The sequence below is a fragment of the Oncorhynchus mykiss genome, chromosome 1, assembly GCF_013265735.2.
Source record: "Oncorhynchus mykiss isolate Arlee chromosome 1, USDA_OmykA_1.1, whole genome shotgun sequence".
NCBI lineage: Eukaryota > Metazoa > Chordata > Actinopteri > Salmoniformes > Salmonidae > Oncorhynchus > Oncorhynchus mykiss.
The window spans coordinates 48,937,581-49,081,759 of NC_048565.1; the positions used below are offsets into that span (position 1 = coordinate 48,937,581).

Consider the following 144,179-nt stretch of genomic DNA (forward strand, 5'->3'; position numbering starts at 1 on the left):
CACCAATCAGGCCTTTATGACAGAGTGGCCAGACGGAAGCCACTCCACAGTAAAAGGCACATGACAGCCAGCTTGGAGTTTTCCCAAAAGGCACCTAAAGACTCGCAGACCATGAGAAACAAGATTCTCTGGCCTGAATGCCAAGTCTGGAGGAAACCTGACACCATCCCTACAGTGAAGCATGGTAGGGGCAGCATTATGCTGTGGGAATGTTTTTTAGCTGTAGGTACTGGGAGACTAGTCAGGATCAAGGGAAAGATGAATGAAGCAGATACAGATAGATCCTTGATGAAAACCTGCTCCAGAGCAGTGGTGTAAAGTGCTTAAGTAAAAATACTTTCAAGTACTACTTAAGCATATCTGTACTATTCATATTTTTGCCAAACTTTACTTCACTACATTCCTAAAATAAAATAATGTACTTTTTATTCCATACATTTTCCCCTGACACCCAAAAGTACTCGTTACATTTTGACAGGAAAATGGTCCAATTCACAAATAAGAGAGAACATCCCTGGTCATCCCTACTACCCTAGCTTCTGATCTGGCAGACTGGACTCACTTAACAGAAATGCTTCATTTGTAAATTATGTCCGAGTGTTGGTGTGTCACCTGGCTATCCGCCTGGTTTGCTTAAAATAAGACATTTGAAATGGTTTATACTTTTACTTTTGATACTTTAGTATATTTAAAAAACAAATTTTTTGATAGACTTTTACTCAAGTAGTATTTCACTGGGTGACTTCCACTTGAGTAAATGTTCTATGAAAAGGCATCTTTACGTTTACTCAAGTATTACAATAGAGGACTTTTTCCACCACTGCTCCAGAACGCTCAGGACCTCAGACTGGGGTCAAGGTTCATCTTCCAACAGGACAACGACCCTAAGCACACAGCCAAGACAACGCAAGAGTGGCTTCGGGACAAGTCTCTAAATGTCTTTGAATGGCCCAGCCAGTGCCCGGACTTGAACCCGATCGAACATCTCTGGAGATACCTGAAAATAGCTGTGCAGCAACACTCCCCATCCAACCTGACAGAGCTTGAGAGGATGTGCAGAGAAGAATGGTAGAAACTCACCAAATACAGGTGTGCTAAGCTTGTAGCGTCATACCCAAGAAGACTCAAGGCTGTAATCGCTGCCAAAGGTGCTTCAACAAAGTACTGAGTAAAGGGTCTGAATACTTATGTAAATGTGATGTTTACCTGTTTTTGCTTTGTCATTATGAGGTATTTTGTGCAGATTGAGGGGAGAAAAATGCAATACATTTTAGAATAAGGCTGTAGCGTAACAAAATGTGAAAAAATTCAAGGGGTCTGATTACTTTCCGAATGCACTCATATTTCTGACAAGACGCGCTTTTAAATGGGTAGTTGTTGGATCAATGACTGGAAGAATATGGGAACACCTAGTATGTCATTGCATCTCACTTGCCACCACAAAACACATAATCCCTTGGTTATCTTTATTCTTTAAAAACAGTGACACCTCTGTGCAGAGCGTAAATAAAAGACCGAATGGCACTTCATTAACTCTATTGGCCACAGCTGTGAATATTTTATGACACGAGACAATGCAGCGATTCTTCATCATGTGGAGAGCTTTGGTCTGACAGACGACACACACGGACAATTATTGTTCTGCAACTTTATCTGTGCCTCTGACTAACTGGCTGTTTGGCGTGAGAGAGCTTGAGCTGTCGTGTCCGCAGAAGAAACAACTTTTATGGCGCTAGGTCTGAATCACACCCGGGTGGGCGGGCGCAGACACACTTAGGTCATTTCACAGGAACACTGAGAACAGGGATGCTGACAGCGGATCGTGGGACAGACTCAAGAGGAAAATTGTTTTTGACACTTTCCTCAACTCCCAACAAAGAGCGTAATCTTTTTGTTTACATTTTGGGCACAATTTAGACAGCCACTCTACTCAATATAATCTTATAAAGAGCAATTCTACCATAACAGAGTGTTTTTTACTTTAAAAATGTACGGCAAACAAAAGGAATGATTGCAAAGTTAAACAAAACCATACAACTATGCACAAGGGCAACTTTTACCAATTTCCACAGAATAGATTACAAAAACACATTTACTTAAAAAGCAGTGCAGAAGTTTGGTAACTCTGCAATCCAAAGTTTAACATTTTAAAGTGAAAAATCTCAGCATCACTGTTACCGTGGAATTGACCTAAAACATACTTAGGTCTAGACAATAACACAAAACACATACACTGTACGAACAAAGTCATGCGCACACATACACAACGAACACACAAAGACCCCCTGCGAGAGCCTAGTCTTTGTAAGGTCCTGGGCAGACAGTCACCAGCTGGGCTTTCTGTTCTCTCTTGTGTTCTGTCCTCCAGTGATAATGTGTTGTTTGTTTCCCCACATTCACACTCCCAGTAGCATCTATTATCCCAAGACACACACATCTCCAGTGGAACTAACCCTTATCCCAGAATCACACCTCTTATCAGGACACTCCAGAACCCTAAACCATGAGAGGGAGGAATGGGAGTGGGGGTATAATCTGACCTGCAGGAATCCTATAGAGGTAGAAGACGGCACCAACTCTATTCTCTAGGAGGCTGAATCCGCTTTCCTGGCACCTCTCCATCCATCCCTACATTTGTAATGGGACCAGGCTTTTATGAATAGGCACCTTGAGAACAGAACTGGAATAACTAGAAAAACAGTACACATGTAGAGCCTGCATAGGGTCTTCTGTCCCGTCTCATCCATTGAGGCGATGGGAAGAATAGATTCCCCACCCACTGCCAACCAAGTTTATCTCCACAATGTACCTGCAAGTAACTGGACCAGAACCACTCAAATAAATTGGGCAAAAAGGACAACACCAAAATGTCTAGTACCTTTTGAGCTGTTTATCAGCCACTCATCTGTCATTCTTACACCGTATCCAAACCGGCCGCACGCAAGTTGACTTTGTCCCCCCGCACCAAACGCGATCACGACACACAAGTTAAAATATAAAAACAAACTCTGACCTATTATATTAATTTGGGGACAGGTCGAAAAGCATTAAACATTTATGGCAATTTAGCTAGCTAGCTTGCTGTTGCTAGATAATTTGTCCATGGATATAAAACGCAGCTTTGTTATTTTTAGCTGAAATGCACAAGGTCCTCTACTCCGACAATTAATTCACACATAACACGGTCAACCGAATAGTTTAATCATCTCTCCTCCTTCCAGGCTTTTTCTTCTTTGGCATCTAACTAAGTTTCATCTAACTTTCATAGTTACCACGACGACCGACCGAACTCAGTTCATCTTTCAATCACCCACGTGGGTATAACCAATGAGGAGAAGGCACGTGGGTATCTGCTTCAATAAACCAATGAGGAGATGGGAGAGGCAGAACTTACACCGTGTTCAGCATCACAAATAGAACTTCTATTTTAGTGCGTGGCAATGCTCGTTGGCGTGCGCGAGCAGGGTGGGTGCAATAATTGAATAACATGTTTGATTTTGCAACGAGAGTGGTCAGCATGTTACCCAATTCCTCAGCTTTTGGCACAATTTGAGACCACTGCTCTTCTAGCCCTGGATTTTGTTTCTTTGACAAATGCAGTTAGTGTTTGACCTAATAATACTACTGCCCATCTAAACAAATTCAAACTTATGCTAGCTTATTCTTGTTTCAACTGAATGTTATTGGTGTTTGCAGCCTTGAATGTTGCTTTGGACCAGGGGGATAAAGCACCTTGCTGCCAAGAAAAGACATGCAGAGGAAACACAGCAAACAGATTATTAAACACTTTTATTCTTCCACCCCAGAGTTCTACTGTAGCAGGCCCAGACTATATGAGTCTTCTGTAAAAAAAAAACTAGGGGTACCAGTGAGGACTTCCTACACTCAGCAGCTTGTTACAGTTAAGTGATTGAAAATAAAATTGGCAAAAAGAATGTAATGCCACTACATTAAGAAAAAAAGGGGGGGGGGGGGGGGGGGGGGGGGGGTCATCGCTATACTTAAAAGTCATATGTTCATTTAAAACCTGTTTAACCCTTTATCATGGTTGGTGTCTTGATGGATTTATCCAAGATTGTGTGACAAAGAGCATCCTGCACCATCGAGAGCATCCTGACCGGTTGCATCACCATCTGGTATGGCAACTGCTCGGCAGGCGCTACAGAAGGTTGTGCATACGGCCCAGTACATCACTGGGGCCATCTTCCTACCATCCAGGACCTATATACTAAGCGTGTCAGAGGAAGACCCCCAAAAATTGTCAAAGACTCCAGTGACACACTGTGCTCTCCAGTACCGCACAGCAAGCGGTACCGGAGCGCCAAATTGAGGTCCAAAAGGCTCCTTAACAGCTTTCATCCCCAAGCCATAAGACTGCTGAACAATTAATCAAATGGCCACCCGGACTATTTGCACTGACCCCCCCACCCCCCCCCCCCCCCCCCCCCCCCCCTCCCTTGTTTTTACACTGCTGCTACACACGGTTTATCATCTATGCATAGTCATCCTACCCACATGTACAAATTACCTCCACTAACCTGTGACCCTGAACATTGACTCAGTACCAGTACCCCCTGTATATAGCTTTGTTATTTTATTGTTACTTTATTCAATTTTTTCCTCAATTTGGGACTTGAAAAGATATTGTAATTATTGTAGCCAATTTATAAGTTCTCCTGCACCCTTATAATTATTTGTGATGACATTTTATATTGGTTATTCTGAGAGATGTGACCATTTTTGTTTGTTTCCCGCTGCTTCTATTGAAGGGTATTGCGCTACTCTGTTGAAAAATCACATGCAGCTATTAAGAGGATAACAAAATCTAATATTGGCTTCCACTTGGCTTTCCATACAAATCCTTCCTTTAAAAACAAATGTGGTTTGTGGTCACTTTCATTATAAAAACAGCAATGGGGACACAGGCTACAGAAGAAATCGGGAGGGTGGGGGGAGGTCCATATTAGGTCCTATATGTACAATCATAAAAAATATATAATTGTTTAACATTGAGGTCCTTAAATTACAATTAAGAGCTTTAAAACATCCCTGAAAGTCTTTGAATGTGACTTGCCAATGTCTGTATGAACCCTGCTTAAAAAGGATGTATAGTCCTACACCTATGGTGTAGTGTAGCTGGAGTTATGGGCCATTCAGCATATATTCATTTTTATTCCTCTAAGTACACTTGTGGAAATGCATGAAAATCTTTTTTATTTTTGTTTCAAACCATTTTGAAATGTTCATCCCAATGTCACACATTGGCCCCGTTATTTATAGAAAGTTTGTAGTTTGTTTGTTTGTTTGTAGACAGAATAGCACCACCGGGGCCATTTTCTCTACATCCAAATCTATGACCGCATGGCAGACATGCACAGAAAAAGAGAAGCGTTCCTTCTTTGGCCATGCATTCTTCACAAAACCACACAGGAGAAGTAGGTGTCAGAGGTCAGTGTGCTGCTAAACAGTTTAGCTTCCTCCACTGTCCCAGTACCCCCCCCGCACAGGGCTCGAAAGTGATCCTCTGCTTCGCAGCATACACATGACCACGATGGTTGACAACGTGTAAACCGATTGAGCCATACAAAAAGGCACCGATTGGGTGGCTCCAGCTGCAACATTTCAAGCTAGCTGTGGAGTGAGTTTACAGCATAAATCCGTTACACTAACCCCTCATGAAATCACTACAAAGCAAGCTACCCCGGGGGTTCAGCTAAACCCAACTGCAGATATGGTCCACGGGCACTACTGCAACTAACAGTGGTGTAAAGTACTTAAGTAAAAATAGTACTTTTGCTACACTACATTCCTAAAGAAAATAATGTACAGTCGTGGCCAAAAGTTGAGAATGATAAATAGTAATTTTCAAAGTCTGCTGCCTCAGTTTGTATGATGGCAATTTGCATATACTCCAGAATGATATGAAGAGTGATCAGATGAATTGCAATTAATTGCCAAGTCCCTCTTTGCCATGCAAATTAACTGAATCACAAAAAAACATTTTCACTGCATTTCAGCCCTGCCACAAAAGGACCAGCTGACATGTCAGTGATTCTCTCGTTAACACCAGGTGTGAATGTTGACGAGGACTAGGCTGGTGATCACTTTGTTATTCGAACTCAATCAGCATGACAGACTGGAAGCTTCAAATGGAGGGTGGTGCTTGGAATCATTGTTCTTCCTCTGTCAATCATGGTTACCTGCAAGGCAACACGTGCCGTCATCATTGCTTTGCACAAAAAAGGGCTTCACAGGCAAGGATATTGCTGCAGTAAGATTGCACCTAAATCAACCATTTATCGGATCATCAAGAACTTCAAGGAGAGCGGTTCCATTGTTGTGGAGAAGGTTTCAGGGTGTCCAAGAAAGTCCAGCAAGCGCCAGGGCCGTCTCCTAAAGTTGATTCAGCTGCGGGATCGGGAAACCGAAAGTACAGAACTTGCTCAGGAATGGCAGCAGACAGGTCGGTGTGAGTGAATCTGCATGCACAGTGAGGTTAAGACTTTTGGAGGATGGCCTGGTGTCAAGAAGGGCAGCAAAGAAGCCACTTCTCTCCAGGAAAAACATCAGGGACAGACTGATATTCTGCAAAAGGTACAGGGATTGGACTGCTGAGGACTGGGGTAAAGTCATTTTCTCTGAGGAATCCCATTTCCGATTGTTTGGGGCATTTTTTAAAATTGTTTTATTTCACCTTTATTTAACCAGGTAGGCTAGTTGAGAACAAGTTCTCATTTACAACTGCGACCTGGCCAAGATAAAGCATAGCAGTGTGAACAGACAACACAGAGTTACACAGAGTAAACAAGTCAATAACACAGTAGAAGAAAAAAAAGTCTATATACATTGTGTGCAAAAGGCATGAGGAGGTAGGTGAATAATTACAATTTAGCAGATTAACACTGCAGTGATAAAGGATCAAATGGTCATGTGCAGGTAGAGATACTGGTGTGCAAAAGAGCAGAAAAGTAAATAAATAAAAACATAAGACAGCCCTATTTGGTAAAATACCAAGTCCATATGATGGCAAAAACATCTCAAATAAGCAAAGAGAAATTGGTGACGACATGGTCAGTCAAAGCAGTTTCTCCAAGTGCAGTCGGAAAAACCACCAAGCCCAATGTTAAAGCTGGCTCTCATGATGACCGCCACAGAAAACAGACAGAGTTACCTCTGCTGCAGAGGATAAGTTCATTTAGAGTTACCAGCCTAAGAAATTGCAGCCCAAATAAATGCTTCAGAGTTCAAGTAACAGACACATCAACATCAACTGTTCAGAGGAGACTGGGTTAAATCAGACCTTCATGGTCGAATTGCTGCAAAGAAACCACCAGTAACAGACACCAATAAGAAGAAGAGACTTGCTTAGGCCAAGGAAAATGAGCAATGGACATTATACCGGTGAAAATCTGTCCTTTTGGTCTGATGAATACAAATGAGATTTTTGGATCCAACTGCCATGTATTTGTGAGCCGCAGAGTAGGTGAACGGATGATCTCGGCATGTGTGGTTCCCACCATGAAGCATGGAGGATGTTGCCTGATGGTGCTTTGCTGGTGACACCAGAATTCAAGGCACACATTACCTGCAAAGCTACCACAGCATTCTGCAGCATTACGCCATCCAATCTGGATTGTGCTTAATGGGACTATCATTTGGTTTTCAACAGCACAATGATCCAACACACCGCTAGGCTGTGTAAGGGCTATTTGACCATGTAGGAGTGTGACGGAGTGCCGCATCAGATGACCTGGCCTCCACAATCACCGACCTCAAACCAACTCGGGATGAGTTGGACCGCAGAGTGAAGGAAAAGCAGCCAACAAGTGCTCATCATATGTGGGAACTTCTTCAAGACTGTTGGAAAAGCATTCCAGGTGACGCTGGTTGAGAGAATGCCAAGAGTGTGCAAAACTGTCAGAGGGTTGCTACTTTGAAGAATCTAAAATACAGTTGAAGTCGGAAGTTTACATACACTTAGCATGGGGACATTAAAACTCGTTTTTCAACCACTCCACACATTTCTCGTTAACAAAATATTAGTTTTTTACAGAGATTAATTCCAGTGGGTCAGAAGTCTACATACACCAAGTCTGTGCCTTTAAACAGCATGGTGGCCTCCCGGGTGGCACAGTTAAGGGCGCTGTACTGCAGCGCCAGCTGTGCCATCAGAGACTCTGGGTTCGCGCCCAGGCTCTGTCGTAACCGGCAGTGCGCACTAACCAAGGTTGCACGGTGTTTCCTCCGACACATTGGTGTGGCTGGCTTCCGGGTTGGATGCGCGCTGTGTTAAGAAGCAGTGTGGCTTGGTTGGGTTGTGTATCGGAGGACGCATGACTTTCAACCTTCGTCTCTACCGAGAGTTGTAGAGTTGGGAGTTGTAGCGATGAGACAAGATAGTAGCTACTAAAAAACAATTGGATACCATGAAATTGGGGAGAAAAAGGGGTAAAATTCAAAAGGAAAAAAAAGTGGGAAAAAAGAAAAAAACAGCATGGAAAACTCCAGAAAATGATGGCTTTAGAAGCTTCTGTTAGGCTAATTGACATAATTTGAGTCAATTGGAGGTGTACCTGTGGATGTATATCAAGGCCTACCTTCAAACTCAGTGCCTCTGCGTGACATCATGGTAAAAAAAAAGAAAGAAATCAGCCAAGACAAAAAAAATGTGTAGAACTCCACAAATCTGGTTCATCATTGGGAGCAATTTCTAAATGACTTTAGGTACCACGTTCATGTGTACAAACAATAGTACACAAGTATAAACACCATGGGACCACGCAGCCATCATACTGCATTCTGAAGGACACGCGTTCTGTATCCTAGAGATGAATTTACTTGTGTGAAAAATGCAAATCAATCCCAGAACAATAGCAAAGGACCTTGTGAAGACGCTGGAGGAAACAGGTGCAAAAGTATCTATATCCACAATAAAAGGAGTCCTATATCGACATAACCTGAAAGGTCGCTCAGCAAGGAAGCAGCCACTGCTCCAAAACCGACATTAAAAAAGCCAGACTACGGTTTGCAAATGCACATGGGGACAAAGATCATACTTTTTGGTGAAATTGGTCTGATGAAACAAAATAGAAGTGTTTGGCCATAATGACCAACATTATGTTTGGAGGAAAAATTGGGAGGCTTGCAAGTCGAACACCACCATCCCAACTGTGAAGCACGGGGGTGGAAGTATCATGTTGTGGGGGGTGCTTTGCTGCAGGAGGGACGGGTGCACTTCACAAAATTGATGGCATCATGAGGAGGAAAACTATGTGGATATATTGTAGCATTGTCTTTAAATTGTCTAACTTGAGTCAGGAAGTTAAAGCTTGGTTGCAAATGGGTCTTCCAAATGGACAATGACCAAAGGACAACAAAGTCAAGGTATTGGAGTGCCATCACAAAGCCCTGACCTCAATCCTATAGAAAATGTGTGGGCAGAACTGAAAAAGTGCATGCGAGCAAGGAGGCCTACAAACCTGACAGTTACACCAGCTCGGTCAGGAGGAAATGGGCCAAAATTCACCCAACTTATTGTGGGAAGCTTGTGGAAGTGTACCCAAAACGTTTGACTCAAGTTAGACAATTTAAAGACAATGCTACCAAATACCAATTGAGTGTATGTAAACTTCTGATACACTGGGAATGTGATGAAAGAAATAAAAGCTGAAATCATTCTACTATTATTCTGACATTTCACATTCTTAAAATAAAGTGGTGATCCTAACTGACCTAAGACAGGGAATTTTTACTAGGATTAAATCTCTGGAATTGTGAAAAACTGAGTTAATGTATTTAGCTAAGGTGTATGTAAACTTCAACTGTATATTTTGATTTGTTTAACACCTTATTGGTTACTACATGATAGAGATCGACCGATTAGGATTTTTCAACGGCGATAACGATTATTGGAGGATCAAAAAAAGCCGATACAGATTAAATAAATAAATATATAAATGACAATTACAACAATACTGAATGAACACTTATTTGAACTTAATATCAATAAAATCAATTTAGTCTCATAATGAAACATGTTCAATTTGGTTTAAATAATGCAAAAACAAAAAGTGTTGGAGAAGAAAGTAAAAGTGCAATATGTGCCATGTAAGAAAGCTAACCTTTCAAGTTCCTTGCTCAGAACATGAGAACATATGAAAGCTGGTGGTTCCTTTTAACATGAGTCTTCAATATTCCCAGTTAAGAAGTTTTAGGTTGTAGTTATTATAGGACTATTTCTCTCTATACCATTTGTATTTCATATAGTATTGCCAGCCTAGAGAGTTGATAGGCTTGAAGTCATAAACAGCGCTGTCCTTCAAGCATTGCGAAGAGCTGCCGATAAAACGCAGCAAAGTGCTTTTTGAATGAATGCTGCTGCCCACCACCGCGCAGTCAGACTACTCTATCAAATCAGACTTAATTATAATAAAACATACAGAAATACAAGCCTTAGTTCATTAATATGGTCAAATCCGGAACCTATCATTTCGAAAACAAAACATTTATTATTTTAGTGAAATACGGAACCGTTCCGTATTTTATCGAATGGGTGGCATCCATAGTGTAAATATTGCAGTTACATTGTACAACCTTCAATGTTATGTCATAATCATGTAAAAATTCAGGCAAATTAATTACGGTTTTTGTTAGGAAGAAATGGTCTTCACACAGTTCGCAACGAGCCAGGCGGCCCAAACTGCTGCATACACCCCGACTCTGCTTGCACAGAACGCAAGATAAGTGACACAATTTCCCTAGTTAATATTGCCTGGTAGCATGAATTTCTTTTAACTAAATATGCAAGTTTTAAAAAATATACTTGTGTATTGATTTTAAGCTTGGCATTGATGTTTATGGTTAGGTACATTGGTGCAACGACAATGCTTTTATCGCAAACGCACTTGTTAAATCATCACCCGTTTGGTGAAGTAGGCTGTGATTTGATGATAAACAGGCACAGCAATGATTATTTGCAACGCAGGACAAGCTAGTTAAATTAGTAATATCGTCGACCATGTGTAGTTAACTAGTGATTATGTTAAGATTCATTGTTTTTTATGAGATAAGTTTAATGCTAGCTAGCAACTTACTTTGGATCCTTGCTGCACTCGCGTAACAGGTGGTCAGCCTGCCACGCAGTCTCCTTTTGGAGTGCAATGTAATCGGCGTCCAAAAATGCCAACTAACAATTTTTATGAAAGCGCCCCTAATTAAATCGCCCATGCCGCTCGACCTCTACTACTTGATTCCATATGTGTTATTTCATAGTTCTGACATCTTCACTATTTTCTACAATGTAGAAAAAAGTTAAAATAAAGAAAAACCTTGAATGAGTAGTTCTCCAAACTTTTGACTGGTACTGTATGTGTTTGTTCGAGTCTCATTTGTGACCAATGTTTTTTTTTTACATTGGGTAAAAATAGAGACTGAGCTAGAAATTGTACTACAGTTGAGGAACAACGGGAAAGTAATTCTGCTTTGAAAGTTGATAAACTTGTAACCCAACTTTGAGAAAATGGCCCTTGAATATTTTGGTTCACCTACTGGAGAGCTTTTCTTTGTCTATACCCATTCAGCATAGTTCATACCTTCTTAAGCCCCACCCATCTCTTTAAGGATTCACATGTGAGGCCATGTGCTAAACAGAGTGAGTAGTGTACTAAACAACCAAACATTTCAAGACTAAAAGGGTTATACTACGTCTATCGACATGTCTGCAGACAGTTGTCGCAGTGACATCATGAACATTCTATTGTTGTCCGACATTAAACTTCTAGTTATGAAAAAGTATAACACAAAAACGACAGGCTGCATGACATCAACAGCCTGGTGGTCCAAAATAGTATAACTGGTGTATTTTAACACAAATAAACCCATCTGTTTAAAAATGAATTTAGTATATTTAAATTTAGCAAACCAAGCAACGTTTTGGTTAATTTCTAGCTTGTTAGTTCTAACAATAACTATATCATAGCTGACAACATCTTAACTTTAGCTAATTAGTACTCATTATTACAGGAAAATAATTAACGGCGAGCTAATTACAGAAAATAGCTGACAATTGTGAGTGTTACGAAATAAAAGCAGGGCGTTCTACTGGAGAATTTTAGAACTTGGACACGGTCTCATTGGCCTAACATTATATCCTAATTTGACTTTGGTGCAGGTCATGCTGTTCTTCACATTACCTTCTCTGGTAAACATAATATTTTATATAGTGTATCTAAATGCATTTGTGACATGTACAGGAGACAGAAGGTGTAAACGGTACAGCGAAATGGTTACTTGCATAGTGGAGTCTTTTGTTTACAATGAACAATGAACCAAAATCACAACTCATAACGTTACTACAATGCATGAAACTGCAGGTAGCTAAAGCTAACCAACTAGGTTCAATGTTAGCTAGCTAACATTAGGCTATAACTAGCAATGCAAACAGCATTTTTTTTTTTGCAGTTTGTGAGATTGTTCAAAAAAAGCTGCATTAGAAAGGATTACCTACACATACTGAGCAGCTCATGTTATAGACAGAAGCATGCTACATGGCAAACCAATCTGAACTCATCTCTCAGCATGTCCAGCCCATCATCTCAGCCAATCATAGCTAGCAGGAAGGTTCCTGACTTTCTCCATTGCTATTTACAGAAGGCATGCAAGTTTGTTGTTAACTTCTTGGTGACAGGGGGCAGTATTTTCACATCCGGATTAAATGCATGCCCAAATTCAACTGCCTGCTACTCATCCCCAGAAGATAAGATATGCATATTATTAGTAGATTTGGATAGAAAACACTCTTACGTTTCTAAAACTGTTTGAATCATGTCTGAGTATAAGATAACTTATTTCGCACGCGAAACCCTGAGGACAAACCATCAGATGTTGTTTTTTGAGGTCATTCTTTTCAATGGGTTTTCATTGGGAATCCAGATTTCTAAGGGACCTTCTTTGCAGTTCTTATCGCTTCCACTGGATGTCAACCGTCTTTAGAAATTGGTTGAGGTTTTTCCTTTGTGTAATGAAGTACGGCCATCTTGAACGAGGGTAACTTGAAGTGTACTGTTAGATAGAGGTGCGTGACCAGAAAGCTAGCTACAGTTTGTTTTCCTCCTGTATTGAACACAGATCATCCCGTCTTCAATTTTATCGATTATTTAGGTTTAAAAAAATACCTAAAGTTGTATTACAAAAGTAGTTTGAAATGTTTTGGCAAAGTTTACACGTAACTTTTGAGATATTTTGTAGTCACGTTGCGCAAGTTTCTGGATCAAACGCGCCAAATAAATGTACATTTTGGACACACACACACACATATTTAGTCAGCCACCAATTGTGCAAGTTCTCCCAATTAAAAAGATGAGGCCTGTAATTTATCATAGGTACACTTCAACTATGACAGACAAAATGAGAAAAAAAAAATCCAGAAAATCACATTGTAGGATTTTTAAATGAATTTATTTGCAAATTATGGTGTAAAATAAGTATTTGGTCAATAACAAAAGTTTCTCAATACTTTGTTATATACCCTTTGTTGGCAATGACAGAGGTTTTCTGTAAGTCTTCACAAGGTTCTCACACACTGTTGCTGATATTTTGGCCCATTCCTCAATGCAGAGCTTCTCTAGAGCAGTGATGTTTTGGGGCTGTTGCTGGGCAACACGGATTTTCAACTCCCTCCAAAGATTTTATATGGGATTGAGATCTGGAGACTGGCTAGGCCACTCCAGGACCTTGAAATGCTTCTTATGAAGCCACTCCTTCGTTGCCCGGGCGGTGTGTTTGGGATCATTGTCATGCTGAAAGACCCAGCCACGTTTCATCTTCAATGCCCTTGCTGATGGAAGGAGGTTTTCACTCAAAATCTCATGATACATGGCCCCATTCATTCTTTCCTTTACACGGATCAGTCGTCCTGGTCCCTTTGCAGAAAAACAGCCCCAAAGCATGATGTTTCCAACTCCATGCTTCATAGTAGGTATAGTGTTCTTTGAATGCAACTCAGCATTCTTTGTCCTCCAAACATGACGAGTTGAGTTTTTACCAAAAAGTTATATTTTGGTTTCATCTGACATTCTCCCAATCTTCTTCTGGATCATCCAAATGCTCTCTAGCAAACTTCAGACGGGCCTGGACATGTACTGGCTTAAGCAGGGGGACACGTCTGGCACTGCAGGATTTGAGTCCCTGGCGGCGTAGTGTGTTACTGATGGTAGGCTTTGTTACTTTGGTCCCAGCTCTCTGCAGGTCATTCACTAGGTCCCCCCGTGTAGTTCTGCTCACCGTTCTTGTGATCATTTTGACCCCACGGGGTGAGATCTTGCGTTGAGCTCCAGATCGAGGGAGATTATCAGTGGTCTTGTATGTCTTCCATTTCATAATAATTGCTCCCAGTTGATTTCTTCAAACCAAGCTGCTTACCTATTGCAGATTCAGTCTTCCCAGCCTGCTGCAGGTCTACAATTTTGTTTCTGGTGTCCTTTGACAGCTCTTTGGAGTGTCAAGTTTGGAGTTTGGAGTGTGACTGTGAGGTTGTGGACAGGTGTCTTTTATCCTGATAACAAGTTCAAACAGGTGCCATTAATACAGGTAACGAGTGGAGGCTCTTAAAGAAGAAGTTACAGGTCTGTGAGAGCCAGAAATCTTGCTTGTTTGTAGGTGACCAAATACTTATTTTCCACCATAATTTGCAAATAAATTCATTATAAATCCGACAATGTGATTTTCTGGATTTTTTTTCTCATTTTGTCTGTCATAGTTGAAGTGTACCTATGATGAAAATTACAGGCCTCATCTTTTTAAGGCACATGAAAGTTCACATGTTCCAGAAGGCATTTCTGACAAAAAAAAAACACATTGAATTTAAAAAATCTAATGTTTATGTTCAAATGCCTCTCCTGTGAAATAGTGACGTGCGACATATGCCTAGTTTCTTGAAACGAGTCACATATTAGTGTGTAGACCAAACAGTTCGGACCCTACAGACGAAAAAAAAACATCACATGGCCTTGCTCCTACCCCTTTTTACAATTTGGTCCTGCCGTACATTCCTACACGTAGGCTACGGTCACAAGATGCAAGCCTCATTGTCCCTAGAATTTCTAAACAAACAGGCGGAGGCAGGGCTTTCTCCTATAGAGCTCCATTTTTATGGAACTGTCTGCCGATCCATGTGAGAGACGCAGACTCGGTCTCAACCTTTAAGTCTTTACTGAAGACTCACCTCTTCAGAAGGTCCTATGATTGAGAGTAGTCTGGCCCAGGGATGTGAAGGTGAACGGAAAGGCACTGAAGTGATGAACCGTCCTTGCTGCCTCTGCCTGGCCGGTTCCCCTCTCTCCACTGGGATTCTCTGCCTCTAACCCTATTACGGGGGCTGAGTCACTGGCTTACTGGTGCTCTTCCATGCCACCCCTACGAGGGGTGTGCCACTAAACTGGGTTGAGTCACAGACATAATCTTCCTGTCTGGGTTGGCACGCCCCTCGGGTTCGTGCCGTGTGGGAGATGTCAGTGAGCTATACTCGGCCTCGTCTCAGGGTAATAAGTTGGTGGTTTGAAGATATTCCTCTAGTGGTGTGGGGGCTGTGCTTTGGCAAAGTGGGTGGGGTTATACCCTGCCTGGTTGGCCCTGTCCGGGGGTGTCGCCAGACGGGGCCACAGTGTCTCCCGACCCCTCCTGTCTTAGCCTCCAGTATTTATGCTGTAATAGTTTGTGTCGGGGGGCTAGGGTCAGTCTGTTATATCTGGAGAATTTCTCCTGTCTTATCCGGTGACCTGAGCCCTAGGACCATGCCTGATGACTCCTTGTTGTCCCCAGTCCACCTGGTCGTGCTGCTGCTCCAGTTTCAACTGTTCTGCCTGTGGAACCCTGACCTGTTCACCGAATGTGCTGTTTATGACTCACTCTCTACCGCACCTGCTGTTTCTAACTCTGAATGATCGTCTATGAAAAGCATCGGCTATGAAAAACATTTGAACATCTTGGCCATGTACTGTTATAATCTCCTCCCGGCACAGCCAGAAGAGGACTGGCCACCCCTCATAGCCTGGTTCCTCTAGGTTTCTTCCTAGGTTCCTGCCTTTCTAGGGAGTTTTTCCTAGCCACCGTGCTTCTACATCTGCATTGCTTTCTGTTTGGGGTTTTAGGCTGGGTTTCTGTCTAGCACTTTGTGACATCGGCTGATGTAAAAAGGGCTTAATAGATACACACATTTGATTGATTTGAGATGCGAAAGTGCAACATAAGTGGACTGCAGAGCATGTAAGCGGAGCAAGGAGCTGAGCGTGCCCAATTTGACTGGAACGCGGTGAGAGACTCCCAAAGGCTGGAGCGTCAACCTTCTCGCCCGCTCCAATTTCACTCCAGTAGCGCTCACTTCATGAGCTCAGGGCATGCCCGGCCCAGCATGCACTTGTAGTCTACTTGTGTGCCGCTATCGACACTTGCTTTAGCTATTGTCATGGAGTTTGCTAAATATTTTCATAAAGAAACTGATAAAACACACAGGTGCTAAATCAAGGTGACTTAGAGGGAGTGCAGTGATGTCGTGTCCACAACTAAATAATCATTGTGGAATCTGCAAAGACATATCCCGAAAGCATGATGGTGTACACACTACAAGCACATGCGAAAAGGGATGAGGTGGGTAGATAACTAAGTGTGTCATTTTAGCAAAGTATTTGCGAACAAAAAATCTGATCTCTTAAACATCGTTCATTTTGGTTTTCATGATGTATTTTATTTATTTTTTATTTTACCTTTATTTAACTAGGCAAGTCAGTTAAGAACAAATTCTTATTTACAATGACGGCCTAGGAACAGTGGGTTAACTGCCTGTTCAGGGGCAGAACGACAGATTTGTACCTTGTCAGCTCAGGGATTTGAACTTGCAACCTTCCGGTTACTAGTCCAACGCTCTAACCACTAGGCTACCCTGCCGCCCCAATGTATACAAATAGGCCATCATTAATTTGGGCCCAATAGGCCTGGAACATTCCCACATTCAAGGAGTTTTACGTTTTGATTGGGTTATTTTGCCTAAAAACACACACATATACATATACATATACATACATACATACATACATACATACATATCATTTTTTTATTATAGAAAAATAAACTCTGCCCAGCCTGGCAAGAATGGCCAAAAGGGTGTTTAGCCTCCCCAGTGGCTCTGCATGTGTGTGGAGCGTATTCTCCGCTGCTGACCTACTCTCCAGGCACCACTGCATGAACCTGAAGCCACAGAGTGGCTAAAAATTTAAAAAAGAATACAAAAAGGCACTAAGCCATTTTTTGTTGAATTTGTATTTATTTTAAAATAAGTCACAGCCTATATGCGCAAGTTATAGACTATAATGATTTAGTTCAACTAAATGTTTTTTAAATGCTGAGCGCTTTATGTCCCTACCAGCCTATTGTGTCACACACGCAAATGCTTCAATGTATTTCTTTGTAGGCTATAGCCTTGAAGGAATATAGCCTAAATAATTCATGTTTATTCCTTCTTCGGCTCCCTGTCTGGCTCATGACCTATTTAGAGTGTTTATATGCTGTTTAATATGACATGTAGCCTATTTGAAATATGCGCTTCTTACATTCACCTTTTCATGTTAATTCAAATAGTTTTATTCAAATTCACACGTTTTGATTTCAATACTATAAAACCTAAATGGTCGGTCCAGGTAGTCAAACAAAATAGGTGGGTGTTGGTTAAACTGTGATTTTAATGAATGGGGCGGATTTGGAGCAGCAGTTTTTTTCCTGTGAGCACAGAGCGATTTTTAGCGGAGCAGTAGGAAGCGCCACTCCATGAGCAGGATTTTCCAACTGCTCAACTCCGCTCAAATGCTCTGGTGGACTGCGATGAATCCAATGCAAAAAAACAACAGTTTAAATGTTTATGCAAATTTTTGGATTATGCTAATTTAATTGGTGTGGATATCGACCTTAAGGGGTTTAAGAAGTGAGAAATACATACAGAGAGAAGAGTCACAGCTTTCTGTAACTAGAACAGCAGTTAACTGCATGTTCTTCCACAATTACAATTGAGCAAGGGTCATATGCTTGTGATTCTCAGAATGCATCTCTCCCTCCTTGTGCACAATGGTCACACAGCAGCTGACAGTGAAACAGGAACAGACCGATACTTTCATAGCAGGAAAAAGGGGTTAACAGCTTAGCTTCCTTTGCTGTCCGACTGCCCCATACTGGGCTCAAACCAGTGATTCGCAACACGTGACCACTCTCCTTGACAATGTTCCAATCGGTAGCTTTTTGTATCACTCAATCGATTTGATGGCTCCATGGGCATCATTTCAAGCTAGCTGTGGAGTGAGCTTACAGCAATGTTATCAACTACGTTACATAGGACTCGACCTAACCTAGAGAGATCATGATGAGACTTCAAAATGGGGAAGGCCAATAAAAAATTAAGTGTTTTCTGTGTGGCTATTTGTCCAGCCAGTAACTATGGTGCGAATTAGAGAACTTGACAACATTCCTCCAGTAAAGTCTCCGATTACACAGACCACACGACTAACACCCAAACACCAGTTGTTCATAGTTTCAACGTAAGCCATGTTAAATGGCTGAGGCTTAAAACGGCCATTAAAAGTCAGGGTGGAGCAGACAGTGATACCGGAGTAGTCAAGTACGTGTGGGAGGGCAACACCAGACAGACAGCAGTGGGGCTGGGCTGTGGTATTTCGGAGGTTTGTAAATTGATCGCTATACTGGCTCTGTGAGGCTGCACTTTACTCCCCCTATCAAACCGTCAACAGCCAATCTGCTCTAGCCAATTCAATGAACAAGGCATGCATTGGCCTAGTATATTCAGTAGGCTACACCTGAAAGCCGTCTATGCCATTAGGCTACGCCATATTCTTGCCATCTCTGGGCTATGAAGGAGGAACCAATGCACCACTCTCTTAGGCTTTTCCATGGTACACTTTGGTCAAGTTCAGCCCTCACTTGAGTACATCGGCACAAACTGGCATTTCAAAAGTTGACATGTACGCAACTATGTATCTGGCTGTGTTAAGCTACTGACCTATTTGACCTAGATAGTTCGTATGTATTGATATGTAGGCTACATGTGCCTTAAAAAAATTTATGCAGCTCTGTCCTTGAGCTGTTCTTGTCTATTAATGTTCTGTATTATGTCATGTTTTGTGTGGACCCCAGGAAGAGTAGCTGCTGCGTTTGCAACAGCTAATGGGGATCCTAATAAAATACACAAAAAAAGCAGTTATGGTTCTGTACATTCAGCATCTCTCAAGTGGGGAGTAAACAGCTAGCTAGCAGTATTTCAAGCTTCTCAGTGGAGCAGTGGGGTTAAAGGTAACATTTGGAGTACAGTGGAATACCCCACCCCTGTATTGAGGTATGTTTCCCAACCTATATCTCGTGCCAGCTCCAAGGTGTCTTAATGTAACGCAGGAGATTAACATAGTATGTTGAGGGCGATGAAACAAAGGAAGCCCATTCGTTTTCAATGAAGGGAGCAAAGTGGGCATTGGGCAATGCAGCATGGGTGAGACCAAAGTTGGAATAAACCAAACTTTATTCAAATACTCTGCGACGTCTCGTCGTGATTGACCAATTGAAGCTCACTCTAGTGTAGTTTCCAGCCCCTAGGATTGAGTGTTGATACGTAGCACTACCTAGCCTGCTTACACCAACATGGGGGCGAAGCAAGCCTAGCTATCAGAACTTATGCGTTAATGGGATCTCTGCCATTACCATGATTGCGTTCCGACCCCCGTGCAGCTCAGTGTAAACAAGCGTAATGGTAGTGTCGCTATCTTCTGGCGATCATCATGCTAGACAGTTGGACCTATATTTAAATCAGAGATTCAACACTAATCATATCGGTCACACACAAACGGCAGTAAATAGCACATTATCAGCAATGATTGTGCAAAGAGCGTTGACAGGAGGTGTAGGTTGCTAGCTTAGCTAACGTTAGCTGCTCATTCGTGAGAAGTTCAAGACATGATCACAAAACGATAGAGACAAATGAAAGCACAACGTTTGTTACAATGTTTTCGATTAGGAGGGTGCGAGGTTAACTTTGATTAATGTGTTATATGCTGCACGGTTCCTATTTTAGAGCTAGGACCGTACAAGGAGTCTGCATTTGAGATTCGCAAAGGAGCGGAAGTTGGGCAAAGCTGCTGCCGAGCTAAAAATAACAGCTAGACTAACGTTAGCCGAGCAATAATCGCGGTTTGTTTATCCAGCTCTTATACACAGTAGCTTAAATCAAAGCATGCACATACAAACCCTAAAGATATCATATATCCTCCAATGTGGATAAAAACGACATCTTACCTTCGCCTCATCAGATAACTGCTCCTCATGATCCGCCATCTTTTCTTCCGGCACCAGCAGCTTGTCGGCAGCATCATACAGTTGATTTTGATTTGTGTGCACGTACATATGAAATATACCATCACTTCACCAATCAGGGACTAATTATTATCCATAAGCACGTCAGTCCTACTTCATGTGTTGAACATACAGTCCATGGTTTTGCAAGCATATGTTTGGTCATACGAAATAACATTGAAATAATATAGTTGTAAATTGTGTTTAATGTTATAAGTATAGCGTGCGTGTTAAAAGTACCCAGTTAGAATTAATTGCCAGTTGTATCTTGTTTCTGATTTTTGGGGGGTGAAATGTATTTACGCCATTTGACCACATTTGCAGTAATGTATCAATGCAACAGGGATATATGCATGTGGTATACAGTATGTCATTCAGTACCGTGGATGCGCTATTTATTTCCACTAGATGGTACTGTAATCCTGCATGGTGAACTACTGTGATTCATTACTGTGGTAAAATGTATAAACCCTGAATCGCCATCAGACATGCTTGATTACCAGTGAAGGTGAATACGACGAGTGCACACATTGGAAAGAAGTAAAATCCCAGATAGATAAACTATTACCCTACTCTGTGACAATACACGCTAAAATGTCTTATTAAGTGTTTTGACCAAATAGTGGTCCAGGCTTTATCAGCCTCCATCAGCCTACGCCAATGACGTACACTAGGTAAAGGTGGAAACAGAAATATTGGATTGCTTGAAATGAGAAAAAAGTAATTATCAAGGGATTATTTGAAGCGGAAGAAAAATATGCTACATTTGATTTACTGTATTAACTCCAAATATGACGTTGAGCTTTGTAGGCCTAGGGTCATCTTATCTTTCTCACTGGTTGGTTGTTTCCAGCAGATTATACTAGGCCAGGGATCTCTAGTTAATATAATACCTTTATGGCTGGGACACTTTTTTTGTTGTCTATGGACCAAGCGTGAACTCAATATGACCTCAGCATGACCTTAGCTCATGCTTTCCAAGCTGGTAGGAACCTGACCACAACCTGCAGAATCCCGATGTGCAGCACATATGAGTTGGGCTAGTTAACAAATAAGTCTCAAAGTGTAACTCTCATGAAGACCATATGTTTTAGGTTTAGTTGGGGTGGCATGGGGTACTAAAGACATGGACGTCAATTAAAGCAGCTCCCTGCACTTCTCTGATATGGAGAAGTTGGGTTAAATGTGGAAGCCACATTTCAGTTGAAGGAATTCAGTAGTATAACTGACTAGGTCTTTCCTGAGTTAAGCCTGACTCCTACATGTATTTTGACCATGACTCCATTCTGCTTCTCCCCGTCTCAAAAAACCAAAGAGTCAAGAGGGAAGTTCCGGTGGTCAGGTCTGACCAATCAGAATCCATGCTCCAAGACTGTTTTGATCACATGGACTGGAATAAGTTCTGGGGAACCTCTGGGTATAACATCAATGAATACGCAGTCACCGAATTCATAAAAACATGTGATTCCGATGGTGTCTTTCAAAACTTACCTGAATCAAAAACTGTGGATTGATGGCAGCCTAGTCGGGAAACTGAGAGATGCTGCTTATAAACATGCAAGGTGACGGGGACAATTGTATGGTTATACAGTACAAATACGACCTGTGCAGATCGATCAAGATGGCGATACACAAATATAAGGACAGTGTGGAGGAGCAATTCAAAAGGAATGCATACATGAGGAGGCTGCTCATTGACTCCAGCTCTGACTTTAATAACATAGTGCTTTCTAAGCTCACCACAAAGCATACAGCCCTGGGACTGAACTCCTCCCTATGCAACTGGGTCCGTAATAGTTTGCAAGCCCTACCACATCCGACGAGTGTCGGAGGCGGTGTAGTACGATTCAATCTTAGTCCTGAATTGACGCTTAGCCTGTTTGATGGTTCGTTGGAGGGCATAGCGGGATTTCTTAAGAGAGTCCCGCTCTTTGAAATCGGCAGCTCTACCCTTTAGCTCAGTGCGGATGTTGCTTGTAAACCATGGCTTCTGGTTGGGGTATGTACATACGGTCACTGTCTGGACGACGTCATCAATGCATTTATTGATGAAGTCAGTGACTGATGTGGTGTACTCCTCAGTGCCATGTGAAGAACCCCAGAACGTATTCCAGTCTGTGCTAGAAAAACTGTCCTGTAGCTTAGCATCTGCATCATCTGACCACTTCCGTTTTGAGCGAGTCACTGGTACTTCTTGCTTTAGTTTTTGCTTGTAAGCTGGAATCAGGAGGATAGAGTTATGGTCAGATTTGCCAAATGGGAGAGGGAGAGCTTTGTACGCATCTCTGTGTGTGAAGTTTATTTCCTTTGCACATTTAACATGCTGGTAGAAATGAGGTAAAACGGATTTAAGTTTCCCTGCAATAAAGTCCCCGGCCACTAGGAGCGCTGCCTCTGGATGAGCATTTTCTTGTTTGATATGGCCTTATACAGCTCGGTGAGTGCCGTGTTAGTGCCAGCATCGGTTTGTGGTGGTAAATAGACAGCTACGAAAAATATAGATGAAAACTATCTTGGTAAATAGTGTGGTCTACAGCTTATCATGAGATACTTTACCTCAGGTGAGCAAAACCTCAAGGCTTTCTTAAAGTTAGATTCTGGGCACCAGATGTAATTTACAAATAGACACAGACCACCACACCTTGTCTTACCCAGTGCTGCTGTTCTATCTTGCCGATGGACCGAAAACCCAGCCAGCTGTATGTTATCCATGTCGTTGGTAGAATAGTCTTGATCGGAGCTCATCCATTTTGTTATCCAATGATTACACGTTGGCTAATAGGACTGCATACACTTTTCTTTTCATCCTAACCAACCTGCCCTCCAAATACACCTCTGCTATTTTCAAACAAGATCTCAGTGATCATTGCCTGCATCCGTAATGGGTCTGCGGTCAAACGACCACCCGTAATCACTGTCAAACGCTCCCTAAAACAATTCAGCAGCAGGCCATTCTAATCGACCTGGCCCGGGTATCCTGGAAGGATATTGACCTCATCCTGTCAGTAGAGGATGCCTGGTTATTCTTTAAAAGTGCCTTCCTCACCATCTTAAATAAGCATGCCCATTTAAAAAAAATGTAGAACAAGGAACAGATATAGCCCTTGGTTCTCTCCAGACCTGACTGCCCTCGACCAGCACAAAAACATCCTGTGGCGTTCTGCATTAGCATCGAATAGCCCCCTGTGATATGCAACTTTTCAGGGAAGTTAGGAACCAATATACACAGGCAGTTAGGAAAGCTAAGGCTAGCTTTTTCAAGCAGAAATTTTCATCCTGTAGCACAAACTCAAAAGAGTTCTGGGACACTGTAAAGTCCATGGGGAATAAGAGCCCCTCCTCCCAGCTGCCCACTGCACTGAGGCTAGGAAACACTGTCACCACTGATAAATCCACTATAATTGAGAATTTCAATAAGCATTTTTCTACGGCTGGCCATGCTTTCCACCTGGCTACCCTTACCCCGATCAACAGCCTTGCACCCCCCACAGCAACTCGCCCAAGCCTACCCCATTTCTCCTTCACCCAAATCCAGATAGCTGATGTTCTGAAAGAGCTGCAAAATCTCAACCCCTACAAATCAGCCGGATTAGACACTCTGGACCCTCTTTTTCTAAAATGATCTGCCAAAATTGTTTCAACCCCTATTTATTTGCCTGTTTCACCTCTCTTTTGTATCGTCTGAGATTCCCAAAGATCCCCCTCTTCAAAGGGGGAGACACTCTAGACCCAAACTGCAACAGACCTATATCTATCCTACCCTGCCTTTCTAAGGTCTTCGAAAGCCAAATTAACAAACAGATTACCGACCATTTCGAATCCCACCGTACCTTCTCCACTATGCAATCTGGTTTCAGAGCTGGTCATGGGTGCACCTCAGCCACGCTCAAGGTCCTAAACGATAACATGACCGCCATCGATAAGATACATTACTGTGCAGCTGTATTCATCAACTTGGCAAAGGCTTTGGACTCTGTCAATCACCACATTCTTATCGGCAGACTCCACAGCCTTGGTTTCTCAAATGATTGCCTCACCTGGTTCACCAACTACTTCTCTGACAGAGTTCAGTGTGTCAAATCGGAGGGCCTGTTGTCCTGACCTCTGGCAGTCTCTATGGGGATGCCAAAGGGTTCAATTCTCGGGCCGACTCTCTTCTCTGTATACATCAATGATGTTGCTGTTGCTGCTGGTGATTCTCTGATCCACCTCTGGCCCTTCTTTGGACACTGTGTTAACTAACCTCCAGACAAGATTCAATGCCATACAACTCTCCTTCTGTTGCCTCGAACTGCTGTTAAATGCAAGTAAAACTAAATGCATGCTATTCAACCAATCGCTGCCCACATCTGCACGTCCAGCATCACTACTCTGGACGGTTCTGACTTAGAATATGTGGACAACTACAAATACCTAGGTGTCTGGTTTGACTGTAAACTGTCCTTCCAGACTCACATTAAGCAAAACAAATTAAATCTAGAATCAGCTTCCTATTTCGCAACAAAGCATCCTTCACTCATGCTGCCAAACATACCCTCGTAAAACTGACCATCCTACTGATCCTCGACTTTGGCGATGTCATTTACAAAATAGCCTCGAACACTCTACTCAACAAATTGGATGCAGTCTATCACAGTGCCATCTGTTTTGTCACCAAAGCCCCATATACTACCCACCACTGCGACCTGTATGCTCTTGTTGGTTGGCCCTCGCTTCATACTCGCCGCCAAAACACTGGCTCCAGGTCATCTACAAGTCTCTGCTGGGTAAAGCCCCGCCTTATCTCAGCTCACTGGTCACCATAGCAGTTCTCTGCTGCCAATGACTGGAACGAACTGCATAAATCACTGAAGCTGGAGACTCATATCTCCCTCACTAGCTTTAAGCACCAGCTGTCAGAGCAGCTCACAGATCACTGCACCTGTACATAGCCCATCTGTAAATAGCCCACCCAACTACCTCATCCCCATACTGTATTTATTTATTTATCTTGCTCCTTTGCACCCCAGTATCTCTACTTGCATATTCACCTTCTGCATATCTACCATTCCAGTGTTTAATTGGTATATTGTAATTACTTCGCCACCATGGCCTATTTATTGCCTTACCTCCCTTACCCTACTTCATTTGCACACACTGTATATAGACTGTTTCTACTGTATTACTGACTGTATGTTTGTTTATTCCATGTGTAACTCTGTGCTGTTGTATGTGTCAAACTGCTTTGCTTTATCTTGGCCAGGTCGCAGTTGTAAATGAGAACTTGTTCTCAACTAGCCTACCTGGTTAAATGAAGGTGAAAATAAATAAATAAATAAATGTTTCTCAGAATTTGTTTTTGTTTTTGTTGATCATGGATTTTAGAACACATGATGATCTCTTATGACGTAAAAGAGGATGCTGTGCTTCAGAATACCAACCAGAATTCTGAATTCCAGAGAATGGTTCAATTCTAAAATACGAGTGATTACTTTGCTACACTACGACAACCAGGACGCTACAGTCTAGTAGCATTATCATGGCAATGTGATGTAATAGTAATGTAATGTTTCCATCATATGAGTTAGGCTTTAAAATAACTGTATCCTTTATTAAACTTGTTTAGGCTACAGAACAAGTGATCAAATGAGATTTTAAAGTAAAATTGTCAAAGGATAGCTCCCTAGCAAATACAACAGTTTGCTCAAGTCAGACTTTGGTCTACATTTTACCCAAGATAAGTTATAGGAGTCTCTCTGGTGTCAATTCCTTCACTAGCCCAATGGCTACGCTACTCGATCGCACCTGAACGTCTGGCTTAAGGCTTTGTAATGCGAGGATGCCGTCAATTATTGTTGGGCTACAGTTGAGTGATTCATGTTCTCTTGGTACATTTCTTTCCAGTGAAAACGCAGACAACTAACAGGAGTGGAATATTAGCTAAAAAGACTGGTACCCGTGAGATGTGGTCGCCTGAGATACTATCAAACAAATTAAGAACTTTTTTCTCTTCACATGGGTATAGAATACAACGTTTTAGTACTAACACTAGAATGCATGTTCATGTCATGGTGTGTTGCGACAGCCTGCTGAATGCCCAATGTGAACTAGAGAATGTCATTTTTCCAAGTGGGGTCTCCTGCATTTTCCAGTGTCAATTTGGGGTTGTGTGCAGTAAAAGTTTGGGAAACCTTGGAATATGGATTTATCAGATGGTCTAAAACACACACACACACACACACACACACACACACACACACACACACACACACACACACACACACACACACACACACACACACACACACACACACACACACACACAGACACACACTCTCAAGAGGCTTTAGAATGAATACCATGCAAGGAGAACATTATTTCTGACTTGAGCTGTTTTTGTTAACATGTTTTGCCTAATGTAATGTTGTGTCGGTAGAAGCCTTTGAAGTGAATGTTGTCTTCTTCAGTACTGTGTTGTCTTCTACAGTACCGTGTTGTCTTCTACAGTACCATGTTGTCTTCTTCAGTACCGTGTTGTCTTCTACAGTACCGCGTTGTCTTCTTCAGTACCGTGTTGTCTTCTACAGTACCTTGTTGTCTTCTACAGTACCGTGTTGTCTTCTACAGTACCGCGTTGTCTTCTACAGTACCGCGTTGTCTTCTACAGTACCGCGTTGTCTTCTACAGTACCGCGTTGTCTTCTACAGTACCGTGTTGTCTTCTACAGTACGTTGTTGTCTTCTACAGTACCGTGTTGTCTTCTACAGTACCGTGTTGTCTTCTACAGTACGTTGTTGTCTTCTACAGTACCTTGTTGTCTTCAACAGTATCGTGTTGTCTTCTACAGTACCGTGTTGTCTTCTACCGTACCATGTTGTCTTCTACAGTACCGTGTTGTCTTCTACTGTACCGTGTTGTCTTCTACAGTACCTTGTTGTCTTCTACAGTACCGTGTTGTCTTCTACAGTACCTTGTTGTTTTCTACAGTACCGTGTTGTCTTCTATAGTACCTTGTTGTCGTCTACAGTACCATGTTGTCTTCTACAGTACCTTGTTGTCTTCTACAGTACCGTGTTGTTTTCTACAGTACCTTGCTGTCTTCTACAGTACCTTGTTGTCTTCTACAGTACTGTGTTGTCTTCTACAGTACCGCGTTGTCTTCTACAGTACCGCGTTGTCGTCTACAGTACCGTGTTGTCTTCTACAGTAGAGTGTTGTCTTCTACAGTACCTTGTTGTCTTCTACAGTACCGTGTTGTCTTCTACAGTACCGTGTTGTCTTCTACAGTACCTTGTTGTCTTCTACAGTACCGTGTTGTCTTCTACAGTACCTTGTTGTCTTCTACAGTACCGTGTTGTCTTCTACAGTACCTTGTTGTCTTCTACAGTACCGTGTTGTCTTCTACAGTACCTTGTTGTCTTCTACAGTACCTTGTTGTCTTCTACAGTACCGTGCTGTCTTCTACAGTACCGTGTTGTCTTCTACAGTACCGTGTTGTCTTCTACAGTACCTTGTTGTTTTCTACAGTACCGTGTTGTCTTCTATAGTACCTTGTTGTCTTCTACAGTACCGTGTTGTCTTCTACAGTACCTTGTTGTCTTCTACAGTACCGCGTTGTCTTCTTCAGTACCGTGTTGTCTTCTACAGTACCTTGTTGTCTTCTACAGTACCGTGTTGTCTTCTACAGTACCGCGTTGTCTTCTACAGTACCGCGTTGTCTTCTACAGTACCGCGTTGTCTTCTACAGTACCGTGTTGTCTTCTACAGTACCGTGTTGTCTTCTACAGTACGTTGTTGTCTTCTACAGTACCGTGTTGTCTTCTACAGTACCGTGTTGTCTTCTACAGTACGTTGTTGTCTTCTACAGTACCTTGTTGTCTTCAACAGTATCGTGTTGTCTTCTACAGTACCGTGTTGTCTTCTACCGTACCATGTTGTCTTCTACAGTACCGTGTTGTCTTCTACTGTACCGTGTTGTCTTCTACAGTACCTTGTTGTCTTCTACAGTACCGTGTTGTCTTCTACAGTACCTTGTTGTTTTCTACAGTACCGTGTTGTCTTCTATAGTACCTTGTTGTCGTCTACAGTACCATGTTGTCTTCTACAGTACCTTGTTGTCTTCTACAGTACCGTGTTGTTTTCTACAGTACCTTGCTGTCTTCTACAGTACCTTGTTGTCTTCTACAGTACTGTGTTGTCTTCTACAGTACCGCGTTGTCTTCTACAGTACCGCGTTGTCGTCTACAGTACCGTGTTGTCTTCTACAGTAGAGTGTTGTCTTCTACAGTACCTTGTTGTCTTCTACAGTACCGTGTTGTCTTCTACAGTACCGTGTTGTCTTCTACAGTACCTTGTTGTCTTCTACAGTACCGTGTTGTCTTCTACAGTACCTTGTTGTCTTCTACAGTACCGTGTTGTCTTCTACAGTACCTTGTTGTCTTCTACAGTACCGTGTTGTCTTCTACAGTACCTTGTTGTCTTCTACAGTACCTTGTTGTCTTCTACAGTACCGTGCTGTCTTCTACAGTACCGTGTTGTCTTCTACAGTACCGTGTTGTCTTCTACAGTACCTTGTTGTTTTCTACAGTACCGTGTTGTCTTCTATAGTACCTTGTTGTCTTCTACAGTACCGTGTTGTCTTCTACAGTACCTTGTTGTCTTCTACAGTACCGTGTTGTCTTCTACAGTACCGTGTTGTCTTCTACAGTACGTTGTTGTCTTCTACAGTACCTTGTTGTCTTCAACAGTATTGTGTTGTCTTCTACAGTACCTTGTTGTCTTCTACAGTACCGTGTTGTCTTCTACAGTACGTTGTTGTCTTCTACAGTACCTTGTTGTCTTCAACAGTATTGTGTTGTCTTCTACAGTACCGTGTTGTCTTCTACAGTACCGTGTTGCCTTCTACAGTACCGCGTCTTCTATGTATTTCTTCCATTCTTGGTGGGCGACTAGAGGTGATTTTAATAATCCACTCTGTCATTAACTATCAAAGTGGATGGGCTGGGCACACCTTTAGACCTCCTAGCAAATCCCCCATTCTCAGTCGCTTATGGCAATCTAAGAGATCCCTCTTTGTGTGAATAATACCCCTAATCACACACCAGTCTACTTTGTATGCTCAGTTGACTGTTACGCCATTTCTTTTTAACCAAACAACAATGCCTAACATTAGTCAGTTACTTCAAACATGCCTTTTTACATCTATGTTGATATGCTGCAATGACCATACGGTCTACTCTACTGTATACAATAAAACAACATCACTATCTTGAATATGTAGCCAGAGAGACAAGAGGGCTAGTGATCCCAGAGGTTCAAGTCCCAGATGAGGAACACATACTTGGGGATCAAAAGGGTATTTGAGGCCCCTATAATCTCTCCAGATGTTGAGTGCCCTCTGGGCCCTGGTCAAGACTAGTTCACTATATAGGGAATAGGGTGCCATTTAGGACACAAGCCGTAGTCTGCTGCCTGTGCCATTGTGTTGACATGCATGGGAGCTATCTGTGAGCTACTCATTACCTCTGTGACCAGAACTCAAAAGGCCTCTCTCTGACTCACCCTCAGTTACCCGCTAGTCACTCCAGATACCCATTACAAACACCTCGATCAGATAATCCTCAGTAGAAACGCTCAATAAGCGTTTAAACAGGGAAGAAATCAAAGAAGTGCGAAGTATCAGGATAAAATTACAAGGAGCGGTTGAACTTTTGGATACAGTATCATTACAATATAATTCTTCACAATTGTGTCCTTTTCTTTTCTCTTTACTCCTCCCTTCTTAGTATCACTGTGAGAAAAGTATTTTTGGCCCGGGATCAAAGTGTACATAGAGGCAGTGCCATCAGGGTAACTGAGATTATGTCCACACCTCTAGACTTCAGTTCCTGTCAGCCCACTAGATAGCTGTTGTGTTACAAGCTGTTTGAGGGAGGAGATCAGTGGCCAGTCTGAATGTGCCTTGTGCCAATATTACAATGGTGGAAAAAGTACCCAATTGTCATACTTGAGTAAAAGTAAAGATACCTTAATAGAAAATGACTCAAGTAAAAGTGAAAGTCACCCAGTAAAATAAAATACAAATTCTAAAAGTATTTGGTTTTAAATATACTTAAGTACCAAAATTAAATGTAATTGCTAAAATATACTTAAGTATCAAAAGTCATAAATCATAAATCATAAGTAGAAATCATTTCAAATTCTTTTTTTGTTACTACATCATTCCATATGTGTTATTTCATAGTTTTGGTTTCTTCACTATTATTCTACAATGTCAAAAATTATACAAATAAAGAAATATCCTTGAATTAGTAGGTGTGTCCAAACTTTTGACTGGTACTGTATGTCTGGCAGATCGAAGTCTGGAATATTCCATAAAAAACGGGTGCAAAGAGTGATACATCCACATGTGTACGTACCACTGCAAACCTAAACTCTGGAATATAGTTATACCCAAACCATCTTCTAATTAGTCTTGTTTACTTTATGCCAGGGGCAGTCTGAGTCTGCGCCAAATGGTACCATATTCCCTGTACAGTGCACTGCTTTTGACCAGAGCTCTATGGGGCCTGATCAAGTGTAGTGCACTATATAGGAAATAGGGTGCCATTTGGGACACAGATGCTATGCGGCTCATATCTGGGGTTGAGTTGGATGACCTTGATGCAGAATGTGTGTGGAGGGAGGAATGTTTGATGCAGGCCAAGATCCAACAGCCTGTAGGTATCATCTGAGATGTGTTCATCTACAGAGTGACAACCAAGTTCTTGAATCATAGATAAAGGTGTTGAAGTTCACCTAATCTCATCCAAATGTAGGACCTAGGAATTGTGAAATATATTGGGAAAATTGCCGGTGCTATAGAAGAGGTGGCAAATGCTTTATTCTCTTATAAAAATGGTCTTAGACAAAACATGTGTGTGTTAATTCATTTATACATTAGGTTGGGAAATCAGCAGAAAACAATAATGGTTCTTTAGCTGCAAGAGTGGCAGAGTACCAATAGGGGGCATCTATACCCCAAAAACTCACATCTCAAGCGAGTTGTTCTGTACTGATTTATCCAAAAGAAAAACAGCGTAAAATATTAGAACCATGAGTGATTGGTTGATAATGAATATAAGGAGCTGTTGTGTACCTTTAAATATATCTCCTAAATCTCTCTCTTGCCAATGCTCTTTGCCAAAGCACATTAGTGGCTTAATGAGTGTGTGTTGACTCAGTAGGTCAGAATGGGTGCTGAGGAGAGGTTGGGATAGGTTCGTTATCAGTTGGCATGGGGTTAGGGGTGGGGGGGGTGAGGGGGGGGGGGGGGGGTACTAGTGCAGTGTGTCCAGCATTGCATTCCAAAGGTCCTGAATCATCCTATGACATAACATACCTGAACTGTGCCCATCTAACATACACCTGTTCTTTCTTTGTGTATGTGTATCGAAAAGAGAAAGAGAAAGAAATACAAAAAGAGAGCGCGAGAGAGTAAGAAAGAGAATGAGAGAAACAGGGTGCAAGCTCCAGCCATTACAGAGCAACTGATTAGTACATAACTGAAGAGCACTGGCACTCAGAGGTCCTCTCCTCTATCTATCTCCATATGATGGCCTTTTAACTAAGACCAGGGTGGCATGATTAGGCTATAGGCAAAGACAGATCGTTCTCAAACAAGGTCTTGTTCAGTAAGCACAAATAGGAAGAAATCATCTTTAAACTGAGTGAAACGAGGAGGCTATATCTGAACTTGACCAATTAGAAACATTAATTTTTTGTTTTCCGTTGCTACGGTGTGCTGTCGTGAAAACAACCCAGATCCAGGGTCACCAAGCAACTCTGAGAGGATGACCTGTAATGAAAGCTTCGGTCACGGCCAGGCTACACAGAGGGAAACTCCAGGCTTGTCTAGACAGCAATACAAAAGAGGAGAGGGTAAAGAAAGGTGAGGGGTCAGAGGTCACCACTAGCCAATGAGAGCAGAGAAGGCTGAAGGAGTGAGAACAAAGCTAACAGGATAGAGACAAAAGGTACGGGTCGTAAATGTATATTCCTACATGTTGTCCAAACAGGAGTTCCAATCAGTCAAATTCAATGTCCACTACCATTCAAATGTTACTTTTTTAAAACACTTTGTTAACACAGGGTCATAAAACCCAGTATTCTGAGCACCTATAATTGTGTGTGTGCCCCCCCCCCCCCCCCCAACTCTCAGCAAGAACCAGGTTTTTCTATATTTCGGTTCTCTCCCTCAGGAGATGTCCTGGTTAAATAAATGAATTTGAAACTGAAGCCACTGGTTAAATAAATGTTAAATTAATTAATTTGAAACTGAAGCCACTTGACTCCTTAGTGGACAGATATGAAGTAATCCACCCATCCACCCTGTGGATACTCTGAAGCTATCGGTAGGTAGATGAGGCAATGAGTAGAACGACTGAAGCAGCATATGTAACATACAGTGTCTTCGGAAAGTATTCAGACCCCTTGTTTTTTCCAAATGTTGTTACGTTACAGGCTTATTCTAAAATTGATTAAATACTTTTATTTAATCAATTTTATATAAGTACTTTGTTGAAGCACCTTTGGCAGCGATTACAGCATCGATTGTTCTTGGGTGTGACGCTACAAGCTTGGCACACCTGTATTTGGGGAGTTTCTCCCATTCTTCTCTGCAGATCCTCTCAAGCTCTGTCAGGTTGGATGGGGAGGACATTCAGGACATTCAGAGACTTCTCCCAAAGCCACTCCTGCGTTGTATTGGTTATGTGCTTACGGTTGTTGTCCTGTTGGAAGGTGAACCTTCACCCCAGTCTGAGGTCCTGAGTAGGTTTTCATCAAGGATCATCACCTTCTAGAATTCATCTTTGCTTCGATCCTGACTAGTCTCCCAGTCCCTGCCGCTGAAAAGCATCCCCACAGCATGATGCTGCCACCACCATGCTTCACCGTAGGGATGGTGCCAGGTTTCTTCCAGACATGTGGCTTGGCATTCGGACCAATGAGTTCAATCTTGGCTTCATCAGACCAGAGGATCTTGTTTCTCCTGGTCTGAGAGTCTTTGGGTTCCTTTTGGCAAACTCCAAGCGGGCTGTCATGTGCATTTGACTGAGGAGTGGCTTCCGTCTGGCCACTCTACCATAAAGGCCTGATTGGTGGAGTGCTGCAGAGATGGTTGTCCTTCTGGAAGGTTCTCCCATCCCCACAGAGGAAATCTAGAGCTCTGTCAGAGTGACCATCAGGTTCTTGGTCACCTTCAACTGTGGAACCTTATATAGACAGGTGTGCCTTTCCAAATCATGTCCAATCAATTGAATTTACCACAGGTGGACTCCAATCAAGTTGTAAAAACATCTCAAATTCGATTCTCATTGCAAGGGTCTGAATACTTATATAAATAAGGTATTTCAGTTTATTTATAATATATTTGCAAAAATACAAAAAAAATGTTTTTACTTTGTCTTTATGGGATATTGTGTGTAGACTGCTGAGGATTTTTTTTTTAATGTAATCAAGTTTCGAATAAGTCTGTAATGTGACAAAATGTGGAAAAAGGCAAGGGGCCTAAATATTTTCCAAAGGCACTGTGACATCATAAAAATGATCGTTGCCTGGTCAAATAAAGAATGTACAGATACAGTATTTGACATGTCCACACTGATAATATAGTTTTATTACACCGAGTCAGTCAGATGACATAACATAGTAACAACATATGTACCATCACTATTTTCATAGACGATCCCTAAACAGTGCTTCATATATATGCTCACACTGCACTGACAGTGAGCTCAATGGCATATTAATGGACAAAAGTCATGGATTTACAAGCCATTTAGTTACCAATAGGAACATCTAGAACAGTCTAATAGTTAAGGACGTGAACTTGCTAGCTCCAGTTGTTCAATGACTGTACAGTATCGGTTGTTTGTACTTCGGGCATTATTCTATTGGGCCGACCATTTATTTAGGCTCATTTTCATAATAAAAGGCATTATAAAAAATATAGTACAGTTCTTTAAACATTTATTTGAGCAAACATTCATATCTGTCCATTGCTGGCCTGATCATTTAAAACAGAACAGCAGCCATAGTAACAAAAAGACAAACGCTTCACACAGGAGAGGCAAAATGGTCACGTTTTAACTTGAAGTGGCCTTTCAAAATGTCGACATAGCAGTGTGTAACAACGCCGCGATGAAGTCATGATTGACAGTAAAAACACTTGTTCCAACTGACGTAGTACTATGATGCCCAAAAAAACATCAAATGTTCCAACGTGTCTCCAGTTTCCCCCCACTTGACTCTCTGAAGTCTAAAACATGATTATGTCAGTTGTTTTCAGGCTGAGCTTGCATGAACTGCTATGACACATGCTATGTAGACATTATGACGGGCCGGTTCAAGTCCAACCGAGGCAAAAAAAAAATACACATTTCAACTGGGAAACGTCTGCAGATTCCTAAAAGGTGAGTCACTCACAGCAATGAAGCAGCGAGATGTTTTGAAAGAAGCACATCAAAAGAGAATCGTCAAAGATAATTACACACATAAAGAAGTATCCAGTGTAGCCCACTGCACACGGGCAGCAAATTGTTCCTTCTGCCAGCCAATCTGCACCGCCACCTCGGTTAGTGAGAACATCCCCTGGAGGCTGGAGCTGGGACTTTCTTCATTCAGTCCTAGTGCTTAGGGATGTATGCGAGGAGGCATGTGAGGAGAGGTGGGAAGAGAGGGGAATTCAGTGGCAGTGCGGGTGATGGTGTAAATAATTTTATGGCGAGGGGAAAAAAAACCTGGAGCCCGGCCCTTCGCCATATCGCCATACACATGCCACCCATTAACAAGCGGAAATGTCTCCAAAAATCATCCGGTCCCTCTTTGGCACGGGAGTTGTTGAAATGTTGGGTGAGTCACTTGTACTTGATACACACAATGTGCTTCTATAGAATTCTATAGGCTTTGTTCATTGAAAAGGTTCTCCTATGTCTCCAAATTGTATGTGGTAGAGAGAGACGAGAAGCCTGACCTCCTGAAGTCAGGCTCCAAGGGCATACCAGGGTAAAAGGTCATGGGAGGGTCTAGAGCAAGTTCTAGGTTAAAGAGCAGAGGGAGGCCAAGATCGACCTAACAGTTCATACAGGCCTCAGGCGTACAGTGATGTTTGTTTGGTTGGTCATTGGTCAGTATACATACATTACACACACGTGAAGTAGGCACGGCACGTGTCAGTGTCCTTAAACTGTCTTTTCTCAGCCAGCGTACACAGAGTTTGTCCAGTGTCTGTCTGTCAGTCACATACAGTTCCCAAGCGACCCAACGGCTTCGCCGCCTCAAGCCCACTCTTTTCTCTCTCTTTCTTACTCTGTCAAACTCATTCTTTTCCTACCCTCCTTTTACCCCCTTGTCTTCAATCTCTCCCCATGCCCTCTCCTTTTCTCCTTAACTATTTTTCTTTCATCTCTCCCTCTCTCTCTCTCTCTTTCTTTCTCTCCATCACTCCCTCTCTCTCATGTGCAGCAGTCTCGCTCCAGGGGGTGGCCCTGAAGGGTGGAGGAGGAAGAGGAGGATGAGGAGATGAGAGGGGGGTAGGGGCTCATCTTGTCTATGTTGACATAGGTGGTGTTGAGAAGGATGTAGTGCTCTCCGCTGAAGCTGGAGAAGATGCCGTTGATAAGGGATACCAGCTCTGAGAAGGTGGGCCTCCTCTCCGACTTGGGGTGCCAGCACTCGACCATCACGTTATACCTGGGGTGGGAGATAAGGGAGGGGAGGTGGTTAGGATAAAATTTTGATGCATGGATAAGCCGATATGCAGGTGAAATACAATTATGTACATATGTTTTGCTCACTTAGATATTTAGTAGCCACATTTATACTGAACAAAAGTATAACGCCACATGCACACAATTTCAACAATTTTACTGAGTTACAGTTCATATAACATTTTGTTACACCTGCAATTACATCTGCTAAATATGTGTATGTGACCAATCAAATTTGATTTGATATAAGGAAATCAGTCAATTGAAATAAATAAATTAGGCCCTAATCTGTGGATTTCACATGACTGGGCAGGGGCACAGCCATGGGTGGGCCTGGGAGGGCATAAGTCCACCCACTTGAGAGCCAGGCCCGCCGCCCACTGGGGAGCCAAGCCAAGCCAAAACTTGAGACATCTGTGGCATTGTGTTGTGTGACAAAACTGCACATGTTAGAGTGGTCTTTTAATTTCCCCCAGCACAAGGTGCACCTGTGTTATGATCATGCTGTTTAGTCAGCTTCTTGATAAGCCACATCTGTCAGGTGGATGGATTATCTTGGCAAAGGAGAAATGCATACTAATAGGGATGTAAACCAATTTGTGCACACAATTTGAGAGAAATACGTTTTTTGTGCATGTAGAACATTTCTGGGATTTTTTATTTCAGCTCATGAAACATGGGACCAACACTTCACATGTTGCGTTTATATTTTTGTTCAGTGTAGTTTTGACAGTTTTGCCACAGGGCCCCATTCATTCTGGAAATACTGCATGTCAGTGAATGTTCATGAAAAAAGACATGAATGGTTATGGATTATTCCGTTTTGCTCTCCGCTTGGCTGAATCTATACCAGGATTTACACCTCACCTGAAAACTCCCCCTGACTTGCGGAGATGAATAGGGAGATAGTATTTTATTTTCACGAAATAATTGTAGTTCGTACTTGGAAACATGTTGTTTTTACAGATTGGGGGAGATTAAGGAAGATCTAATGTCTGTAGTGACCTGATTGATTCAGTAGTTATATATGCGTTATAGTTTACACAATTCTCTCTCTCCCTAACTCTCTGTCTGGCTCCCTCCCTCCCTCCCTCCCTCCCTCCCTCCCTCCCTCCCTCCCTCCCTCCCTCCCTCCCTCCCTCCCTCCCTCCCTCCCTCCGTCTATCTGGCTGTCTGCATCCCTCCCTCCCTCTGTCCGTCCGTCCCCTTCCCTGTCTACATATCTGTCCGTCTCAGTCTTTTTCTTCAAGCAGACCATGCAGTACGTAAGGGTGGTGTTAACAATGGGCCTCTGTTCATCTCAATGTCTCTGTCAAGGACAAGCACTACTGAGCCATCCCTATGTGCATTGGTCAAGGTGAAAGACAGGAGTGTGTGTGGGCATATGTGTGCGTAGGAATAGGAATTGTATTTTATGTATTGTATGTGTGCGTAGGAATTGTATTTGGGAGTGGTTGGGTATAAGCTTGATGGGTGTAAGTATGCATGTGTGTTTGTTTATGAGTGTGTGTGTGACCAGTGGACACACACACACTTTCCACTCACAGTGCGTGTGTGTGTGCACTGCCTGTGTGTGTGTGTGTGTGTGTGTGTGTGTGTGTGTGTGTACACGCGTGCACGCGTGATGTGTGTGCGTACTGTATATGAATGTGTGTTTGTGTGTGTGTGTGTTCACTCACAGTGGGTCAGGGCAGAACTCTGGCTGCAGCAGCCGTCTCCCTTGCAGTAGGAACACAGTGATGTCGAAAGAGTTGACGTCCGAATACGGCGGGGCTCCCCGGGTCATCAGTTCCCATAGCAACACGCCAAACGACCACTGAAACATTGAACACCAGATGGACCAATTACACATCAGATCACATCACAGTACATCACAGGCTGCATCTGAAATGGCACTCTATTCCCTATGGGTCCTGGTCAAAAGAAGCGCACCATATAGGGAATAGGGTGTCATTTCAAACACAGTCAGTCCTAATGAGATCATTTCCCTTCTGGCCTTCAGTGATGAGAGCAGCCAGCCGGGAAGAGTGTTAAAATCAGCTAACCTTAGTGAGATCACAGACAGATACTGTAGCAGAGAGTGACAAGCTAAACCTATATACCTCAACCAGAGATGGAACGGTACAGTGGTGGTTTGTTAAGGCAGAGTGGAGTTCGAGGGGTTGAGAGGATGGAGCTCTGATTAAGTTCCAAAGAATTAAGCTTGCTACTTATTTATCACAGGTTATCATCGTGTGTGTGTTAGAATAGACGGGAGAATGATTACGTAATACTGTAAGTGAATGAAGGAGTGAGTAGTAGTGTATATACAGTACCAGTCAAAAGTTTGGACACACCTACTCCTTCAAGCATTTTGTTCTTTATTTTTTACTATTTTCTACAAGTGAAGACATCAAAACTATGAAATAACACATATGGAATCATGTACTAACCAAAAAAGTGTTAAACAAATCAAAATATCTTTAAGATTTTAGATTCTTAAAAGTAGCCACCCTTTGCCTTGATGACAGCTTTGCATACTCTTGGCATTCTCTCAACCAGCTTCACCTGGAATGCTTTTCCAACAGTCTTGAAGAAGTTCCCACATATGATGAGCGCTTGTTGGCTGCTTTTCCTTCATTCTGCGGTCCAACTCACCCCGAACTGTCTCAATTGGTTTGAGGTCGGGTGATTGTGGAGGCCAGGTCATCTGATGCAGCACTCCATCACTCTCCTTCTTGGTCAAATAGCCCTTATACAGCCTGGAGGTGTGTTGCGTCATTGTCCTGTTGAAAAACAAATAGTCCCACTAACGGCAAACCAGATGGGATGGCGAATCACTGCAGACTGCTGTGGTAGCCATGCTGGTTAAGTGTGCCTTTAATTCGAAATAAATCCCTGACAGTGTCACCTGCAAAGCACCCCCACACCATCACACCTCCTCCTCCATGCTTCACGGTGGGAACCACACATAGGAGATAATCCGTTCACCTACTCTGCGTCTCACAAAGACTGTTGGAACCAAAAATCTCAAATTTGGACTCAGACCAAAAGACAGATTTTCCACAAGTCTAATGTACATTGCTCATGTTTCTTGGCCCAAGCAAGTCTTTTCTTATTGGTGCCCTTTAGTAAAGGTTTCTTTGCAGCAGTTCGACCATGAAGGCCTGATCCATACAGTCTCCTCTGAACAGTTGATGTTGAGATGTGTCTGTTACTTGAACTCTGAAGCATTTATTTGGGCTGCAATCTGAGGTGCAGTTAACTCTCATGTATTTATCCTCTGTAGCAGAGGTAATTCTGGGTCTTCCTTTCCTGTGTTGGTCCTCATGAACACCAGTTTCATCATTGCGCTTGATGGTTTTTGCAACTGTTCTTTATGGTTTTTGCAAAAGTTCTTGAAATGTTCTTGATTGACTGACATTCATGTCTTAAATTAATGATGGACTCTCGTTTCTCTTTGCTTATTTGAGCTGTTCTTGCCATAATACGGACATGGCCTTTTACCAAATAGGGCTATATTCTGTATACCACCCCTACCTTGTCACAACACAAATGACTGGCTCAAACGCTAAAAGAAGGAAAGAAATTCCACAAATGTACGGAAACGCATTCCAGGTAACTACCTCATTAAGATGGTTGAGAAAATCCAAAGCCTGCAAAGCTGTCATCAAGGCAAAGGGTGACTACTTCGAAGAATCTCAAATATAAAATATATTTAGATTTGTTTTAAAAAAGTGCGTTACTACATGATTTATTATATGTTATTTCATAATTTTGATGTCTTCACTATTATTCTACAATGCAGAAAATAGTAAAAATAAAGAAAACCCTTGAATGAGTAGGTGTGTCCAAACTTTTGACTGGCACGGTACATGCGTGTGTGCCTGAGTGTGTGTGCATGACTATCGCCTCGTACACCATAGTACCCTCTAAGCTAATCATCAAGCTCAGGGCCCTGGGTCTGAACCTCATCCTTTGCAACTGGGTCTTGGACTTCTTGACGGGCTACCCACAGGTGGTGAAGGTCGGCAACAACACCTCCACTCCGCTGATCCTCAACACTGGGCCCCACAAGGTTGCGTACTCAGCCCCCTGTTCACCCATGACTGCGTGGCCACACACACCTCCAACTCAATTGTCAAGTTTGCAGATGACACAACTACAGTAGGCCTGATTACCAACAATGACAAGACAGCCTACAGGTAGGAGGTGAGGGCCCTGGCGGAGTGGTGCCAGGAAAATAACCACTCCCTCAACGTCAACAAAACGAAGGCGCTGATCGTGGACATTAAAAAGCAGAGGGAGCAACCCCCTATCCACATTGACGGGCCGCAGTGGAGAAAGCTTCAATTTCCTCTGCATACACATCACTGATGATGTGAAATGGTCCACCGAAACAGGCAGTGGGGTGAAGAAGGTGCAACAGCGCCTTTTCAACCCCAGGAGGCTGAAGAAATTTGGCTTGTCCCCTAAGACCCTCACAAACAGATGCACAATTTTTTTTTTTACAGATGCACAATTGAGAGCATCCTGTTGGGCTGCATCACCGCCTGGTATGGCAACTGCACCGCCCACAACTGCAGGGCTCTCCAGAGGGTGCCCAACGCATCACCAGGGGAAAAACTACCTGCCCTCCAGGACACCTACAGCACCGGATGCCACAGGAAGGCCAAAAAGATCATCAAGGACATCAACCACCCGAGTCATGGCCTGTTCATCCCTCTATCATCCAGAAGGCAAGGCCAGTACAGCTGCATCAAAGCTGGGACCGAGAGACTGAATAACAGCTTCTATCTCAAGGCCATCAGACTGTTAAATAGCCTTCACTAGCCGGCTACCACCCGGTTACTCAACCCTGCACCTTAGAGGCTGCTGCCCTCTATACATAGACATGGAATCACTGGTCACTTTAATAATGGAACACTAGTCACTTTCATAATGTTTACATACTGCTTAACTCATTTCATATGTATATACTGCAATATATGCTACTGTAATTTAGTCATTGCACGTCTTAATGTTTATATATTTCTTAATTCCATTATTTTCCTTTTGGATTTGTGTGTATTTCGCCACACCCGCAATAACATCTGCTAAATATTTTTATGTGACCAATAACATTTGATTTGATTTTGATTTGATGTGTGTGCTTGGGTAGTCTCTCACCACATCTGACTTTGGGGTGAACTTGTGTGTCTGCAGGCTCTCCAGGGCCATCCACTTGACAGGTAGTTTGACTCCACTCTTGTTGTGGATGCTGTAGTACTCCTTATCATACACATCCCTGGCCAGGCCAAAGTCTGCCACCTTCACTGTGTAGCTTTCATCCAGCCTAGGAGAGAGAGAGAGAGGGATGGGGTCAACAACAGCTTTACAGCATACAAACAGCGCTAGGGAAACTGACAGCCATGTTGGATCCGAACATTCTTATAGTATATTGTAATGGTTGGAGCCAAAATGGCGTCTTTTCCAATGCGGAATCTCAAAGTATGCATGACTGTATGCCTCTCTCACTACAAAGATGGGTACACGTTCACACACTGAGTGTTTGAGGTTGCATTTGACAGTTGGTTCCAGATCTTACATGCAGTTCCTTGCGGCTAGGTCTCTGTGGACAAACTTCTTGCTGGCCAGATACTCCATGCCCCGGGCCACCTGCAGACCAAAGCCCATCAGGTCCTTCACTGTGGGGTTCTAAAGAAACAAGGAAGAGGGTGGAGGTGAGATACACGTCCCAAATGTATCCACTGGTGCTGGGGGGGAAAAAAATACTTCATATAGGAAGTAAAGCACATAAATACAGAAAGAAAAGCTCACACACGGGAAATGCTGCTTCGGTGCTTTACTCCTGTACCTACATATACAAATGTTTCAGCTGCATTGGACTTTGTCTGACATTACTTCATGTATGACCAGAGTGTGTGTGTGTGTGTGTGTGTGTGTGTGTGTGTCGTACATGTGTCTCTTCCCGTATGAAGTTCCTGAGGTCTCCGTGCTTCATGTACGGCAGCACCACCAGAGGAGAGCCCTCAGTGGGCAGACAGATCCCTAGTAGAGACAGCACGTTGGGGTGGCTGAAGTCCTTCATGATGATCCCCTCCTTCAGGAACTGAGACACCTCCTCCAGGTCAGTGATCCCTGACAACCCGGCAAGATATTACAGAATGACTTGTTTACTTATTTAGCCAAGTTACTGAAAAGAGAACACATTCTCTTTTACACAACATCCTGACATTAAAGTCTTTACTATAATCATGCATTGCCCCCACCAAAAACGCAAACAAAACAGGCCCTGGAGCCATAAACCTAAATCTCTTTACCGTGCCATCTAAACCTTAGTTAGCAGCCCATGAGGAGCCAGTCTTCAGGCTGTCTGAGCATTGGGACTGTGACCCTAAACCAAACCTATAGGCAACCGCTACGCAACACTCCCATTACCCAATCGAATCAGTGCTCCTGGTGTCACTGCTCTTTCCCCCTCCCCTCTCTTCTAATCTCGTTTAAAACGGAATCTCATTTAGCTAAGATAAAACAGCTGATTGCCCTTTCACTGGAACTACCAGATGACGACACACTCAAACGGAAAAAAGAAGACTTGGCATTTAATGCTGAGTTAAAAAAAAAGAAAGAAGACAATACGACTGTTAAGCTGCAAGAGTTCAAACTACACTTTTCTGTATTGCAGAAACAACATGGTGACATCACCTACAATATTCACCGAAAACACTGTGTCTTTGCCAAGACAGTGACACAGTTCCCCAGGGAACTTCGTTTTCTTTAAAGTTCCCTGGGGAACTTCAGGTCACTGTAAACTCAATGAGAAGGCCAAGGCTCAGAGAACAATGTCTAAACGAAAGGCAGAGGTAACTCTATCGCTATGGGTTACCAGCCGAGTGCCCTCAATCGCTATGGGTTACCACCAGTCCAGCAGGCAGATCTCACCAAAGCCTTATCTAGGACATTAATCTCCCAGGGTAAAGTGACAGGTTACACGATTAGAGACAGGGGGACCCTAATGTCATCCTCGTCGCCAGGAGCCCATTCATCTCAATCATCCTTCCACAGGCCACACCGCTGCGGCTGTGTGTGTCATTGTGTGTGTGTGTGTGTGTGTTGTGTGTCAAGAGCCCAGCTGGAATGAGATAAGGCCCTCTAATGTTATTGTGGCATTGCATTGTTGCTATGATATCATATCACATCATAGCTATGAAATTTGAATGAATGAATAGGGGATGACTGAGGTTGGATTCTGCTTATATGGTTGAATTTTGGACATGGTTAGTCAGGTGTGTTTCAACTGGAATCCACGGTGTAGGTACGGTAGCTCCTCTTAGCATTATTATTGTATCTTTGGCCATGTTCCAGATGAAGATCTGGCCTTTCCTGTTTTTGATCATCCAACCACGTCCAAGTCGGAACCCCTTAGCTGCAAAAGGTTTTCTCTCGTTTTGTGTCTGAACACAACCCTGGTCAAGTGACTTTGTGATGTGGTTCTTTTGGTCATGCTGTGGTCTGTACTCACGGTTGAGGGACTTGATGGCACAGTGCTGTTTCTGACCGTCAGCCTCTAACAAGGTCCCATGGAACACACATCCAAAGTGACCTGTGAAGAAAAAAAGAGAGAGAAACATAAGAAGAGATGAAGCTCAAATGGGTGTCAAAATAAGCTAGAAACAGAGTACTTGCTGTTAGAGGAATGCTTGATGCTGAAACCCTTGCTTTTTTTATAGACATACTTCTTTAGACCAGTAAGTCAATGGAGCAATTTTTTTAAAAAAGTACTTATTTATTTATTTAATTTAACCTTTATTTAACTAGGCAAGTCAGTTAAGAACAAATGATTGTTTACGATGACGGCCTAGGAACAGTGGGTTAACTGCCTTGTTCAGGGGAGTCAGGCAGGCTGAAAAGCTAGATTCCCCTTTGTTGAAGTCTCGATTACTTCTATGAAGCTCTACTTGAGGCGCCCATTCATTCCCTTCAGTTTAGTTCAATAGGGTTCATTAGAGGCCATATCGCCCCATATCTGAGTTACTGTGGCCTTTATTATATGTGGTTTGGGGGGCTCAGTGCAGCTTTGCAAGGGTGTTGGGCTATTAAAAGCTAAGGAGTGTAGAGAACTCTGAGGTGTTCTCCCATCACGATCCTTGCAGATGCACTGAGGGCTCGGGTTACACCACACGGATAAACAATGGTGCTCGGAATTCTACCCGGGAATAAATCATCCCACGCCACCCCATAATCCTGCTTCAGAATCTCCAGGCTTCCCTGAGGGCCGAGTCAAGGGGGAGGGGGGGATTTTTGGGGGAGCATTGTCCCTGAACATTGTGCGGATGTTAATAACAAAGTAAGGCCTTTCTCCTTTTTCTGTTGTCATATCTGAATGTCAAACCGGATGGTTTGATTATGTTGGTCACTAAGCTCTAACATGGTGAATACTGTATTTAGGTGTATCCCCTATGGGGATGGATTCTGATATTACCATGGTTGAGACCTACAGATCCCCTAAAGTCCGAGTCTGAGTATACACTACTTGTATGTGGACACCGACTTGTCGAACATCTCATTCCAGAATCATGGGCATTCATTTGGAGTTGGTCCGCCCTTTGCTGCTATAACAGCCTCCACTCCTCGTCTGGGAAGGCTTTCCATTAGACGTGGAAACATTGCTGCGGGAACTTGCTTCCATTCAGCCACAAGAGCATTAGTGAGATCCGGCACTGATGTTGAGCGATTAGGCCTGGCACACAGTCTGTGTTCCAATTCATCCCAAATGTGTTCGATGGGGTTGAGATCAGGGCTCTGTTCAGGCCAGTCAAGTTCTTCCACACAGGTCTCAACAAACCATTTCTGTATGGACCTCGCCTTGTGTACAGGGGCATTGTCCTGCTGAAACAGCAAAGGGCCTTCCTCAAACTATTGCCACAAAGTTGGAAGAACAGAATCGTCTAGAATGTCATTGTATGCTGTAGCGTTAAGATTTCCCTTCACAGGAACTAAGGGGCCTAGCCCAAACCATGGAAAACATTATTCCTCCTCTATCAAATTTTACGGTTGGCACTATGCATTCGGGCAGGTAGATTCTGGCATCCGCCAAACCCAGATTTGTCAGTCGGATTGCCAGAGGTTGAAGCGTGATTCATCCCTCCAGAGAACGCATTTCCACTGCTCCAGAGTCCAATGGCGACGAGCTTTACACCACTCCAGCCGACGCTTGGATTTGTGCATGGTGATCTTAGACTTGTGTGCGGCTGCTCGGCCATGGAAACACATTTCATGAAGCTTCCAACTAACAGTTATTGTGCTGAAGTTGCTTCCTGAGGCAGTTTGGAACTCGGTAGTGAGTGTTGCAACCTAGGACAGAGATTTTTACCCGCTATGATCTTCAGCGCTCGGTAGTCCCGTTCTGTGAGCTTGTGTGGCCTACCACTTCGCGGCTGAGCCGTTGTTGTTCCTAGACATTTCCACTTCACAATAACAGCACTTACAGTTGACCTGGGCAGCTCCAGCAGAACAGAAATTTGACAAACTGACTAGTTGGAAAGGTGGCATCCTATGACGGTGCCACATTGAAAGTCACTGAGCTCTCCAGTAAGGCCACTCTGCTGCCAATGTTTGTCTATGGAGGTTGCATGGCTGTGTGCTCTATTTTATACATGTGTCAGCAACAGGTGTGGCTAAAGTAGCCAAATCCACTCATTTGAAGGGTTGTCCACATACTTTTGTATACCTAGTGTACTTTGACTAAAACTATGACTTATTGAGTTAAATCGTTGGACAACATCATGGGTAAGCTCGGGGGGTCTTTCAGCTGAAAACATTTGAAGGGGTGACCACATACTTTTGGCCATTTGGTGTACGTTAAGGTAATGTGTGCGTAGGTGTGTGTGTTCATGGATGTGGGTGTCTTTTCATGTATCAGAAGTATGTATAGTAGACACAGTTCCGACCCCATCATCAAGTTCGCTGACGACATGACAGTAGTAGGCCTGATTACCAAAAATGATGACACGCCTACAGGGAAGGTAGGACCCCAGCCACCTGAGCCATGGCCTGTTCTCCCCATTTCCATCACTCGGACGTGGGCAGTATAGGAGAATCATGACAAAAATTGTCAGAATGGCCAATAGCTTCTACCCCCAGACCATCAGGCTGCTGAATAGCCACCACTCGTCAGCTACCTGCTCTCCCTGTCCCCCTCCTGCCTCCTGGACTATCCATCCATCCATCCATCCATCCCTGTACATGTCTATCCAAATATGTCTATCCCACACACATGTATGATCATCCCACTCACCTCTGCCTATGACCTGGCTTAGGTGTAACAGCAGGTGTTCCCTAGCGATGACCACATGTTGAACCTCCTTCAGCAGGTCAGGGTGCAGCTGGGACGTGTCGATGTGGACCGAGGCCGACAGGAGAGGGGACACCAGCTCCCCCTCCACCCCCAGACCTATCCCCATCCCCATGCCACCCAGCCCCAGCCTGGGGGACAGGAGTTCCCCATGGCCCCCGTAGATGGGGGGAGCCCCCCTGCACGACTCTGGCCTCTCCACGCCCTGGTCTGAAACAATATAGCCAAAGGTCAATTACTACAGGGTGTCAGGGTCAGCGTTAGGTCAGATGATCACAGAGCGATGCCAGAGAGAGTCATGGTTACAGAACGGAAGAGGGAGAACTTGAGCCCTGTCCAGTACATGCAGAGGAAAGTGAGAAAGGTAGTTACGTTGCTTTCTTCCCTTTATGTCAGTGTTGCTCGAATGAGTGGAAACAGTTGGGGTTATATTGAAAGAGGTTCATGCAGGGATGGACCACTCTAGTCCTTAGAAGTTGCAGCACATCTCTGGGTTATGAACTTACGAGTTAGAAGTTTAAAGGGGTCAATCATTGCTACATCAATTTTTTTTTTTTTTTTTATAAATTAATCATATGTACCCATTGATTCTTGAAGAAAATAATGTGTAAATACTTTATAAGCTTAGCTCAACTGTCATAACCCAAAATATAAACTTGTTTTACTCCAAAGTTTAAAAGCAAAGTAAATGTAAACAAACACTGTACAGCCTCAAAACATGGTTGCATCTGTAGTGTTGATGTCATGGATGGTCTGTCAATGCATCCATAGCTCTGACTATGAATTTGAGAGTCGTTACATTCCTCCAGCCCCATTCCTCAGCTTTTTACCGAAACAATGGCAGTCGAGTACAATTTGTAATTGTTTCAAATACAAATAGCCACTTTAAGTTTAGGAAAGGAAAGCGAGCATTGTTAGTACAGGGTTATAAGGTCAGTGTTAGTGTTAGGACAGGGTTAGTGTTAGGATTAGGGCCATGTCAGGAAACGTACCCTCCAGCAGGGTGGTTCTATAGTCCACCGACTCGTGGGACACCATTTCGTTAGTAGGGCTGACGCTTCGTGCGTTTGCCAACATGTCCAAGTGCTGAATGTGAGCTCGGCCATCATACCAAACCTTACCCTCAGCCAGATCTAGAGACCAGAGAGATGGAGAGGCGGAGAAGAGGGGGGAGGGGAGGGGTGGTGGGTGGGTGTTTGGGCAAGAGAGAGAGAGAGAGGGAGGGAGGTAGGTAGGTAGAGGATTGGATGTAGGGAATGTGATGAGATGTAGGGAAGAGAGGGGTGGCAGAGAGAGGTGAGCGATAGGGAAAGATGGGGTAAAGGTGGAGGGAGAAGGTAGGACCAGAGAAAGGGAGAGAGAGAGAGAGAGAGAGAGAGAGAGAGAGAACACAGTCATTGAAGGAGAAGGACAGAGCGCTCCACCATTTCTCCCATCGTGACCAGCCAGTCAGCACAACATCTCCAGCAACCCCACAGCCATCCCAACCCCACAGCCCAACACGGCTAGTAGGAGGTGGACACACGTGCAAACGTACACACGCACACAAAACCCACACAAACAAAAACATAGTAAATCCTGTATATCACATTTCTATAATAACACACGTAGTACCGTCAATGTGCTTGTTCCTCCTTTTCCAGATGAATAGAGCGAGCAGCAGAAGAAGAAACAGGCTGACACACACACAGCCAGCTATCAGCCCTCTGTAGTCCTGTTCATGAGCCAACATCACTCTTCCCAGACTCACTGAAGACGATGCCTGACGCCACTACGCACACACAACACACACACACAGAAAGGAGAGGAGAACAGTGAGTGAGATGTACAACTACTTTCTAGATAATCTTTTTTTTTTTTTTTTTTTTTTTTTTTTTTTTTTTTTTCCCCTAGGGGAAATACCGATGCGCGCACATGCACACTGTAAATCAATTCTAGTTGTTTCAACTGATTACTATTAAGTAACTGGTTCCACAGCCTTTTTAAGTTGACTCAACTTTTTGATCAAAGTGTTACCTGAACTTAAACGTTTTTAGTTGGTCCAAACTTAGCTCCGACTTGAAACTTTAAATGATGTGTTTGCTCAACTTGTGTCACGGATCCCTCCGGAACTTTCATCACGCACACCTGTCTCCTATTCCCACTGATTAGTATTTGTATGTATGTGCCCTTTGGTGTCCATGGTCTTGTTGATTATTGTTACAATGTCCATTGGTGCGTGTGAGATGCTGGAGGAAACAGGTACAAAAGTATCTATATCCACAGTAAAACGAGTCCTATATCGACATAACCTGAAAGGCCACTAAGCAAGGAAGAAGCCACTTCTTCAAAACCGCCATAAAAACTCCAAACTATGGTTTGCAACAGCTTGGTTGTGAATGGGTCTTCCAAATGGACAATGACCCCAAGCATACTTCCAAAGTTGTGGCAAAATGGCTTAAGGACAACAAAGTCAAGGTATTGGAGTGGCCATCCCAAAGCCCTGACCTCAATCCTATAGAACATTTGTGGGCAGAACTGAAAAGCATGTGCAAGCAAGAAGGCCTAGAAACCTGACTCAGTTACACCAGCTCTGTAAGGAGGAACAGGCCAAAATTCACCCAACTTATTGTGTTAAGTTAAAAGTCAAGTTAAACAATTTAAAGGCAATGTTACCAAATATTAATTGAGTGTATGTAAACTTCTGACCCACTGGGAATGTGATGAAAGAAATAAAAGCTGAAATAAATAATTCTCTCTACTATTATTCTGACATTTCACATTCTCAAAATAAAGTGGTGATCCTAACTGACCTAAGACAGGGAATTGTTACTTGGATTAAATGTCAGGAATTGTGAAAAACAGAGTTTAAATGTATTTGGCTAAGATGTATTTAAACTTCCGACTTCAACTGTATTTATTCGAGGTACTCCTCGCTCTTTTGTTTGGGTTTCTACCCTGTGTTTTGTATACGTGTTTGTTTGGTCTTCGTTCCTGTGCCTTTACACGGCACACCGTAATTTGGGCTGAATAAAACCCAATTACGCATTGCTGCGCCTGTCTCCCGAATCATTTATACCAGCGTGACAACTTGTTTTAGACAGTAAGTTCATTCAACTAGAAATTATTATTTCAGCATCTTACCTAAATAGGGCTCTGCAGCTGGTTACATACAATGTTTCCAAATGATGTATTCAACCTATATGATGTTGACCTATATGACCTATATGATTACATTGTGCATGTTAATTCATATAGTAATTAATATTCATCTCCTCACCTGGGATTTTAACATACAACCTTTTGGTTCATGGCATGGTAATAATAGATAAACAATGAGTAACGATAACTTGGCTATATACAAAGGGTACCAGTACTGGGTCGATGTGCAGGGGTACGAGGTAATTAGGTAGATATGTAAATATAACTATGAATAAAGTGACAGATAGTAAACAGTAGCAGCAGCATATGTGATGAGTCAAAAAAGTTAGTGCAAAAAGGGTCAATCCAAGGAGTCCGGGTAGCTATTTGGTTAACTATTTAACTGACTATTTAGCAGTGTTATGGCTTTGGGTTAGAAGCTGTTCAGGGTCCTGGTGGTTCCAGACTTGGTGCATCAGTACCGCTTGCCCTGCGGTAGCAGAGAGAACCGTCTATGACTTGGGTGGCTGGAGTATTTAACGCCGCCTGGTATAGAGGTCCTGGAAGGCAGGGAGTTCGGCCCCAGTGATGAACTGGGCCGTATACACTACCCTCTGTAGCACCTTGCGGTCGGATGACAAGCAGTTGCCAAGTATGTAATACCCTAGTATGGGTATTCGGACACGGCCACCGTCTCCTCTCCAGGGGCCTCATTTATACGTGTTGCGTAATTTTAACATGAAAGATCTGCACAAAAATATTTAGATGTATAAACTTGGTGAATGTCATACAAGTTTCCCATTATGAAATCAGACCTGTCGTAAAACTGTGCACACGTGAACAACCATTATAACTCGTCCTGAAGAACACCCATTCACCTTTTATGGTGATAATAACACCCTTAAGACAGTATCTAAAGGAAACAGGAATGGCCGACTTGATCAAACGTCTTTTGGAGGAGTTGGCAGAAGGTTTTATTTTGCAGTGACATTAGCGGTATCTGACCGTTTCTGAAAGGCAACGACAATCCTACACACTTCAATGTGTTATAAACCGCACACCCTGTCCGATGCATCAAGCAAAAAACGAGAAATGATTAACAGTCCCAATTAAATGAGCGATGCGCACGGTAATTTGGTGCATGGCTACTCCGGGAATATAAACTCATCATGGCCAGAAAAGGTTGAGGAATTGTATTCTGCAATGGTTATGATACATACGTATTATGTTTCTAAATGAAATATTGTCTACGTGAGAAATGTGACATTACAGTACTCAGACGTGGCCTAAAAACGTCAATGGGAAAAGGTGAGCATAGAGCAAAATAGGCTACTTGAAATAGCTCATCTATTTACTAATGTGAAGTGGGTCCAATTCAATGAGAGATGGGACGAATGGTCGACAGTCCAAACTTGTTGTAGGCCTATAGGCTACTTCACGAGTAGCCTATGAAACCATCACAGGTCATAGGTGAGGAATCTATTCTGCAATGATCATGGAAATGGAATACTGTAAATAATAGGAAATATATGTCTATTTCGAATTCTTTTCGAATGCAAAGACAAGAAACCCCCCCCAACATTTGCTCTTATCACTAACGGCAAATGTTTGCATCTTGTTATTATATTTAACTAGGCTACCTGTTTTCATTATGAATGATACATGAGTCATATATTACCCATTTGCACAAAGCTACTTCAACCACGAGAAACTGTTAGTGTGTACACAATGTTTACAAATGAGGCCCCAGCTCAGTGTTCCTGTAACGTTTTAAGGGTTTAAATCATGTGGAAAGTCAAAAGTTCATGGTTGAACAATCTATTGTTATTACATTCATAAGCATTTTGTGTCAGATACATTTCTATTTGAGGGAGACGACTTTTTGGGAGATATTGGAAGTCTGAGTTGAACAGTCCAGTAAAAGTTGAGAGGTGTTGATGGAATGCCAGGAGGAATGCAGAGATATCCATGGATTTACCCGCCTAGTGGTAATAAAATGCCAGGCAGCAGAACGATAAAAATGACTGTATGATCTATCAAAGCAGGCATCTATCAAAGCAGGGGCTGTCAATACAAACACTCAGGACGCACACACGACACACACACATGCTTCAAGCACACACGCTTGCGCGCAAGCACGTGCGCGCACACACACACACAACGCCGTCGTCATGGACACATACACAAATGCACGCACGGACACACCACACACAGAGCCCTCTGTATGGATGCAGTGGCTGCCCAACAAGGCCTTTATGGAGCAGTGGAGTGGGTGCTGCTAGACTGTGTGGGGGGGGGGGGGGGGGGGGTCTGAAGAGGTCTCTGTAGAAAAGGGGCTGTTTCAATGTTTCAAGTGCAGGGCTGAAGTGGAGGGCTCAGAGATCCTAGGGAAGGTAGGGTGGTCTCACTAATGTTTAACTAGGGGTGATGAGGGGACTCAGTAGAAACCAAATGGAGGTAGTTTGGAAATGTTCACTGAGAGTTTAGCTGGAAGGGAGTGTGTTTTTGTCCATGTGTCTGTACTAGGTCTTTCTCTCGCTCTCTCTCTGTCTCTCTCTGTCTATGTGTGTGCGTGTGTGTCTGTCCTCACCTCCACCTCCAGTTCATTGGTGGCATCCCGTAACTCCATGGGGACAGTACACTCCAGGGTGTTACCCACCACAGTCACACTCTCACAGGTCCTGTTAGACACCTTCAGCACCTCCCCCTTCATCGCCTCCACATCCACACGACCTGGCACCTGGAGATGGGGATATGGAGATTTAGAAAGAAGGGGAAAGGGATAAATGGAGTCAGTATAAAAATCCTACGTACTACATCATCCTCAGTGAGTCCTACCATATCCACACAGAGACATGCATGCAGGCTTGCTCGAAAACTGGTTCCAGTGGAAGTGACTGAGGCACTGGTTGTGGTGCCACTACTGTTATTGTGAACCCTCTCTCCAGGACAGAGACAACAGCCTCTCTGCGTCTGCATACAAACTACCTAACCCTTTTGTCGATGAGGGCTCTTCAGACGGGAAGAGAGGATTTTTGAAGGAAGGAATCTCACCTTCACTGCCTTGGCTACATGCTCCTTCACACACATTTCACTTGCCTCTTGGACTGTAAAATGGTCTGGTTCCTTCAGTCTCTAATGTTACTGTCTCAACCTCAACCCTGTCGTCTGACGGTTTATTCTCAAACTGCTTGGTTGACACACACACACACACACACACACACACACACACACACACACACACACACACACACACACACACACACACACACACAGCTCAGTCGCCTCTCACTCTGCATGGTTGTGCTGTATGTGTATAGCAGAAGGCAATAAAAAGAATGATCACATTCCTCGCGTGACAGCCTGGGATTTTCAGATTTGACACAGAGTGGAGGGCCGCACCTGTTCCCAAACCTCACGGTGTAACTGTATGCGTCAACTAGTGCAGTACATGTGAACACACACACACACACACACACGTTCTTTTATCCTCGTGGGCACATTACATTTATTTCCATTCAAAATCCTATTTTCTCTAACTCTTAACCCTAAACTTAACCCTTACTAATACATTAACCCGTAACCTGTAACCAAAACCCTAAACCTAACTCCTAACCCTAACCCCAACCACTAACCCTTACCCTAATCCTAAACTTAAAATAGCCTTTGTCCTCATGGGGATGTGGGAAATGTCCCCACGAGGGAGAAGGTCCTTGCTTCACAATCCCCCCGCATACGCACACATGGACACTGAGACAATAACAAACTCTAATATCAACAGTATTTTAACATATACAAAGCATATTGCATAATATGTACAATCTCTCATCTCAACACGTGTCATCTCATGTCTGTACTCTGAGGTTGTGTGTAACATTTAATGTGTGTTTACGAGTCATTGAAAGCAACATATCCCATAGAGAGAATAACTATACAATTTCTGCCAGGCATTAAACAGTCTATCCAAACAAACAGAGTGTGTGGCGCTAATCTGTGCTAAGATGCTTGTTACCCTCCCATGGAACGATCTGTAGAGATAAGAGCTCTACACCAGCCAAGACTAATAACATTATCAGTAGCCTTTACTGATTGGCGGACATTTTGGGGCAAAGATATCAGATGGCCCCAAATGTACTCTATAACAGTGCAACCCAGGGCCTTGGGTGTCCCTGGGGTAATGGGGGCTCATGGGAGCTCATCTGGGACCTAGATGGGGGTTGGGAGGTTACTGAGAGGGAAAGGAGGGGCAGGGGCTGGATTAAGCCATGGGGACAAGGTCATGCCTGGGAAAAAAGCCGACCCAGGATCCTGTGAGACCTGTTCCACACAGCTGTCACTAACCATCGGGCCGCCTCAGTAAAAAAAAGAAAGAAAGCTATAATTGTTTTCATTGTAAAAAAAACAACAACAACGTTTTCTACCCAGAAAAATTAGGTTGCCCATTTGAAACACGCCATTAATATGTCAAGGGCTTTGACCTCAGGAACCTGAGACAATGCAGTGAGATGGAGAGAATACACAGAGGAGAGGGATCGGAGGAGTGAGTGAGGGAAATGTAGGGGGTGAGCGATGGGAAACGGGACTCTTTTTCCTGTTTTCTTTCAGTATACAAACCCCTCGCCCCCAGTATTGTTTCCTTCCCACCTCAGACGGGCGAGGGTGAGTCAGTGGAAGGGTGTCGAGGAGGGCAAAGTACAACAAGCTACAATCAGGGCTCAATTCCCATTTCAATTCAGGAGATCAACTGAAACTCGCCATTTGTTTTAAAATAGGAATTCTCCGATTTTAATTCCTTTCCTGAATGGATGCATTGGTAGTTGCACTGACCCCAGCTTTCATCATTATCATCATGGCAGGGCTTTACAGTGCGACCCTTTCGCTTGCATATCCGCCTTCATATTCTTCTGTGCTTTATTATCTCAAATATTCTTAATTTTGTGCTCTCACATTTCTTTGTGTGCAACTACTGTACATTTGTCAACTTAGGCAAACACGTGTTCCTTGTCAAAAAGGTAAGCATAGAGCCCTGCATGGAGAGGTGGTGGTGGGGAAAGGGATGAGGGGGAATGGGGATGTGGGAGAAAGGACCTCACCTTAATATTGTCAATTCCCCTTAAACTCAAGACGATTCAAGAGATCAATAGAAACCCAGTTAGGGAACAAAAAGGTGCCGGTCTGACACGTCTCACCTTAATCTCCAGGATGCTCTTGTTGCCTTTGGATGTGACGGTGGGTCTCTGGAAGTCCTCGAAGCGAGGATCCTCCACATACAGCAGGTCAAACTGGGGCGCGGTGAAACCATCCAGGACGAACGCCACCTTGGTGACCACAGGAGGCTGCAGGCCCAGGTCCTTCAGGGAGGGAGTGGTACACAGGATGGTCAGCCTGTCCTCACCCTGCGTACAGCTCTGGAGAGAGAGCGCACACGTGGCGTAAGTAACACACACACACACAATACGTTGTCCTTTACTGCATTAACGATGGCAGTTACAACGTGCACACACATGCACGTACAGTATGTACACATGCACGCACACACCGCAATTGTGCTTTAAGGAGAAACACTCCTTACAAATTCCTCCAGCATTTCCCTTGTTCCCCTGTCACATAACAAGGACACATACTAATCCGTCAGATGACAGATGCTTTCATCCCAGGGCTAATTACACGCTTGTACACACCATCTATTTATTTCTCCATACAGCTTCAGTGGGGTTTAAGTGCCTTGCTCCGGGCACAACAGCAGTGTGTGTATACCACCCTGGATTCAAACTTAAAAGCCTCCCATCACTAGCGCTTTACCATAAGTGCTATTGAGCTACACGCCGACTTGAGAAACACATAAGAGAAAGCATTATATGAGTCTCTTTTCACCTTTTCAACTTGAAATGTATTATTGAAAAAAAATATATATATATATACATCCAGCACCCGCTCAGAGACAATGAATGTGCACATGTAATCGTTTCCTGAAACATTCCCTTCCATGCAGATGATTAGTTCCAGATTCCAGCAGGTCATAATAAAGCCAAAGTAATGACAGAACATCAAATACTGTATAGAATCCAAACCAGCATCTGCTGCTATGCCAGTGCCCCATACTATTATTTAGACTGTTTCAAATGTAAGAGTCTATCCAGTAAGATATACCGGCGTGCTGAGTGGAACAAACTATACTTTGATTTTTAAAAGAATGTCAAAAGCTGGCTGATGACTGAACCATATAACCATTTTCCAAGTCTGAATCTCCACTGAACAAAATTATAAAACGCAACATGAGACAATTTCAATGATTTTACTGAGTTACAATTCATATAAGGAAATCAGTCAATTGAAATAAATAAATTAGGCCCTAATCTAAGGAATTCACATGACTGGTTAGGGGTGCACTCATGGGTGGGCCTGAGAGGGCATAGGTCCACCCCCTTGGGAGCCAGGTCCAGCCACTGGGGAGCTAGGCCCAGCCATTCAGAATGAGTTTTTCCCCCACAAAACAGCTTTAAGGTACACAGAAATACTCCTCCGTTTCATCAGCTGTCCGGGTGGCTGGTCTTAGATTATCCCACAAATGAAGAAGCCGGATGTGGAGGACCTGGGCTGGCGTGGTTACATGTGGTCTGCGGTTGTGAGGCCAGTTGGACATACTGACAAATTCTCTAAAACAAATTTGGAGGTGGCATATGGTAGAGAAATTAACATGACATTTTCTGCCAACAGCTCTGGTGGACATTCCTGCAGTCAGCATGCCAATAGCACACTCCATCAAATCTTGAGCATTGTGTTGTGTGACAAAACTGCACATGTTAGAGTGGCCTTTTATTGTCCCCAGCACAAGGTGCACCTGTGTAATGATCATGCTGTTTAATCAGCTTCTTGATATGCCACACCCGTCAGGTGGATGGATTATCTTGGCAAAGGAGAAATACTCACTAATAGGGATGGAAACAAACATTTGAGAGAAATAAGCTTTTTGTGCATATGGAACGTTTCTGCTCATGAAACATGGGACCAACACTTTACATTGTTTTGTTCAGTATATAGGTCCCTGGGACTGAACACTTGCCTCTGAAACTGGATCCTGGACTTCTTGACGGGATGCCACCAGGTGGTGTGGGTAGGCAACAACATATCCTCCACGCTGACCTCCACGCTGACCTTCAACCCAGGGGCCCCTCAGGGGTGTGTGCTTAGTCCCCTCCTGTACTCCCTGTTCACCCACGACTGCATGGCTGCGCATGTCTCCAACACCATCATTGAGTTTGCAGATGATCACCTACGACGATGAGACAGCCTATAGGGAGGAGGTCAGTGACCTGGCAGTGTGGTGGCAGGACAACAACCTCTCCCTCAATGTCAGTAAGACAAAGGAGCTGATCGTTGACTACGGGAAACGGAGGGCCGAGCATGCCCCCATTCACATCAACAGGGCTGTAGTAGAGTGGGTTGAGAGCTTCAAGTTCCTCGGTGTCCACATTACCAAGGAACAATCATGGTCCAAACACAAAAAACACAGTTTGTGAAGGGGGCTTGACAACGACTCTTCCCCCTCAGGTGGCTGAAAAGATTTGGTACGAGCCCTCAGATCCTCAAAAAGTTTTACGGCTGCACCATCAGGAGCATCTTGACTGGCTTGGTACCACTTGGTACTGCTTGGCATCCGACCACAAGGCGCTACAGAGGGTAGTGCGTACAGCACAGCACATCACTGGAGCCAAGCTCCCTGCCATCCAGGACCTATTACAGGTGGTGTCAGAGGAAGGCAAAAAAATGGTCAAATACTCCAACCCCCCAAGCCAAAGACGATTCTCTTTGCTACTGCATGGCAAGTGGTATCAATGCACTAAATCTGGAACCAACAGGACCCTGAACAGCTTCTACCCCCAAGTCACAAGACTTCTAAACAAGACTGCTAAATAGATAATCAAATGGCTACCTGGACTATCTGCATTTACCCTTTTTTACACTAACTCTCTGGCATTGACTCTATGCAAACACCCAGGACTCTAAACACACAGCCACACACACACACACACACACACACACACACACACACACACACTACTGTCTATTATCTATCCTGTTGCCTAGTCACTTTACCTATACCTATATGTATAGTACATAGCTACCTCAATGACCTCGTACCCCAGCATATCGACTCGGTACTGGTACTCCCTGTATATAGCCATGTTATTTTCTACTCCCTATATACTGTATATGGCCATGTTCTTTTCTACTACCTAAATACTGTATATAGCCATGTCATTTTCTACTCCCTATATACTGTACATAGCCTATAGTACATAGCCATTTTTATTTGTTATTCACTGTGTATTTATTCCTTTTGTCACTATTTAGATCAACATAATTATTATATATATATTTATCTTAACTCTTCATTGTTGGAAATTGTAAGCATTTCACTGTTAGTCTACAACTGTTGTCTATGAATCATGTGACAAATACAATTTGATTTGATTTGATTTTGATAAGTGCTTGACTTTATTGTGTTATCCCTGACAAGTGTTTAAAATGTTACAACCTGGAAATAAAATTTATTTTGGGGGGGTTTGTATCATTTGATTTACACAACATGCCTAGCACAATATTTTTTTATTGTGAAACAAGAAATAAGACCAAAAAAATGTAAACTTAAGCGTGCATATCTATTCATCTCCCCAAAGTCAATACTTTGTACAGCCACCTTTTGCAGCAATTACAGCTGCAAGTCTCTTGGGGTATGTCTCTATAAGCTTGGCACATATAGCTACTGGATTTTTGGGCAAAACTGCTCCAGCTCCTTCAGTTGGATGGGTTCTGCTGGTGTACAGCAATCTTTAAGTCACACCAGAGATTCTCAAGTGGATTAAGGTCTGGGCTTTGACTAGGCCAAACCACTCGAGTGTTGCTTTAGCAGTATGCTTAGTGCCATTGTCCTGCTGGAAGGTGAACCTCCGTCCCAGTCTCAAATCTCTTGAAGACTGAAAAAGGTTTCCCTCAAGAATTTCAGTGTATTAAGCGCCATCCATCATTCCTTCAATTCTGATCAGTTTCCCAGTCCCTGCCAATGAAAAACGTCCCCACAGCATGATGCTGCCACCACCATGCTTCACTGTGGGGATGATGTTCTCGGGGTGATGTGAGTTGTTGGGTTTGCGCCAGACATAATGTTTTCCTTGATGGCCAAAAATCTAAATTATAGTCTCATCTGACCAGAGTACCTACTTCCATATGTTTGGGGGGTCTCGCACATGCCTTTAGGTGAATACCAAACGTGTTTGCTTATTTTTTTCTTTAAGCAATGGCTTTTTTCTGGCCACTCTTTCATAAAGCCCAGCTCTGTGGAGTGTACGGCTTAAAGTGGTCCTATGGACAGATACTCCAATCTCCGCTGTGGAGCTTTGCAGCTCCTTCAGGGTTATCTTTGGTCTCTTTGTTGACTCTCTTATTAATGCCCTCCTTGCCTGGTCCTTGAGTTTTGGTGGGTGGCCCTCTCGACAGGTTTGTTGTGGTGCCATATTCTTTCCATTTTTTAATAATGGATGTAACGGTGCTCCTTGGGATGTTCAAAGTTTTGTATATTTTTTTATAACCCAACCCTGATCTGTACTTCTCCACAACTCTGTCCCTGACCTGTTTGGAGAGCTCCTTGGTCTTCATGGCGCTGCTTGCTTGGTGGTGCCCCTTTGCCTAGTGGTGTTGCAGACTCTGGGGCCTTTCAGAACACGTGTATATATACTGAGATCGTGTGACAGTTTATGTGACACTTAGATGGCACACAGGTGGACTTCATTTAACTAATTATGTGACTTTTGAAGGTAATTAGTTGCACCAGATCTTATTTAGGGGCTTCATAGAAAAGGGGGTGAAAATACATATGCACGTGCCACTTTTTATTTTTTATTTGTTTGGACTATTTTGTGTATATCCATTATGTGAAATCCAAATAAAAATCCATTTAAATGACAGGTTGTAATGCAACAAAATAGGAAAAATACCAAGGGGGATGAAGTGGGGTACAAAGGGTGGTAGAGTGACAGTTTTACAGTATTCCATACTGAGAGATTACATTTTTGTTCAGCCTACTCATGATAGTTCAACCAGTCTGTGAAGGCAGGGTCAGATGCAACACCTGTAACTTTTCCCCCTGTAATTTCTCCATTTGTTTGTTATACAATATTGGATTTCATGTCACGTTCCTTTCACACGTTGAGCTTACATTTCACACGTGGAACTATAATTTTCACATGTATACATTTTGCGTTCACACCACCTTTTCACATGTGAGGAGAATAACATGTTTTCACCTCACATGTGAATTGCATTGTCACGTGTGCAATTTGCAGTTTCACGTGTTAAAAACTTTGACATGTGAAAATCACATTTGCCGTTTCACATTTCAGAAAACTCCACATCTCATTTAAACATGTCGAATTGCAAGTTTAACATGTGAAAAACAATCACGTGAAAATGAAATTAGCAGTTTAACTGTCAAAAAAATTCACTTTCACATGTGGAATTGCAGATTCAAATGTGGGGTTGAAATAATGTTAATGGATTACGTTCAAAGGGCGACATACTGTAGTTCTGCTGTATGAAGGCCACTGCCTGTTAAAAAGGTGCAATCTTTAGTTGCTACATCCATTTTTGGACTTGTACATGAATGATATGTGTTTGTTATTGAAGAATGTAACGTATAAATGTCTCATGAGCTTCATTCCACTGTCGTACCCCATCAGACCCCCAAATATAATCTTGTTTTACCCCAATGTTTGTAAAGAAAGTAAATAGGAACAACCACTAAACACATGGTTAAAACTATCATTTTGATATCATGGATGGTCAGTCCTTGCATCCAGCGTTGTCTATAGATTTGAGAGGGGTTGCATTTCTCCAGCCCCATCCCCATCCCTCAGCTCTTTACTGAAACTGTGGCAGGGAATAATGGTGTAAGAGAGTAATAGTGTTTTATTATGTGTTGTAATCCTCTAGTGAGTGAGGTACTTTTGTGCCATAATTATCAAGAAAAACGTCTGACGTGGAGAACAAAATTGTTAGCATGGCAAACAAAAAGACTAATAATGATATTGAAAGCAAAACATAAACCCAAAAGTATTGATAGCAAAACCAAATATTGCAAGGAAATAATTTCAAAATGTATTTATTTTTATTTTTAAGTGAAACATTTCTGATAAATAAAACGCCTCCCTCTTTCCTGCAATTTTCCCTATCTTCGGTTATGTTCGCCTGGCCTTTGCTTTCGCTGCCTTTTTTGGAACATTTATTCAAGCAACATACTGTAGCACCCTGCATCCCACTGCTAGTTTGCCTCTGAAGCCTCTGAAGCTTCGCAGGGATGGGATGGGAGACCAGACGAAGATGAAAAATAAACATGTTCAAAATAAACAGGTCCGAAAACCAGATGTGTTTCTTATCACGTTATTTTGTAAGGGTACCACTACCCTAAAAACAAACGTAGATACATTCACACACTCAATCACTTCTCTGCTAATGCATCCTCCATCTTTTCTAGTCTGACATAATGGTAAACAGAGAGAAAAGAAGGGCCTGCGTTCTAGTAGGAGTGAAACAAGGGCCCTCATCCAGAACAGAAGAATAGTCCCAAATGACACCCTATTCCCTATCTACTGTAGTGCACTACATTTGACCAGGGCCCATAGTGCACTATATAGGTGTAACAGTTCTGCTTTCCGTCCCTCTCCTCAACCATACCTGGGCTCGAACCAGGGACCCTCTGCACACATTGACAACAGTCACCCTCAAAGCACTGTCACCTATCGCTCCACAAAAGCCACGGAAACAACTACTTCAAGGTCTCAGAGCAAGTGAAGTCACCAATAAAAGCGCTATTAGTGTGCACCCGGCTTACCATTTCACACCGGTTACATAGGGAATAGGGTGCCATTTGGGACACAGTCTAAGAGCTAAAGTGGTGGAAGTTAGTTCAGGTATTTTAATTGTTTTTACATTTAACAAGACAAGTCAATTAAGAACAAATTCTTATTTACAATGACGGCCTACCGGGGAACAGTGGGTTAACTGCCTTGTTCAGGGGCAGAACGACAGATTTTTACCTTGTCAGCTCGGGGATTCAATCCAGCAACCTTTTGATTACTGGCCCAACACTCTAACCACTAGCCTACCTGCCGTCCCTGTATCCTCCGGCATCTCTTCTGTCCTCTCCTCTTTCCCCTCTCGGCATCGACATGGCACTTCGGTCCTCTAGCACAACTAGCGCGGAGAGAAACTGGCCCAGATGTCTGGTATGGTTGTAATTTCCGGCTCTTCACGTCTAACTGGAGATTTGGGAAGTGGTGCGGACGAGTTCTAGAAGTGTTTCTTGATGTGATAATGGAGTCGCAGGGAGTTTTTGTCAGTCAGTCCCCATGCTTCCTATATATATATATATAGCAATCTGGTGTTCCTTATGGAACTTGTTGTGTGTTTTCAACAAAGGCCTCCTGAAAGTGCCCCGGCAGCAGACACTTCGAAGCCTCCTGGTGCACACACAGCTGTGGCATGGACGAAAAAAAAACAGTTTAACTCTGCCCAGAGTTGACAGCCAAGTGTAAATGTTTGTCGCGTGGTTAGGGGCCATTGATATTGTATATGTATCTAGTTGGCCACTAAAGCAAACACGTCCTTGAGTAAAGACATCCTACACAGACAGACATCAAGCCCAAAGTACCCATGGCCCCAAAAATGACCCCAAACACATGTTTCTAGTGGCCTTTCTGCACCACAGTCACATGTCCTTTCTGCTAAAACATTTCATTAGGTGGCATGTTTTTACATATCACGGCTGGAGTGGAATACATTTCAATCAATCAAATGTATTCATAAAGCCCATTTTACATCGGCAGTTTCAAGTGGTATTAGTTGTATGTACCGGGGTACACATGGAATACATCGTACAGTTGTCACAACGTTCATTTACAGTAACCTGGTCTTGACCCCGAAGGGCAAGCAGGAGCAGAGGCAGACGCACAGTGGCCACACTATTTTGCTCCACGCTCAACTTTTCCGGAACATGTAAGTGTTTTAATAAACCTTTCAATGACTCGTTAGTACTTTGGCTCTAACAAAGTGATTGAACTCCAATTCCCATGAGCATCATTGTTGCTAATCACAGTAGCCATGGGTGGAATAGCAGGGCTGGTTTTAAGTGTTACAAAAGCTTCCTGTTAGCAGTTCAGTTCCCCTGGACAGACTTCCAAACTCTAGTCGGTGTTGAGCAATAACGCAGATGGAGTGCAAACACACACACCCTCTGGCCCTGCAGGCCCTCGTTCGCACACACACACACACACACACACACACTGCAGGCCTTGTTTACACACACACACACACGCTAGCATGCACACACACACACGGGCCCTGTTCACTCACACACAACCTGCACTTGATGGTCGAACAAAAGCAAGCAATCACAATTGAGTCTGGCGTGTGTGTGTGTGTGTGTGTGTGTGTGTGTGTGTGTGTGTGTGTGTGTGTGTGTGTGTGTGTGTGTGTGTGTGTGTGTGTGTGTGTGTGTGTGTGTGTGTGTGTGTGTGTGTGTGCTCCTCGACAGGGAGCAACTAAAGGGGTCTAGAAGGTAAAATGGTCCCCTGGAGAGTTTAGACAAATATCCTGTGAATTAGGGGAAACCTCAGTCAACCACTACTCATTACATGGCAAAGATTCATTGTTTCATAAATGTCTCCTCTCGCTTGTGTTGGTAGACTGATCTGAATGACTGTGGGTTGGGGGGGGAGCAACTGTGAATACAATTACTTGTTAGTTGATATTGTAGCAGCAGAGGTGGGTAGTTAGCTCTGATTATCACTGAACTGGCAACCCTGTACTCCCAAAATGGAGACAGCAACCATAGTGCAATTGTACAATTGTAAACTCTCTGGAAAGTGTTCAGTATCCTGACCAAGGGATAACAATGCCAAACAAAGCGATCTTATAAGATACTAAGTGTTACCCAGAAGCTAAGGACTCAAGCTGTACATACATAGTTAGTTAAGATCGAAAGATAATACCGACAAGTGTAGCCGTATTGGGTCTCAAAAATATCTTTAACTAGCCAGGTGGAAACGGAAGGCTCATACTTGCCCCTCTCAGGCATCCCCTCAAGCTGGGCTTTGGCCATGCTGCTGAAAGGGTAAGAGATGGGAAAGGCAGACCACACCGGGTCTTCAGTTGACATGGAGCACCCCCATGTATGAATTCCTCCAACATGTGTATGGATTCCTTACCAACCGGTGTCTGGCTAGTCTAGTGGATCCTCTAGTAAAGCGAACCCTGTCCAACCGCAAACGCCACTTCCCCTTCAACCTCTCCACACCAACCCTTGGCAATCTCACTCTGCTCCTTGGCCCCCTTTACTGGATGTGAATGGGCCCTGGACGTAGTAATGTGAAAATTCACTATTCACTACAAAATTCACTACTATTGCTCCATCCCTCTTTTTTTTTCTCGGCTCCTTTGGCTTTCTGACCATGCCAGCTTTTCCCTGCAGATCGTAAAAGAAAAAAGAAAAAAACATTCCTTTCATGTTTGTGGGAAAGCTGAGATTACTTGAGCCTCGGCTTTACTCCAGATCTGAGAAACAGATATCAAGTCGATGCTGGACATTTTTTTTCTTTCTTCTCTGTCTCCTTTCTCTCATGCTGTTGTCGAGGCCCCAAATCTCATTGTTGGTCTATGGAAGAGTTGTTTTTCTTCCCTTCTAGACCTTGTTGGTATGAAATCTTTTGGAAAGAGGATCACGAGTGCGTGTGTTTGTACTCTACGTGCCTGCAAGTGTGTGGCTGTGCATGTGTGCATGTCAGTATGCGTACTGTATGTGTAGAGTATACTGCATATGCAGAGTATATTATGGACTCCTATTTCAACCACAGTCCTACTATATTTTTACGGGCTGACAGTCAGCTAGGGGTCTGTGCAGACAGGCTACCCAAAGTCAGGAGATGAAATTGTACACGGATCAAAGTTTCATTTCCCTCTTTGCCTTTTCTCTACTGAACAAACACAGAGCTGCTGTGGTGGTGGATGATGACAGGCCCGCTCAAATTACTGCTCAGGCATTCATATATCCAGGGGTGTTCTCTTTGGAAACAGTGATCCCTCTCTCTCTCTCTCGATCTCCCTCTCTTCTCCGGCGACCCCGTGTTGTGGGTCAAAATAATACTGTGTCTCATACCGTCTCTTCCTAGAGAATGCCTCATCTCATCCTGGTTACTGTAAAGAATTTAAGAGGCAACAGCTGGAGCATTAGGGGACTAGAGCATTATCCCCTATACTAAATCATTAGAAATTATACCCCATGTTGTTAAACACAGTACACGTCCCTGTCTTGTCTTGCCTGGTGCACTGTCATCCAGTCAGTCTTCTCTGGGGGTTTAGGTATTCGATTAGTGGTTGGAATGGAAAGGAAATAAGATTGTTTGAAAAGGGACAAACTCAGTGCATTCGTTGAGTCACGCTTATTTGATCCATAGTTGTACCAAGATTGATACCATTTCTATTCAAGTCTATTGAGAAAATGTGCTGAAATTCTAAGCACAATAAATTCCAAGGAACATTTTCAAAGTCTCCAAATCGAATCTTTCAAATCATAAATGTACAACCACAATGTTATTGGTAGTTGAATTGATACTGAGGCATATTATGAGGACACCTTCTACCTGTGTCCTTTTTCCTTCCTCATCCCTCCCTCCCTCCTCTCCTGTTGTCTCTTCTGACCCTAGCCCTCCCTGAGGCTCTGTAGAGCACCAACCTCATCACAGGTCACACCAGGAGGGGGTCAGTGAAAGGGAAACTGAAAGGCGAGCTGGTGTGTGTGTGTGTGCGTGCGTGCGTGCGCTTGATGTCAGGGGATGGGGGTTGGTTGTAGCTTAGCTGATACAGATACAGTGGTCTGGTGTAGAGGGGGTTGAGAGGGATAGAGAGGGATTTTGTTTGGTTGAGATTTGAGATAAAGTGTTAGAGCAGTGTATGTGTGTGTTTTGCTTGAGTGTGTGTTTCTCCTAAGGGAGTCATGACTAAACCTGTGTGCCTTGCTATCAAGGTTGAAAGATAACACCATAACAAAGCACTACCTGTCCACATAACATCAGAGGCCACTTGTGTGTAAAACGTATTTGTTGTGGTTCATAGAGATGGCAAGATGGCGCCGATAAAGATGGAAGCTTCACTTCAAGTCCTTAGGAAACTGTGCAGTATTTTGTTTTTTTATGTATTATTTCTTACATTGTTAGCCCAGAAAACCTTAAGTGTTCTTACATACAGCCGGGAAGAACTATTGGATATCAGAGAGACGTCAACTTACCAGCACAACCAGCCCTACAACCAGGAATACGACCCAAAGCGGATCCTTTGTCTGCACCTCCCAGGGCATTTGAACTGATTCCAGACGCCGACTCAAAACAACGCCGTCGGAGGAGAGGGTGCACACTGGAAACCATATATCCTGAGGCTGCATTTATTGTAGCTAGGGATTTTAACTAAGCTAATCTGAGAACAAGGCTACCTCAATTCTATCAGCATATCGATTGCAGTACACAAGCGAGTAACACACTTGACCACTGCTACTCTAACTTCCACGATGCATACAAGGCCCTCCCCCCACCCTCCTTTTGGCAAATCTGACCATGACTCCATCTTGTTGCTCCCCTCCTATAGGCAGAAACTAAAACAGGAAGCGCCGGTGCTTAGGTCTATCCAACGCTGGTCTGACCAATCGGATTCCACGCTTTAAGATTGCTTCGATCAAGTGGACTGGGATATGTTCCGGGTAGCCTCAGACAATAACATTGACATATACGCGGTGAGCAAGTTTATAAGGAAGTGTATAGGAGATGTTGTACCTACTGTGACTATTAAAACCTTCCCTAAACAGAAACCGTGGATTGATGGCAGCATTCACGCAAAACTGAAAGAACGTACCACCGCATTTAATCATGGCAAGGCAACTGGAAACATGACCAAATACAAACAGTGTAGTTATTCCCTCCATAAGGCAATCAAACAAGCAAAGTATCAGTGTAGAGACAAAGTGGAATCGCAAATCAACAGCTCAAACACGAGACGTATGTGGCAGGGTCTACAGACAATCACAGATTACAAAAAGAAAACCAGCCCCATCGCGAACATTGACGCCTTGCTTCTCCATGGCTGACGTGAGTAAAACATTTAAACGTGCTAACCCTCGCAAGGCTGCCGGCCCAGACGGCATCCCTAACCGTGTCCTCAGAGCATGTGCAGACAAGCTGGCTGGTGTGTTTAGACATATTCAATCAATTCCTATTCCAGTCTGCTGTCCCCACGTGCTTCAAGATGGCCACCATTGTTCCTGTTCCCAAGAAAGCTAAGGTAACTGAACAAAATGACTATCGCCCTGTAGCACTCACTTCTGTCATCATGAAGTGCTTTGAGAGACTAGTCCAGGATCATATCACCTCCACCCTACCTGTTATCCTAGACCCACTTAAATTTGCTTACAGCCCCAATAGGTCCACAGATGATGCAATCGCCATCACACTGCCCTATTCCACCTGGACAAGAGGAATACCTATGTAAGAATGTTGTTCATTGACTACAGCTCAGTATTCAACACCATATTACCCTCCAAACTCATCATTAAGCTTGAGACCCTGGGTCTTGACCCCACCCTGTGCAACTGGGTCCTGGACTTCCTGACTTGTCACCAAAACCCTCACAAATTTTTACAGGTACACAATTGAGAGCATCCTGTCGGGCTGTATCACCGCCTGGTACGGCAATTGCACCACCCACAACCGCAGGGCTCTCCAGAGGGTGGTACGGTCTGCACAACGCATCATCGGGGGCAAACTACCTGCCCTCTATATATTTTATACTTATATATTCTCATCCCATTCCTTTACTAGAATATGTCTGTTTTAGGTTTTGTTTTGGAATTGTTAGATACTGTATTACCTGTTACATTCTGCTGCACTGTCGGACCTAGAAGCATAAGAATATCTCTACACTTGCAATAACATCTGCTAACCATGTGTATGTGACCAATGACATCTGCTAACCATGTGTATTGGACCAATAACATCTGCTAACCATGTGTATGTGACCAATGACATCTGCTAACCATGTGTATGTGACCAATGACATCTGCTAACCATGTGTATGTGACCAATGACATCTGCTAACCATGTGTATGTGACCAATGACATCTGCTAACCATGTGTATGTGACCAATGACATCTGCTAACCATGTGTATGTGACCAATGACATCTGCTAACCATGTGTATGTGACCAATAACATCTGCTAACCATGTGTATGTGACCAATGACATCTGCTAACCATGTGTATGTGACCAATGACATCTGCTAACCATGTGTATGTGACCAATGACATCTGCTAACCATGTGTATGTGACCAATAACATCTGCTAACCATGTGTATGTGACCAATGACATCTGCTAACCATGTGTATGTGACCAATGACATCTGCTAACCATGTGTATGTGACCAATGACATCTGCTAACCATGTGTATGTGACCAATGACATCTGCTAACCATGTGTATGTGACCAATGACATCTGCTAACCATGTGTATGTGACCAATGGCATCTGCTAACCATGTGTATGTGACCAATGACATCTGCTAACCATGTGTATTGGACATATAACATCTGCTAACCATGTGTATTGGACATATAACATCTGCTAACCATGTGTATTGGACATATAACATTTGCTAACCATGTGAATTGGACATATAACATCTGATAACCATGTGTATGTGACCAATGACATCTGCTAACCATGTGTATGTGACCAATGACATCTGCTAACCATGTGTATGTGACCAATGACATCTGCTAACCATGTGTATGTGACCAATGACATCTGCTAACCATGTGTATTGGACATATAACATCTGCTAACCATGTGTATTGGACATATAACATCTGCTAACCATGTGTATTGGACATATAACATCTGCTAACCATGTGTATGTGACCAATAACATCTGCTAACCATGTGTATGTGACCAATGACATCTGCTAACCATGTGTATGTGACCAATGACATCTGCTAACCATGTGTATGTGACCAATGACATCTGCTAACCATGTGTATGTGACCAATGACATCTGCTAACCATGTGTATTGGACATATAACATCTGCTAACCATGTGTATGAGACCAATGACATCTGCTAACCATGTGTAAGTGACCAATGACATCTGCTAACCATGTGTATGTGACCAATGACATCTGCTAACCATGTGTATTGGACCAATAACATCTGCTAACCATGTGTATGTGACCAATAACATCTGCTAACCATGTGTATGTGACCAATAACATCTGCTAACCATGTGTATGTGACCAATAACATCTGCTAACCATGTGTATGTGACCAACAACATCTGCCTACCATGTGTATTGGACCAATAACATCTGCTAACCATGTGTATGTGACCAATAATGTTTGATTTGATTTGGGAACAACATGTCACAATGTGGGCCAACTCCAAGTCAGCCAACCACCAACCTCCAACACTAAGGTGTACCAGTTTGTTTCAAGACAGAGGGTAACGTTAAAAAACAACTGCAATGAAACCTACATTTCTATCTAGTTATCAGGGTTCCTTATAAAAGTGGAACACACAGAGAGTCAGGTCAGGGCTTCTCTCGTGCTGTGGTAACTGAGGTAACCTTGATAGTGGCTGAATACATGTGTATCCGCACCGCAGCGTTCTTAGAATAAGGAGAATCAACACAGATTGAAGAGCTCGAGGCCCACACCTGTGTCCCAAAGGGCACCCTATTCCCTTTGTAGTGCATAATAAACCATGGTTGTGTCCCGTACGGTTTTGGTCAAAAGTAGTGCACTATATAGGGATGATGGTGCTATTTGGGATGCGGCGGGGGGAAAGATAATCAACCCAGATTGAGCAGATTGAAGCCAGATAATAAACCAAGTCAGCTACTGTAACATTACTGTGTGACTCAGAGGTGATGACACTATCTCATATGGAGCGTAGACTTTCCATTTCCCCCCCATCCATTCGTACAAATCTATCTAGCACTGTTCCCCTAATATTTCACCTCTTTTCTCTTCTTTTCAGGGGGGCTTAATGACAATAACAGCCACGCGGTTTGTTTGAAGGGGGGGGGGGGGGACCTGGAGGTATTTAGTTTTTTGCACCGGCTGGAAGACGTCCGGTCGGTCGCCTCAACAGACGGACAGACACTCAACGGGAACGAGGTCTTGCTAAACCTCACTCCTAGTTCAGTAGAGGTTAAGACACTCACCACAGTGAACACCTTGCCGTCCTGGGCTGTGGGGATGAGCACCATCTGAGGCGGGGAAGCCGAGTGAAGGTAGAAGCCCTGGGCCACCACAGTGCTGCCTCCGCTATTGGGGACGCAGAGAGAGTAGCCAGGAATAAATACACAGTGTGATCTCCATGGAGAAAATGACTGTTAGTGATTAGTCACTAGCGGGCCCATAGGCCGTTATCAATAAAACGTCACAATAAGGCGCAGAGTGTTAGATTTGCCTGCTGAAAACATCTAAAACCATTTACAACTGCGTGCCGTTTTCAAGGAATCGTTCAATAAATGTTATAACTGTCCTGCAAAAATCATCACCTCTTGAAGAACATAGTTACAAAATTACAAATGCATTGTTATTCCATGCAGAACAATTGCACACATTTAGCTCTATCATCAGAGTCATACAGCAAGTAACTGCATGCTTTCAATGATCATTAAAAATCAATTCATCCTGTAATATTGGCCACCATGAATTGGATATCTGAGTGATACACAGTCAAATGAAAGTGAACTACTGTATAAGTGACAAGTAGGCAATGAGTGGTTTACGTTCATTTCCCATCCTTTGTGAGATCTGCCTGGCGAGCAGCAGAAGGGCGTATTTGACGATATAAACTGCAAAGGTTGGCTAAACATAGACGTAAATAGACCTAATGTACTTTTCTCCCCCAAACAACGTAGGCCTTCCTAGCGAAGTTAGCTAACATGATTCCCTTTTCAACGTTGTTTTCAAGGGTGTTTCATCACGCTTGCTGCCGACAGACATGACAGGCTCCATTTATTGACGGACCACGTCAAATTGGCTAGCTTGCTAATAACAGCTAACAAAGCTAGAAGGCTACATCCAAATATAGTTTGATTTGCTTGCCATCTATAGAGGTGAAGACAGTAATCCGACTGGCAATGTAACTAAGTCAAAGAAATGCCGACGTCAAGCTCTTTCCAAAAGTCGAATCTCTGAGGAAGCAAGCTAAATGACACGTGTTGTTTTCTTAGCTAGCTACACGCCAAATCGATAGGCTACCCTCACCTATCTGAAAATACATGCTCAATCAATGTTCTCTGATCATAAAAAGCATGCAGTTACTTGCTGTACAACTCTGATGATTGATGTGGAATAATCGGAAATGTGTAGTTCTGACTCTGCTCTTCAAGAGGAGGTGATGATATTCCAACCAAATAGTTAGAACCTTTATTTAACCATCCCTGGAAAACGGCACATAGTCGTCAATGGTTTTAGCGGAGCTGGGGGTCTCCTTGCCCACCAGCAGCCAAATAGATTTTTATTTAATGTGTCCCTCTTCACCCACTTATCCTTTATGACCGTCTCTCTCACTTTCTCTTCTCCTCTATATACACCACACACTGCTACTCGTTCCCTCTCTCTGTGACTTCTCTGTTTTCATAAACTCCCCCCTACGATCTCTCATTCCTTCTCTGACACCTGTATCCTATGGAACCTCTTCCTACGGATAATAATAGCTATATCTCTTTCCCTAGCTACCTCTGTCGACACCGCCATATTACTCCTGCTGCTGCTCTACGGCCTGCATCCCTCCTTACCAACGGACAAACTAGCAAACTAATATCAAGTACCTGATGAAGGACCGTGTGGGCTGGATGCTGGAGATGAGAGGGTCTTCGTTGTAGGCGAAGAGTACAGGGGCCTCTCGGACCACAGAGTCCACCCTCACATACACCGCCTGGAGGGACGGGGCCGACTGGGGAGGGGTCCTGCACATCAGCATGGTAACTGACACACTGGAGAAAGAGACAAAATACACGTCGGCATATTAGTGAGAGTACACACACACACACAACACAGTTCCTCACATTTGGAGAATAACCAAAACCTGTTAAATACAGTGTATATCGTCCGCATGTACACACGCAAGCATTTTTACTCGAAGCAGAAACATTATGCACTCTCACCTCAGGATCTCACAGGTGGCATTCCCAACAGTGACCTGTCTGGAGTTGCCACTGTCTAAGAAAGAGCCTCTGATGGTGAGCACGGTGCCTCCTGACTTAGGACCGAATGCAGGGAAGATCTCCCTGATTACTGGGTTCTGTATGAGCGAGACAGGAGGGGAGTCGAAGCCACTTCAAACCCAACAACAACCACAATTACAGTTCATATGCAAATCAGTCAGTTACTGTAAGTAATCAATCTGTCCAGCCATCTGACATACTGTACCTACAGTGTCTATGACAGTGGGCACCAACTGTAGTCGTGGAGAGCTAGAGAGAGAACCAACGCCTGCATTTTTAGCTCTCCAGGACCAGGGTTAATGACTACTGTCTACTGTGTTCATATTGTGATTGTGAGTGGAGACAGCATTCAGTTCTTACCACAAAGGTGAATCCCTGTGTTTGGGACATCTCCTTGCCACTGTGGACCTTCACCACACTACTAGCCAGAGACGAGTTCACAGGAGACGCCGGAACACACACCAACCTACACACACAGAGACGTGTACACACACACACACACACAATTCAATAAAACTTGATTTATCCCGCAAGAGAGGCACAAGAACACCAACAACAAACATTGTGTGCTCACTCTTGTTGGGGTAAGCAAGCAGTTAACCTAATTTGATGATGACTTTACTACGCTGCAGAAAAGCACAAAGAGGCCATCTTTTGGGGGGTTCAATCTTCTACACAATGAGTTGACTATAAGAGTGGGGGGGGGGGGATGTTTGGTAACTTGGGCTTTTGAGTTAAACGCTGCTGTCTGGCATGGCCTCTTGGATTGGAAAGAGTGAAATTCTGTACGCAGCCATTCTCCCACCAATTTAACACTTAGGGAAGTCATGAGCAGAATGCAATGCAACGTGGGAATGCGGCCCGGCACTTGGAGTCCTCATTCTATGGCGCCGTTTCCTTAACCTTCTTCATTCAACTGTTTACCCTCACCCTTATCCCAACGCATGATTAAACAGTACACACACAAACACAACCCCCCCCCCCCCCCCACCCACTGACTCATCCACAAGGATGCATGCACTACCCCCCCCCCCCCCCCCCCCCCCTGCCTACACACACACCCCAATCCCAGTCCGTCCTCCCTCACCTGTTGCTGTTGCTCTCTCGTTTCAGTAGTTTGCAGGGTGCCCCGGCCACGTCCAGGCTGATGAGTGTGTGGTCAAACCTCTCCGTCTTGTTGAAGCCAAAGTTCCTCCCACACACCGTCACCTTGGTGCTCCCTCCCAGGGGGCCGTTGGCTGGGGAGATCTACACAAACACACAATAACAACCCAAAGACAACCTTCAAACATCCTTCAAACAACCTCCAAACAATCAGATAACAAAGGAAGCGAAAACCCTGTACTTCTAGTTCCAGGTGCTGGTTTTTAGCAGAGACAACTAGTATCCAAAAACAAGTGTAGAAACCACACACTGGAAATGACAAGCGACCAGACAGACAACCTTTAAACTATCCTTAGACAACCTTTAGACAACAATGGAGGAGTCGCTTACAAGCTCTCCAGTAAAAACACTGTGTAGTGTATCCAGGTTACTGGTGGGAGCTTTGTTTCCATACTTGCCAAAGGGGTATATGGCATATAGTATACTGCAAAATTAGCTACAGGTAACTGCCAAAATAATTTTAAAAAATTGAGTAAATGAGGGATACAAAGTATATTGAAAGTATGTGCTTCCACACAGGTGTGGTTCCTGAGTTAGTTAAGCAAGTAACATCCCATAATGCTTAGGGTCATGTCTAAAAACGCTACGTAGGCCATTCTTTTGGCTACCATGGCTATGCCCCCATAGGATGACAATGCGCCCATCCACAGGGTCACTGAATGGTTTGATTAGCATGAAAACGATGTAAACCTTATGCCAAGGCTGTCTCAGTCACCAGATCTCAACCAGATTGAACACTTAGAGATTCTGAAGCGGCGCCTCAAACAGCGTTTTCTACTACCATCAACAAAACACCAAATTATGGAATTTATTGTGGAAGAATGGTGTTGCATCCCTCCAATAGAGTTCCAGACACTTGTAGAGTCTGTGCCAATGTGTATTGAAGCTGTTCTGGCAGCTCGTGGTGGCCCAATGCCCTATTAAGACACTTTATGTTGGTGTTTCCTTTATTTTGGCAGTTACCTGTATGGCCTCAGATGACACTAGTCACTAGCAGCTTGTCTTTGTTTATGTAGACACTCTCAGTATGGAGTATTGCAATAAAGATCAAAACAACAACAATAGTCCCAGTGTTTTGGTCAGAGGGAGTGACATAGGGGGTGTTGTGAAATGTTGTGCTTGTGGACAACAAAGCTTTTTTTAAACTTGAACTGGCTAGCTACCGTGGTGATGACGGGAGGGCAGGAGTCCTGGGTCCAGAGGGACGCTGGGTGACACTGGGCTGCCCTGGTGCAGCGGCCGTCACACCAGCCACATCCCATAAAACCTGGCACCAGCAGGCAGGAACTACACATCCACTGTTGCTCACAGCCAGGACCAATCAGAGGGACCTTGGTGATCTGGGCGTACACACGACAGCCAATCAGAATACAGACTAAACAAAAACAAGTTTGTTTTGTACATAAGAATGCTGTGGGTTTAATTCCTGCATGGATCACATAACTATATGACACTTTGGATAAAAGCATCTGCTAAGCTAAAATACCATATAATAGTTTTAAAAAACTAAACAATAGAGAATAAGGTTATGAAGTGTCTGTCTTATATCTACGAGATAGAAGAAAGCTCAGGAAATATACATTTATTTGACAAATATTTAACCTCTTATTTTTGGTGGCACAAAACTACATCCAAAACAGAGAACATTGTGTTTGTGAGAGTCTACCCTTTCCACAGTAGGGTCATACTCGTTTCTAGGCTAAACCATACGGAAGCTACAGACATTTTCATAAGAATAACTATTTTCGGGATTTCAAGGTCTAACAAAAACCGCAGATGTGGAAGGCCCGACATAGGCGGATGTCCATGCTACTTATTATGTGACTTGTTAAGCAATGTTTTACTCCTGAACATATTTAGGCTTGCCATAACAAAGCGGTTGATACGTACTAATTCAAGACATTTCAGCTTTTCATTTTTTAAATTAATTTGTAAAAACAAAAAACAAAAAAAGAGAATTCCACTTTCATATTATGAGGTATTGTACTCAGGCCCAGTGACGAAAAAAATCTAAATTAAATCAATTTTTTTATTTCTCTGATCAATGTGGGCATACGGGGAAAACATTTATTTTCAACTGTTGGCTGAACTTGTCACGTCCTGACCATAAAGAGTACTTATTTTCTATGGTAGAGTGGGTCAGGGCATGACTGGGGGGGGGGGGGGGGGGTTATTATTTTTATGTGGGGTTCTAGGTTTGTTTTTCTATGTTGGTGTTTGTGTATGATTCCCAATTAGAGGCAGCTGGTAATCGTTGTCTCTAATTGGGGATCATATTGAAGTAGCTGTTTTTCTCACCTGTGTTTACGGGATATTGTTTTTGAGTTATTGCACGTTAGCATTCTCTGTAGTCGCGGGTTCGTTGTTAGTTTATTGTTTATTTGTGTTTGTCTTTGCTAAGTTTCACTTCTTTAATAAATATGTGGAACTCAACGCCTTGGTCAGTTTCTACGAACGAACGTGACAGAACTGTTGTAGGACATTGATTCAAACAATCTGTTGGCTCTGGTCAATGTTGACACTGTGGCTTAGTGCCAGGGGGCTGTTGTTTCCATCAAACCAGCAATGTAAAGAATGTCTGTTATGAATATAAAGTGTGTGTGTGTCGATACAGTGTGCGTGTGTCTTTGAGTGTGTGTGTGTGTGCGTGTGTTGTCTTTTGATACTCCCTCTCCTGTGTCTACTGACTACCCACCTTATTTCCTGTCACCAACAAGAGTGAGCCGTCCTGGCTGCGCTGGGGGGAGCCGTCGTGGCGCTGGGGGGACAGGAGAGCCACCTCGGGGGACACGGGGCGCGAGTCATCCAGGCGGAAGTCCACGTGGGGCGTGCTGCGTTTGGAACGGGAGACCACCACCTGGGGAAGACAGAGGCCAGGCCAGCTCAGTAAAACACAGAGTTCAACCATTTAATAATAATAATTTAAAAAACACCCCTGTCTACCGGAGATGCCACACATACCTCAGTTATTAATAAAGCAATGTAATAATGTAGAAAGGCACTGTGGGGTGTTGCACTTGGGCAGGCTGCCTAAGCGTTTCTTCAGGTTGCGTAAGTCCATACAGTGTAGAAATACCTTTGCGGGAGAAACTCTTTCAGTGTAAACTTAAACGGCTAAAGCCAAATACAAAGTATGTAGAAAAGATAATGGACCTATATATTTTTGAAGGTCCAACGCAGCAGTTTTTATCTCAGTATCAAATCATTTCTGGGTAACACTGAAGTACTGTGATTGTTGTCAGTTAAAATGGTAAAAAAAAAAAAAACCGTAGCTTCTTAGCAAAGAGCAATTTTGAAAGCAAGAATTTTGATAGGTCTGTCTGGGAGTGGTCTGAGTGGGGAGGGGGAAACTGAAAACTATCTGTTATTGGGAGAGGTTTGGAACTCTTTCTTATTGGTCAATTAACTAATTTACCACCTGGTGATGTCCCCAGGCTAAAACTCCATCCCGTCAAAACAGGCAGACATTTCAGGTGGTCTTTCACATTATTATTCCAACCTCATAGTGTGGAAATATATATTTTTTAAACACTGCAAAGTCTAGTTTTTGACTGCACTGGGCTTTTAAATAATATAATCTTTGATAACTAACAGGCACCAAAATAAAAGCTAGACAGTCAGGGAACATTGACAATTACCAAAACAATGAATTTAGCAGTATAGACTTTGTTATTATGTTTGAGCAAAATAACACAGCATTAGCCATTGCAAAATACATAGAGTTACTGGAAATTAGCTTTAAAAGTGGAAAAAATCTATCTCAGCTCCATGGGAGAATAAATAGAATCACAGGAAATGGGCTTTAAAAGGGCAACATTTTCTCTCGGCAGCACGGCAGAATGTGTAGATTTACAGGAAATTAGCTTTCAAACTGCAAACATTTCTCTCGGCTCCATGGTGAAATGAGTAAAAATGCAGGAAATTGGCTTAAAAATTCAAAAATGTCCCTACACCACCAAGATAACGGCCTCTAAAATGTTATCTGAAATTCAGCCAGGCTGCCAGGCCGACCGCGCCCCTACCACAGACCCTACCACGGCCCCTTCCAAGCCTTTTTGATCCAGAAAAAAAAATTGACACGAACTTGGGCATGGTGATTTCGTAGGACCTTTTAGTGCTGAGTCAATCTTCTGCTGTTTCTACTAATCGGATGCCGTACAAGACTGAAGGTTGCAACAGAATGGAATACGGTAACAAAGAGATAACGCCATGGAATCTGGTGGTGCAGACCAGGTCATCTAGTTGTGAGGGACTATTAACACAGTAACACTGAACGATGTTTCACGTCACATGCAAAGTGTGTGTTTTTTTCCCCATTGGCATTGTAGGGGCCCGGCGAGCCACTCCCACTACTGTGTGGAGGGTAATAATGATGCTATATTGAGAGTGAGATGACAGATTGGCAGATTAGAGCTTAACCACCATGGAGGTGGAGGGAGCTACAGGGAGACGGAGGGACAAAAGACATTGCCCGAAGGCAGAAAGAGCAGCAAGAGAGCATCTTGTACCTGGACATGTCGCGAGGTGTTTCAGAAGTCTTATTCACACACGCACACACACACACACACGTCAACGTAGGCACGCATTCATACACATACACACACGCCTGTACGCACACACACACACACACACATAAAAGCATTGCACGGACATACACACTCCTACACACAGATGCAGTGCAGCGCACACCAGGAGTAACCAGGTGGTTACGCTGCAATTATAGGCTTGGAGCTCCGAACCGGTTGGGTTGGGGTGAAACATAACAGTGGGCTGTAATAGAGTGTGGTTATGTCCTGGTTGACTTTAAATCATCCACTGTATCACCCACCCACCCCTCCTTCTATCCCCCTTATGTGCGTCTCTGCAAGGTGTGTACGTGCGTGTCAGCTGTGCTCACTTTAAATTACCATTGCATTTCAGTGAAGAGTATGAAGGGGGCTGCTACCCTCTTAGTCTTAAGTCATGTCAGGTAGTCAGACGTGGACACTAACGCCTGTTTTCAAGGTCCTTTGTTGACAAGGCACCTTGGAGCATTGATACACTGAAGCTGAAAACCAATGTCTTCTTTGTGAGAGACTTCAGCCAGTCAATGAATGGCATGTCTCCTTTCTCATAGGGAACACTCTTATTTCCTGCTCCGCTCTTCAGCTACAACCAAAGACTGAATGGCCTAGTCTCTTTCTCCAGAGGTAATAGTGGTCGGAATTACAGCTTATTGTATTAGACAGGGTTAGCCTATAAACACAGCCACTGTTCTATTTTCACAGTGATATTGAACCATAGGGAGAGATTTCCTGAGCCAGAATGGAGAGACCACGGGGACACAGCACAACACAGCACATCGTTCTCTTTCTTTCTCCTACCCTCTCTCTTTTGTTCTCTCCATTGGTGCTAAGAGCATTTTCCCCTGGGAACAAAGGCTAAACAGAATGAAAGGCAGTTGACAGAGGCCTTTCCTAGGATTCTAATAAGCTAGAAGCAATCGTTCAACCTTACAAGCTCTCTCCCTCCCTCTTTTTTCTACACTCGGCCCCATATTTCTCTCTCATGCTACAACTCTTCTATTCTACCAATCTCTCCATACCTTCACCTCGTCTCTTAAAGCCCCACCCCCCCACCCCATGAGGTCCACTGTATCCCTCTCTCAGGACAGCTGGTCTCCTGCTCTCTCCTTCCCAGACCCCCATCCCGAGACAATGAGGTTAGAAATTTCACCAACAACAAAAAAAAAAGAGTGAGAAAAAAATAACATGCCAACAGCTGCGGGGACTCGGTGGAGAGAGAGAGAGAGAGAGAGAAATGCTGTGCGAGGGAACGTGTCATCGAAGCTCAGGGCGCTTGCCATTAACGGGCAGTTCGGCTCATGACCCTGCTTCCGCGCAGCTGTCGTCGACTTTTTCGCCCGTTCCCATCGTTCCTCCGTGACTTTTTTTTCAACACAGTATTTCCTGAAAGTACTCATAAAACATCAGAGTTTGAGGCCAAACAGAGCTTCCTTTTACAGGGACATGCAAGACAGAGCAACCACTCCAAAGCTCTTATCCGTCAGCGTTCCCACTTCCACCTGACCTCACTCAACCTAGCCTGGTCCAAGATCGGTTATGCATTATGCATGCAAATGGGCAGGATGTTGGCTGATCTGGGACCAGGCTAGACTGAGCCATCTGCTGAGTAAATCCTGCCTCTCTAGGAGACAGTGAGACCGCTGCCGAGGGCCTAGACACACAAATGGGAAGCGGGAAAGTGAAATCCACCATTAGCTCTACTTGTCATTAATAGGCAAAACCAGACGTGGTTTGTTCGCTCAGATGGTACACACGGCGGAACGCGGCAGGAGGGTTTGTGGAAGCATGCCGAGGCAAGGTCAGGGGTCATGTGTTGAGCAAATAGGAAGGAAGCCACCCACCTCCCAGCTGTGGTGTTTCCTAACCTGGCCCTGTACTGGCTGCCACCTGTGTCTCGGCTCCTTGTGTTGCCAAAATGTCAGGTTTCACTGGTCACGTACCAACGTCCTGCCCCATTTACATGCACAATAATAAAGGGAGACTGTGCTGCCTGGCCACGGCACCAACAGACAGTTTTGCAGGTTTGAGCCTTCTGTATACACTCAGGAGCTCAATAGACTTTTTGTTTATGAATAAATCGATAATAATTCAAGGACCTTTTTGGACTATACGGACTCATTTATGCTGCTTCCTTTGCATTGAGTGAGTGTGTGATTTTCACACTCTCACTGCTCCCACTCTCGTAAGGCTGTTTAAGTAAAGTGTTACACTTCCCCTCTCGTTGCCAGTGCTCCCTCTTGCCCCCTGTCCCCCTACCTGTATGAGGCGTCCGTCTGCGGTGCCCAGGCTGGCCACGGTCTGCTCCTGTGCAGTCGCCACGGCAATGGAGGTGAGCAGGACGTTGCTGAACTGCCCGCTGAAGTAGTCTAGTCTGGCCATGGTACTGGTCACCTCCAGACGGTAGCCCTCCTCATGCTTCCCACAGCCAAACGAGTCGTCTGAGGAACTCTACATGGGGAGGAAAACACATGCTACATAAGATATGTGGATCACAGACGGTTGCATGAAATACGTCACGTACAGCCAGTGGTTTTTAACTAATTACATTCCGAGTGTCTCAACTGATGAGCCACAGTACTTCCCAAGACCCCCAACCTCCCCCCCACGCCCCTGTCAGATGAGGGTAAAAGGGAGGGATGGAGAGCAGGGCTCCCTAAGCCTCCTCATCTGCTCTTTCGTCGGACCCTGCTCGTAATGGAGAGCTGAGTTGTGGCTGGCACGGTGTGTGTGTGTGTGTGTGTGTGTGTGTGTGTGGCAGGAATTCATGGGAAACACATTGGGAATGCGTGCCGGTGCGGCTGCCATGACATTACACACGCTCACTGCTCTCTCTCTCTCTCTCTCTCTCCTTTTGCTTTTCTCCCTCCCTATTTGTCTCCCTCTCTCTATCTCGCCCAATAGGCATGCAAGAGTCTTCTCCATTAGTAATAGAGTAAAAGTCCACCCTGTAAGTGTGTTTGCGCCTGGCCTGTTTTCACTCGGCCACTCTCCAGAACCACTGTCTGGCAATGGCAACCCTGTGCAGTTTTTCACTTGGCCACCCTCCAGAACCACTGTCTGGCAATGGCAACCCTGTGCAGTTTTTCACTTGGCCACCCTACTCTCTGCTTTGAAAGTAACCTAAGTCGTCGTCATTAAACCATTAGAAGAGGTCACCAGTCTTTAAAGTGGAGAAAGCTTGGGGTAGGTTGAGGGGGGCTGGTGTGGTCAAGCTAGACAAGCTCTCAGGTCAAGGACCCCCCCCCCCCCCCCCCCCCCCCCAGTCGGTCATCAATAGTTAATGAAATCCGAGGCTGGCAGGCGGGGGCCGTGACTAAACAGGCGGGGCCAGCTACAGAGTTTAGGGTGCTAGCTACAGACTACAGAGGCAGAGGGTTACTGATTAAGAGATCCAGGCTGGGGCCCCTACCACTAACTCCACTTGGCCCGGCCTGGCAGCATCTACTGTTTCACTGTACGCTCCAAAGGGCCCAGACACAACACTCAGTAAGGAACACAACACTGGCCCAAAACCCATATGGAGAGAGAGAGAGAGAGAGAGAGAGAGAGAGAGAGAGAGAGAGAGAGAGAGAGAGAGAGAGAGAGAGAGAGAGAGAGAGAGAGAGAGAGAGAGAGAGAGAGAGAGAGAGAGAGAGAGAGAGAGAGAGAGAGAGAGAGAGAGAGAGAGAGAGAGAGAGAGAGAGAGAGAGAGAGAGAGAGAGAGAGAGAGAGAGAGAGAGAGAGAGAGAGAGAGAGAGAGAGAGAGAGAGTATACAATGATGCAGGTCAAGTGGGTCATTTATTTTCAAATGATCTTAAACCCAGTTGGAATTAGTATCAACTCACATACCACACTGACTGATGGTGCCTGTGAATCAGGGAGGGATAGCCAACTTATGAAGCACCCAAAGAGAGACTCTGTAAACGAAGTACTACGTGTGAGGACTATGTCAGGGTGACTTGCTTGCGATGCGTAACACTGAAATGTCTCGGGGTAAACCTCAAAGGCGTGCGTTGAAGCTGAGGAGAACAATGGGAGAGTAGTAAATCACGCAAGCAGATTTTCTCTAGCAGCCATTACAGAGTAGACCATTACAGGCGAGTTTAGCTCCAAGGTGAAAAGACAGTCCTGGCTGGTAGACAAACAAACAATAAAACAGCCTCAACGCTACGATATACCTGTATCTATCATAAGCCAAACCAGGTTGGACTGGCTACAACTAGCTCCAAGGCTATAGCAAGGGTAGGATAGATAGAGAGACAACTACAGAGGGAAATCCTCAAGGCTCAGGCTGGCCAACATCTCTGGCTGAACGCAATGCCAAAAGCCACAGCTGTACTGCAGAGGGCCAGCGGTGCTGAGCTGTCAGGCCGGAGTTGATTCACTCTACAAGAACCTCATCTTTCTTTCAGAAGAGGAGAATAATATCTGACGTCTGAGAAGGAGAGAGGACTGACTACCTAGAGTGAAAATAGATCAGGTGGGTAAGATATAGTGTGTGTGTGTGTGTGGGGGGGGACAGATGACGGATGGACCGTCTTTCATGTGTCTACAGTGTGTGTTTACTTTTGCCCGGAATCTCCAGGCCAACAACTTTGATCCATCATAACTCCCGCTGTCCGCACCTCTCACGTAAGTAAACCACATGAGATACAGTCCATGGGAAGTGGTCCAAAGTCTGGGACCTCTCTCTCTTACTACTCCCCGAGATTGAGATGTCATCAAGCCAGGATACTATGGAGATTACCACAGAACCGCTCCAAAAACAGGTCCAGGGGAGATTATTTTGATAGCAAACAAACAAGGTCCTATGGAGTGTTTGTAAAAGCAACGCTGAGCGGTAGGAGGGAGAGACGAAGAAAGAGAAAGGGTTCTGGAGCATTCCATGGAACTCTGGGAAGGTAACGCTGAGGATCAAGGGGACGTAACTGGACAGTGTACGGGTGTTTTGACAAGTCGTGTTTGAAGCCCCATTGCTATTATCCTAGAGACCTAGGGATTTTCTTTGGCACACAGTAAGACAGTCTTGAAGAATGGTCACGCTGTTGTCATGGCAAACGATTTCCTTAGCGAGGTTAACTACGTTCTCTACTCTCTCTCTCTAGCTCTCAATTTTTTTGGGGCTCCGATTTGAAATTGAAAGAGACGTTTTAAGGCAAAGGAAGGTGAACTCCCAACTGGTTTCGGGTCTCCAAACTTTCCCCAAGTTTTAGGAAGATGTTTTTGTCCAGTAAAACAGAAGCCGTGGGGATACGTGAGACACTGTACACCTTTTTCCCCCACACTTAACCACCGGCCATTGTCTGCAACACAACGGCCAGGCGATAGAGTTACTATGGCAGCAGGGTCTCAGTGTTTAACTGCTCCGCAGGGCCCGCTAGCAACCCATGTGTGTGTGTCTACATGAGTGTATATGTGTGTGTGAGGCCTGCCAGAGTCAAGAGAGGTGTGTAATCCGCATGCTGAGTACAGACAAGGTGCAGAGAGAGGTCTATTGTCCTTTTCATACTCCTACTCTGACCCTCGGGCCAGGCTCCCTTAGAGTAGACACACCAGTGGCTCTAGCGACACACAAAACCACTGGGCTGGGGCTGTGTTACTATTTATTATTTTATTTATAATTATTTTTTTTTTATCCCCTTTTTCGTCATATCCAATTGGTAGTTACAGTCTTGTCCCATCGCTGCAACTCCGGTAGGTACTCTGGAGAGGCAAAGGTCGAGAGCCGATCGTCTTCTGAAACACAACCCCGCCAAGCCGCACTGCTTCTTGACACAATTGCACACTTAACCCGGAAGCCAGCTGCACCAATGTGTCGGAGGAAACACTGTACACCTGTCGACCGTGTCAGCGTGCATGCGACATCCCGGCCGGCCAAACCCTCCCCTAACCCGGAAGACGCTGGGTCAATTGTGCGTCGCCTCATGGGTCTCCCTAACGTGGCCGGCTGCGACATAGCCCGGTATCGAACCAGGATCTGTAGTAATGCAGCAAGTACAGCGATGCAGAGCCTCAGACCGCTGCGCCACTCGGGAGGCCAGGGCTGTGTTACTATTAATAGTAGACATACACCTACACACTCACTTCACTCAGTCATAAAAATACACTGGGGGCTACTGCTTAGAGTAGGTAGAGACACACACACACACACACACACACTTTGTTATTGCTGATATCTTGAGTGGGCAGCAAAGCTCTCCACAAAGTCAGCTGGCCTTTTACTAGAATAACACAACTCTGCCCCCTGACAGCTTGCACTGACTGTTGTTTGTGTGTACTTATTAGGGAGCAAGTGTGGTTGGGGTGTAATGGGGTGTGTGTATATGTATATTTTGTAGAGTCTGGAAGGGGTGTTGATGGGTTGTGAGTAATTAGACATGTACGTATATGTGTGTTTGTGTGTGTGTAGAGGCCCCCACACAATATACATAGCTTGTGTGTATGGGTACGTGTGTGTGTGTGTGTGTGTGCGCGTGTGTGTGTCAGGGGAATTAGAGAAGCTGACAATAAGGTTGGATTAGACCCTGGCGCGCCGAGGGCAGCTGGTCTGGGGGCGATGCGTGCCCTCCGGATGCCAGGCAGAGTTAGGGGTTAGTGTGTGAGTGTGTGTGTATGGGTTAGGTATGGTGACCCAGGGTGGCATGGGTGCATTGAGCCCGGACAGAGAACAGCTTCGCACATCATATAAACAGACGCCAGAGGAACTCAGTCAGGCTGAATAATATTCATTTCTGTTTTGGAGTGTTAAACCCAACCCTCGTTGGGAACGAGCGTTTCAGTTCATTGAGGGAGAAAAGTACATGGTCTAAAAGCCTCTGTTGGTGAAAGGGCCCACTCTAAACTTCTCTCTAACCCTCTCTCCCTTTACCCCGCATTCCCATTGTTTTTTCCTCCCCTCTCGCTCCCTGTTCACACTCTTCTCCACCTGTCACCCTTCCCTTCTCTCTCTCCTATCATTCCACTCACTCACTCACTCACTCACCCTTCTCTCTTTCTCTCTCTTTCTCTTCCTCTCTCTATCTCTCTGTCACTGAGGCACAACTTGGTGTCCGTGGCTCATTTGAATAGTCAAATTATCTGTCAACGCAGACCGGGGGGCTGTGGGGGCCTTTGTGAATCCTGCCGGGGAACAATGCAGCTACCCTTGGGTACCACACTCTATATAGTCACACACACACACTGGCTGAATGAATGATGAGTGAATGATGACCCGGCACCTCCCTCTCTCTCTCTCTCCCTAAGCTGAAGAAGGCAGTTACTAATAATTTGCTCCTTAAGCTTGGTCTCGTATAGCAAGAGGAGTGCAGTGTGGAGCTGTAGAGAGTTTGGGCCAAAGATATTATTTGTGGTCGTACTGTGATGAACTTCTATCCTCAGAGCTCTTCTTCCAGCACGTAGCTACACTCCGTCATCGAAACAATGACTGATATCTGACGATGGGAGGGAAACAGGGAACATAATAGGACCTATAGAACATTCTTCACTAGCCCAAGACTTTCTCTTTTCTGTGACCGATAGTCCAGCCAGTCCATACAACATATTTACTGTTGCACGGCAGGCAGCCGCCAGCCTAGCATGTTAATTCAATTAGACCAAACAGACCAACGCAAATTGAGGATAATTTAGTGTTGGGGCAGCGCGGAGTTAGCGCCCATCATTTACCCCGCCCTGCATTATTAGCATTAGCGCTTATCCACTCGTATTCATGACCAACCACCGACAGACAGAAGGGGCATCGAGTGGGAATCCTTTCCACCATGAACCCACCCCACTGTCTCCTACTACATTTCAGTAATGGACTCTGGTGTAATGAAAAGGAACTGCCCAGAGCAGAGTGCACCGCAGAGGAGTTGTCAATGGCCAATGCTCCCTGATGAGTAATAAGGAAACATATCCAACTTGGAATGGGGAACATGCACGATTCCAAAGGAGCGTAACTGCTTTTCAAAGATCCAAGATCCAACCTGACATGCTTTAAAGCCCTTTCCTGCCAAACGAATTGAAACGGAATTCCTGGTTCTCAGTCAGTAGTAGTCTGGACTAATCAATTCCACCCGGGCCAGCGAGCAGCAAAACGTTTGGCAAGAGCCTTTTGTAGTGATGACTTCACGGTGAGTGAAGTTAAACGTCTGAAAACCTGCTCCTTCCTTCAGGCCATCCCGCTACCACTTGCATGGTGTGTTTAGGGCTCTCTCTCTCTGTGTGTGTGTGTGTGTGTGTGTGTGTGTGTCTGTCTGGTCTCTCTTGCTCTCTCTTTTTATTTTTTGGAGAGGCCAACGCGGAGCAAAGGGAGAAGGATTTTTCCAAACACTGAACCATTAAGACCTTAGCTAACTGTATATGAGACACGGTGTGGGAAACACAGAAGGACCCCAGCACCAGTAGCAATTCCAACAGTAGGGACTTTAAGATTAACCAGATAACCAAGGGTTGTAAACAGGGTCAGGAAACTATACACTGTATCTTGGCTCTAGGTCTGACAGCGTTGCTTATCAGTGTACATTGACGCAGGGCCTGGGGAGCACTGTGTGCATGCCTCATTTATGTATCTTAAAGGCCCAGTGGACTCAAAAACATGTTTTCCCACACTATGAGGTTGGAATAATACGTTGAAATTATAAAAAAGTATGATAATGCCCTTTTAGTGTAGGAGCTGTTTGAAAAGAACGCCTGAAATTTCAGGCTGTTTTGGTGGGATGGAGTCTTGGCCTTCCATGGTGACATCACCATGCAATACATTAGCTAATAGACCAATAAGAATGAGTTTGAAACCTCTCTGCTAATAACAGCTAATAAATGTTTTTTTTTTTTCTGCTCCCCACTCAGACCACTCCCAGACAGTCCTAACAAAATTCTTGCTTGAGAAATTGCTCTGAGCTAAGAGGCTATTTTTGTTTCTAATTTTACCATTTGAAATGAAAACAATCACAGTAAGGTACTTAATTGTTACCCAGAAATGATTTGATATTGAGATAAAAAAAAAAAAAACATCTGCATTGAACATCTGCATTAAGTATGGGATGTGCATATCACCTTCGTTTTCTTAATTGACACAGGATATGAACATAGCTAGTTCTTCCCTTCTTTTGTCTGTCGTACTGCCAGATGGTGAAGCGTGATTCATCACTCCATAGAACGCGTTTCCACTGCTCCAGCGTCCAGTTGTGGCAAGATTTGCATCACTCCAGCATACGCTTGGCATTGTGCATGATGATCTTAGCCTTGTGTGTGGCTGCTTGACCATGGAAACCCATTTCATGAAACTCCAGATGAACAGTTCTTGTGCTGACGTTGCTTCCTGAGGCCGTTTGGAACTCGGCAGTGAGTGTTGCAACCGAGGACAGACGATTTTTACGCGCTACGTGCTTCAGCACTCGGCGGTCCCCTTCTGTGAGCTTGTGTGGCCTACCACTTTGCGGCTGAGCCATTGTTGCTCCTAGATGTTTCCACTTCACAATAAAAGCACTAACAGTTGACAGGGGCAGCTCTAGCAGGGCAGAAATTTGACAAACTGACTTTTTGGAAAGGTGACATCCAATGACAGTGCCACTTTGAAAGTCACTGAGCTCTTCAGTAAGACTGGCAATGTTTGTCTATGGAGATTGCATTATTGTGTGCTCAATTGTATACACCTGTCAGCTGAAATAGCCTGAATCCACTCATTTGAAGGGGTGTCCACATACTTTTGTACATATAGTGTACTTGTGTTTAACGAGAACGCAGGTTTAAAAATCAACACAAACTTGGAGGGAACAAACACAACCTTATCATACGTATGATATTCAGATTTATTTCATGACAACTTGCAGGTGGTGGTGGCTTTTAGTATTTTTTTTTGTAACTATTTCTGCACCAGCTGAATACTATAATGTCTGTAAAACAAAAAACACACAACAAAAGGCAAACTAACAATGGGCATAGCCCCAGTCCAGAGAAATGGGCGGCAGTGCAACAATGCATCATTGTACTGCCTTTTCACACTAATAAACTCCTGGAAGTTGGCATCTCCACACACACACACACACACACACACACACACGTGAGAATAATTCATGATGATCTAAATACTGTACATCTGGTTGGTTTCTCCAGGGCACAGATCCAGGAACACTGTTAATGCTGATCTAGGATCAGTTTTGCCTTGAATCATAATGAATAAGGGGGGACGTGATCCTAAATCAGCACTCCTCTGGGACACTTTGTGAATACCGGCCCAGTACTGTTAATGCCAGAGGAGAAATCTTCAAACAGGATAGGTTTTTGTATTAGACTGTAAATGTATTATAGCAGCATATAAACAGGAAGTTGTGTGTAATGCATCACCTACCATCTTACTCTTCTTCTGAAACATGACTGAACATTGTCACAGTCCCGGTAAGACGACTGCCAAAAAAAAGCTCAAGGGTTCATTGTCAGAGACTATTGTAGGATACATCAGACCAGTAAATGCTGGTTGTTTTTATTTTTTATTTAACTAGGCAAGTCTGTTAAGAACAAATTCTTATTTATAACGACGGCCTACCCCGGCCAAACCCTAACCCGGGAGCCCAACTTTAAAAACAAAATCTTTCTCTTTTGACACAATCCCTGATGCACAAAGACTATGTTTTCTTGGCAGTGAATTGGGATAGTCCATTAGATGCATGGCCAAATACTGGGCTTTCTGACCGTAAAATACACCATTCAATTCCAAGAAAAACAGCTCATGCTCACTCAGGTGTGAGCTTGCCCTCCCTTCCTTTTCCTCCTTCAACAGCAATATGATTCAGCCAGAGATCACCAATCCCCAGTGGGGTGGATAACATCAAAGCCTTCTGCCCCAATCTGAATGGTGTCCTGGGGATTTGGCTAGATAGCCTAGGTCTCTGTTTGTTGGTGCATTGTATGGGAGCGCGACAGGGTGATAAAAACCACACAAGCGTTGAGAGGATAGGGATTGAGAGGTTGGAGTAGGAGGGTGGGGGGGTGTCTTTCTATTCGATCCCCTCCATACTTGAGTACACATTCAGACACAATCTCTTGGCTCCATTGTGTGTGGCTTAGTGTAGCTGAATGGAATGGCTGGGGGTTTAGCATCAGCTGATGCCAGAGTCAGACCATGCCTTGGCCCGGAAGGACTTTAAATCACCTTCCATTTCATCAAGTTATCTTAACCAAGGTTTAGATGTATTCAAGATTCATCTAAACCTAACCCTGAAACATAAAGTCTCTCACATTCTGTCAATGTATCATCAGTTCACTGTTGACCGGTCTGGATGTGCATGGATTCAACCACAAAGACCAGGGAGGTTTTCCAATGCCTAGCAAAGAAGGGCACCTATAGGTAGATGGGTAAAAATGTAAAAAGCGGACATTGAATATCCCTTTGAGTCTAGTTAAGTTATTAATTACCCTTTGGATGGTGTATCAATACACCCAGTCGCTACAAAGATAGAGGCGTCCTTTCTAACTCAGTTGCTGGAGAGGAAGGAAACCATTCATGGATTTCATCATGAGGCCACTGCTGACTTTAAAATAGTTACAGATCTTCTTTAATGTCTATGATAGGAGAAAACTGAGGATGGATCAACAACATTGTAGTTACTCCACAATACTAACCTGAATGACAGAGTGAAAATAAGGAAGCCTGTACAGAATTTAAAAAATCCAAAACATGCATCTTGTTTGCAATAAGGCACTAAAGTAAAACTGCAAAGAATGTGGCAAATAAATTAACTTTATGTCCTGAATACAAAGAGTTATGATTGGGGAAAATCCAACACAACCCATCACTGAGTACCACTCCTCATATTTTCAAGCATGGTGGTGGCTGCATCATGGATTATACCCTGATGAAGACAGCTTGGCTGTATTACATTTTTGCATCTGAGCTCCTAGAGTGTGCGGCTCTCTTTTATTTTAAAGGCTGCATCATGTTTGCCATCGGCAAGGACTAGGGAGTTTTTTTAGGATAAAAATAAACTGAATAGAGCTAAGTACAGGAAAAATCCTAGAGGAAAACCTGGTTCAGTCTGCTTTCCAACAGACACTGGGAGACAAATTCAACTTTCAGCAGGACAATAACCTAAAACACAAGTGTCAGCCCTGGTCTTTTTCACCTGTCCTTGTGCTTGTCTCCACCCCCTCCAGGTGTCACCCATCTTCCCCACTTATCCTCTGGGTATTTATACTTGGGTTTTCTGTCTGTCTGTGCCAGTTCGTCTTGTTTGTCAAGCTTACCAGCGTTTGTCCTGTCAGCTCCTGTCTTTTCCCAGCCTCTCTTTTTCTCGTCCTCCTGGTTTTTGACCCTTGCCTGTCCTGAGCCTGTACCCGCCCATCTGACCACTGCCTGTCCCTGACCCTGAGCCTGCCTGCCATCCTGTACCTTTGCTCCTACTCTGGATTATCAACCTCTGCCTGCCTTGACCTGCCGTTTGCCTGCCCCTGTTGTTACATTACAACATTGTTACTTCACACAGTCTGCACTTCAGTCTTACCTTGATTCCTGATAAAGGCCAGATCTACACTGGAGTTGCTAACCACAACGACATTGAATGTTCTTTGTGGTAAGTGGCCTACTTACAGTTTGACTTAAATCCTAGTGAAAATAAACGGCAAGACTTGAAAATGTCTGTCTAGCAATGATCAACAACCAACTTGACAGAGCATGGAGAACAAATCAATTCGAAAAGAGCAAACACTGTGTAAAAGCTCTTAGAGACACCCAGAAAGACTCACAGCTGTAATCGCTGCCAAAAGTGATTCTAATGTATTGACTCAGGGTTGTGAATACTTATGTAAATAAGATATTTCATTTTCAAAAAAACAAAAAAAACAACAAGAAAAAAACATGTATTCACTGTCAATATGGAATATTGTGTGTAGATGGGTGACACATCTATTTAATTCCATTTTGAATTCAGGCTGTAACACAGTAAGTCAAAAGTATGAGTACTCTCTTAAGTCACTGTATACTGATACCTTGACTCTAACTATAGATTTGGTAGCGCTTTCCTGCAGTCAAATGTTACGTTCTGTATGGTTCCATAAGACAGATGGTTACTTAAGGGCAAAAAAAAAGCAAAAGTAGGGTGGTTGGTCGGGGTGGATGGTGGATGGATCGTCTTGGATTTATGTACAGAATAATACGAAATGTTCTGAGACCAGGTTGCATAACTATGTGTGTGAGGTGTATACTTTTGTTTCTAAGTAAATGTATTTAAGACCACCAAGAAACATTCTGTGTGACCCTGATTTAGCCCACTGCAGTAAAAGGTTAAAAAAAATATATAGAGAGAGATTTTTTTTGTTGCTAGGCAGCGTTAGCTAGCACTAGTTGGCTGTAACTGCGCCAAAACTCTGGTATTGTTCATCCTATAGCTTGTTCTCCATCTTCTTTTTAAATAGTGAGCCAACATGTCTCTCTGGAGCAGACATATAGTAAGAATTATTTTTGGAACATGAAATTGCAATAAAAACTGAGTATCGATTCACAATACATGTAGAATCATGGGAATCGCAATACATACTGTATTGGCTCCTAAGTATTGTGATAATATCGTATCAGGATGTCCCTGGCAATTCCCAGAACCTAATATATTTCCACATACTGTCTTTTATCTGTTCACTCAAAACATTTATAAAGTATAAACAGTGCTCACTTTAGACTAGGGACTGCAAAAAGACTTAGTGAATGTTTTTTTAAACGTGGGAGTAATTATTAATAAACGGTGAACAAACAATTTAAAAATGCCTTTATAAATGGTTTATCACGGACTTCTAAAATAAAGTGCTAGAGACATATGCAGCTGCATGGCAAAGTCCAGAGTTCCATAGGGCTGTAGAGTCCACCATGTTAGTCTGTCTGAGGTCCATGCTAGGACGCTGGCCTGGGCTTCCGGGCCCACAGGGTGGAGTAGACCGGCTGGCCTAACACAGAGGGCTGTTTCTGCTCCACTACTCCACCCCCTACACTGACCTTGGTGATTAAAACATCCATGAAGCCAGCTCAGACTGGTAGTGAGACAACACTTTAAGAAGGGATGGGGGGGCCGGGCAGGGGGGGGGGTTGAGGTAAGGGCACTGGTCAGGAGAGTGCCTCGTGTATGTGCGTGCATGCTGAAATACGAGTGTGTCCACATAGCACCTATTCCACCAGGAAGCAGGATATCACTGTGTGGAGGTAGAGGCAGAGAAGTAAATGAGTAGGGGGAAAGGCAAGTGACTGATTAGAAAACAGCTCTGGGCCCTTGACTCATATCTAAGCTCAACTGAGCAAAGCTCCTTTACTCCACATCACACACTAAACAAGTGTATGATGTGGAGCCTTAGGGACTATTGGCAAAGACCTCTGAGAAGCAATAAAGTAGCCACATTTTTGCAAAATCCCTGCTTAGATGTGTGGAGGACAAAATGGAAGATATGTGATTTGAAGAGAATGTATATAATTTGTAACGGCATGTCGAAAAAGAGAAATTGACGAGGACAGGAGCGGTGGACAGCAGAGATCAGTGTCAGGGCTATGGCAATTCCAGTATGTGCTTTCAATCAGACAGACAGGTTGCAAGCGGAGGGAGACATTACCACTAGTTACTGCTCTTAGATAAGGTAAGGTGTGCACACAATTCAATCAGACAGACAGGTTGCAAGCGGAGGGAGACATTACCACTAGTTACTGCTCTTAGATAAGGTAAGGTGTGCACACAATTCAATCAGACAGACAGGTTGCAAGCGGAGGGAGACATTACCACTAGTTACTGCTCTTAGATAAGGTAAGGTGTGCACACAATTCAATCAGACAGACAGGTTGCAAGCGGAGGGAGACATTACCACTAGTTACTGCTCTTAGATAAGGTAAGGTGTGCACACAATTCAATCAGACAGACAGGTTGCAAGCAGAGGGAGACATTACCACTAGTTACTGCTCTTAGATAAGGTAAGGTGTGCACACAATTCAATCAGACAGACAGGTTGCAAGCAGAGGGAGACATTACCACTAGTTACTGCTCTTAGATAAGGTAAGGTGTGCACACAATTCCAACCTCACAAACAGACAAGAAGCATACACCTTTACTACGCAATGTTGTTTTTCCCAAACAAGTCAAAAGAGAACTGGGACTGGAGACCCCTCACTAATGATTAACTTAATGCAAAATATAAACTAACATTTACCACAGAAAACAACCCGATTATTACCAGGAAATACCTGCATATGTGAACTGAGAAAACACACCAGCCCTGGAGAATTTTGAACAAACAGCCAGAGGCGGCTCGCCCATTAGGGAGTTAAGGGCAGCGCCATACTTGTGATTGGTCTAAAAAAACCTTGCAGGGATTATGTTTTAAATGCTCATAAAAGTGCGGTAAATGTGTAATTTGCCTGTTTCAAAAATATTTGTTAAAAACAAGATGTTCAGTTACTTGCCCCACAGTGACTGCCAACATTGTGCGAACATTGCTTGGATTGTGTTGCCAGCTATTTTCTATTAGAGGGAACAGCCCCAATGAAATAGGAGGATTTCATAGCTCAAATGTGCGTCCGTTCAGTCAGATCTTCTGGGTCTGCTCTAGTCTCCTTCCTCCCAAAAGTTATCTTGCGCCAGATAGCTTACTTCCACAAGTGAGACTACAGTAGAACTTCTCTATCAGGTACAGATGGCTCTAAAGCAAAAAGCTAACTGTAATTAACTTGCAAATAAATAATCATAACAGTCACAGGAGCCTGGGACCTGATAAACCGGTCAACTACATCCAACAAGAGTTGAAGGACAGGGGGATACACTAGCTAGAACCTTCTCATCGCGGATCTGGTAGGACAAAAAAGTGTGGGCAATTTGATTGTTTGCCCCTAATGTTGTTTATCAGGTTCTATTGTAGGTGACAGGGCGACATGTTGTGTGGACTAAAACAGCATAAAACCGGGTGTATCCCAAAGCATGATCAAATTATACAGTAATTTTGAGAAACATCGAGAAATAGATTGGTACATTTTTAGCTAAAACTAACCAGTTTCAACCAACCTTTTGATATAGCTAGCTGGTAGCTTGCTAGCTAGTTATCTCCCACGCCAAGTTCAAGTCTTTCTAAGTTCACATCTGACTTACTCGGAAATATGAAGTTTTCAGAATGAACGTTTACTAGCTAGCGCATCATACCTTGTCACATTATGTTAGCCAGCTATCCTCAGTTAGATAACGTATTTTCACTTATTACATTTGTACATTTGTTGCATTCTTCCTGGTCCACTTGTTCGTTCATGAGCTGGCTGCTTATTCTAAATAGTATAATCTGATCTGTTCATAACAGCGGCAGCATGCGCAGCAGTGGTCATTCGGTTTTTGACATGCAAAAGTGAAAAAGGTGTATTTATGCTGTCGTTCAAATGCACAGATTGCTTTATATATATATATATATATATATATATTCTCAAAGAAACTACCGGTAGCTTCTGTCATGCTGCTTTGTTGACAACTCCAACCATCTTCACGCCCCAGGTATTCACCAATCAACAGCCACTGCTGCAAACAGCAAACACACCAGCCTTGGTGAATTTCTAACTCGCAGAAAACATACCCGCCTTGAAGAATGTCTTAAATAAACAGCTTTTTAAACATATCTGTTTTCATTAATTGAGAATCAAAGTCCAGTTTGATAATGTCATCATCGATTGACCAAAAGGACAATCTTATGTAATCACGACTCAGTCGCAGAATATTGACCCACTGCTCTTCTCTGTATATTGCACAGTTAGTGTTGGTCAATGCAAGTTTATAAACCTCCAGCCTGGCAAAGTAAGTATGGTTTTCCATTACTTTCTATGGGCAAGGACTTAATACATCATGTGAAATAGGGAACTGTGCCATTATGACATAGTGTTTATATGACATAGTGTTTATATTTTGTTTCTATTATTTCCTTCTCTATTTCTATAATATTTATTCTACCCCACAGACAGGTGCTGAAGGCAATCAGTCAGCAGCTGGATGCCAGGTGGCCAGCGTGCCAGTCAGTCAGTCTCTGGTGCCTGGTGGTATCTAGCTGCTGTTGCTCAACCTTTCCTCAAGCATGGAGCCTGTCTGGGCACGGACAATTCATGACACACTGTACTGGTCTGAGCTCATACTGGGATGGACTCACTGAGCTGAGGGGGTGGAGGTGGAGGTGCCTGAGAGAGTACACAGCTGCAGGGTCTCTCACCCAACTCTTACCACATATTCATTAAGGGATAGGCTGGTGAGTGTGTGTGGTTTTGTGAAACAGATGCAGGTTGAGGAAAACAACCACAAAATCTCAAGCTAAACCTCACACAGTTCTTGACTTATCTGACTCACCTTTCTCAGTTCCTCTTACTATCACTTTTACGTGCACACTCACACATACACCAGGCATGCACACCTATCCTACCTTATCAAAACCCAACATTGTGAGATTATTATGGATTTGAACAGGACAGGGCAGGAACAATCCTGTATTTTCATTATTTTGTTCATTTCACCAGTGAAGTGATGTCTCCTTCCCACCAGGCGAGCTGTGACCTAAACCACATATTCAGTAGTTAAAATGGAAAACATTTTGCAACAAAAATGTGAGATTTGCAACAAAAATTTGAAATTCTTATTGGACAAATTCGGTTAGTCCCTCATTGTTTTGGTGCGTTTTCTTGTGTTTGGTGTCTGGTGAATACAAACCCTACCACAACATCCTAGTGACAGCAGGCAGGCAGGTCACCAGCATGCTCAGGCATGTGGGACCATTGAGATCCTATTAAATTAAATACAGTTTATACAGGTGTTATATACATTAACTGTATAAATAGCCTATAAAATATAAGTAAACAGACCATAAATGTCCAAATGTTGGTTTTCTTGGAAAGCTGTGAGTGCTATTATAACCAGGTAAAAAAAATTGTGACCTACGAAGAGCCCTAGCTTGATGGCAATTTGGCGTGGGAGAGTGAGAAATTGTGGGGAGCCGGTGTCCAAGTAGGGTACACGTAGCTAGCTACAGTTGAAGTCGGAAGCTTACATACACTTATGTTGGAGTCATTAGAACTCGTTTTTCAACCACTCCACAAATGTCTTGTTAACAAACTATAGTTTTGGCACGTCAGTTAGGACATCTACGTTGTGCATGCCACAAGTAATTTTTCCAACAATTGTTTACAGACAGATTATTTCACTTAACATTCACTGTATCACAATTCCAGTGAGTCAGAAGTTTACATACACTAAGTTGACTGTGCCTTTAAACAGCTTGAAAAATTCCAGAAAATTATGTCATGGTTTCAGAAGCTTCTGATAGGCTAATTGACATAATTTGTGTGAATTAGAGGTGTACCTGTGGATGTCTGGTTCATCCTTGGGAGCAATTTCCATCTGTACAAACAATAGTATGCAAGTATCAACACAATGGTAAAACACAGCCATAGTTTCGGTCAGGAAGGAGACGTGTTCTGTCTCCTAGAGATGATTGTACTTTGGTACAAAAAGTGAAAATCAATCCCAGAACAACAGCAAAGGACATTGTGAAGATATTGGAGGAAACAGGTACAAAAGTATCTATATCCACAGTAAAACGAGTCCTATATCGACGTAACCTGAAAGGCCAATCAACAAGGAAGAAGCCACTACTCTAAAACAACCATAAATAAGCCAGACTACGGTTTGCAACTGCACATGGGGACAAAGATCTTACTTTTTGGAGAAATGTCCTCTGGTCTGATGAAACAAAAATAAAACTGTTTGGCCATAATGACCATCGTTATGTTTGAAAGAAAAAGGGGGAGGCTTGCAAGAACACCATCCCAACCTTGAAGCACGGGGGTGGCAGCATCATGTTGTGGGGGTGCTTTGCTGCAGGAGGGACTGGTGCACTTCACAAAATAGATGGCATCATGAGGTAGGAAAATTATGTGGATATATTGAAGCAACATCTCAAGACATCAGTTAGGAAGTTAAAGCTTAGTTGCAAATGGGTCTTCCAAATGGACAATGACCCCAATCATACTTCCAAAGTTGTGGCAAAATGGCTTAAGGACAACAATGTAAAGGTATTGGAGTGGCCATCACAAAGCCTTGACTTCAATCCTATAGAAAATTTGTGGGCAGAACTGAAAAGGCGTGTGCGAGCAAGGAGGCCTACCAATCTGACTCAGTTACACTAGCTCTGTCAGGAGGAATGGGCCAAAATTCACCCAACTTATTGTGGGAAGCTTGTGGAAGGCTTTTTACTAGGATTAAATGTCAGGAATTGTGAAAAACTGAATTTAAATGTATTTGGCTAAGGTGTATGTAAACTTCCGACTTCAACTGTATGTGTGTGGAAAACATTTGACATGTGGCTACTCGAAAATAGAATTAGAATCTGTTACAAAGTCTAGGATATTTTGGGGTTGGAATTGGAGTATGTATTACGTTTAAAAATGTAGAGGTGAGGTAGCAACTTTTGACAGACTGGTTTCGTCCGGAAAAACAAAAAATGGTGAGGGTGATCGAATAAGGATCAAATCCACCATTATCCTTAAGCACGTTAATGATAGAATGTTCATATTTGAAGAGGAAAGGCCAGTCTCTTTGGCACATGACATGGAGTACATGGAGTGGATTAGCTAAAGAGACATACAAATTCATTATTTTACACAATATCTTATCACAGCACTGGCAAACACTGGTTGACCAACTCCCTGACCAAAATGGCTGACCTTTACGCAATCATAAGAAGGTTAGTGTCCATTCTAGCATTCTAATTCCAAATTCTATGTGTAGAAACACAGTGCGTGTATCTCAAACAACAGCAAGCCCCTTACTGTAGATCTTACTCAACTGTTGAATGGACACTTTTTAAAAGTATATAGTGATGTGTTCAATGCTGGATATATAAGGACATATATCCTTGTTGCATTTCATAACCAGAAACTATTATGTATGTTTTGTTCTTAAGGCCACCCTTTAAAACCTGTTCATTGAAACAGTACTGCTAATTACAATGACTGTCAATCAAAAGCCTCTTCCATTGGAATTATATTACATACGTACAATCAATCAGGCTTCAGATTCAATTTAAAAGCAATCAGCGTCGGGTGGGTTTTCACAGATCAATGGTAATCTAATAATAATTTTGACTTTAAATGTGGCTGTTTGTTATTTTTAGAGTCTCTCTCTCTCTCTCTCTCTCTCTCTCTCTCTCTCTCTCTCTCTCTCTCTCTCTCTCTCTCTCTCTCTCTCTCTCTCTCTCTCTCTCTCTCTCTCTCTCTCTCTCTCTCTCTCTCTCTCTCTCTCTCTCTCTCTCTCTCTCTCTCTCTCTCTCTCTCTCTCTCTCTCTCTCTCTCTCTCTCTCTCTCTCTCTCTCTCTCTCTCTCTCTCTCTCTCTCTCTCTCTCTCTCTCTCTCTCTCTCTCTCTCTCTCTCTCTCTCTCTCTCTCTCTCTCTCTCTCTCTCGCTCTCTCTCTCTCTCTCTCGCTCTCTCTCGCTCTCTCTCTCGACTCAACTTATGATAATGGCCACAAAGCCTGTTGGTGACAATCCAAGTCTGAACCATCTCTCACTCTCTTCCATTACCATTACACAGCAAAATGTGTAGTGTTTCTTTTTGTTGCCAATAACATTGTCAAGCCAAAATCTCCTGTCTAATCCAATCAATAGTTTCAAGAGTCTCTTTGAACTTTGTGTGTATACAGTAAGTCTATTGACGGGACAAGTTATTAGTCTTTCATAAGTATTCTAGATGATTTGTGTTTCTGGTAAGCCCTATGGGCCCATAGCCAGGAGTTAAGAGGCTGGGTGGAATTGACAACCACCATTTACATCATCAAACATGCTCTTGCATCGGCTCACTTCTCCAACCCTCCTTTAAATTCCTATTCCAGGTCAGTTTAGTTGACCAGAAGATAAAACAAATGATGTAAAGTGCGCTACAGCATGCCTCACGCGTTTACAACTTTTTACTGTTTTATGGCCTAGATTATCTGGTTCTCTTACTATGCGATAAGAGAGAGGGCCTACTTGCCATATGCCACTGAATACAACCCATACATTCATTAGACAACAACTGGGAGGAGATCCTTCTTCAGGCTTCAAAACAAAAACAGGGTAAAACATTGGTGACGGTTGGTCAGTTATTGTACGTTCATATTCATTAGTTCTTTACTGCCTTTCCCCGGGATTAAACAAAAAAAATGTGGTGCTTTAAAGTTTAAATTACTCGTTGTTTTAGACTCGAAACGGCACAACGGAATATGTTTGAATGACTGTTAAAGTCATACGTAAAAAGAGAAACCCTGTTAGCGTTTACCTGTCGCGTATCGTTAAAAGCTCTTTTGGCTGCAGCAAATCAACACAACATTTGATAATCGACTAGATGGATTTAACTGTATGACATTGTCTGAAGCAGAGAATCCCACAAAACCAAAATATTTGAAATAGCAGATTTGAGTGATGAATGTTTGAGAGTGTTCAGAGTCGGTGAAAGAGAGACTGAGAACAAGAGCAGGAGAGACTGTACACCACTAAACCCAAAACAATAATAATGGGGTTTCTGACACGCAACAGCTGCCAAGAAAGATGATGTAGGCTATAAAAACGGAGCCTACTTAGTTCTGACTGTGGAATTATTAAAAGGTGTTACACATGATTACACTTTTTAAGTGTAGAGAACCCTGCACCTCAAGGCATCTGACGTGGCTCTCTTGTCTGTCAAGTAGTGTAATTAGTCAAGGAAAAATTATCTCCGATAAGATTGTGCACCACAGTGCGCTAGCTGCGTTACTACAGATCCTGGTTCGATACCGGGCTGTGTCGCAGCCGGCTGAGACCGGGAGACCCACAATTGGCCGGGGGGCAGGAAGTCCTTGTCTCATCGCGCTCTAGCGACTCCCGTGGCGGGCCGGACGCATTCACGCTGACACCATCACCAGGTGTACTGTGCTTCCACAGACACATTGGTGCGGCTGGCTTCCAGGTTAAGCGTGCATTGTGTCAAGAAGAGGTGCGGCTTGGCGGGGTTGTGTTTCAGTGTAGAATAGAATAGATCTATAACTTTAGAAGTAGCTTGATGTGCACTGTTATTGATTGGCTTAATGCTATATCCAGACTAACACCGTTTTCTCTTTCCCACAGATGGAATCAGATGTAGGTGGGCATGTAGAGGGAAAGCAGAGAGATAACATTGACCATCAGTAGTCCAGAGTTCTGATTCCCTATTTCAAGACACTTGGGGGTATCACAGAAAAATAGATACAATCCTTGTGATGGAGAGGAAATTTACCCTCGTGCAAAACAATTTTCAAGAGGGAGTGAGAGAGAGAAAGAGAGCGAGAGAGATTCTCATTAGATGCCTCTGCTCTGACGGGCATAGGGATGGGATCATCTTCCTCCCAGCAGCTGCCGAGTCCCTGTTATTCTACCACAGATTCATCGTGGCTCCCTAAGAGTCAGAAATGCATTCCGTGATTCCATTTGTCCCCTCTGCATTCTTCTCTGCAGCCCCCTGCCCTGCTCTCCTCCCTCTGTATCTCTACTGTAGCTACATAATCGTTAAAACCTATTAACATCCTTATTCTGTGGGAGTGCACCCGAGTTATACACTGGCTTAACATTACATGGTGACCAGGCCTATAGGTTATATGGCTGCAGGTTAGGTAATGATTCAGTCAGGCCTACCTGGAATCAAATACTACTTGAAATCTTTAAAATATACTGCACATTGAGCGTTTGCTTAAGCAATTGTTTTAAATTGTATTTGAACCCAGGTATTGATGAAGTCAAGGGAGGATTTTTAGTGCTGCTACAGATATTGACAGGACTATTGACAGGACCTCCGGAGAGGTCGTCAGCAGTTAAACTCGTGTCACTATTGATCAGATGATTTAGCTGATTGATCCCATCAATGATGAAGTATGGATGGAGAAGACCCATGTTTAATTCAAGTCAACTACATACCATATTTACTGCAGTAGCTAATTCTCTATCTCTAAAATCCCGAAAATAACCTAATAACCGTAATACCCTTGAAGAGTACTCTCACTACATCTACAGTGCAGTCTATTCTATAACACATAACTGTTATAGTGCATTGCTGTTCAGTTCTTACCCCGTTGTAGCAGCGCTTCTCCTCGGAGCCGGTGAAATGGTACGGCTGCTTGGTGTGGCACTTCTGGATGAAGTCCTTGAAGAAGTTGTTGACGTCTGCCAGTGAGATGACGCAAACGGCCGAGTTTGCACTGGGTTCCGGGGAGTCTGGCTTGGACCGGGCAAAGGCGGCGAACAGCACGTCCTCCCCTTCCTTCAGCCCCATCTCCTGCCTCAGCTCGCGGCCCGCCTTGGCCACGTGGGCTGCCTGGAGGACATTAAACACCTCGATGCTGGCTGAGCGCCGCCGCCTCCTCCTCTCCGTCAGGATGCACTCGAATGGCATCTCTACGTAGCGCCGCAGCTCCGGGTCCGTGCCGCACATGCGGACGATGCGGGTGTGGTAAACCTGCGAGCTGTGGCCCTCGCGCTGCACGGTGAGGAAGTAGGCGTGGTAGCCGCTCTGGAAGGAATAGACATACTGGAGGTGGTGGTCGCCGCGGAGGCCCGGGGCCAAATTCATGTAGGACTGGTCGGAGAAGAAGCGGAAACCATCTTGGGTTTCTTTCATCTGACGCACTGAGATGGTGTGGTGTTGTGGCTGCTGGGCCTGGGGGCTGGAGATCATCCGGGATGGGCTTCCGGGGATCTCCGAGTTTCCTACGAAGAATCGCACCACGCCTCCGCTCTCCACGTTGAGCACACGGGACCCCAGGGGGCTAGTCACGCAGTCGGGGCAGCCGTGCCGTCCTCTTTGATCTGTCTTGGGTGAATACATGCACTGTACCTCCCTGTCCACCTTCTTTCTCTCCAGCAGGTGGCGACGGCAGACACCGGCGTCCGCTGAGCCGCAGCTGAACAGCTCATCGTCATAATAACGCTCCACCAGCAGGGCCATGTTATAGTTGTCCACCACAGCGTTGGTCTTACCGCAGGCTCCATCCTGACAACTAGGACCACACCGCCTTCTGACAGCGCCTTCAGACACGGGCCCGGTCTGGTACTCCGACAGCTTGGTCAGGTTCTCTGACAGTGCGTAGATTCGGTTCACGGCACCAATGTAGACGGTCCCCTCGAAGGTTACCAGGTTCTGAATGGCGGAGATGGCCTCAAAGGTGGGCAGGTCGTAGGTCACAGACAGATTGAGCTTGGAGTTCTCAGCTGCCTCATTACACTGACCCATCACCACGGACCCAGAGAAACAAAGAGCCCAGCGGATGATCACAATGTGAGCGATGTCCAACAAGCAGATATTCTTCATCCTGTTCCAAAAAAAAGTTTTAAAATTAGTTAAAAATGAGGAATTACTTATTCAGAACACTTGTGTGTATAGGTAGTAGTTGTGGAATTGTTAGGTTAGATTACTCGTTGGTTATTACTGCATTGTCGGAACTAGAAGCACAAGCATTTCGTTACACTCGCATTAACATCTGCTAACCATGTGTATGTGACAAATAAAATTTGATTTGATTTGATTTTGAGAACAGTCACTAACACAAAGAAAACACCATCCATTTTTTAAATGTCTTCCTCGATTGCCCTCACTTGATCAGACAGAGCTACAGTTGAAGTTGGAAGTTTACATACACTTAGGTTTGAGTCATTAAAACTAATTTTTCAACCACAACTATAGTTTTGGCAAGTTGGTTAGGACATCTACTTTGTGCATGGTAAGTAATTTCTCCAACAATGGTTCACAGACAGATTACTTCACTTATAATTCACTGTATCACAATCCCAGTGGGTCAGAAGTTTACATACACTAAGTTGACTGTGCCTTTAAACAACTTGGAAAATTCCAGAAAATTATGTCATGGCTTTACAAGCATCTGATAGGCTAATTTACATAATTTGAGTCAATTGGAGGTGTACCTGCGGATGTATTTCAAGGCCTACCTTCAAAGGCAGTACCTCTTTGCTTGACATCATGGGAAAATCAAAAGAAATCAGCCAAGACCTCAGAAAAAATATTGTAGACCTCCACAGGTCTGGTTCATCCTTGGGAGCAATTTCCAAACACCTGAAGGTACCACGTTCATCTGTACAAACAATAGTACGCAAGTATAAACACCATGGGGCCATGCAGCCGTCATACCGCTCAGGAAGGAGACATGTTCTGTCTCCTAGAGATGATGTGAAAAGTGTGGTGTGAAAAGTGCAAATCAATCCCAGAACAACAGCAAAGGACCTTGTGAAGATGCTGGAGGAAACAAGTACAAAAGTATCTATATACACAATAAAACGAGTCCTATATCAACATAACCTGAAAGGACGCTCAACAAGGAAGAAGTCACTGCTCCAAAACCGCCATAGAAAAGCCAGACTACGGTTTGCAACTGCACATGGGGACAAAGATCGTACTTTTTGGAGAAATGTTCTCTGGTCTGATGAAACAAAAATAGAACTGGGGAGGCTTGCAAGTCGAAGAACACCATCCCAACCTTGAAGCACGGGGGTGGCAGCATCATGTTGTGGGGGTGCTTTGCTGCAGGAGGGACTGGTGCACTTCACCAAATAGATGGCATCACGAGGATGGAAAATTATGTGGATATATTGAAGCAACATCTCAAGACATCAGTCAGGAAGTTAAAGCTTGGTCGCAAATGGGTCTTCCAAATGGACAATGACCCCAAGCATACTTCCAAAGTTATGGCAAACTGGTTTAAGGACAACAAAGTCAAGGTATTGGAGTGGCCATCACAAAGCCCTGGCCTCAATCCTATAGAAGATAGGAAGAACAGAACTGAAAAAGCGTGTGCGAGCAAGGAGGCCTACAAACCTGACTCAGTTACACCAGCTCTGTCTGGAGGGATGGGTCAAAATTCACCCAACTTATTGTGGGAAGTTTGTGGAAGGCTACCCGAAAAGTTTGACCCAAGTTAAACAATTTAGAGACAATGCTACCAAATAATAATTGAGTGTATGTAAACTTCTGACCCACTGGGAATGTGATGAAAGAAATAAAAGCTGTGTCAGCGATTGGGTGCAGAGATGTAGCGGAGTCAGGCGCAGGACACAGCTTAGAGCAAAACAACTGAGTTTACTCAATAAAACAAACAGTCAATATTCCAACAAGGCACAGTCAAACTAACACCTTCAACAACCACTAAGACACCAACAATCACGGAGAGAACAGAAAGGTATGCCAGAGGGTTAAATAAGGAACATAATATGGGAATTGAAACCAGGTGTGTGTAATACAGACAAAACAAAACAAAAATGAAACATGGATTGGTGGTGACTAGAAAGCCGGCGACGTCAACCGCCGAACACCGCCCGGACAAGGAGAGGGGCCGACTTCGGCGGAAGTCGAGACAAGCTGAAATAAATAATTCTCAGTACTATTATTCTGACATTTCATATTATTAAAATAAAGTGGTCATCCTAACTGACCCAAGACAGGGATTTTTTACTAGGATTAAATGTCAGGAATTGTGAAAAACTGAGTTTAAATGTGTTTGGCAAAGGTGTATGTCAACTTCTGACTTCAACTGTATATGGAGAAAAAGGAGCATTCTCTTGCTAAAAATAGAGACCATTAGAAACACAAGAGAGAGGGACAATTTGCTTGTCAGCTCGGCACACATATGAATCTGTGTTTTGGGGTTAAAAGCCATGGTTTACTCACTCCACCACAGCATCACCTCAGTAATATCACTGTTGCATGGTGAACATGGTGAATCATGGTGGAGTCATGGACACAGCAGCCCTCCCTCTCTGCAGGGCGATGCAACCAACCACGGAGCTAAGTTTAGAAAATGTCTCCAAGGTAGCGGGAGATAGAACTCAATTAAAACAATGCAGGGGGACTTTGAGTGGTGCTCTGTACAAAATGATAAATAGTTGGTGGAGGCCACTTAAATGGCAATCCACTGGGGAATGCTTTTAGGGTCTGTCAGAGTGTCAGAGAAAGGGGGAGTGTGGGAGAGAGAGAGAGAGAGAGAGAGAGCGAGAGAGAGAGATAAATAGAGAGAGAGAAATAGAGAGATTTTCGACCCCATGCATGATAGTCATCAGATCATTTGCAAGTACGATCCATATCAGGGCGATCTGAGTTGGTGGTTCAGCACATTTTTAACAAGACAACAAAAAGTGCAGGAGAGAAAGCCCAACAGAACCCCTCAGTTCTTTTTTTTTAGCTTATATTGTCGATTCTCAGAAAAATCAATAAATGGAACTGGTATAGGAAGTTCTGTTATTGATATTTTCAGACAATTGATCCAACTCATTATCATATAAAATGGTTGATTCCCCAGCCATCATGTAATGTGCTATGGAAATGACGATTTCTATTATATAATGAATGATACAGTATGTACTTAATTACTGCAAACAAGTTATTGATTAACCCTCTGGGATTTCTTTAGGATATTAACTGCCCTAAAACATAGAATCATTACAAGATTGTAAAAAACGAAACAATAAGAATGTTTTATTGTCACATACACCAGAGATAGGTGCAGTGAAATATGTTGTTTTATAGGGTCCGCCAAAAGTCGTGCAAGTTAACATCGAAATAAATCAGTGGAAAGTGGTAAATTAAGCAATTAACATGGACCATCACCAGTCCAGAGTTCTGACTACTATACTATTTTCAAGGATGGATGGGAGCCAAAGTGGCAGGTGTGCATACTGGTCAAGTGACTAGTTCGTTTTTTTTTACTTAAAATTATGAGCAAGAGTGAGGAACAAAAACACATTTTCTCGACTCCACATTCTACCACGCACCTGCTCCACTCCCGAAACAATTCATTCCCTATAAGAGGTGTTATTGCAAGGAACAATGACTTATCCTAAGTAAATACAGCTTTGAGAAACAGAATATTTGAGGATATATTGTGATTTAAAGAGAGGGAAATTACTCATGGGAGAAATTGCTCTGTGAGGGAACACGCGGACATTTCTGTAAGACTATTTCTGGAGATTTTGGTTAGTGTAGGTTATAAATTCTGAGCATATTATAATGCATGTATTGCAAAACTTAGGCTATTTGGACAATCTTATTTTTTTAATCATTGAAAGAATTCAGTAATGGCCATTGTGCGCAATTGTTTTGTTTTTGCATGGAATAATCTGACATTTGTAGGTCTGCCTGTGCTCTTCAAGAGGTGATGATATTTAAACCAAATAGTATAACATTTATTTATCAATCCTTTGTAAACGGCAATGGTATTAGCGGAGCTGTGGGTCTTGCCCCAAAGAAGGTAAATCGAACGCTCTACACCTCATTGGGACGTTGTATTGAAAACGACCTATAAAGCAATGACGAGTGTTTCGTGGATGAGTCACAGGCTACAAAGTCATTCAAAGTAAAGCAAACATGAACAATAGAAAGGCAAAAATAGAACTTACCTGTCAGTTAGGCAACTATCTCAGTTATGTTTTGGTTTCTTCTTTCAAATCATAGTAGCCCACAAAACTCAGGATTCCTCACGCATGCATCAACGTTTTGACGGCTAAAGAACAAATTGATGCGCAGAAGATGTTTGACTTTGAATACTCTATCAGACGTTTTCCCTTTCTTTTCACAACGATCACAACCGTTTTCCCGTTTCTCAGACAAAGTTCGACTCTTTCTGACTCCGATTCACAAGCTGCGGACCTGTGTGACTCAGGATATAATGTAGATGTGTAGGTCACACACACAGGCATTCTAACCCCCTGCGTATTTTTGTCCGCTTTAGCGCGCAGCGCTCCTCCTCTCGACTACTGTACTGCGGGTGGTTGGAAGGCGCGCGATTACACTCAGGTGAGTTTACAGGTTTCATCGATAGCAACGCTAACTTTTCTCAGTATTGTTCAGTCTTTAGCTTAGTTCCCACATTGTATGTTAATTAATAATTATATGTGCCATAACAAGTAAATAAAATATCCTATAACTCGTTATAGAAGCACCTTTCCTTCTCACTAGAAAAACTATCCAACATTCCACCTGACTTTACCCAAGAAAGACCACTGACTCACTCTATTCTTAATTATTGGTTGTCAAGTTAAAAATGCTCCCTTAGCTATCAATAAAGAGGCAAGTTCTGGCAACAGCTCTGGTGGACATTCCTGCAGTCAGCATGCCAATTGCACACTCGTTCAAAACTTGAGACATCTGTAGCATTGTGTTGTGTGACAAAACTGCACATTTTAGAGTGGCCTTTTATTGTCCTCAGCACAAGGTGCACCTGTGTAATGATCATGCTGTTTAATCGGCTCCTTGATATGCTACACCTGTCAGGTGGATTAATTATTTTGGCAAAGGAGAAATGCTCACTAACAGGGATGTAAAGAAATGTGTGCACAACATTTGAGAGAAATAAGCTTCTGTGTGTATGGAACATTTCTTGGGATCTTAAATCTCGGCTCATTAAACATGGGACCAACACTTTACATGTTGTGTTTATATTTTTGTTCAGTATATATACACACAGTACAAAGATGTTTGGAAGTGACTGGGATGGCACAATAAAATTGGGGACTGATTTCCATTGTGGTCTCCATTTCTTTTTTTTTACAGACACATTACATAGATACAGACACATTGCATAGATACAGACACATTACATAGATACAGACACATTACATACATGCAGACACATTACATACATACAGACACATTACATACATACAGACACATTACATACATACAGACATACAGACACATTACATACATACAGACACATTGCAGAGACACAGACAAAAAAAGGTTATACTATTCACACATTAGCCAGCTTTTGCCATTCTTTTCTAAAGTGGTTACGGCTGGTATGGCTTTGAATTGCTGTGGTTGTTTGTTCCACTCAACAGCTCCGGGATACACAGTACCAGTCAAAAGTTTGGACACACCTACTCATTCAACGTTTTTTCTTTATTTTTACTATTTTCTACATGGTAGAATAATAGTGAAGACATCAAAACTATGAAATAACAGAAATGGAATCATGTAGTAACCAAAAAAGTTTTAAACAAATATATTTTATATTTGAGATTCTTCAAATAGCCACCCTTTGCCTTGACGACAGTTTTGCACACTCTTAGCATTCTCGCAACCAGCTTCATGAGGAATGCTTTTCCAACAGTCTTGATGGAGTTCCCACGTATGCTGAGCACTTGTTGGCTGTTTTTCTTCACTCTGTGGTCCAACTCATCCCAAACCATCTCAACTGGGTTGAGGTTGGGTGATTGTGGAGGCCAGGTCATCTGATGCAGCACTCCATCACTCTCCTTGGTCAAATAGCCCTTCAACAGCCTGGAGGTGGGTTTTGGGTCATTGTCCTGTTGAAAAACAAATGATAGTCCCACTAAGCGCAAACCAGATGGGATGGCATATCACTTTAAAATGCTGTGGTAGCCATGCTGGTTAAGTGTGCCTTGAATTCTAAGCACCCCCACACCATCACACCTTCTTCTCCATGCTTCACGTTGGGAACCACACGTGCAGAGATCATCCGTTCAACTACTCTGCCTCTCACTAAGACAAGGTGGTTGGAACTTAAAATCTCAAATTTGTCCATTGCTCGTGTTTCTTGTCCCAAGCAAGTCTCCCCTTCTTATTTGTGTCCTTTAGTAGTGGTTTCTTTGCAGCAATTCAACCATGAAGGGCTGATTCACACAGTCTCCTCTGAACGTTGATGTTGAGATGTGTCTGTTTCTTGAACTCTGTGAAATATCTGACGTGCAGTTAAGTCTAATGAACTTATCCTCTGCAGCAGAGGTAACTCTGGGTCTTTCTTTCCTGTGGCGGTCCTCATTAGAGTCAGTTTCATCATAGCGCTTGATGGTTTTTGCAACTGCACTTGAAGAAAAAAGTCATTGATATGTTCCGTATTGACTGCCCTTCATATCTTAAAGTAATGATGGACAGTTGTTTCTCTTTGCTTGTTTGAGCTGTTCTTGCCATAATATGGACTTTTACCAAATAGGACTATCTTCTGTATACCACCCCTACCTTGTCACAACACAACTGACTGCCTCAAACGCATTAAGAAGGAAAGAAATTCCACAAATGAACTTTTAACAAGGCACAACTGTTAATTGAAATGCATTCCAGGTGACTACCTCATGAAGCTGGTTGAGAGAACGCCAAGAGTGTGCAACGCTGTCGTCAAGGCAAAGGGTGGCTACTTTGAGGAATCTCAAATTTAAAATATATTTGAGTTTGTTTAACACTTTTTTACTTACTGCATGATTCCATATGTGTTGTTTCATAGTGTTGATGTATTCACTATTATTCTACAATGTAGAAAATATTAAAAATAAAGAAAAACCCTGCAATGACTAGGTGTGTCCAAGCTTTTGACAGGTACTGTAAAAATCTGTTCTTACCAGATAGACTCATATTTAAAACAGTGAATGTTAGAGTCTCTTGCTGTGGTATTACGCTGGAGGACATCTTAAACAAATGAAAAATGGTTGGATCGGTACCTGGGGGCTGAGTCCGTGATAATTCTTTGGACCAGACTAAGTTGAATTAATATGACTATATTTTCCACGAATAGCCAGGCTAGCTGCTTAAAATGTTCGACCTCTAGACAAGTATGCGGGGGAAATGTAAGTACAATTCTCATAAGCTGGTCTGTAGCTTATTCATTTGATGCTTTGGGCTGCTGGTGAACCATGATGTGCAGGCATAATCAAAGTGACACTGGACTAGCACACTTGCCAGAGTCCTTAGGGTGTCTATAGCTAGGTTTCCATCCAATTGCCAGATTTTCATGCAAACATCAAAAACTGCATAAAAACTAAATGCTCATTTGTGTTTCCATCAAATGGACTTGTTGCAGATAAAATTATGTGGGTAAAATACGTAAATACATAGTTAAATGGGTTTCCATTCATTTTCAACTCTAGGCCTACTGATAGTTTTGTCACAAGAAACATTTGCTAGGCATAGCGAATTAGTGCACTCTGGTATCGGGTACTTGCGCTCTAAACCGAAAGCTTGCAGATGTAGTAAAGTTATAGCCTACATGATGAGATTATTATGGACAAAAGTGAGAGATTATTTTGATTTTGTCGAACGGCAGTCGAAGCATCGATCATCACTTCACCAGAATAAGACCCTCAGAATGTATTGAAAGGAGCATCAAGCTCATCACCGTGCACTTTCACCACCCTGTGAAGTTCATCACAACATATTTCATCTGGCCTAATAAAGTACATGATTTGCCATGATGTCATGTCATTTTCTTCCCCCCCAACATGTACTTTACTCGCATAAAAAGGTCGTATGGAAACCTGGTTAATGTCAAGCCATTTGGAGGATGCTGGAATGATATTTTCGACAAACGTGTGAATGCCTACAGGAGACTTTTGAAGTAGCCTAAATCAGATTAAAACCACTGTGACTGGTTGTGTTTATGCCACATAACAAAAGGTCATTTTAAAGTAAAATTACAAATATTTAGGCTATATCGAAGCTTTCCTTCTCGCTTGGATTGGAGAGGAGGCAGAGCATGTTAAGCTTTCCTGAATAACTGAGCCTGCCGAGAGCATATCTGGCTACATTATTTTAGGACGATTTGGGAGAAGGATAAAATGCAACAGAAAGCGCATTTCAGTATCAGACGTAAAAATACAGCCAGACTGGCCTGCTACTGTGCCTTTCGTGACCTTAACTGTTGAGAGTGGACCCACAACTGATCCAAATCGAATTAAACATTCAAATCACAGGGCTTTTGCGCCACTATTCAAATGACACTTTCACTGCAGCCTGGGATAGAATGGTGGACCCACTTGAAAACAATAATGCAATGATTTATTGCATTGTGGTGTTGTAGGCTAGTCTAGGTAGGACACTTTATTGTCCCTAAACAAGATCAATAGGGGAGCTTTTTAAGCTGAGTGTCTCATGTTTTCACTGTTCTTTCATGAGCAATGATGCACCTGGCTTCTCTGCTGCCTATCATCCCGTCCCATTGGTTCTTGTGGACTCATATTCAAAGTTAATGCTCATTTGAATGGTTTTTATGTGTGGTACGATTCTTAGTTAGCCTATTGCAGATCTGTACAAACGATCCAACTACCGCTATTGTCACTATGAATGGTGGATAGAGGACAGGTTAGTCCGTTAGACTGGTAGACTGTACTAAATACCTGTGGTATAGTTAGCACATGGAAAAGTGTAGTGCGTAAGGGAAGTAACAAAACACATTTATAATGGGGAGGCACATTCAAGCAGATGAGGAAATGTGGCTAGGATGGAAGAAATTATATAGTAAAACCTGCAAAAGAGCAATAAAACACCACACACAACTCTCCCCTATTTTGGACTCCCTCCCCACCACAGTACATTTCAAACGGGTCCTAACCCAGCTGAGTGTGTCACCTATGAATCACAGTGGACAGCACAATGATCACTTTGTCCCACTTTCCTGAAACCAGGCTATTGAAGTGAAAGGGAGTTGGGAAATCAAGATAACAGTGTAACGTTGGAGAACATAAAATGAGCAGGCACGCTGGTCAGTAGGGGACTATTCACGTTCTACAGTGACTGCAGAAGTGACGGTAACCTTTGACTTCTGAGGGAGGTCGACTTCTTTGAGACTGTTGAGTGTGTTGGAACAAGTGACAACAGTAAGCGAGAACAAGTAACACAAGTGCCCTTCGTATGACTTCATTCTAGTGACTGGTGAACTGGTGAATGTAACATGTGAATCAGGCGCCATGTGTTCGGGCGATGTGCACCCTTACCATAGTCACCCACTTGGCAACAGTGGTTGTAATAATCTGTCACACGAGACATTATCTGGTTGTAGCCTATTTGAGAGGGTTCTGTTCAAGTGCACATACATCCTGCTAATGTTTCTGTGAGTCAACGCTCTACCCTTATTCTGTCAACAACAGTTACGTAGTGTGGAGTATCCTCGCCTGCTACTCCTCCTTTGTTGGTTTTATAGTGTGTGTCTCATGTCTGTTTGCTGTGTTTTTGCAGTACCTCAGGGCATGTACAGTATGTCTGATGCAGTAACCAAGGTGTGTGTCTGCTCTGACAGAACGGTGTGTGTGTGTGTGTGTGTGTGTGCGCCTGAAGGGCTCCTGAGGTGGCTCGTGGCTCCTGTGGCGACAGTGGACTCCATACCAACTGGGGCATTTTTCCTCAACAGCAGCCATGGAGGAAAAGTTCAGTTGGGTGGATGGTCGGGGTGGTTAACCTTACGTCTTCACGCTGTAGTCACTGCTGTTGTTGGTCTGTGAAAAAACTCACCGCACGATCCACCACCACACCACAGTTCTGATAAACAGAGATATTTGTCGTGCCGTCCTGTATGTATAGCAAGGATCCGATTTCCACAGATTTCATGGGTACGGCATAAACATTTTTACGTTCATTGAACATAGCGTGTCCCAAAAGTAACCCGGACCAGCATAGGCTTGACTGTTCAATGAACGTTGTATAACTGTTGTTGCCATCTAGTGGAGAAGAGTTTAAACAACTAGGCACTGTTTCCTCTTGGAATTTGAACAGAGATTGTGGCAGAGGCTAACGAATGACAGGCAGAAAAGAGAAAGGCAATACTAAAAAATGGGGAGAAATAAACAGAGAGAGGGACTTACTTGCCTTAATCCTATGAGCCACCATGACTCTTTTAAAAAAAAAAAAATTTTTTACCTCACAGAGAACCCCACTGTCAAGAGGAAGAGAGTGGAACAGTAATAATCCTCATCAGCCCCCAAGTCATCCAGCAGTGGTTAAGTCTAGTAGAGATACTGTATCTATCACCTGGCAGGTCAATAGAAACCTGAAGTAACCGCTGACCATAGAGATCTACCCTCCATTCTGTCACTGTAAACTCTGATTGATGCTTGACCCATTAGTGGCCCTGACCCTGCTGTGGCCTGGGCTGGGCTGGGGGAGGGGGGTCGCTCCAGAAGTTGATCACTGTAACAGACAGACGGATAGACAGGGATTTAGTGATCCCCTCTCCTCTCAATCAATCAGTCACTAACCACATATCCTGGAGATGGAGGCCAGTGACCGAGAATAATGTCCAATAATAAAGCATCTTGGCGATAAAAACACAATGTTTGGTTGGTAAACAACAAGAGAGACATACATGTGTCAATATCACAAGATGGAGGTCAGAGGAAGAGGACATTGTGTCAAGATGAGTGAGGGTCTGGTGGACGTACTAGTCTCAGAGACAGTCTGTTTGTAGCGTCACAAGCGTGGTGGTAATAAAATAGGAAATCAAAAGATCCCAATCTTGGAGTTGTACAATAAGATAACTACATCTGAGAGTGAAAAAGTGTCAATCAATAAGACTCTGGCATCCTCTAATCTCTCCTTGTGTGGCCATTATCGGACGAAATCTCATTGTCATTGTTCATATTTGCGGCACAGCGTCTGTAATAAAAGTGATATGAGACAAAATGATGTCATCTGTGGAATATTGGAAACATGAACTGAATCCAAATTCAGAAAGGCATATTATAACATTTAGCTGTGGTAGATAAATCCTCACTTAGCGTTACAATAAAACCTTCTCTTAAACTTTTCTTGAATTTGTTTCAGGGGGAGCAATAGATCCGGATTCCCATTCTCAAAACAACCGTTCCAAAATAAAACATTTACTACAATATGTTGAATTATTATTATTTTTTGTATCTCTCTCAGTCTCTAGTGGAATGCTCCCGGGTCTAGTTCAAATGTTTACGCGGTTTCTTGAAAGAGCTATTAAAAATCCACTCGGCTTGTTTACCCGAGGAAACGGACACAAAACAAATCACCATCAAGTGGAGCCAGGTTCTTCAGACTCAGAGAAGCTCTAGTAATGTTCTACCGGCTCACTCGTTCATCTGGGAGAAGCCAGGTCATGGGTTCGGATTACAGGGCAGCTAGAGGGGACTGGGCACGACTGTAACAATTCAGGGCCTGCCTGCCATGAGAATTTCATATTTGTAAGGTATGGGACGTCTTCCTCCTTCCTGTCTGGCTTCTCTCCCCAAGCTGTGGATTAACAACATGTATGTTATAGAGAGGAGGACTGTTCTGTTTAATGGATGACAAATCCAGACATACAGTGTGTGCAATTGAACCTGTGGACATCAGTACTTCTCTGAAAATATATATTTCCTGACTAATTTTTCACCATGTAGTAAAATTGTGTTGTCAAAAAGACAACAGCAAAGCAGTCAAAACTGGAACGCTTAAAGACAAATAGCTATGTGAGAGGATGACTGGTGGTGTGGAGAAGAGAAACCTGGTGTGCTACAGGAAACATCTGTAAGGGGAGTAGATCTTAGACACTGGGGCTGGAGGAGATGGCCCACCGCCAGTCTTCCTGTGTGATGTAAGTGTCATCCCCATCATCACTACTCATGGTGGGCCAAGATATCTAGACTGGACTGTGCCCCCAAAAAGCATGGGTCCAAGACCTGTTCTCCCTGACCCGTTGTAGAGGTGGAGAAGAGAGGAAGAGAAAAGAGAGAGAGAGAGAGAGAGAGAGAGAAAAACAGAATAAAATGGAAACAGGTCTATGTCACCTTACCTTTTCTTTCCATTGTGTATGATGACGAATCCATCATTGGATGAATCATCCCAGAGAGAAGGAAGGACACCTCCAAGGCACCAACTTATTGTCTTGTTCAATGAAATGAGGACGTAACAAGTCATTTTCTTTCTCCCAGAAATGGAATATGTCATTGAGTCGAGTGGATTTACTCAGAAACCATTTGTAACCAAGGAGAGATGTGTGTACTCTATGCAGGTTTAATCTGTTATCACCTGATGGCGCCACTGTGCTGTTTCATTGGTAGGCTACATGACCAATCACCTAACAGTCACTCCAACAGAAAAATGTGTTTAATGTCACATTTTCTTAACGTTATCCAAACTCTAGTGCTAGATGTCTGATTCTCTATGTATGCCAGAGGGCTATGACGTGAGGACTGTTGGTCATTGTGGCAAGGTAACACTGATGTCTTTGTGTTCTGTCATCCTCCTGTTATGTCTGCTTTGGGCACGCTGTGTGAAGCTCTGGATGGAAATTTCCCTCCTAGAGGAGTCTGAGAGGATTTCTCCCTCACTACTGTAAACCTACCTGTAGCTGGGAGTCTGGGACTGACGGAAGCCTTCTCCACCTCTCCACCTCTCTAGCAGTAGTTTTCTGGGTTGTGTATTCATTAGGTCACACCGTAGCAAGACGTAATAAAACGTTTTGCAATGGAAATGGAAAATGTCTTATTGGACATGTTCAAGGAGTTCCTCCCTGTTTCATTCAGTTGTCTTCCGTTTGGTACCTAGTGAAAATGACAGTGTTGTGCTTAATGGACCATGGTCCAGTAAGGCCTGGCCTGCTGTGTTTATGCTCTGTGTGCTTCAGTGGTTCCACACCCTCTCTGGTAGGTCCAGAGAGGTCCGTTGGCCTGTCCCGGCCATAGAATTAGAATCGCTAGAAGGGACAGACCACACTATCACAGAACGTTGCATTGAATGTGAATGTCTGTGTGTTCTAGTCATTCTAATGGTTGCTTAGCGGATTTTGCAACTAACAGACAATAAGCATGATGGACAATGTGAAAGAGGAAGGTAGCCTTAGTGCAACTTTAAATCCCTTTAAACTGTAATTAGGCTACTGATATTGAGGCAGTGAATCAAGATACTGTTTAAGCAGATACACAACATGAGCAAAAGTATGTGGACACCTGCTCGTCAAAGATTGCTGCGGGGACTTACTTCCATTCAGCCACAAGAGCATTAGTGAGGTCAGGCACTGATGTTGGAGAATTAGGCTTGGTTCGCAGTCGGCGTTCCAATTCATCCCAAAAGTGTTCGATGGGGTTGAGGTCAGAGCTCTGTGCAGACCAGTCAAGTTCTTCCACACCGATCTCGACAAACCATTTCTGTATGGACCTCGCTTTGTGCACAGGGGCATTGTCATGTTGAAACAGGAAAGGGCCTTCCCTAAACTGTTGCCACGAAGTTGGAAGCACAGAATCGTCTAGAAGGTCATTGTTAGCTGTAGCATTAAGATTTCCCTTCACTGGAACTAAGGGGCCCGAACCATGAAAAACAATCCCAGACCATTATTCCTCCTCCACAAAGGAGTGTCCACATACTTTTGTAAATATAGTGCATATGGAGTTGCTTGTCTCACCCTGTACTTACTGTAAGTTACGTGTTTTTTTGTATAAATCAAGACTGAGATAGGTCCTGTTTTCTCAAACATTGTAGTGTATTACTCAACTGTTTGTTTCAATGTTTCTGGTTACCATGGTGATGTTGTGCAACCTACAGGGGAAAAATAAGCAACACTGAAGAGATGGGCATAAGGCCTCATTGATAAATAACCCCTGTTATATAGTATGACTCTGCTTACCACATTCAAGTCAGGGTGGAGACAGATGGCACAGGGACTAAAATGTTAACTCTCCTCTCTACTCTCGTTAAATTGTAGAATGAAATTTCCTTAGCTTTTCATGTTATTTAACCTTTTACTGCAGTGGGCTAAATCAGGGTCACACAGAGTGTTTCTTGGTAGTCTTAAACAAATCTACTTTGAAACAAAAGTATACACCTCACAGTTTCAGCTTGGACACCTTGAATAGGAAGGATTCTAATAATGGCGCCGGAGGAGATGGCTTCGGTCTCCTAACCAATTGTGCTTTTGTGTGTTTTTTTGTGCATTATAGATATTAGGACAGCGATGACTCATCCTGTACTGGAAGAAGATTTTTTCTTTAACAAGTTGGACGCGAAGGATTTACCCCAGACACCCGACAAGGCCCTCATCCCCGTCATTCGTAGGAGAAATAGACGGAGATATCGGGGATGTCAGGTGCGTGAATGAGGACCCAAAAGCGAATTAACAAAACAGAGTTTCTTTAATGACGAAACACATGTAGGCTCAGATGGACAGGCAGATTCCGACAGGACAGGACAAGGTTAGATGAACTGGCAGATTCCGACAGGACAGGACAAGGTTGCAGCAAACACGACGATAGTCTGGTTCAGGCATGAGAAACACAAACGAGAATCCGACAAAGACAGAAGCAGGAACAGAGAGAGATATAGAGACCTAATCAGAGGGAAAAAGGGAACAGGTGGGAAAAGGGGTGAACGAGGTAGTTAGAGGAGACAAGGAACAGCTGGGGGAAGGAGGGTAAGAAAAGGTAACCTAATACGACCAGCAGAGGGAGACAGGGTGAAGAGAAAGAACAGGAACAAGACACAACATGACAATACATGACAGTACCCCCCCACTCACCGAGCGCCTCCTGGCGCACTCGAGGAGGAAACCTGGCGGCAACGGAGGAAATCATCGATCAGCGAACGGAGAGAGGGAACCCGAGAGGGAACGTCCCGAGAGGGAACCCAACTCCTTTCCTCAGGACCGTACCCCTCCCAATCCACTAGGTACTGATGACCACGGCCCCGAGGACGCATGTCCAAAATCTTACGGACCCTGTAGATAGGTGCGCCCTCGACAAGGATGGGGGGGGGGGGGGGGAAGACGAGCGGGAGCGCGAAGAACGGGCTTAACACAGGAGACATGGAAGACCGGGTGGACGCGACGAAGATATCGCGGAAGAAGAAGTCGCACTGCGACAGGATTAATGATCTGAGAAATACGGAACGGACCAATGAACCGCGGGGTCAGCTTGCGAGAAGCTGTCTTAAGGGGAAGGTTCTGAGTGGAGAGCCAAACTCTCTGACCGCGACAATATCTAGGACTCTTAGTTCTACGCTTATTAGCAGCTCTCACAGTCTGCCACCTATAACGGCAAAGTGCAGACCTGACCCTCTTCCAGGTGCGCTCGCAACGTTGGACAAAAGCCTGAGCGGAGGGGACGCTGGACTCGGCGAACTGAGACGAGAACAGCGGAGGCTGGTACCCGAGGCTACTCTGAAAAGGAGATAGCCCGGTCGCAGACGAAGGAAGCGAGTTGTGGGCGTATTCTGCCCAGGGGAGCTGTTCTGACCAAGACGCAGGGTTACGAAAAGAAAGACTGCGTAAGATGCGACCAATAGTCTGATTGGCCCGTTCTGCTTGACCGTTAGACTGGGGGTGAAAGCCGGAAGAGAGACTGACGGAAGCCCCAATCAAACGGCAAAACTCCCTCCAAAATTGAGACGTGAATTGCGGACCCCTGTCCGAAACGACGTCTGACGGAAGGCCATGAATTCTGAAAACATTCTCGATGATGATTTGTGCCGTCTCTTTAGCAGAAGGAAGCTTAGCAAGGGGAATAAAATGAGCCGCCTTAGAGAACCTATCGACAACCGTAAGAATAACAGTCTTCCCCGCTGACGAAGGCAGTCCGGTGATAAAATCTAAGGCGATGTGAGACCACGGTCGAGAGGGAATGGGAAGCGGCCTGAGACGGCCGGCAGGAGGGGAGTTACCGGACTTAGTCTGCGCGCAGACCGAACAAGCAGCCACGAAACGACGCGTGTCATGCTCCCGGGTGGGCCACCAAAAACGCTGCCGAATGGAAGCAAGCGTACCCCGAACGCCAGGGTGGCCGGCTAACTTGGCAGAGTGAGCCCACTGAAGAACGGCCAGACGAGTAGGAACGGGAACGAAAAGAAGGTTCCTAGGACAAGCGCGCGGCGACGGAGTGTGAGTGAGTGCTTGCTTTACCTGCCTCTCAATTCCCCAGACAGTCAACCCGACAACACGCCCCTCAGGGAGAATCCCCTCGGGGTCAGTGGAGGCTACTGAAGAACTGAAGAGACGAGATAAAGCATCAGGCTTGGTGTTCTTAGAGCCCGGACGATAAGAAATCACGAACTCGAAACGAGCGAAAAACAGCGCCCAACGAGCCTGACGCGCATTAAGTCGTTTGGCAGAACGGATGTACTCAAGGTTCCTATGGTCAGTCCAAACGACAAAAGGAACGGTCGCCCCCTACAACCACTGTCGCCATTCGCCTAGGGCTAAGCGGATGGCGAGCAGTTCGCGGTTTCCCACATCATAGTTACGTTCCGACGGCGACAGGCGATGAGAAAAATATGCGCAAGGGTGGACCTTGTCGTCAGAGAGGGAGCGCTGAGAAAGAATGGCTCCCACGCCCACCTCTGACGCGTCAACCTCGACAACGAACTGTCTAGAGACGTCAGGTGTAACAAGGATAGGTGCGGAAGTAAAACGATTCTTGAGGAGATCGAAAGCTCCCTGGGCGGAAACGGACCACTTAAAGCACGTCTTGACAGAAGTAAGGGCTGTGAGAGGAGCTGCCATCTGACCGAAATTACGGATGAAACGACGATAGAAGTTCGCGAAGCCGAGAAAGCGCTGCAGCTCGACGCGTGACTTAGGGACGGGCCAATCAATGACAGCTTGGACCTTAGCGGGATCCATCTTAATGCCTTCAGCGGAAATAACAGAACCGAGAAATGTGACGGAGGAGGCATGAAAAGTGCACTTCTCAGCCTTCACAAAAAGACAATTCTCTAAAAGGCGCTGGAGGACACGTCGAACGTGCTGAACATGAATCTGGAGTGACGGTGAAAAAATCAGGATATCGTCAAGGTAAACGAAAACAAAGATGTTCAGCATGTCTCTCAGGACGTCATTGACTAATGCCTGAAAGACAGCTGGAGCGTTAGCGAGGCCGAAAGGAAGAACCCGGTATTCAAAGTGCCCTAACGGAGTGTTAAATGCCGTCTTCCACTCGTCCCCCTCCCTGATGCGCACGAGATGGTAAGCGTTACGAAGGTCCAACTTAGTGAAAAACCTGGCTCCCTGCAGGATCTCGAAGGCTGAAGACATAAGAGGAAGCGGATAACGATTCTTCACTGTTATGTCATTCAGCCCTCGATAATCTATGCAGGGACGCAGAGACCCGTCCTTCTTCTTGACAAAAAAAAACCCCGCTCCGGCGGGAGAGGAGGAGGGGACTATGGTACCGGCGTCAAGAGCTACAGACAAATAATCTTCGAGAGCCTTACGTTCGGGAGCCGACAGAGAGTATAGTCTACCCCGGGGGGGAGTGGTTCCCGGAAGGAGATCAATACTACAATCATACGACCGGTGTGGAGGAAGAGAGGTGGCCCTGGACCGACTGAACACCGTGCGCAGATCGTGATATTCCTCCGGCACCCCTGTCAAATCACCAGGCTCCTCCTGTGAAGAAGAGACAGAGGAAACAGGAGGGATAGCAGACATTAAACATTTCACATGACAAGAGACGTTCCAGGAGAGGATAGAATTACTAGACCAATTAATAGAAGGATTATGACAAACTAGCCAGGGATGGCCCAAAACAACAGGTGTAAAAGGTGAACGAAAAATCAAAAAAGAAATGGTTTCGCTATGATTACCAGAGACAGTGAGGGTTAAAGGTAGCGTCTCACGCTGAATCCTGGGGAGAGGACTACCATCCAAAGCAAACAAGGCCGTGGGCTCCCTTAACTGTCTGAGAGGAATGTCATGTTCCCGAGCCCAGGTCTCGTCCATAAAACAGCCCTCCGCCCCAGAGTCTATCAAGGCACTGCAGGAAGCTGACGAACCGGTCCAGCGTAGATGGACCGACAAGGTAGTGCAGGATCTTGAAGGAGAGACAGGAGTAGTAGCGCTCACCAGTAGCCCTCCGCTTACTGATGAGCTCTGGCTTTTACTGGACATGAAGTGACAAAATGACCAGCGGAACCGCAATAGAGACAGAGGCGGTTGGTGATTCTCCGTTCCCTCTCTTTAGTCGAGATGCGGATACCTCCCAGCTGCATAGGCTCAGCACCCGAGCCGGCAGAGGAAGATGGTAGTGATGCGGAGAGGGGGGCAACGGAGAACGCAAGCTCCTTTCCACGAGCTCGGTGACGAAGATCAACCCGTCGCTCTATGCGAATAGCGAGTTCAATCAAGGAATCCACGCTGGAAGGAACCTCCCGGGAGAGAATCTCATCCTTTACCTCCGCACGGAGACCCTCCAGAAAACGAGCGAGCAAAGCCGGCTCGTTCCAGTCACTGGAGGCAGCAAGAGTGCGAAACTCAATAGAGTAGTCTGTTATGGATCGATTACCTTGACATAGGGAAGACAGGACCCTGGAAGCTTCCTCCCCAAAAACAGATCGATCAAAAACCCGTATCATCTCCTCCTTAAAGTCCTGATACTGGTTAGTACACTCAGCCCTTGCCTCCCAGATTGCCGTGCCCCACTCACGAGCCCGTCCAGTAAGGAGAGATATGACGTAGGCGATACGAGCAGTGCTCCTGGAGTAAGTGTTGGGCTGGAGAGAAAACACAATATCACACTGGGTGAGGAACGAGCGGCATTCAGTGGGCTCCCCAGAGTAACACGGCGGGTTATTGATTCTGGGCTCCGGAGATTCGAAAGCCCTGGAAGTGGCCGGTGGATCGAGGCGGAGATGGTGAACCTGTTCTCTGAGGTTGGAGACTTGGGCGGCCAGGGTCTCAACGGCATGTCGAGCAGCAGACAATTCCTGCTTGTGTCTGCCTAGCATCGCTCCCTGGATCTCGACGGCTGAGTGGAGAGGATCCGAAGTCGCTGGGTCTGTCTTGGTCGGATTCTTCTGTCAGGTGCGTGAATGAGGACCCAAAAGCGAATTAACAAAACAGAGTTTCTTTAATGACGAAACACATGTAGGCTCAGATGGACAGGCAGATTCCGACAGGACAGGACAAGGTTAGATGAACTGGCAGATTCCGACAGGACAGGACAAGGTTGCAGCAAACACGACGATAGTCTGGTTCAGGCATGAGAAACACAAACGAGAATCCGACAAAGACAGAAGCAGGAACAGAGAGAGATATAGAGACCTAATCAGAGGGAAAAAGGGAACAGGTGGGAAAAGGGGTGAACGAGGTAGTTAGAGGAGACAAGGAACAGCTGGGGGAAGGAGGGTAAGAAAAGGTAACCTAATACGACCAGCAGAGGGAGACAGGGTGAAGAGAAAGAACAGGAACAAGACACAACATGACAATACATGACAGGGGATGGAGGTCTGGGTGCCATGTAAGGATCCTACGGCGAGTGGGTAATCTGCCTTTACCGCCGGTCCTATTAGCCAACGTGCAATCGTTGGATAATAAAATAGACAAACTATGAGCACGTATATCCTACCAACGAACATTCAAAACGGTAATATCTTATGTTTCACCGAGTCGTGGCTGAACGACGACATGAATAACACACAGCTGGCGGGATTTACACTTTTTCGGCAGGATAGAACAGCCGCCGCTGGAAAGACAAGGGGTGGCGGTCTGTGTACATTTGTAAACAAAAACTGGTGCACGAAATTTAAGGAAGTCTCAAGGTTTTGCTCGCCCGATGTAGAGTATCTCATGATAAGCTGCAGACCACACTATTTACCAAGAGAGTTTACATATATATTCTTCATAGCTGTCTATTTACCACCACAAACCGATGCTGGCACTAAGACCGCACTCAATGAGCTGTATACAGCCATAAGCAAACAGGAAGACGCTCATCCAGAGGCGCCGCTCCTAGTGGCCGGAAACGTTAATGCAGGGAAACTAAATTTTTTTTACCTCATTTCTACCAGCGTGTTAAATGTGGAACCAGAGGGAATAAAACTCTAGACCACTGTAACGGCATTCCTCCTCCTCTTCTGAGGAGGAGTAGCGAGAAGGATCGGAGGATCAATGCGCAGCGTGATAAGTGTCCATAACGTTTATTTAAAGACATAAACTGAACACTACAAAACAATAAACGTGAAACGAACGAAACCGAAACAGTACCGTGTGGCAACAAACACACACACGGAAAACAAACACCCACAACTCAAAAGTGAAACCCAGGCTACCTAAGTATGATTGTCAACCACCTTTACTCCACAAACAGAGACACGTACAAAGCTCTACCTCGCCCTCCATTTGGCAAATCTGACCATAACTATTTCCTCCTGATTCCTGCTTACAAGCAAAAACTAATGCAGGAAGCGCCAGTGACTCAGTCAAAAAAAAGTGGTCAGATGAAGCGGATGCTAAGCTGCAGGACTATTTTGCTAGCACAGACTGGAATATGTTCCGGGATTCTTCCAATGGCATTGAGGAGTATACCACATCAGTAACTGGCTTCATCAATAAATGCATCGATGACGTTGTCCCCGCAGTGACTGTATTGAATCGTACTATACGGGCTCCGACGCTTGTCAGATGTGGCAGGGCTTGCAAACTATTACAAACTACAAAAAGCACAGCCACGAGCTGCCCAGTGACACAAGCCTACCAGACGAGCTAAACTACTTCTGTGCATGCTTCCAGGCAAGTAACACTGAATCATGCATGAGAGCATCAGCTGTTCCGGATGACTGTCTGATCACGCTCTCCGTAGCCGATGTGAGTAAGACCTTTAAACAGGTCAACATTCACAAGGCCGTGGGCCAGACGGATTACCAGGACATGTACTCCGAGCATGCGCTAACCAACTGGCAAGTGTCTTCACTGACATTTTCAACCTATTCCTGACTGAGTCTGTATTACCAACATGTTTCAAGCAGACCACCATAGTCCCTGTGCCCAAGAACACTAAGGTAACCTGCCTAAATGACTACCGACCCATAGCACTCACGTCTATAGCCATGAAGTGATTTGAAAGGCTGGTCATGGCTCACATCAACACCATTATCCCAGAAAAGCTAGACCCACTCCAATTTGCATAGGAGGCCAGCATCTCTCATCATATTCCTCTATGTTTTAATACCCAATTAAAATTAAACACTCTTGTCAATTCCTAAGAATTTGTAAGACTTATTTGTATAAAATGGACAGAGACCCGTCTCAAAAATCAACCGGCTGCGTTTATTCTCGAGAGTACTGAACATTATACAGTTTACCACAGATTATAAACTGAAAATGACGTCATTAGTTTTCGTACTACCCCGTCTCATCAACCAGCAGTACAATGGCTGTATAGTTCTCAAGCCTTCCCACATCGTCTCTCCCTAGTAAGATAATACGACCCAAGCCAAGGTCTGCCTGTGTAGATAAGCATTCTAGCCAGTCTGGCTATAAGTTCATTCATTTCTACCAAGGAACAGACAGTCATTGTTCTAATTCTTGATTATATTTACACACATTATATTTAGTACTAAGGTTAAAAAGAAAATTCATACATCTATACAGTAACATAATAGTTTTCTGATTAGTCAGTCCTGATTGAAATGTATACATAATTAGTCATTATTGATAAAAAAAAATCCCTTAACAACTGTTGACGTTGAGACTGGTGTGTTGCTGGTGTTTTAATGAAGCTGCCAGTTGAGGACTTGTGAGGAGTCCTTTCTCAAACTAGACACTCTAATGTACTTGTCCTCTGGCTCAGTTGTGCACCACACAGAGTTGTACGAGATCTTCAGTTTCTTGGAAATGTATCACATGGAATAGCCTTCATTTCTCAGAACAAGAATAGACTGACGAGTTTCAGAAGAAAGGTTTGTTTCTTGCCAGTTTGAGCCTGTTATTGAACACACTATTTCTGATGCTCCAGATACTCAACTAGTCTAAAGAAGGCAAGTTTTATTGCTTCCTTAGTCAGCACAACAGTTTTCAGCTGTGCTAACATAATTGCAAAAGGGTTTTCTTATGATCAGTTAGCCTTTTAAAATGATAAACTTGGATTAGCTAACACAACTTGCCATTGGAACACAACCATTATCATGGTTGCTGATAATAGGCCTCTGTACGCCTATGTAGATATTACATAAAAAATCTGCCGTTTCCAACTACAAGTCATTTACAACATAAACAAATGTCTACACTGTATTTTTGATCAATTTGATGCTATTTTAATGGACATAAAATGTGCTTTTCTTTCAAAAACAAGGACTTTTCTAAGTTACCCCAAACTTTTGAACGGTAGTGTACATGACAGAAGACTGAAATATAGCAAAACCATTTGACAGAAGCACCAGATTTTCTGCAGGTTTTTGGTCATTTCACTGCAGGAAAGGGCTACTGCTTTATTGTAAAGGATTGAAAGGTGGAAATAGATCAGAGAGAAAGAGAGAGATCATAGAGAGAGAGAGAGAGAGAGAGAGAAAGAGAGAGATCATAGAGAGAGAGAGAGAGAGAGATCATAGAGAGAGAGATCAGAGAGAGAGAGATCATAGAGAGAGAGAGAGAGATCATAGAGAGAGAGAGATCAGAGAGAGAGAGAGGGAGAAAGAAAGAGAGAGATCAGAGAGAGAGAGAGAGATCAGAGAGAGAGAGAGAGAGAGAGAGAGAGAGAGAGAGAAAGAGAGAGAGAGATCATAGAGAGAGAGAGAGAAAGAGAGAGATCATAGAGAGAGAGAGAGAGAGAGAGAGAGAGAGAGAGAGAGAGAGAAAGAGAGAGAGAGAGAGGCAGAATTCTTTGAGTGCATAATGACCCCAGCACATAGCTACTATACTTAAACATCTCTAGGCCCCATACTTTCCTGTCCAATATGGCTGAGTTATATCAGAGAGAGGGCCAGGAACAGTTCAGCATGTATATGTATCTTGTGCAATTAGTCTCTGGCATCCAGTCATTTGAATTGAACCTCTGTATACATAGTTGTTGACCATTTCTGATTCCTAGTAATGTCAGTGTAGTTCCTGGAACTGTCAGGGGTTACATAGGATGTGAGCACTGAGGCCAGCCCCAATATGAATTGCTTTGCCGTTATTATTATGAATAGATATCTGAAATCATAGTTCTGAAAAGCATGGTATGTCTTTGAATGCAAACTAATTGAAGGAGGACGGTTCATGTCTGGTAAAAAAAACGTATTACAATGATGATGAAAACTAAATATTAGGATTCTTTGTGAGTAAAATCTTTTAATGGGGAATAATTTGATGAATTCCTCCCCTGTAATTTCTGCCCGTGTTGAATGTTATGGTTAAAGTTTGACGCCACACTGAGCCGAGGGCACGCTGATAATGTATCTGTGACACCGTGTGATTATCTGACCGACCAAGGATGTTATGTCTTCCTCCCAGCCTCTCGGGCTGGTATTTACTGCTCTGCTCTTTTGTTCACCTGAAAATCCCCTTCACAGTTTGGCAACGAGGATGGGATGCTAAGGTATTCATCCATGTTCATTGAGCGAAGCTTCAGAATCCTCTCTCTGCAGGTGAGGCAAACAAACGTGTGTACTCCTCTGTTGTGGAGCCTTCTGTGGTTTCTCTCACTGAGAGGTTGCCTTCCCGTGGTATCTAAAGATTACCACGTATTTTGGTGAAAGGAGCCTCGCTGTATTGTCAATAGATCCATCTTGGTTGCATTGTGGTCAACATTTTAAAATGGGATACTAGTATATGCCACTCCTGAGGCCGCCCAACAGCCTCGCCTGTGAACACGGTACCTGCGGGGTGGGAAAAGCATGTGTCTCAGGGAGAGTCATGTCAGCTGTGTGTGTGGTCCATATTTTGAGAGGCGCTAACTGTGCATTCGGGCGAGCCTGTCTGTAAGGGATCTGCAGTGTCAGGCACTTGTAAAGCTGTACAGCAGTGTAGTCTGTCGATACGGGGTCTGCTGCGTATCAGGTACTTGTAAAGCTGTACAGCAGTGTAGTCTGCCGATACGAGGTCTGCAGCGTATCAGGTGCTTGTAAAGCTGTACAGCAGTGTAGTCTGTCGATACGGGGTCTGCGGCGTATCAGGTACTTGTAAAGCTGTACAGCAGTGTAGTCTGTCGATACGGGGTCTGCAGAGTATCAGGCGCTTGTAAAGCTGTATGACAGCATAGTTGAGGCACGTGTGTACTCCCAGTTAAGACCATATAAAATCAAATAAAAAGCCACACTGAGCCGAGGGCATGCTGATAATGTATCTGTGACACTGTGTTATTCTGTAACCAGATGTTGTGTCTTCCTCCCAGCCTCTCGGACTAGTCTTTACAGAACATTAGGTAGTGACGGATCAGAATATAAAGGGCCCGTCTCCAAGAGGCCTGTTCGACATGTTTCTGTGTGAGAGGTGTCTCCTTGTTTGCAAACTTGTTTTAAACCGTATTGATGTATGACTGACTAACATCCGCTTTGCAGAACATATCTGTCAATGCAAAGGTCAGTAAATGGCCAAATAGAGCAGCTTTTTCAAAGGTATTGTCAACACAAGTGGGGTGATAAGAGTCTAAGTCTGTGTGTATATCTTATTCATAAACACTGCTCAATCTTACAGCACAGGTGAAGAATGATGTTGTAGCCACCAGGCTACAACAGCACATAGTGATTTGGAGGCCCCAGGCAGAGGCCAGTCTGTGTACTTAGTGTGCAGCCCAGGTCTGAGCTGATTCCCAATTTCACTGGGTTATGGTTTTGGGTCACCATGGCAATGCGGGTGAACACCTCCCCATCTAGCTGGAAGTACTCCATCCCTACATCCCTTGTATTATGTAAAAAATCATGCCCAGTTCATGAGGCCCCTGATGATGTGAGACCTGAGATGGTAAGTCTGCCACTGGTAGCCTCAACATTACATTGTTTTTACCTTAGGGATAGTCTTCTGACCCAGACAAAGCTCCTCTTTGGAACAGTTTGCAAGTTTGAACAGCAAGGAGGCCTACGTAAAATGGTTGTCTTTTTAAAAGTACCCCGCAAAACACCAGTCTTAACGTCAACAGTGAAGAGGCGACTACGGGATGCTGCAAAGAAAAAGCCATATCTCAGACTGGCCAATAAAAATATAATATTAAGATGGGCAAAAGAACACAGACACTGGACAGAGGAACTCTGCCTCCAGCATCCCAGAGTCGCCTCTTCACTGTTGACATTGAGACTGGTGTTTTGCAGGTATTATTTAATGAAGCTGCCAGTTGAGGACTTGTGAGGCGTCGGTTTCTTAAACTAGACACTAATGTACTTGTTATCTTGCTCAGTTGTGCACCGGGGCCTCCCACTCCTCTTTCTATTCTGGTTCGAGACAGTTTGCGCTGTTCTGTGAAGGAAGTAGTACACAGCGTTGAATGAGATCTTCAGTTTCTTGGCAATTTCTCGCATGGAATAGCCTTCATTTCTCTGACGAGTTTCAGAAGAAAGGTTTGTTCCTGGCCATTTTGAGCCTGTTATCGAACCCACAAATGATGATGCTCCAGATTCTCAACTAGTCTAAAGAAGGCCAGTTTTATTGCTTCTTTAATCAGAACAACAGTTTTCAGGTTTGCTAACATAATTGCAAAAGGGTTTTCTAATGATCAATTAGCCTTTTAAAATGATAAACTTGGATTAGCTAACACAACGTGGCATCACAGGAGTGATGGTTGCTGATAATGGGCTTCTGTATGCCTATGTAGAGATTCCATAAAAAATGATCCCTTTCCAGCTACAATAGTCATTTCCAACATTAACAATGTCTACACTGTATTTCTGAGAAATGTGATGTTATTTTAAATGGACAAAAAATGTGCTTTTCTTTCAAAAACAAGAACATTTCTACGTGACAACTTTTGAACGGTAGTGTAGGTGTATTTGCACAATATAGTCTAAATATCACATTCTATCTATGGACAAAAGAAGGTCAGAATCATATGACAACAATTCACAAACCAAAACAAAAGAAAACAAAACAAACCTAACAAGCAAGCATCACTAGCAGATGGGATTATATTACATTTTAATGTGCACAGTGACGTGAGATTGTACAGTAAAAGCAAGGGAAGGAAAATGTCATTTTAATATAAAAATACATATGACCTTTTTCATTCAATTAAGCAACGTGCTAATATTTACCATCCTCACAGAGAGCAGGTATTCCTTATATAATGCACTATATAGGGGGCATTTGGGACGCTAACAAAGTGTGCTTCATGTCAGTATATTAAAAAACATGCCCCCATTCGCTATCAAACAGCAGTGATTTCAGGGGTGGAAGACCTACAGTGCATTCGGAAAGTATTCAGACCACTTGACTTTTTCCACATTTTGTTATTGTTACAGCGTTATTATAAGATTTATTAAATCGTTTTTCCCCCTCAAAAACAGTTTTTTTTAAAAATGTTTGCTAATTTATAAAAAAAAAAATGAATTATCACGTTCACACAAGTATTCAGACACTTTACTCAGATCTTTGTTGAAGCACCTTTGGCAGTGATTACAGTGTCGAGTTTCCTTGGGTATGTTGCTACAAGCTCTGTAAACCTGTATTTGGGGAGATCCTCCCATTCTTCTCTGCAGATCCTCAAGATCTGTCAGGTTGGATGGGGAGCGTCGCTGCACAGCTATTTTCAAGTCTCTCCAGAGATGTTCGTTTGGGTACTAGAAGCGGCTCTGGCTGGGCCACTCAAGGACATTCAGAGACTTGTCCCAAAGACACTTCTGCATTGTCTTGAATGTGTGCTTAGGGTCGTTGTCCAGTTGGAAGGGGAACCTTCGCCCCAGTCTGAGGTCCTGAGCGCTCTGGATCAGGATTTCATCAAGGATCTCTCTGTACTTTGCTCCGTTCATCTTTCCATCAATCCTGACTAGTCTCCCAGTCCCCGTTGCTGAAAAACATCCCCATAGCATGATGCTACCACCACCATGCTTCACAGTAGGGATGGCGCCAGGTTTTCTCCAGAAATGACGCTTGGCATTCAGGCTAAAGAGTTCAATCTTGCTTTCATCAGACCAGAGAATCTTGTTTCTCATGGTCTGAGAGTATTTAGGTGCCTTTTGGCAAACTCCTAGAGGCGGTCATGGGCCTTTTACTGAGGAGTGACTTCTGTCTGGCCACTCTACCATAAAGGCCTGATAGGTGGAGTGCTGCAGAGTTGTCCTTCTGGAAGGTTCTCCCATCTCCACAGTGGAACTCTGGAGCTCTGTCAGAGTGACGATTGGGTTCTTGCTCACCTCGCTTACCAAGACCCTTCTCCCCGATTGCTCAGTTTGGCTGGGCGGCCAGCTCTAGGAAGAGTCTTGGTGGTTCCAAACTTCTTCCATTTAAGAATGATGGAGGTCACTGTGTTCTTGGTGACCTTCAATACTGTAGAAATGTTTTGGTACCCTTCCCCAGATCTGTGCCTCGACACAATCCGGTGTCGGAGCTCTAAGGACAATTCCTTCAACCTCATGGCTTGGTTTTGCTCTGACATGCACTGTCAACTGTGGGACCTTTATATAGACAGGTGTGTGCCTTTCCAAATCATGTCCAATCAATTGAATTTACCACAGATAGACTCCAATTTGTAGAAACATCTCAAGGATGATCAATGGAAACAGGATGCACCTGATCTCAATTTTGAGTCTCATAGCAAAGGGTCTGAATACTTATATAAATAAGGTATTTCAGTTTTTTATTTTTAATACATTTGCAAAAATGTCAAACAACCTGTTTTCGCTTTGTCCTTATGGGGCATTGTGTGTAGATTGATGAGGACAGTCTGATGATTGATGAGGTTTTTTAAATAATTTAATCAATTTTAGAATAATGCTGTAATGTAACAAAATGTGGAAAAAGTGAAGAGGTCTGAATACTTTCTGAGGGCACTGTAGTCCTTGGTTGAAGCTGTCGAGAGCACAGGTGGCTGGTGGCACTAATTAGGGAGGACGGGCTCATAGTAATGGCTGGAACGGATTAAATGGTATCGAACACATCCAGCCATTATGAGCTGTCCTCGCCTCAGCAGCCTCCTGCGGACGACAGTCAATAAGCAGAAGTCTACACCAGACCATACTATTCAATCAGGGAATAAACTCAAAACTCACAGTGGAGTAAACCATTTTTTTTTTTAAAGACAACGCAACTCAAAAGTTGCATACATTGGGCAAACAAAGCTCAAAACAAAAAGTTCTTCATAGAGTGTAGATAAAGCATGGTTATTTAGCTACGGCTACAGCAAATGCGCATCAACATTGAAAGTTCAACCCTCCCTATACAGAGAAGAGACCTCACGTGGTTTAAAAGAAGATCCCACAGGTGTGAATGTAATGAAACAAACTTCAAGTGATATTTTTTTGAGATTCAAAGGCAAACATGAAAAAACATCCTCGGTCACATAGAAAAATGGTATATACCATGAAGGCTGTTCCGTTCGTAGACTTGGTTGTTGTCATACAATTTCATCACTCTTTCTTGGATTGGAGCTGGAACAAAACAGTGTTGATGGAGAGAGTGATTATGATGTCATCAGGTGGTTGTCTTATACCCGTGTGTCTGCCTGCCTCTATGTCTGTCTGTCAGGACATGCAGACTGACAGTGGCGTGTTGGTTGGCTCGGTGGCTTTGCAGAGGTGGTGATGCATGCAGAAACAAGGGCAGGTTCAGTGTTTCAGACTCGGAGTCATGGCAGGCATAGCGGGGTGGAGGGTGTGTGAGGGGGTCAGGTGGGGGGGGGGGGGTAGTGGGACTGAGAGAGGGGTGTTGAGAGGGTTTTGGCTCTATGATTTTGTGCTATGTCAGGTGGGATTTGTCAACTCTCTCCAAACAACGCAATGGGACACGCACAGGGATATCCCTTCCCCCGCACCCAAAGCATTACCCTCCCAAAAATAGGAACACAAACCCAGCAAAGAGGACACCAAAATCCATCATATGAGCCTATCAATCAATTAACTAACTAATCAATCAATCAATAATTCAACCAATCATACCCTTCATTCAACAAGCTGTAATCAGAGAGAGGATCACACAACATTTCGGAATAATGTTAGGAATAATGGAGGGGGGGTGGGGTGGCTAGCGTGGTGGTGCTCCTGCAATGATAAACAACACTAACAAAAAACTAAATAAAAAATATAAACAAAGACCCCAAGAAATGACTTGACATAATCATGTGCCCCTGTTAGTTAAACCAGCACTGGAGAGAGAAACAATAGTCGTTGAGGGAGACGGAGAAAGAGAGGCGGGGCAAGGTACTCTGTGTCTCCGCCCCCTCACCGCCAACATCCCGCCCACAGCTCTAGAAATGTCTCACCCTCTTCTTTTATCAAAAAAGGTTGCTCCCTCTCTTTTCTTTCAGTTTCTTCAGGTGTCTTCTCTCCCTTTAAAATCTGATGGTTTCTAGCCCTCACCTCATTCCCACCATCCTCCATTCATTTTCCTCTTCTTCTACACCCCCTTGGTGGTGCTGATGCGGACGCTGCTGAAGCACTTGCCCATGGCTTCAAACAGAGGATCGCAGAAGGTGTGGATGCAGATGGAGTAAACACGGCTGACACAGTGGATCTCGATCAGATAGCTCTTGATGCACGGCACCACCGCCCAGATGTGGATGAAGGACAGGATGGCGAAGAAGATGCCCCAGACCAGCGCCAGCGGGATTCCCACCAGGGCGGTAAGGAGACGATAGCACCAGTACTTGGTCACCGTGAAGGTGGTGAAGCTGGCCTTCCACACGCCATCGAAGCTGTATGTCCCTGGAGGCTCCGCGATCACATCCTCGAACTCCACCTGACGGGAGAAGAGAATCACTGAATCAATAACGGTTCATTAGACAGCCACTGTCAAAGCAACTAACATAGATAAAGAATAACCTATTTCTAAAAATGTGCAAAAAAGTATTACAAGAGATTTATGCCTCCTCATAGTGACTGGTACAGAAGGTCAACCAGGTCAACCCACCCCCACAACAAACATTTTTGTGATTCCCTCCTTACCCTCTGTACTCTCTCTACCATCCTAAACCATCTTTTCACAATTCCTGACAGAGAGCTGATACAAAAGACAGAGCCACAGTGCCAGAATTGTCTGAGTCAGAGGGCAAATAAGCAGCACTATACTCCCAAGATGGTGCAACACTAACCAGTTTCTCAAAGCAGGAAAATAATAACAGGAAATGTGAATTATTGTGTGGATTATACATCATGGACATTTTTTATAGGGGTTGATCATTTTTTTGTTAGGTCAAATCAAATCAAGAAATTTCCTGCAACAAAAGGGTGATCAAATGAAGATCCTACATCTTTACATGAAGACTAGTCAAGAGTCTGGGTCCCAGGTAAACCATGAAATGTATTTATTTTCAGTGTAAAAACACTTCTCAGGTGGTCGACAGGTTTGCTACGTGCCTCCCAAGTACCCATGACCACAGACATTTTAGTGCAGACTGTGAAGTGGAAAAACACACGCATGCTAGCACACTTGCTCTCTTTTGCTACCTCACTACCCCTCTCTCGCTATCTCTTTCCCTTTCCCTCTCCCATTCGCTACCAGGCCCATGATAGAGCAAATATTTATTTTACAGTTACTTAATTGCGCGTGTGTTTTGTCTGCGAGAGACGTGTTGCTGTCAGAGGGTTTAACAACACCTGTATCTAGTGCAGAGTAAAAGTTCATTTTTGATATGAGATTGAACATTTTATTCAGAACACATTCCTACCAGCTCTTTCTGTGTACACAAAGGGGTTCCTAAACGGAACGTGCTAAACTTATAGCATAAAATAAAAGTTGGTGATTACAGCCCTGTAATAATAAATCATATTATTATTTTAAGCCACAAGACCCAGCAACGTCCATTTATTTCCCAGAGGCCTTACATCTTGAGTACTGTATGTACCCTTACAATTGTTTTTTGAAATTTGCAGTTTCACATGTGAAATGGTTGTTTTCAAAAAGGTTACTTAGACTACCCGAGTATGATAATTCAAGTGTGTTTAAAAATAATGATTTATTATTTACGAGCCATCCACTCCATTATTATGGTGTTGCAGAACAAGTGAGATTTTCCATTTACATGACTGTATCCAAGCTAAGTATACAAGACAATGAGAACAAGATGCCGTTTTGGAAGATTGTTTTTATTTCCGTTATAAAGGTTTTGGGTTTTAAAAAGTTTTATTTTTTACAAACGACGGCTCATATTGAGTGTATTTACATGTAGATATGAAGCCACTCCTCAGTAAAAGGCACATGGCCGCCCGCTTGGAGTTTTCCAAAAGGCACCAAAAGACAAGATTCTCTGGTCTGATGAAAGCAAGATTGAACTCTTTGGCCTTAAGCGTCACGTCTGGAGGAAAACTGGCACCATCCCTACGGTGAAGCGTGGTGCTGGCAGCATCATGCTGCGGGGATGTTTTTCAGCGGCAGGGACTGGGAGACTAGTCAAGATCAAGGCAAAGATGAACAGAGCAAAGTACAGAGAGATCCTTGATGAAAACCTGTTCCTGAGCGCTCAGGACCTCAGACTGGGGTGAAGGTTCACCTTCCAACAGGACAACGACCCTAAGCATACAGCCAAGACGACGCAGGAGTGGCTTCAGGACAAGTCTCTGAATGTCCTTGAGTGGCCCAGCCAGAGCCCAAACTTGAATCAAATCGAACCTCTCTGGAAGAGACCTGAAAATAGCTGTGCAGCAATGCTCCCCATCCAACCTGACAGAGTTTGAGACGATCTGGAGAGAAGAATGGGAGAAACTCTCAAATACAGGTGTGCCAAGCTTGTAGTGTTCGAAAGAACTGTACATGTGTCCGGAAACCAGATGTATATTTTTGCACTTTTTTTTTTGCACATGTATTTTTGGGGTTATAAAAATTCATGTTTTAATTGTAAGCGAGGGTGCCTCTTGTGCTTATGTTTTTCTGAAGCCCAATTTAGAAATACATAAACATGAGCTGAAAATATTTTGTGTTCATAGGGGGTTATTACTTTGCTATTGCTATGGATAACTGAACAGAGAACAAGATTCTCTACTAGAAATACCCCTATTGTCACGTTCTGACCATCGTTCTTGTGTGTTTTCCTTGTTTTAGTGTTGGTCAGGACGTGAGCTGGGTGGGCATTCTATGTTGTGTGTCTGGTTTGTCTATTTCTATGTTTGGCCTGATATGGTTCTCAATCAGAGGCAGGTGTTAGTCATTGTCTCTGATTGGGAACCATATTTAGGTAGCCTGTTTTGTGTTGGGTTTTGTGGGTGGTTGTCTCCTGTGTCAGTGTTTGTACCACACGGGACTGTTTCGGGTTTTCATGTTTCTTGTTTTGTAGTCTATTTCATGTATAGTTTCGTTATTAAAAGAACCATGAATTATAACTACGCTGCGTCTTGGTCCGATCCCTGCTACACCTCTACTTCAGAGGAAGAGGAAGAAGAGAACCGTTACACCTATGTTATTTGGAAGGGATCCTCACTCATTCTGAAAGCCAGACAGCATGACTGCTGCTACTAATACTGTCTTACTGGGGCAGACTCAAAGGTTGCTCTTGTGCATGACTATGGGAATGACTTACAATATCCTGCAAGTCATGGTATGCTAGATACATACAGTTGAAGTCGGAAGTTTACATACACTTAGGTTGGAGTCATTAAAACTTGTTTTTCAACCACTCCACAAATTTCTTGTTAACAAACTATAGTTTTGGCAAGTCGATTATGACATCTACTTTGTGCATGACACAAGTCATTTTTCCAACAACTGTTTAGAGACAAATTATTTCACTTATAGCTCATTGTGGGTCAGAAGTTTACATATACTAAGTTGACTGTGCCGTTAAACAGCTTGGAAAATTCCAGAAAATGATGTCATGGCATTAGAAGCTTTTGATAGGCTAATTTACATCATTTGAGTCAATTGGAGGTGCACTTGTGGATGTATTTCAAGGCCAACCTTCAAACTCAGTGCCTCTTTGCTTGACATCATGGGAAAATCAAAAGAAATCAGCCAAGACCCCAGAAAAAAAACTGTAGATCTCCATAAATCTGGTTCATCCTTGGGAGCAATTTCCAAATGCCTGAAGGGACCATGTTCATCTGTACAAACAATAGTATGCAAGTATAACACCATGGGACCACGCAGCTGTCATACCGCTCAGGAAGGAGACGCATTCTGTCTCCTAGAGATGAACGTACATTGGTGTGAAACGTGCAAATCAAACCCAGAACAACAGCAAAGGACCTTGTGAAGATGCTGGAGGAAACAGGTACAAAAGTATCTATTTCCACAGTAAAACGAGTCCTATATCAACGTAACCTGAAAGGCCGCTCAGCAAGGAAGAAGCCACTGCTCCAAAACCGCCATAAAAAAGCCAGACTACGGTTTGCAACTGCACATGGGGACAAAGATCATACTTTTTGGAGAAATGTCCTCTGGTCTGATGAAACAAAAATAGAACTGTTTGACCATAATGACCATCGTTATGTTTGGAGGAAAAAGGGGGAGGCTTGCAAGCCGAAGAACACCATCCCAACCGTGAAGCACGGGGGTGGCAGCATCATGTTGTGGGGGTGCTTTGCTGCTGGAGGGACTGGTGCACTTCACAAAATAGATGGCATCATGAGGTAGGACAATTATGTGGATATATTGAAGCAACATCTCAAGACATCAGTCAAGAAGTTAAAGCTTGGTTGCAAATGGGTCTTCCAAATTGACAATGACCCCAAGCATACTTGCAAAATTGCTTAAGGACAACAAAGTCAAGGTATTGGAGTGGCCATCACAAAGTCCTGACCTCAACCCTATAGAACATTTGTGGGCAGAACTGAAAAAGCGTGTGCGAGCAAGGAGGCCTACAAACCTCACTAAGTTACACCAGCTCTGTCAGGAGGAATGGGCCAAAATTCACCCAACTTATTGTGGGAAGCTTGTGGAAGGCTACCTGAACCGTTTGACCCAAGTTAAACAATTTAAAGGCAATGTTACCAAATCCTAATTGAGTGTATGTAAACTTCTGACCCACTGGGAATGTGACGAAAGAAATAAAAGCTAAAATAAGTCATTCTCTCTACTATTATTCTGACATTTCACATTCTTAAAATAAAGTGGTGATCCTACCTGACCTAAGACAGGGAATGTTTACCAGGATTAAATGTCAGGAATTGTGGAAAACTGAGTTTAAATATATGTGGCTAAGGTGTATGTAAACTTCCGACTTCAACTGTTCGTCTCAGTACCTGTCGCCCCTTTAGGGATTGGACATACAATAAAACAAACTCGAACCATTCTCAGGTTCAACATGTGACCAGTCTTGTTGGCGTCAATCTGGAGTGACAACTGTAATGTATTTTTTTCATTTTGTCCCTAGATTGCAGAATGCCTCAGTCCAGTGTTTCCGTTACTATTGTATAGGTGTGGCGGACAACCCCTGCCTCGCTCTGTTTCCTCCCACCTAAAGGGGTTTGATGTGACTTTCATTTATTTAATTGAATTTGTTGCTTAATAAATCATGTTGATTTGGGGCCTTTGTTTGCACCCCACCTGGACAATCTAAGGGAATCCCTGCCTCAGCTACTCCATTGAGCCTGAACATAATCATTTCCCACTATAATGTGCCTCCCAGGATACTGGAGCATTTGGCAGGGAGATGTTAGCTAGCGGCTAGTTAGCGAACCGATCACTGCTGTGGTTCCCGTGCGGCGTGGCTGTGGGTGTGTCTACTCTGCCCAGATTAGCCCCATTATGGTTTAACAGAAGACTGCGTGGCTTTGGGGCCACTGCTAGAGCCACTCCACTCCACTGACTGCGCTATATAAAGAACTCAGCTTTATGAGAGGAAAATATATTCCCAAGGCAAACTCTGCATGGATGTTGATTCTTTGATGTGACCAATTGAGTGCAGCTGTTGAAATTCTAACTATAAGATCACTGCTAAAAAAAGTCAACAGTCTACTGGTTCTGCAAAAGGAGAGAGAGTAGTGTACATTGTTTGTGTGTGTTGTGTGTGTTTGTGACTGTATGTCTGTATGTATGCGGGACTTGTGTGTACGTGTGTGTGTGTGTGTCCCTTGCAAAAAAAACATGTGAAATAGCGGTTTTCACATGTTGAGCTTAACTTTCACACACAAAACCATATTTTCACATGTATTTAATTTAGAATTAACATGTTAACATCACCTTTTCACGTGAGCAGAATAACATGTTTTCAGTTTCAGTTTCACAAATTTGCGCTTCCACATGTGAAAATTGGATATGCATTTTCACATGTGAAAAACTTTGAAAATCAATCATGTGAAAAATCTCATTTACAGATTCACATGTAAGAAACCTCCACGGTTGGAATAATGTTATTCTCCTCACATGAGTTGGGTTCCCTGGTAGAATATTTTCCTATGACTGAACCCATTGTAATAAAATTCCTCTTCATAAAGATCTGGCACGACCTTCATACTGAAGTGGGAATAAGGGAATAAGGGAATTTCGTAGCGTGAGGCCATACTCTACAACAGAGTATGGCCTCATGTCTGCAGCGATAAACATCCCAACAGATTTGGTGATGGCTTTAGCCCGGTCTGATTCTGCAGCAAAAGGCTGCTTAAATGCCGCCGTGAGAAGTTGTTGTCTCTTGGCTGAGTTGGCTCCCGTCACTGACACACCAGGGTGATAACGCTTGAAATGTGTGGCCATGCTCAATGTATTTCCATGATGATACGGATTTCTTGTGGCACAATGTCTACACACGGTAATGGTGTTGTCCACCAGGTTCAACGGGGTGATCCGTACGGATCAACTACGGTCCATTACACCACTATTAGCTGTGGTTGCTGATGCATATATAGTTGAATCATGCTTTGTTTAATGCCAGCGGCAGGTCATTGGTAAAAATAGAAAAGAGTAGAGGGCCTAGAGATCTGCCCTACGGTACACCACACTTTACATGTTTGACATTAGAGAAGCTTCCTTTAAAAGAAAACCCTCTGAGTTCTATTAGATAGATTGCCATATCATGGATTCAGAGCTGAGGTTGAAAAGCCATAACGCATAAGATCTCAACAACAGGACAGGGTCAATAATATCAAAGGCTGCACTGAAATCTAACAGTACAGTTCCCACCTTCTTATTATCAATTTCTTTCAACCAATCAGTAGTCATTTCTGTCAGTGCAGTACAGTACATGTTGAGTTCCCTTCTCTATAAGCATGCTGAAGAGCCCTCAGATCTATAAGATACCTCACCTATGTGGGTGTTTTCATGTTTTATGAATCAAAGTTCACTACATCAAATGCCTGACACTCTCCCAGTGACCCCTTACATATGAATAAATAACCCAGCTGGACATGGCGATGGACATGGGCTGTGACTGCATCCAAAATGGCACCTTATTCCCTATTTAGTGCACTACTTTTGACCAGGGCCATTGGGAATAGGGTGCCATTTGGGAAGCAGCCTCTGACTTTGTGGCAGCTGCTGTTCTCTTCCCACCACACACGACAGGTGGTTTTCACTAGAGCCTACATCAGCGCTCTTTCAGCCAAGCTTTCTCTCAACAAACTAATATTTTACATACAGTGCCTTCGTAAAGTAGTCATAGCCCTTGACTTACTGCCTGAATTCATAATGGATTAAATCGATTTCTCTCATCCATCTACATATAATACCCCAAAATGACAAAGTTAAAAAAATGTGTTTTTAGAAATGTTCGGATATTTATTGAAAATTAAATACAGAAATATGTAATTTACATAAGTATTCACACCCCTGAGTCAATACTTGGTAGAAGCACATTTGGCAGCGATGACATCTGGATAAGTCTCTAAGAGCTTTCCACACATGGATCATCGAACATTTGCCCATTATTCTTTAAAAAAAAAATTCAAGCGCTGTCAAATTGGTTATGGATCATTGCTAGACAACCATTTTCAGGTCTTACCATATATTTTCAAGTAAATTTAAATCAAAACTGTAACTCGGCCACTCAGGAACATTCACGGTCTTCTTGGTAAGCAACTGCAGTGTAGATTTGGCCTTGTGTTATAGGCTATTGTCCTGCTGAAAGGTGAATTAATCTGAGTGTCTGTTGGAAAGCAGACTTAACCAGGTTTTCCTCTAGGATTTTGCCTGTGCTTAGCTCTATTCTGTTTTGTTTTTTTTATCCAGAAAAACTCCCCGGCCCTTAACGATTACAATCATACCCATAACATGATGCTGCCACCACTATGCTTGAAAATATGGAGAGTGGTACTCAGTAATGTGACGTATTGGATTTGCCCCAAACGTAACATGTTGTATTCAGGACAAAAATTCAAGTGCTTTGCCAATTTTTTTGCTGTAGTACTTTAGTGCCTTGTTGCAACAGGATGCATATTTTAGAATATTTTATTCTGTACAGGCATCCTTCTTTTAACTCTGTCAATTAGGTTAGTAATTGTGGAGGAACTACAATGTTGTTTATCCATCCTCAGTTCTCCTATCACAGCCCATAAACTCTGTAACTGTTTTAAAGTCACCATTGGCCTTATGGTGAAATCGCTGAGGGGTTTCCTTCCTCTCCGGCAACTGAGTTAGGAAGGACGCCTGTGTCTTTGTAGTGACTGGGTGCTTTGATAAACCATCCAAAGTGCAATTAACAACTTACACATGCTCAAAGGTACATTCAATGTGTGTTTATGTACTTTGTTTTACCCATCTACCAATAGGTTCCCTTTGCAAATAATTTGAAAACCTCCCTGGTCTTTGTGGTTGAATCTGTGTTTGAAATTCACTTGCCTACTGAAGGACCTTACAGATAATTGTGTGTGTGGATACAGAGATGAGATAGTCATTAAAAAAATACTGTTAAACACTGTAATTGCAAACATATTGAGTCCATGCAACGTATTATGTAGCTTGTCAAGCAAATTTGTACTCCTGAACTTATTTAGGCTTGCTATAACAAATGGGTTGGATACTTATTGACTCAATTACATTTCAGCATTTCATTTTTTATTCATTTGTAAACGTTTTGAAAAACATAATTACACTTTGATATTGTGGGGTAGTGTATGTAGGCCAGTGACACAAAATCGCAATGTAATATATTAAAAATCATACCGTAACACCACAAAATGTGGAAAAAGTCCACGGGTGTGAATACTTTCTGAACGCACTGTAAGCACACAAAATGGGCACAGTGTGGTTTGTGTCTACTTTGAAAAGAACGATTATCTTTTAATAACTCACTAATTGAATAACAGATGCTGTGTAACTATAAAAACAAGGACTGTGAGAAATGTTTTGCTCCAACAACAGGATATGAGTAATATTTCCTCTGTTCCAACACCGGAGCAAGGATGTTCCACTCTGTTCTAATGACAGCAGCCGCAGCAACACGGGCCCTCAGATCCTCAAAAAGTTATAGAGCTGCACCATTGCGAGCAAGCCACTATAGAGGATGGGGAGTACAGCCCAGTACATCACTGGGGCCGAGCTCCCTGCCACCCAGGATCTCTATACCAAGCAGTGTCAAAGGAAGGTCCAAAAAAACTGTCAAAGACTCCTGCCACCCAATCCATAGAATTTTCTCTCGTAACAGCAAGGTAAGCAGTGCTAGTGCACCATGTCTGGAAACAACAGCACCCTGAACATAATCAACGCCCAAGCCATAAGACTGCTAAATAGCTAATCAAATTTAGACCTGCATTGACCCTTTTTTGCACTAACCCTCTTGCATGAACTCGATGAGCACACACTGGACTCTACCCACACCCCAACACACACATACACACCTCCACACTCACACTTTCTTGCATTGTATTTCTGTCTGTAATAAAGCCCTTTTGTGGGGAAAAAAATCATTCTGATTGACTAGGCCTGGCTCCCCAGTGGGTCGGCCTGGCTCCCATGTGGGTGGGCCTTAGCCCCCCCCCAGGCCCACCAACGGCGGTGCCCCTGCCCAGTCATGTGAAAGGCCTAATTTATTTACTTCAATTGACAAATTTCCTTATAATGAACTGTAACTCAAAGTTTTATATTTTTGTTCAGTAAGCATAGATACCTCAACTCCCTCATTCCCATGCACATCTACTACACACTGGTGCTCCCTGTATATAGCCATGTTACTTTTACTCTTTATTGTTATTCCATATTCACTGTGTATTTATTCCTCATGATGCTATTTATATATTTTAAATGTTTTTTAAAACTGTATCTTTCACTCTGCATTGTTGGTAAAGGACCCTTAAGTAAGCATTTCACTGTTGTTTATGAAACATGTGACAAATACATTTTATTTAGAATATGCTCTGCTGCTACTTACAACTTTTACGCACATGTTGAGCCCCTTCACAAACCTATTGTAAAACATAGTCAACTGGGGTCATGAACCCGAAAAAGCTCAAACTGACATATAGTGTAGGTTACACGTGAGAATGCTATGCGACTCACCACCCACTTCGCATATTTTTTGATAAATGTTTATCCTATTTTTCAATCATTGAGTTTTTTAAAATTATTATTTTATTCACTTAATAAGGCTACGTTTCTATTGTTGTTGCATTTTGTCGAGAGGTGAACCTGCAAGTAAGCATTTTGTTGTATTGTGTCCTCCACGTATATCACGTGTATCTGACTAACTTGAACTTGAACACACGCAGTAGGCTACTTTGGGTCACCCTTGACAGTTTGCTGTGCACATTTGACTGCTCCTACTCAATCATCGTGCAAGTGACAATTTCCAGTCGTCATGGGTATATTACAATGGTAACATGCATAATAATACCACATCCAGTATACGGACTGGTTCGGATTTGAACTCACCTTGACAACGTCGTCGTTTAAGTATTTGGGGTCCCGGTTCACCAGGTCGATCTCTTTCGTGTGGACGTCCTGCATCGTCTTCATCCCACTCATACTGTCGTTATCCATCTCTTTGTTATTTGGTTTGTATATGTTCCCTTGTTTCCTGATGAACTGCGAGTGCAGAAATGACTTGTAGTCCGGAGGGAAAGAAGAGAAGCGGAGGATAAATTAGTGGAGAGACGGGTAGAGAGCAGAGGATAGACGGACTGAGCGCACCAGAGTTAGCAGCCTACCCCAGCCTGAGATGGTTTTAAGGGAGAGCACCACACCCCTCTTTAGTAGATATCCGTCTCTCACCGCAAGGGGTCGTCACCAAGAACTCACACAATGCGTGTTAACGATGGTTATTAGGATGGCCGTATGCTCTGTACACTGAGAACCTGTTTCACATAAGGCATCGCAAGCATATTTTCTAATCATATAACTGTCGTCAAGTTTTACTGGACTGTGCATTTTTCGATTTGCTTAGCTAGTCTAATATAATTAACATTCTAAAAAAAACACAACTTTGACTGACTTTGTGCGCATAATTATCTATGTGGATTGAAACATAAATAATGCTCCGAATGTAAGAAGTGTAGTTTATTTATAGGGGACAATGCACATTAATCAACATCAATATTACAATAATGCAACATCCATGTAAATGTGCCGGGGGTCACCCAAAAGCTAATTTGCACCCAAAGTCGCAGGGTAGCTAAGGTCAATTACACAGCCACCGAACAAATACTCAGTAACACAATAGAAAATACAAGTGAATAAATAACTGTAAATGTCTCATGTCAGTGCTAATGGATAGAGGGGGCTTGCTTGCACATTCGCCCAGTAGGAGTGGGAGTAACGTTCACAACTAGGTGCCAAAAAAGATAACTATTGGCAAATAGGCTTTGGAGTTTAAGTTTCCCAATTTTCCAATGGCATTTTCGATAAATGTCAGAATGAGAATGAGCCAGATAAACTTTTTTGCTCTCAGATGATGAAATATCTTCTAAAAACTTACAAATGTTTACAAATATGGACAGCAGTGTCCAGAAGAGAACCGAGAACCATACCTCGTCAGTTTCACCGTCCTTGAGTCCACCAGTCATGCTGTCCCGCGCCTGAAGTGCGAACAGACCAGTGTGTCAGTGAAGCGAGACAATATCAGTTTAACAGAGGAAGAAAAGCAATAACAGGAGGCGTGTGGAATATGGTGACGACTTGGAGGGCTCCCCCGGGGGTATTACCAAATCCTGTCGCCTTATCTTTACGCTATTTAAGTAGCTGGAGAGACCTAAGAGTAAATCTCGGCGCGCATCTGCATGGACTGAATGAATGCATTTCATATTCGCAGAGCAGTCACCTGTGTACACTGTAAAACATGTCCTGTTTTTAACTTACCATAAAAAAAAGGTACAGTATGTTACTGTACCATATTTTACAGTATCCAATAATGTTACTGTGATCTTTTTTGCTGTTGTTTTTTTATGGTAACTTACAGGCAACTGTCTGCCTGTACCTTACACAAAACAACAGTATTGTTGTAAAAACATTAGTAGCATTACTGTACTAATGTTATGGTAATTGTAAATAATTAACGAATTAATTACATATATTGAGGAGATGGGGTTTGCATTTTACAGTATTTTAGCATAATTGCATGGGATTGGTGCAAGCAGGTTGGCCGCTAGGTATTGTGTTTACATATTACAGCAAATCAATGAATACCAGTTTGGAAGCCTTTGTTAAGGCCTCTAGAAGTGCAAGTGATATAAAATACCACACTTAAGTATTTTACAATTGCACTTGTAGAGGCCTTAAAGGTCCCACACATTCATCCTATTTCCCAAGTAAAAAAAGCATTTGAATGACCAAAACATCACCCATTATATCTTTATGCTATTACAATGCTCAGAATTGAATACATTTGACATTTTCTCTCATCTCTAACTATCAGGAAGCTTGAAAGAACCGGCTGAGTGGGCGGGGAGCTTATATTCATCAGCTCACCTTGACTGACAGCTCTTTAAAACACCCTTGTAGTTGTTGCCAGGTAACAAGCTAAACAGTGGGCCACATGTCATTGATGACATGGTAAACAATAGACTACTCATTCTGAGCTTAAATAGTATGCCTCAACCCATTTTCTCTGCAAAAGGCTTTAATGATCAACAGCTGAAAATGGACTGTTGGATGTCAGACAAACAGCATTACAGAATACAGTTACTTCAATAATATACTTCACAAGAACTAGTCAAGTTTGAGTC

The 144,179-nt window shown here is 43.6% G+C and overlaps 3 protein-coding genes across 4 annotated transcripts in view; all 3 read right to left on the reverse strand.

Annotated features, from left to right (window-relative positions):
• The window catches only part of LOC110524359 (F-actin-capping protein subunit alpha-2), a 56,460-nt gene extending 35,979 nt beyond the window's left edge, over nt 1–20,481 (reverse strand). Inside the window, exon 1 of the mRNA XM_036979340.1 lies at nt 20,338–20,481. Coding sequence (XP_036835235.1) covers nt 20,338–20,445 — 108 coding nt within the window. The 5' untranslated portion in view covers nt 20,446–20,481. The remainder of the gene's footprint in view (nt 1–20,337) is intronic.
• A 13,518-nt stretch (nt 20,482–33,999) lies between these two features.
• LOC110532382 (hepatocyte growth factor receptor) lies at nt 34,000–106,677 on the reverse strand. Its single transcript, XM_036979352.1, has 21 exons — nt 106,010–106,677; nt 100,680–101,919; nt 79,893–80,084; nt 75,767–75,928; nt 74,235–74,411; nt 72,995–73,155; nt 72,268–72,373; nt 71,848–71,984; nt 71,512–71,676; nt 69,892–69,994; nt 54,768–54,986; nt 52,169–52,318; nt 48,073–48,229; nt 47,451–47,591; nt 46,402–46,668; nt 43,627–43,707; nt 42,061–42,242; nt 41,689–41,798; nt 41,271–41,436; nt 37,802–37,938; nt 34,000–36,105 (listed from the first exon to the last, which is right to left on the reverse strand). Exons 2-21 carry the CDS (start codon nt 101,916–101,918, stop codon nt 35,868–35,870), a joined length of 4,290 nt encoding a protein of 1,429 aa, XP_036835247.1. The 5' UTR covers nt 101,919; nt 106,010–106,677; the 3' UTR covers nt 34,000–35,867.
• Nucleotides 106,678–129,908: 23,231 nt separating this feature from the next.
• Nucleotides 129,909–143,134, reverse strand: LOC110524368 (caveolin-1). 2 transcript variants are annotated; one of them, XM_021603952.2, is made up of 3 exons: nt 142,986–143,134; nt 141,892–142,062; nt 129,909–131,901 (listed from the first exon to the last, which is right to left on the reverse strand). In XM_021603952.2, exons 1-3 carry the CDS (start codon nt 143,019–143,021, stop codon nt 131,560–131,562), a joined length of 549 nt encoding a protein of 182 aa, XP_021459627.1. In that variant the 5' UTR covers nt 143,022–143,134; the 3' UTR covers nt 129,909–131,559. The 2 variants fall into 2 exon arrangements, with proteins under 2 accessions (XP_021459627.1, XP_021459635.1); XM_021603960.2 differs by lacking the exon at nt 142,986–143,134 and adding an exon at nt 142,167–142,313.
• Between the last annotated feature and the right edge of the window lie 1,045 nt (nt 143,135–144,179).

Coding starts and splice junctions, on each gene's coding strand:
- LOC110532382 (XM_036979352.1), bottom strand. CDS start 101,918: ATGAAGAATATCTGCTTGTTGGACATCGCTCACATTGTGATCATCCGC. Junction 73,156..74,234: donor GCCCTCCCGTCATCACCACG/GTAGCTAGCCAG, acceptor GTGTTTGTGTAG/ATCTCCCCAGCCAACGGCCC. Junction 48,230..52,168: donor CCAATGAACTGGAGGTGGAG/GTGAGGACAGAC, acceptor GTGTGTGCGTAG/TGGCGTCAGGCATCGTCTTC.
- LOC110524368 (XM_021603952.2), bottom strand. CDS start 143,021: ATGACTGGTGGACTCAAGGACGGTGAAACTGACGAG. Junction 142,063..142,985: donor AGGACGGTGAAACTGACGAG/GTATGGTTCTCG, acceptor CCGGACTACAAG/TCATTTCTGCACTCGCAGTT. Junction 131,902..141,891: donor TAAACGACGACGTTGTCAAG/GTGAGTTCAAAT, acceptor TTCTCCCGTCAG/GTGGAGTTCGAGGATGTGAT.